General features: G+C 38.8%; 14 protein-coding genes, 1 long non-coding RNA gene and 2 other non-coding genes across 27 annotated transcripts; 8 read left to right on the forward strand and 9 right to left on the reverse strand.

Moving 5' to 3' along the window:
- The first annotated feature begins 2,346 nt into the window (after nt 1-2,346).
- Nucleotides 2,347-5,516, forward strand: cart2 (cocaine- and amphetamine-regulated transcript 2). The gene is made up of 3 exons (XM_055030904.1): nt 2,347-2,579; nt 3,234-3,317; nt 5,272-5,516. The coding sequence occupies exons 1-3, from the start codon at nt 2,463-2,465 to the stop codon at nt 5,377-5,379; spliced, it is 309 nt and encodes a 102-aa protein (XP_054886879.1). The 5' UTR covers nt 2,347-2,462; the 3' UTR covers nt 5,380-5,516.
- A 621-nt stretch (nt 5,517-6,137) lies between these two features.
- zgc:114188 (40S ribosomal protein S17-like) lies at nt 6,138-10,913 on the reverse strand. The gene is made up of 5 exons (XM_055030893.1): nt 10,843-10,913; nt 9,733-9,884; nt 9,538-9,643; nt 7,908-7,973; nt 6,138-6,490 (listed from the first exon to the last, which is right to left on the reverse strand). The coding sequence occupies exons 1-5, from the start codon at nt 10,843-10,845 to the stop codon at nt 6,413-6,415; spliced, it is 405 nt and encodes a 134-aa protein (XP_054886868.1). The 5' UTR covers nt 10,846-10,913; the 3' UTR covers nt 6,138-6,412.
- Nucleotides 6,565-6,693, reverse strand: LOC129368106 (small nucleolar RNA SNORA71). The gene has a single exon (XR_008606781.1). It is a non-coding gene; the product is annotated as a small nucleolar RNA SNORA71 (small nucleolar RNA).
- LOC129368101 (small nucleolar RNA SNORA71) lies at nt 8,619-8,745 on the reverse strand. The gene has a single exon (XR_008606780.1). It is a non-coding gene; the product is annotated as a small nucleolar RNA SNORA71 (small nucleolar RNA).
- On the reverse strand, nt 9,795-22,353 carry sh3gl3b (SH3-domain GRB2-like 3b). Its single transcript, XM_055030871.1, has 12 exons — nt 22,281-22,353; nt 20,532-20,755; nt 19,258-19,326; nt 18,312-18,384; nt 17,365-17,508; nt 16,658-16,791; nt 16,367-16,525; nt 15,664-15,767; nt 14,912-15,036; nt 14,629-14,697; nt 14,186-14,450; nt 9,795-9,884 (listed from the first exon to the last, which is right to left on the reverse strand). Exons 2-11 carry the CDS (start codon nt 20,574-20,576, stop codon nt 14,239-14,241), a joined length of 1,134 nt encoding a protein of 377 aa, XP_054886846.1. The 5' UTR covers nt 20,577-20,755; nt 22,281-22,353; the 3' UTR covers nt 9,795-9,884; nt 14,186-14,238.
- Nucleotides 21,742-25,444, forward strand: commd9 (COMM domain containing 9). Its single transcript, XM_055030882.1, has 6 exons — nt 21,742-21,850; nt 22,824-22,940; nt 23,253-23,392; nt 24,185-24,219; nt 24,879-24,982; nt 25,073-25,444. Exons 1-6 carry the CDS (start codon nt 21,797-21,799, stop codon nt 25,208-25,210), a joined length of 588 nt encoding a protein of 195 aa, XP_054886857.1. The 5' UTR covers nt 21,742-21,796; the 3' UTR covers nt 25,211-25,444.
- A 1,938-nt stretch (nt 25,445-27,382) lies between these two features.
- Nucleotides 27,383-32,754, forward strand: sycp3 (synaptonemal complex protein 3). The gene is made up of 8 exons (XM_055034292.1): nt 27,383-27,902; nt 28,031-28,112; nt 28,373-28,407; nt 28,724-28,841; nt 30,028-30,127; nt 30,396-30,494; nt 31,403-31,507; nt 32,447-32,754. The coding sequence occupies exons 1-8, from the start codon at nt 27,779-27,781 to the stop codon at nt 32,498-32,500; spliced, it is 717 nt and encodes a 238-aa protein (XP_054890267.1). The 5' UTR covers nt 27,383-27,778; the 3' UTR covers nt 32,501-32,754.
- A 1,113-nt stretch (nt 32,755-33,867) lies between these two features.
- Nucleotides 33,868-41,022, forward strand: si:ch211-59o9.10 (uncharacterized protein LOC561841 homolog). Of its 3 annotated transcripts, none has more exons than XM_055019878.1 (11): nt 33,868-33,952; nt 34,217-34,441; nt 35,108-35,165; nt 35,780-36,158; nt 36,668-36,834; nt 36,922-37,017; nt 38,514-38,589; nt 39,016-39,107; nt 39,895-40,013; nt 40,088-40,187; nt 40,777-41,022. In XM_055019878.1, exons 2-11 carry the CDS (start codon nt 34,308-34,310, stop codon nt 40,846-40,848), a joined length of 1,293 nt encoding a protein of 430 aa, XP_054875853.1. In that variant the 5' UTR covers nt 33,868-33,952; nt 34,217-34,307; the 3' UTR covers nt 40,849-41,022. The 3 variants fall into 3 exon arrangements, with proteins under 3 accessions (XP_054875853.1, XP_054875921.1, XP_054876006.1); XM_055019946.1 differs by having other exon boundaries at nt 38,532-38,589; XM_055020031.1 differs by having other exon boundaries at nt 36,740-36,834.
- lyrm5b (LYR motif containing 5b) lies at nt 40,554-42,638 on the reverse strand. Of its 4 annotated transcripts, none has more exons than XM_055020154.1 (3): nt 42,375-42,638; nt 42,022-42,110; nt 40,554-41,251 (listed from the first exon to the last, which is right to left on the reverse strand). In XM_055020154.1, the coding sequence occupies exons 2-3, from the start codon at nt 42,100-42,102 to the stop codon at nt 41,045-41,047; spliced, it is 288 nt and encodes a 95-aa protein (XP_054876129.1). In that variant the 5' UTR covers nt 42,103-42,110; nt 42,375-42,638; the 3' UTR covers nt 40,554-41,044. The 4 variants fall into 4 exon arrangements, with proteins under 4 accessions (XP_054876129.1, XP_054876231.1, XP_054876282.1 ...); XM_055020256.1 differs by having other exon boundaries at nt 42,055-42,110; nt 42,375-42,623; XM_055020307.1 differs by having other exon boundaries at nt 42,055-42,110; nt 42,268-42,383.
- A 288-nt stretch (nt 42,639-42,926) lies between these two features.
- Nucleotides 42,927-54,656, reverse strand: nedd1 (NEDD1 gamma-tubulin ring complex targeting factor). 3 transcript variants are annotated; one of them, XM_055020653.1, is made up of 17 exons: nt 54,566-54,656; nt 50,464-50,660; nt 49,530-49,673; nt 49,054-49,148; nt 48,632-48,748; nt 48,406-48,546; nt 47,472-47,701; nt 47,171-47,372; nt 46,539-46,659; nt 45,916-46,044; nt 45,502-45,558; nt 45,346-45,420; nt 44,881-45,047; nt 44,198-44,372; nt 43,977-44,127; nt 43,476-43,542; nt 42,927-43,365 (listed from the first exon to the last, which is right to left on the reverse strand). In XM_055020653.1, the coding sequence occupies exons 3-17, from the start codon at nt 49,663-49,665 to the stop codon at nt 43,261-43,263; spliced, it is 1,968 nt and encodes a 655-aa protein (XP_054876628.1). In that variant the 5' UTR covers nt 49,666-49,673; nt 50,464-50,660; nt 54,566-54,656; the 3' UTR covers nt 42,927-43,260. The 3 variants fall into 3 exon arrangements, with proteins under 3 accessions (XP_054876628.1, XP_054876519.1, XP_054876583.1); XM_055020544.1 differs by having other exon boundaries at nt 45,916-46,047; XM_055020608.1 differs by lacking the exon at nt 50,464-50,660 and having other exon boundaries at nt 45,916-46,047; nt 54,566-54,655.
- pclaf (PCNA clamp associated factor) lies at nt 51,090-54,073 on the forward strand. Its single transcript, XM_055020688.1, has 4 exons — nt 51,090-51,223; nt 52,339-52,425; nt 52,504-52,681; nt 53,846-54,073. Exons 1-4 carry the CDS (start codon nt 51,091-51,093, stop codon nt 53,883-53,885), a joined length of 438 nt encoding a protein of 145 aa, XP_054876663.1. The 5' UTR covers nt 51,090; the 3' UTR covers nt 53,886-54,073.
- Nucleotides 54,657-54,688: 32 nt separating the features above from the next.
- Nucleotides 54,689-68,323, forward strand: LOC129351508 (L-fucose kinase). The gene is made up of 23 exons (XM_055020422.1): nt 54,689-54,795; nt 55,603-55,754; nt 56,608-56,658; nt 56,731-56,856; nt 56,930-57,002; nt 57,552-57,649; nt 57,731-57,811; nt 57,888-58,007; nt 58,435-58,606; nt 58,682-58,788; nt 59,020-59,121; nt 59,630-59,803; nt 60,637-60,710; nt 60,812-61,167; nt 61,742-61,976; nt 62,046-62,212; nt 62,314-62,541; nt 63,498-63,641; nt 64,523-64,642; nt 64,712-64,899; nt 65,699-65,798; nt 66,620-66,843; nt 67,930-68,323. Exons 1-23 carry the CDS (start codon nt 54,714-54,716, stop codon nt 68,020-68,022), a joined length of 3,267 nt encoding a protein of 1,088 aa, XP_054876397.1. The 5' UTR covers nt 54,689-54,713; the 3' UTR covers nt 68,023-68,323.
- Nucleotides 68,324-68,784: 461 nt separating this feature from the next.
- actr6 (actin related protein 6) lies at nt 68,785-73,515 on the reverse strand. Its single transcript, XM_055033606.1, has 11 exons — nt 73,370-73,515; nt 72,577-72,694; nt 72,428-72,496; nt 72,218-72,341; nt 71,749-71,884; nt 71,604-71,660; nt 71,175-71,273; nt 71,012-71,090; nt 70,057-70,228; nt 69,375-69,513; nt 68,785-69,135 (listed from the first exon to the last, which is right to left on the reverse strand). The coding sequence occupies exons 1-11, from the start codon at nt 73,435-73,437 to the stop codon at nt 69,006-69,008; spliced, it is 1,191 nt and encodes a 396-aa protein (XP_054889581.1). The 5' UTR covers nt 73,438-73,515; the 3' UTR covers nt 68,785-69,005.
- A 669-nt stretch (nt 73,516-74,184) lies between these two features.
- On the reverse strand, nt 74,185-88,716 carry rbl2 (retinoblastoma-like 2 (p130)). Its single transcript, XM_055039961.1, has 22 exons — nt 88,437-88,716; nt 87,275-87,405; nt 86,991-87,191; nt 86,822-86,886; nt 86,470-86,598; nt 83,872-84,032; nt 83,407-83,471; nt 82,436-82,607; nt 82,201-82,364; nt 81,179-81,291; nt 81,003-81,106; nt 80,542-80,679; nt 80,022-80,180; nt 79,832-79,940; nt 78,911-79,168; nt 78,598-78,782; nt 77,692-77,868; nt 77,354-77,425; nt 77,144-77,243; nt 76,347-76,570; nt 75,671-75,841; nt 74,185-75,073 (listed from the first exon to the last, which is right to left on the reverse strand). The coding sequence occupies exons 1-22, from the start codon at nt 88,572-88,574 to the stop codon at nt 74,906-74,908; spliced, it is 3,204 nt and encodes a 1,067-aa protein (XP_054895936.1). The 5' UTR covers nt 88,575-88,716; the 3' UTR covers nt 74,185-74,905.
- A 5,304-nt stretch (nt 88,717-94,020) lies between these two features.
- On the forward strand, nt 94,021-94,920 carry LOC129366218 (uncharacterized). Its single transcript, XR_008606592.1, has 3 exons — nt 94,021-94,082; nt 94,390-94,519; nt 94,633-94,920. It is a non-coding gene; the product is annotated as an uncharacterized LOC129366218 (long non-coding RNA).
- Nucleotides 94,921-97,796: 2,876 nt separating this feature from the next.
- Nucleotides 97,797-102,317, reverse strand: LOC129367625 (iroquois-class homeodomain protein IRX-5-like). The gene is made up of 3 exons (XM_055042202.1): nt 101,942-102,317; nt 100,692-101,097; nt 97,797-98,651 (listed from the first exon to the last, which is right to left on the reverse strand). Exons 1-3 carry the CDS (start codon nt 102,140-102,142, stop codon nt 98,113-98,115), a joined length of 1,146 nt encoding a protein of 381 aa, XP_054898177.1. The 5' UTR covers nt 102,143-102,317; the 3' UTR covers nt 97,797-98,112.
- A 53-nt stretch (nt 102,318-102,370) lies between these two features.
- Nucleotides 102,371-125,640, forward strand: LOC129367633 (uncharacterized). 4 transcript variants are annotated; one of them, XM_055042215.1, is made up of 7 exons: nt 102,371-102,469; nt 106,556-106,817; nt 108,925-109,043; nt 114,057-114,224; nt 122,519-122,563; nt 124,952-125,074; nt 125,567-125,640. In XM_055042215.1, exons 1-7 carry the CDS (start codon nt 102,407-102,409, stop codon nt 125,591-125,593), a joined length of 807 nt encoding a protein of 268 aa, XP_054898190.1. In that variant the 5' UTR covers nt 102,371-102,406; the 3' UTR covers nt 125,594-125,640. The 4 variants fall into 4 exon arrangements, with proteins under 4 accessions (XP_054898190.1, XP_054898205.1, XP_054898214.1 ...); XM_055042222.1 differs by lacking the exon at nt 102,371-102,469 and adding an exon at nt 103,671-103,812 and having other exon boundaries at nt 108,904-109,043; XM_055042230.1 differs by lacking the exon at nt 125,567-125,640 and having other exon boundaries at nt 108,904-109,043; nt 123,275-125,055.
- Nucleotides 125,641-137,222: the final 11,582 nt, after the last annotated feature.

Consider the following 137,222-nt stretch of genomic DNA (forward strand, 5'->3'; position numbering starts at 1 on the left):
ATTAGCTGCTCATGCAGATAGGACAGAATGAGGCGATTAGGATGAAAATGAAGAAGTTGATCATGAAGACGGTAAGCTCTGACGGTCCGATGGATTTAGATAATGTTTCAATGTTTCAAACTTTAAATTTCACTCAAAGAAAACTGCAACTTTGATTTCCAACATTTTACATGTGAAAAGAACATCATGGGCTCAAAAACAGTCAAGGTGCCAATTTGTCAGAATTGTGAAGTTAAATAAAATAAGCTTGAACCTATTCTGACTGAGCCAAAATAAATTTCAGTCAAACAGATCAGCTCTGCAAGATGGAGCTGAAATGCACCAGTTTAAGTTCCCCTTTTGGATTTAGCTCTGACCAAGAATTTGTCCCAGAACTGATTTAAATTCCAGTTAAATTCACCATTAAGCTGAAGATCACACTGTGTCCAAACTGGACCTGCAAGTGAAAAGGATTTAACTGAAATATCAAGTTTTGGAGAATGCAATGAAACATCCAGATCAAGTTGTACTCAGATTAAAGGAAAAACGATTGAAAAATCTGGATTGTCCAAATGAAGACCTCAAAATCCAACTAGTGAAGTTCAACTGAAGTTTAGTTCCCCAGCAGATAAAAATTCACCAAGACAGTTACAGTAGGCATTTGAGAATTTGCTCAATGTTTTGACACGTGGGAGGCGTCGCTTATAATTTCCACTTCATTTATATCCAGTTGTGCTGCAGACTAATTTTATTTTGTTGCCAAATTTGCATCATTTCGTATTATGGCTAATGCAAAGTTGATACTTTACTTTGAAGGCACGTTTGTATTAAAGTGTCATTCCTGAAATGACACGTCATGAGAACAGCCAGACATTCATAAATACTCCTCACAGTCATGACAGGAATGTTGTCAATCTTATGCACAACCCATCAGAGTGGTATTGAATGAGTATTCATTATAGGGTACTATCTGACTTATAAACAATATTAACTTTTTATTTTTTCCTTATACTTTCTTTTTGTTGGTCTCAAAGCTATGATTCATCTATGCTTTGTCCTGGATTTTCCTGCCAACATGGCGGTTCAGTAGAGTAGATCACTGAACCTCTCTGTTTATGTAGTTTATTTAGGGCTATTTATTGTAATTTACTTAATCTATGGGGGCAGAAGCTGCTGGACAAATGTTGATTTTCTCTCTTATTTGAATAAATTTAGTAAACCTAAATGTGTCTGTCGTGAAGTCAAACTGAACTTGAGATAAACAAAGAAAGGTTGCAAATGCTAGAAGTATTCTAGAAGTATTCTGTATCTTTGTCTTTGACTATATTTTGAATGTTTTTGTCCTGTAAAGCTAATCGTCGTCACGCTGTGACAGTGATGAATGAGGTGCGATCAACAGAATGTCACATCCTCCAGTTTCCGGTTTGTTTACGATGTGAGAGGCGAGGATTTTCAGATGCAGCTCCTCTGACTGTCAGGAGGGTTTAAGTTGTGTTCGGATGAAAGGCGCCGACAGTAATATCTTTATCCCAGCAAACTGATGGGAAATATAAATAGAAGTGCTGCAGCCATAAAGTGACTGTCACGTCTCTTACACTGTTTCAAAGTTTGTTATATAAGAAGGGAGATGAATATGTTTGTTTTATCGCAGAAATGTCTGAGAAGCAATGTGTCTGAATTTCTCAAAGCTGACTGGTTCATCCATAAACAAGCTGCTTCTTCAGAGGATCAGTCTGATGCTAATCAGGGAGGAAAACATGTTGCTGCACCAAAGGTATCAGCTTTTTTCCCATTTGTGTGCAGCAGCTATGAACAATTAGTTTTGCAAATTTATTGAGGGATGCAAATTGAGTTAATTAATTTGAAACAAATTCAAAGCATTCACAATTATTAGAAGCATTTCAGGACAAACATTAACTTCTGTACAGCTCCCATAAGCAGCATATGAACTTTGATTAGGTTGTTGCAACCTGGGTTATTTTTTTTTATCTTAGTTTGTGATTCTTGTTACCGTTAACTGTATTTCCCCACAGTGGGACAGTAAATTATATTGCTTATTCCTGTCCATCTTGGTATTGTTGTGTCACACAACCACCTGACTCTGCAAGCTGGTCACATCATTTATAAGTGAAATAATCCTCAGGATTATATCTGGATTTCTGCCTACACCCGGGTTATTTCCCTGAAGCTCGTCTTCATTCTGTTTCTTCTCCTGTATTTTCTACTGAGAGGTTTTCTAATAAAAACAAAAAACAACTAGAGCTTAGATTTAGTCAAACTGTTTGAATTAATGAAACAAAAACAACACACAAAAACAGCCTCTACGTCACGTCAATGACGTCATCGAGGGGTCCAAAGATGACCCGCGGTGCGGAGCGCGCGGCATTCAGTGCGTGAGTCGCAGGTAGAGGAAGGTGAAGTCAACTCGCGATCTGACCTGTAACTTTCCCGCGCTTTGCTTGTTTGTTTGTTGTTTTGTCGGCATGTGGGCGCGTGCTGTGTTGTGCGCGGCGCTACTGTCGGTTCTGTGTCCGGCCGGCTCGACGGAAGCCGAGAGGGACGAGAGAGAGGTGCAGGACTACCGCAACTCCAACAGACTGGTGAGCTCCTCACAAAAAACTACATGCATCAAAAATAAACCTGTGAGACGCATATAGAAGCTTAATCTCTTTAAAATTAAATAGACTAATGTTATACGTTATAAAACTATATAAATTGCATTTTTAAATAGAATTTTTTTTATTATATTATTATATTTTATGTCCCAAAAATATTTTTCTTTGACTCATATTTATTGATAGGACATAAAATAAAAATTTCTCAAAAGATTATATGCAATAACATAAAAGAACTATAGAATTAAAAACGTTTTAATAATGTACTTTTATTAATGTTTTGCTCCCTGCACAGATTATCTGCCTGGGCCACTTCTCTATAAATTATCATTACTTCTTCCAATCCTAAGAATTTTGTATGTATTAATTAATGTTTTATTTTTTTAAAGATTTTTCTATTTGTTTAAATTTCTTAAATTCTTCATTTAAAGAGCAAAATATATTTTAAAATCATTAAATAAATAAAGTATTTAAAGAAAAAGTATAATAATAAACATTTAAATTGTATTTATTTGGAAATGTGTTTAAAAGTTCTTTCAAATACTTTATAAATTGGAAAATTATAATAAACCCTTCTGAACCAAGCATTTATTGCCTAAATGCTTCTGCAGTTTCACTTTTCTTGTCTTTTCCTGTCAGCTGGGAGCGCTGCATGAAGTTCTGGAGAAGCTGCAAACAAAGAGGATCAATCCCTGGGAGAAGAAATACGGACAGGTTCCTTCTGTGAGTCTCTGCAGATCCTTTTTCTCAACTTGAAATATATTCAGAAATTTTCAGAGTACAACTAAAACTGAAACATTGCTGACAAAAGAATCTAGAACATTGCATGAAATTTATTATAAAAAGCATATATTTTACAATTTAAACCAATAATATTAGGTTTAATTAGTCACTTTAATAAAGGCAAAATTATTTGAATAATTATTTAATACCTCAGGTTATGTCCAGGTTTCCTTGTTTACTTCTAATGCGTAAAATTTAGATTTGATGTGTTAAAGCTGCAAATCATCAGCATAAATATGATTAATTTTTGTCTTTTAATGACTTTGAATGTGAATCGTTCTTTTTCCAAAGTGGAATGACTGCATAACATAGCAATAATTTTTAAAGATAAAAGTTGAGTGCACAATTTATGGATTTGGTCAAAACAAGTCAGTGTTAAAATTATCCAAACTTTAGCTAGCTAATAAAACAGCTTCATTCTGAGTGGATAGTTGGCCTCTGCTCTTGGTGTGATGCTTAGAGTTCACCTAAACAAGTTAATTAACCGTAATTTATCAGTTTTCAGCAGGAAGCTAACACTTGGGAGAAATGTTTGCTCTACTTTATCCAATCTTAAGCCAGCTTGGGATCATTGCCTTGTTGCAACATCCACCTCTGTCCAAGGTTGAACTGACTGAAGAGTGGAGGGTGAAGAAATGCACCAGTACCATTGGTAGTGAAACAGACCCACAGGATGATGCAGCCACCAAGTGGCTTCAGGTTCTTATGTTTGAGGATAATCAGCTCAAATCTTTGTCTCGTCAGACCCTAAAACTTTATTTATTCATTAATTTGTAATTTAAGTGTTTGTGCTCCATGCAAAAATGGACACTGGTGTTCCAGTTGTTTTCAGACGTGATGATCCTGTCCAAATTCCCAAGTATTTTTATAAAACAACCTAAAATTGATTTAAAATTGGCTACAAAAATATTCTCAATTCATCTAATCAACATTTCTCCATCTGGGGTATTCATTAAGTTCCTTGGACCATCTGATTGCTAACATTGCGAAACAAAATGGCCGACCCCGTTTTGAACAGGGTTTCTTCAGATTCCACTACGTCATTAAGCCTTTTTAAGACCGTTACAAATTAAATATAACACTTGTATAACTACTGAAATATTCAACAGAAATGTTTTATAGTAGTAGTGCCGAGTTTTTAGCACAGAATGCACCTAGCAACATGTGAACTGGCAACGGTTGTGGTCTAACGGGGAAGACGAACGTTGTTTAGCCGACTAGCAAAACATTTACATAAGAGATATAATAAAGTACAAAATCGCATTGATGTCACAGAGGAAGACACATTTTAGAACACGATTAAACAATATAATTAACACGTTACAACGTGATTGCGTTCGAAAATGTATTTTCCTCCGTTACAGCAAAAGCCAGCTAGCCAGCAGCTAGTTAGCGGTAGCCTAAATGTCTGCGGGTGACTGAAAATTTTGCCTGACAGTAAAGTCGCACAAGAAATAAAAAATACATATTATGTGAGATTAAATTGTCCTATGACGAAAATTTTAAATTTGTGATTATTTAAGGCCATATTATATATTTTTAATAAATGTAAGATATTTTAAGGTCTTAATTTTAGATACATGAATTTGAGATGCTGCAAAAAGTGTGTTTTCCTTATCGAACCACTAAGGTTTTTCTCTGACCAACATCGGCTTATACGAAAGTTAATATCGATATATTGTGCATCCTTAATGTGGAGTAGATTAAGAAATCCCCCAAAATTCAAACTTGAGCTCCTAATTCTTGTCTTCTAGATTGATTTCAGTTTGATGCTTTATTTCATTGTGAAAAATGAATGTCTTACATTCCTTCTGATGATTAGTGCTCAGATCTGTATGATATATCAGATACATCATTAACCATCTTTATCATTAATTTCTTCCTCTGTATTCAGTGTGACCTTGGGGAACACTGCGCCGTCAGGAAAGGATCTCGGATCGGGAAGATGTGCGACTGTCCCAGAGGAGCTTTCTGCAATTTCTTCCTGCTGAAGTGCTTATGAGCCAAAACGCCATCAAGAGTGTATTGTAAAGCTGTAAATTTTCCATTAGAAAGACAAACATCCAGGCTGCATATAAGGAGCCTTCAGTGTGGAATCAATGTGTGTTCTGCATTAAAGATGTTTTTGCTTTAAACTGAGACTGCTTCATTTTATAAGCCACGTGAACTGTTTAAAAACAGAAATTTAACTGATTAGGGCTGGGCGTTATGGTTTTCAAAATACACTCATTCCAGAGGCGTTTCCCCCCCTCACTTAAAACAGAAGATATTTTCAAGTTAGGGTATTTCTATCAAGTAGTGTCTGAAACTTATACCAAAGTGTAACTTCACAAGATTCTCAATATTCCTAATTTACATTTTTTTGGGTAGTTTTTGTGAAATTACACTTCATTCTAATATTACTTTATCCTCATGTTATTTCAACTACATTTTTTAAATATTTTAACTTTTTTCTTTTTCAAAAAAAAAAAAAACTACATACAAAGTAACAGTTCCTTCGGCAGAGAGAGCTTGTAAAAGATTAGAATCAGCAATTTCTGGTTATTGCTTCAGTCCATTTCACGTCTCCCTTACAAAAGCACGTTTGTATTTTCATATAGGGGGTCCTCAAGCAAACTCGAGCAATCACAATTTCATATTCTGTTGTAGAGTTAATCTGAATTCAAAGTCCAAACAAACAAGAAGTTGTTATAAATGCTTGTGAAACAAGATGGCGGCTCTGGTCGTGTTGACATCGCTGAACTACGGAAACCCGAGGAGTTCATTGGTGAAAAAACAAGATTTAATCTCCAAAAGCCAAAAGTACAATCAATAAAATCAAGTTATCGCCCAGCTTTACTGGGTTTGTTTGTTTAAATGTTTTCATAAAACATACTGAATATGTCACTTCAAAGATCTTAGAAGTGGCAGGATTCAAACTCCATCTAAATTTATTCCAGTGAAACATAACACATCAGAAATCAGCAGTCCCGCACAACAGAGGCTTTTTTTTTTTGTCCCAAACGGATTTTATTAGGAATAAAGTTTACAGACGTCTAGACTCCTCGGGGCTGCTTGAAGTTCATGCCGACAGGTGGCTGGGTGACCTGCAGGTTGGACAGACTGCCGAAGTCCTGCAAGAAGACAGAGAGAAGACATGAACAGGTGTGAGACGCGGACAGGTGAGCGGTCTTCCCGGGACATGATTTGTCCGAGAGCGTCAGGGTCTGACAGGAACGAGTGATCCTTCAAACACGGGAAAGCTCTCGGTTTGATCTGCCTGTAGTAATAAATGACAGCAGCGACCAAGACGCTGCCACCACCTTTCGATACAGGCGGACAAAACAAACACACAAATTCACTAGACGTAATCTGCTGCTAATCTCAGTTTTGATCATTATTGGACGAGACAAACATTTTCTCAAGAGATGCAACAATTCGATAATATCTGTAACTAGTTCGATACTGAAAAAAAAAAAATTCTACATTGGATATTGATGATGAGTTTGATCCACAAGGTGCATCTATTCAGTCTAATTCTATGCTTTGTGCTCTGAGCGACATAATGCTTTATTTTATATTATATTTTTAATTTCTAATTACAATCCCAACCATTTGAAAGAAAGTTTGTTGCTGTTGTATTTTATTATGTATATAATGTAATAAAATGTCTTCCAACTGGAGTGAAAAATGTTCATTAAAATGTAAAGTTTACGGATCTTATGTTTTTTTTTTTAAAACCTGTTGAAAACAAATTAAATACAAAAATGTTTCAGAATCTTTTCTTCTGTTATTATATAATTACAATTCTATTCCTTAAAAATGGTTCCGAAACGACAATATTATCGTATTATCGAATAACTTCTGGGACAATTTATCACCCAGCAACATTTGTCACCATGGAATGCCGAGCTGTTTTTTTGAAAAAAATGTAAAAATAAATCCGACATTCTCTGTCTCATTACTTGGCAAACAAATAATTATAAACAATATAGATTTGGTCAGAATTAACTTCAGAAAAAGACAAAAAGTCTCTTTCTTGGCAGCGTATGTAAATATATTTGGTTTCAACTGTGAATTAATCCTAATCTGATTACAATATGACACCAGATGAATCAGTCGAACCAGCGGATCATTTTAGTTTCTCTTCCTTAATATCACAACTTCAGCCTTTCTGAATCCGTCTAACTGGGAGCTATCCGGATCCAGTAGGTTTTTCCCAGTCAAAAACAAACCAAAACATAAAAAAAAAAGTTCTCTGTATAAACGCGCCAACAGCCATTAAATAGCCAGTAATAACAAAACATCCAGGTCGTTATCTCCAAGCGGACTCCACAGAATGTTCTCAGAAGTTCTGATCCAAACCCTCAACTTTCCCTCTGTGATGTCGCTAATGAGCGCAGAAACGACCCGACGATCCCTCAACGCCGCCAAACACCAACTTCTTACAGCGGCACCTTTAGTCTTCAGGGAGTTTTTCAAAACTTTCCTTTTAACTCATCTGGTCCAGAACCAAAAGAGATCCAGGAAAAGACGAGCGTGGAAACTTACCAGCAGCTTCAGCATCTCCTTGGTGTCGGGGTCAACCTCGATGAGCTCCTGGTCCAGAGCAGACACCTGCACAGGTAAACAGAAAGCAGATGGTCACAACGGAGATCTGCAGAATCCGAAGCCTTAAAACCGGCAAAAAACAGTGAAACGCTTCACACAGGGCTGAAACAATTAATCGAGATTAATTATTTAAATAATAGTAAACTAATTTAAGAATTAATAAAACATTAACTGGATTTTATAATTCAACAATTGATAAAGAATTAAACATTCAGAGCAGAAATTTACCCATTTAAAAAGAAAAATAATTCTGTAAATATGTTCTATCCAGAGCTTTCAAGCTGAAGTTTAAGCTCTGCACCTTTTGCTTTCCAATTATTGGTTAATTTAATTAATCAATAAATAACAGATCATCTCTACAGTATCAATATTAATTCAAGCAGAAAGGCCTGAGATGTTAGAAGTATTTTTAACTGCAGACGCATCCTTTGTTACAAATAAAGCGTTTACTGAAGTCATGCTGTGGAAATGTTCATTTTTGTCGTTTAAAATAGAAATTTATTTCCATCTTTTAATGCTTTTCTAGGGCATTTAAATCGTTACGTGGTTAAGACAATATGCAGAATATGAATTTTTTTAATCCGATTTCATTATTTAAAAAGTAAAAATGCTGCATTTCTCAGCAGTTTTTAATATTTATAGTTAAAATATTGTCTGGAAGCGCCAGGGTTCAAGAGGAACAAGAAGTCCTTCAAACACGGGAAATGCTCCCAGGTTGATGTACCTGTAGTATCAATGACCTGGCAACAAACACACCATGATCACTTTCGATACAGGAGCCCCCAGTCAGCAGGAGCAGAAACACTAGACAGAAACCAGCAGGATAATCTAAGAAATGGATTTACAGGCCGATATTAAACCGAACTTCAGGGAACCGCTCCATTGTTTGTGTTGATACAAAGTTTAATTTCACAAGGAGTGAAAAGTTTTAATGACAAGATGTAAATACAGTCTTTTTTGTTTTTTTAGATAAAACGTGTTTGGGCCAAACTCCGAACTAAAAACTACAAATGATCTACAAGTCCAGACTTCTACAATCCACAGTCCCTTACATTTAATAATAAAATAAAACACTGAAGTTTTCTCCACTGCCATGAGGAAATAGGAAAGGAGACAAGAAAGGAAAGAAAGGACTCAAATTCCCCCCTAATTATCCAGAACTGGAATACATAGAAATCAAATTCCACAATTTTTCAAACCAATTTGAAAAACAAAGCACAATTCACAATGTTTTCTTCAATATGAAATAAAACTATGGTCTTGTTCGTCTCCATTTTTTAATTAAAATAATTTGAGAAAACTCTTAACTTGGACAACAGGACAGAGATTTCAGTCTGGAAACTCTGATGTCTTTCCATACATTTAGACCTTTTCTGTCATATTTAACTAATGGGAGACACTGAAAGCAAACAGTCTGTTTTCCATCATTTCAAAGATTGAAATAAAAAAAGTTGTAAATTCAGTAGGTCAAATCCAAGTCCAGACATTTCAAATGTAGACTTAAAGCAGTGAAAAATAAAATCCAGAACAGCTCCCAAACAAAACGCCTGAAAACGATGCATTCACTGACCTCTGGAACGTAGTTGTCCCTCCTCTCTCTCTCCTCCTCCTGCAGCTTGATGGAGATTCCTCTGACGGGACCGCGCTGGATCCTCTTCATCAGATGTGTCACATACCTGCAGGAGCAAACACACTCTGGTTTTTAGCTCCTTCTGCCCTCCGCCGCGCTGCAATCTGACCGTCGCGCTACGATCCGCTGACTCACCCGGCAATCTTGTTGCGGAGCTTCTTGCTCGGGATGATGGCAATCTCCTCACACACCCTCTTGTTGGTGTGGAAGTCGTTTCCCAGCCGGGTGTAGTATTTCTCGATGATGACCCTGGCGGCCTTCTTCACCGTTTTGGTCCTGACTCGTCCCTGCAGGTGCAAAGATTTCAGATTCGGTGATCGGGAAGACATGTTGGAAAAGACTCCTGCGTTATTCCTTCACATTTTTAATTAAATGCATCTTGAGGACCAGCAACCCATGTAGTATTCTCAGAATCAGTTGACCTCAGAACATTTCTACCTGCAGACTACAGATAATAATACTGCCCCCTACAGGTTAAACTGTTGGCACAAAGCATGATGGGAGCATCTCTTCCTGATACTTATATCAATACGAAATAATGCTTCCGAGTTTGTAATCCAGTTTGTTTCTAGATTTTAAAAAAATGGCAGCATGTTATTCAGCCTTTTAAGCTTGATAAACCCTGTAATTTTTAAAAACTCAGCCGAAATAGCTGCATATAAACCTTTATCATCTTGCTGTAATCTGCAAAGTTGCATCAGGAAAACCATAAAAGAAGCTCAGTTTGAAATAAAACAGCATCAAATCTTCAAATACGTTTCTGACACCTTCAATACCAGTTCAGTAGCTTTTATCTAACTTGACCTGACAAGATGTAGGACGTTTAAACACGGCACGTTTTATAAATTTTCACGTGAAACCGGGAGGCTTCCTCCGCAGCAACGCTCCAAGTCTGATCCCCCCTCCGGCTCCTCTGTCCGGGGTACCGAGCCCGCCGTCTCCGCGGCAGACCGAAACACTCCCGCAACTTTGATTTAACCACATTACGAGCCGGTGTTAAACGCAAAAGTAAGAACCTGATACCTGCGGCCTCGTCTACGTCTGAACCCGATGCTCATTCAGACTAACGACGGCTAGATTTAACTGACAATAATCTACTTAAATTATATAATCTAATGTTAATAATGCGGTGAATCGCAAGCTTCAGCAGTCCGGGGTTAATCAATATGACTATCAGGATGAATAAAGAGATAAAACGGGAGGATTGATGTGGATAAAACAGAAAGAGGTGAAATTGCCACCCACCATGTTGGATCGGCCTGGTAGAAGAGACCGAGAAGACTTCCGGTGGAAGTTTAAAACCGACGGAGTTTTAACTGCAGTGACACCCAATGGCTAAAGGCTGAAACTACAAAAACAAAAGCGCTTAAAATATTAAATCACACTTCAGTGATTTAATTTCAATCAGTGGTATTTTTAGTATAAAGAAGAAAATTCCATATTGTAGTTAATAAAATATTATTTTCAAACAAATTATGATGGGAAAATACTGCTTTGTTTTAGCTATTCTTACAGGACTCGACCTAAAATAATCTTTTTTTTTTATCAATTAGTCTGTCAGTTTGATCCCTTTTCACCAGGAAATATGCAAAACCCTTAAAGCTGCAAAGACAGAATGTAAATTTGATAATCTGATGGGCTTTCACTTACTTGTTTGGTATTTATAAAATAATTAGGCAGGTTTGTTCATATCAGGGAATGCTGTAGTTTTACAATGATTCCAGTGCACATCTACCTTCATGTTTCTGTGCAAGTGGCAAACTGTGTGATTTTTTAATCCAGAAAGTACCTTGCTTTTCTGCTTAAATGGTAATAATGATTGTAGTTTGGCTACAACCATTGTCCTATTTTCCTTATCAATTTCTAAGTTTACAAGATGATACCTGTTCCCGTCCTGAATTGTATTTCATGACTTTTGTCACTTGTTTTCTGTAAGTAGAATACATTGATTTGTCTTTATTTTTGCTACATTTTGTCAGGACTTGTCAAAAAGAATACATTTATATATTTGGTAAAAAATTTGGAGAATTCAAAGTAACACATAACAATCAGTCCTTGTAGGAGCTATTTATTCTTTATTTGTCCATTTGAATTTTGGTAGTTTATTCTTAAACTTCTATTTTTTGGCATTATTTATAGAGTTTCTTTGCAGGTTAATAATTGATTTTATTTTTTGTTTCGTTTTCTTATATTTTCCTATTTTTTATTATTTGTAAGCCAGACAGGAAGTAAGGTGGGTCAGTCCACGTTGTATAAATGTAGGGGCCTGGTAAAGGACCAGCAGGCATTTGGGTTTGGGGCCTATGGTTTTTACCAGTGCGAGAGGTCAGGAGAACAAAGAAAAGTTTGATAGTTGTAATTGCTTGCATAAAAAGAAAAACAAAAGCAACCAAGACAATCAACAAGTTTGGACCTTAAACTTCTTCACCTGCGTCAAGAATCTTGACCCCAGTGCCTCATAGTGGCTGATGGAACCTTTTTGTTGGATGTTTGGTTTAACAAACAATCGCCACTACAGTCCTCAATTAAAATTTGTAGCAGATTTAAGAGGAACCTTTTCAAAGTACAAAAAAACATGAATATGAATGCGCCACAATAATTTGATAGTCATGTGATCTCATTTATTCAGTGTAAAATAAATCTACAAAACAGATCCACAACAATACTGCTTATTATATTATCTAACATACATTCAGTAGCTTTCTATTAAAGGGAAAGTCCAACATTTCAGCAACTATACTGAGGATTATTGCATGATTTACAGTTTCTGGCTCTAAGTGATCATTTGTAGCTTATTCAGTGCTTAAATTAAAATAAAATGATTGAACAGATCTGAGATTTAGTTTCCTTTACAATCAACCAAACCACAAATTTCCCTGATTTTAGCCTCTGCAGAACTCAACTGTTTTTAAACCTCATGCATTGTTCTTGTAATATGTGCTTTTACCTTTATAACACCTTATTGGAAGTCACACAAATTTAACAAAAAAAAAAATCACAGTAATTCATCTTGTGATAGAAATGGAGTCTAAGTATAAAACTGAGAAAAAATACAAGAAAAACAGAGCTCATTAAACATTATTTGTTTGATTTTGTTTTGATAACACAAGCAAATAAGACAAAATGGATCAATAAGAGTTATGTTTGCAGCACTCTTTGGGATTTTTCAGTGATTCGACTTCCTCAGAGCGCAAGTTGATTTATTTACCTAACAAACCATTCTTTAGATGCTGTTGTTCAACTGCTTCCTCCATTTAGGCTTTACTGTTGGCCTAATTCTACCAGGATCTCCCTGAGCTCTCCTTGGAAGAGCCCCACTCTTGCTGCTTTGAGTTTGCAGAAGGAAAAATTAAGCCATCAGATCTACTGGTTTACCAGTAACCATCGGTATAAGTACTAAAAGAAGGAGTGTTGGCAGTTTGTCTGTATTTTCACACAGGACCAAGACAGAAAGACATCAGCATAATTTTAGAAAAACAGCTGCTGCTGCACCTTGAAAGGGTTACGAGATCATTTACAGATTATCTAAAGTCAATCATTCTGCATGGAGAAAGATTGATCAAAATAAAAAGCTGCCCGTCTTTAAAGAAGTGGAAAACCCACCAAATTCACTATGAGGACCAGGATCTGGCCACCTTGCAGTTCCCAAGGCAACCATTAACTCCTCCGTATACAAAGGTGTGAAGTCACCTGTCCAACAGCTGAAGTTTGGTCATCAACATGGAAATGACTTCAAACACAGCAGCAAATCTAAGACAGCATCAATGTGTTGGTCTGGCCTAGTCGAAGCCCAGACCTCAACTTGATTGAAATGCTGTGATGGGCCTTCAAAGAAGTGCAGAAAAGTAAAAAGAAACATTAAAAAATCCTGCTGAAAGCTTTTCCTGCTGAATGTGGCTCTACCAGCTACATGTGGTGAACTAAGTGTTTCACTTTTTTGATCGTTTTTTTTTTTATTTATTTTGAGCCACTTTTCGACCCACTGAAGGCCAAACTATACTTACCAAGTATTTTTTGTCTAGTTTCTAATTTGAAAATCTTAGTGCACTTATAAGTAACTTTTTAGCAAGATATAAGAGCTTCTTTTAAATCAGTAATTCCTTAATATAGATGAAAAAGAACATGTTCCACTGGCATTTTTTTTCAGTCTTGTTATAAATTGAACAATCTGCCAGTGGAACTAGAACTCTTTCATCAACATTTACTGAAAATAAGCTCCTATATCTTGATAAAAAAATTACTTGTGGATTAGTTTTGTCTTATTTCAAGTGTACAAGGATATTTGCACTAGAAACTAGATCAAACAATACTTGGTAAGAAGGAAAGTGTTTGCAGTGTAAAAGATAAAACCTTGGAACTTGTAGAAGTTGTCTCTGAAGACCAAAAGCTGAGCATGAAGTCAGGTTCAGTGGCAACTCAACAGACTCTACGTGAAGTTTTTTTTCTTTGTGTTTTCATAAACTACGATTTATGAAAAAAAGAACAAAAACGCAGTGAGAAGGATTCTCCTGAAGGCACCCGTCGACCCTGTTTCTCTTTATAACTGATTCACTTATGGGAAAGTGCAAACAGAAGCGTCAGAACTTGCATATTATCAGAAGTCGGATCCAACATCCAGCTCCAGAGTCCGATGAGACGTTGTCACGGTAACGGCAGAGGCACCAGCACCTCCACGTAGCTGACAGGTAGAAGCCCGGATCGCTCCCCGAGCGTCCCCTCGAGCCAGTCGCCGTCAACCTGGCCGGTGAGGATGATGAGCTCTCCCTCACTGAAGTCCAACTCGTCGTCGCGTTTTGACGTGAAGGAGAAAATCGCCCGGCAACACGGCTGATTCATGAGCAGCTTACAGTCAGCTGAGAGGAAATCAGAGGGACAATAGAGAGGAAAGGCAGTTAAACCTCCAATTAAACTTCAGATGTTTGGATCGCTGATGCTGCGCTCAGGTCGAAAACTCTGAAACGAGTGGAAGACGCTCGAATCTCACTGGGAAAACAGTGAGATTCCTAAAACAGCCAGAAGATGTTTTCTCACCGAAGTTGGAGACGAAGCTGTCTGGGGTGGATGTTATCACCGAGCTCTCTTCTCCTGAGTCCAGATTAGCTGAAAACAAAAATAAGTTTCACAAGACATTCGCATAATATGGCCTTAAAGGACGAATTATGCATTTTCCAGGCACATAAAATGATCTATGAATGAATGAACAACTAAGTGCTATGTGCTGAATAATTGATGTTTTGTTTTTGTTCAGGTGAAGAAAGTTGACCTCTAAACACCTTTGAAAAGGTTCAACATGGAGGAAGTATCTGGAACAGACCTGAGGACCGAGGAGCCGCAGCTGACAGCTGGGGGTCAAACCCGACAGTACTGCTGGGGCCGGCTCCGACGGGAAGCTTTTCGGATCTGAACTGTCGCGCTGGTTTGTTGCTGGCAGCAGTCAACCTGACGTAAGGCAGAGGTCAAAGGTTATGTGGAGACAGACTTAACACTTTAATTCTGAAGGCTCTGATAATCAAACATGGAAGAGGATATCAATAAACATTTGGTTTTGTCTCACTAAGATAGAAACGCTTCGATCCAATATCAATATCTGTATCAGAAACGAAAATGAAAAATATTCTAGAGTGGCACTGGTGACGATGCATCAATCCTTAAGGGCAGATCCTGCTTCCTGACTTATCTTACACTATATTTAAAATTTGTAATTAGACTTTCTGAGTCATTTGAAAGAAAGTTTGTAGCAGTTTATTTTTGCATGTTTGACCAAAGTCGCCAACTTGTTGTTTTTTTCAGTTTATTTTATCATTTATTTTACTTTGGCTGGTCTAGTCCCAATTCCACTGACTGAACAAATTAAAGTTAATTTGTTTTTACATGTTTGACTAAGCTTGTGAAGTTATTTTTGTTTTTAAGTGTGTTGTAATTCAGTACATTTATGTCAGTGTATTTTTAAAAAAAAAGAAATGTTTGAAGTCACTGTTTTTCTGAATCACATTGGTGTCAGCTGATATCAAACCTCAGATATCGGTAATGCAAGTGAAAAATGTGGATCCGTGCAGCCAAACTCACCTGGCCTGCAGGTTGCGTTGCAGGTCCAGCAGGATGCGTTGGGCGTTGCGGTGAAAGTCGAGCAGAGCGGCGATCAGAGCAGCCAGCGGACCGATCAGATCCACCTGCAGGAGAAACACCAGAGCGGTTCGGTAGCACAGCTTCCTGACTCCATGCATGAATCAAGTCCAACTCATCATTTCTAAGGATTTTCTCCTTTAAGTCATCTGTGCTAATCAGACAAACAGCTTTTTTTTTTCCTAGTTTGATGCGAACATTTGGGACGTTCTCAATGTTTTCAATTATTGGAGCACAGGTGAAGAAATGCAACTAATGATTATTTTATTTATATTATTGTAACTAATCCTTCTGCATGATCTTTTTTATCTAAATTGAATTGGCTAAGATTTTCAGAGCTTAAAATGTGGTTAAAATTGGTGAAAATTAATTTTTATGAAGGACTGAAGTGTTTCAAATTCATCCTCAATAAACTTTTTTTGATTTTATTTTGAAAATTAGAGAAGAGTGAATATGGCAGGACATTTTGGGGGATAAAGTGCAGAGAAGTGTATTTTTTGTCTTTCTGGAAACCAGGTCATGAAGATTTTTATTCTGGTAATCAGTCCCAAACTTTCTCTGGACTTGTCTTACGGTTTCCTACAATACAGGTTGAACAAAATTAAACAGAAATTGTGAAAGAATAAACATCTAGTCTCCAACTCACATCACTGTCCAGCCGGACGAACATGCTCCTCTCTGCCAACTCTTTGTACGTCATAAACTTGTCCCACGCCAGCCGAACACTTTCCGTTGACACTTTTCCTCTTCGTCTCTTGTGATAGTCAAAATCGAGCCGTTGGCCGTTCACCTTCTTTAGCTGGTACTGAGGACCCAATCGAACGTAAACAAACAAGCTTCAGACCTCCTGCTGGTCTAGATTCTAGCACCAATAACAAATGAGCTCATATAATTCAGCTTGAATACAGATTCAAGGTGGGATTTAATGGCGGCTCACCTTGATCTGCTTCATGTCTGACTGCTGCAGCCCCTGCAGAGGGTCGATGAACGTCCGCTTGATGCCGACGTCCAGAACGTCTTTGGCCTCGCCGACCTTCTGCAAAGCTCCGCCCACGTCCATCAGAGCGCCGCCTGATCAGGAGGCGACGAAGAGAAAAACACCAAGAGAGTCAGAACTAACAGAGTTCAAACACAACAGACCTGCAGTGGCCTCAATAATTTTATTAGGAAGTATTTCTACTCTTGAGTAAAATTTCTCAATTTTTTAGCCACTGAATAAACAAAAAACATGTCTTAACCCAAAATTTATCAGGCACAGACACATACTGCAGTTTGTGTTAAAGTTTCATTTTCAGTTTTGTATTGAAAGATGCTGATTTGGAAACAATCAGCATCAGGCCAGAGAAAATGTCATTTTGGTCCTTAAAATACCAAAATTTTCACTGAACTTTATGTTTTGGTCTGTCTGATTACGCATGTTTCAAATATGAAGTGATTGATAATTTGATCAATTACTCAGTATTTGAGTAGACTTTTTAACAAATACTTTTTTACTCTTACTTGAGTAATTTCTTGGATGGCTACCTTTTACTTGACCACTACTTCACATAGTGCTACAAAAACTGTAGCACTATGTTCTATTGAAGTAGTGCTACAATTTTTTAGGTACCTAATTTGTTTAAATTTATTTTAATTTGTGTGTACCAAAGTCAGAAGCAGGTCCGAGCTCCTGGCCGTAGAACAACATGCACTTCCCCAGCATTCCCTCCGTCTGCGGGTACGCCAGCGTCTGCGCCTGTCCTCGGATCCTGGACACTGTGCTGAGCATGCTCAGTTTAGCTCTGTAGGCTGCAAAAACACATTTCAATTTACATTTTTATTCATTTTAATTTGTCTCATCAATTTCATTTCTGAACACAAAACTTGAAAGAAAAAGAAGTTTTGCCACTGAGGACGAGGGCTCAGTGGCAAAACTGTGCATTTTATCACACTTCTTTAAATAAGCGACATCCTGAAGAAGCTTATTTCAAATGGGAATATTTTCCCAAGAATTACATTTTTGTTGTTACATTTTTCCATTAAATTCCTCCATATTCCTTCAAATTTGAAGTATAATTAATAATATTTGGATCTATGAAGAATCATCATCTATCCTTCAATAATAAACTTTTTCTCTCACATTTTTGGTGCTAATTTGGAGATTTTCTGCTTTTCATGCATACAGACTTCATTATTCAGCTTGGCTTTCATAATAAAATGATGAAATCTATTCTTCATGTCTACACCCCACAAGCTTCCAAATATTTGTTTTTTTAAGCTAATTTCTGTCAGAATCTGTAATAAACTTTGTCTTTAATTATTAATTAATTAGGGATGCAAAACATTCATGCATCAACATTGATATTTACTGATGATGTGTGTAGGAGAAGCGATGGGTGTTTGCTTTGAAAGGATAGAAAAATATATAAAATATCAATTGAATATCAGTAAGTTTCACTAATTAGTCAGTAATTTCAATATAAAAAACTGATATCAGCTAAGATTTTTCATATTGGTGCTTCTCTATTATTCATTATAAGTATGTGTTACAGGTTCTGCTTTGGTTCAGATGTCGGTTGGACTGTGAGTTTGGGTGTTACATCATCTGGTACCTGGATTTGGATGGAGTAGCTCTGAGGTTCTGGACATCAGCTCACACAGAAGAGCGTTCATCACTGCGACAGTCTGACGAAAAACACACAGAGGGAAGACGTTCAATCAGTTTTTATCATCAATCTCTGCAAAAAACACAAAATTACACTGATTATTTTTGGTCTAGTTTCCATTGCAAACATCTTGGTAAACTTGAAATAAGAAAAAAAAACTAACTTTTTAGGAAGATATGAGCTTGTTTTAGATCAATAAGTCCTTAATATTGATTTTGATAAAGGTACTAGTTCCACTGGCAGATTTATTCAATTAAATATGGAAAATATGTCTGCCAGTGGACCCAGTACGTTTTAATCAATATTTAAAAATTACTGCTGTAAAAAAAGCTCCTATATCTTACTGAAAAGTTCATTTAAAGCTAGTTTTGTATTATTTCATGTATACTAAGATATTTACACTGAAGCTTCACAAAGAATAAGATTGGTAAGATGTGTGTTTTTACATTAAATGCTTTCAGGGCTAATGTTTTGTGTAACTGTCATGCAAAAAAAAAACTATTTCCAAGCACCGTTCAGGTAAAATCACTCAATCAGGTTTATTCATGAATTGTGCACAACTCAGGGAGTTCATGAGACAATCAATAATCAAGCCAGTCTGGATCACATGAGTTTTATGCAAGGATAAGGGATGGAAGCTATGGAAAACAAACATCCAACCTTGTACATGTAACCCAAATAGTTATTTTGGTGATAATTCACAAGCATTTCATGTGACATAACTAGCAGATGTGACCTTATTGTAATCTTTCCACCACAGTATCATGACCATGTAAATGTACTTTACTGCTGTTCTTTTGTTTGCTTTTGTGCTAAACTTCTTTTCTTTGTATATATTTTTGTTTATGATTTTATGACACTTCGCTCAATAACGACAAACTCAAACTTTCACCTTCTCCATCTTCAGGAAGTCTTCGTCCAGTTTGGTTCCCTCGGCTCCCATCAGGCGCTCGTTCAAAAGCTGCCGACAGAAATCAGGTTAAAACACATCAGAGCTAGAAAACTAGACAGTTTTCAGAAATCAATCAAAAACTACATTCCTGAAAATTTCAGGCTCTGAAAGACAGAAGGTCTTCTCAAATTTAGATTGATAACTGTGAGTTTGATAGGTTGACACAAACTGTATGAACTACCGCATTGTAAAGCGCTTAATCACTCAGCTTTGAACTGATCCAGATAAACTGGAAATGACAGTCTGATGAAGCCAACAGAATCACATTCCTTCAACTGGGGCTACACCAACTACAGTTTTCTGGTTGAGTGCCAATTAATGATCTTTAAAAAGGCTGCCTGGTCAAATCCAATTTTGGTCAATTGTTAACTGCAAACGTACAGACATGACCTGGTGGGACAGTCTATCAGCCAAAATTCTCTCACTGCAGAACAGAAGAGGACAAAACCCTAAACCTAGACCTTTGCTGAGGAAGAAAAGATCGACGTCACATGCAAGTATCACCATTGGCTGGCCAATAAATCGCTGCACCTCAACCCTCAACACCTCAGCTGCATTAAGAAAATTTGCCCACAAAGGTTATGGACAGGACAAGAACAAGCACAACTTACTTATTTGCAGCATTGGAGAATAAATTTAAAAAAGGAGAGGAAGAAGTATGAACAGAGCGCCCATATTACACAGTAATATTATACTTCTTATAATAACTTAAATGTTTATCTGAGTTTTATTCACAGTTCATTCAGTTTTTAATGTCTTATCTGTTTAAGGAGGAAATCTGAAACTTACAAGAACCTCTGTGACTTTGAAGATCAAATTTGTTTACTTATAGTCAGATTGGAATATTTTAGAGACAAAGTTCAGAGGAAAAGTTTGTATGGCCTTGTCAAATCAAAATCAGCTTTGAAATAATCTTTCCCTCCACCTTTTAGAGCGAATTAAGGCATAATCTCTTTCTGATCATTAATGGTTAACCTATAATTACAATCCTAGCAAAGTGCAAAGTGCACCTGCAACACTCTGATGTTCCGGGAATTTAAATCTTAATAAACACAAACAAGGCGGATCTTCATCCTGCATCTTTCCCGGGGAGAAGCTTCCAGGTGGATCGGTACCAGGCCCTGTGTCGCATTGGAGCCTCGAAACACGACGGCCCACATCCTGAATCTCCACGAGTTTTAACCCGGTTCTGTTCGGCTCGGTTCGGCGCTCACCTGGCTGGCTTTGTGGAACTGCTTCTTCATTCCGGAGACCGACATCTTGACGGCTCCAAGCGGCGGACCTGCTGCTGCGAGCGCCGGGGTCCGGACAGCTTTCAGCCCGTCTGCGATGCTGTATCCCCCGCAGGGAGTTTCTGCAGGGACCTGCCCACACCTCCGCAACCACAACGAAGCCGGGACCGGAAATTTGGACCGGAAACAACTCCGTTTAACACTTCCTACCACGAAGAAGACCACAGAAAAAGTTCTGCAGGTTGTAACAGTCTGTTTAATTTCATTTTCTCTGCGGTGGTCTGAGGTTCGCCAAGATGTCTCAGATTTATTGTTTTTTCTGTGTCATATCTGGTTCTTTGCTTTCCATTTAAAGTTAGCCAATCTTTCTAATAATTTATCTGGTTGAGCTTCTTCTAAACTTCAATTATTTCATAAATCAGTGTAAAACAACTGCATAATATATGTATTTTATTAAGCACAGTAGGTGTGATTAGTTTGATATTCAATTTGCTGTCCTTGTGCATGAAAAATGAGATAACATATAATAAAATTATAGAAAATAACATATGACATAGTAGGATTAAAAATAATATAGGCTAATAATAATAATCATAATAATAATAATACATAGTCTTTTACAACTTTTTCTTCATATTTTTTTTGTCTTTCAGTCCAAATAAAGCAAACCACTGTAGTGAGTTAGATATTACACAGTAATATTATACTTCTTATAATAACATAGAATTACTTTAATATCCTTAATTATGTTCTTATTTTTATTATGATTTTCATTTTATGTTGTTTTTAATTTGTTTATCAGAGGTCTGTCAATAAAGTTTGAATTGCTTTTTATTGACATATTGGTTGTTATGCTTAATATTATGTTTTTGATAGAAGTTTTAATTTAGTTTTATCTTTATGTTTTATTTGTATTTTTTTTATTGTCTGTTGTTTTGACCAAAATTACTACTGGGAGGTTATATATTTTTTTGGGTAAGTTAATGTATAATGTTTGTTGAAGTTATTGGTATAATCACAAAACCAACTGTAAAATGTGGGATGTAACACACGGACAGTTGCATCCACACCAGTTGTTGTTAATAGTTTTATTGATTTGTTTTTTTTAATATTTTATTTAATAAATTTTATTTTTCTGCTAAACCAGATGTTTTCCTGACTCTTTTCCTGACTACATCTTGGTTAAAACTTCATTTCCCATCAGTCATAGCGCCAGCGTTGCGTCACATGACTCTTCTCTTGTCAACATGGCTGCTGCTCTAAGCAGTGAAGATTTCACCAACTTGCAGCTCCTTCTAAAGGTACTGAACGTTGTTTCTGATTGTTTTTAATTGAGACTTGATGGAAAACGTGTTTTCTGAGAGTTCTAGAAAACCTGGTTAAAATAGGAATATCGGTTGTCTGCTCTAAGCACTTGATCTGCGGTTGTTTGTATTGAAAACAAGACTTGTTTTGAAGAGGAGGGTTATTTCACAAAGCCATGATAGCGGATTAACCCTGGATTTTCCAGTTGAATTAACGACTCAGTTTCATAAACACAGCAGCTCATGAGTTACCATGGAGATTTAACCTCTTCAGCTAGCCGTCTAAAGAGGCTAACTGAAACCTGGAGCTTCTTTTGTTCAGTCAGATCTACCATATTTAAAATATATTCTTATTTTATAAACATACATTGTGTCCCTATCAAGAGGGCTGTTTTAACAAGATGCATTTTAAGCTCTTTTATGTTACCTTGCTTTTAGATTTCCGTTAAGCTCCATTTGCGCTAACAGTTAAACAGGAAGTTGTCCCTTCAACATAAAAGCATGGCAACTCAAACAGGAAGTAAAATATAAATAAAATTATTTAAGGTTCTTAGTTATTAATACATGTTCATTTGTACGTTGTATACTACGTACTGAAAATTGTTCTTATGTTGAACCTTGACCTATTGTCATGTTTGTTCTTTATAAATATTGATAAGATGTCCAACACAGAGTAGCAAGAATAAATTTGCTGACACATTTTAATATTTACTTATTCTGTTCACTTTTTAATTTAATTTTTTTTCTTTTGAGCAAATGACGGTATGAATATGATGTTTTAAGTTTTGTAGCTGCACCCTCTGACACTGGTTTGGTTTTTCAGAAACAGGTAAAGCCACAACGAACTGATCACCTTATGTCAGGGCTGGTTTTATCTCACCTCCTGGATTTATTAATTGTGGTTTTAGTGAAAGAGTACTTTGAAGGCCATGTTTATTTTCTGATAATTTTTTTTGTGTGTGTGTTTTAGGCTCCATCTAAAGATGCAGTGAGAGATGTTTGTGTTCAGAGCCACAGAGCCCCGAACCGGAGGCTGACAGAAAACACTGCAGCCACTTTCAGCATCCCTGCAGCAGAGGCAGCTCAGGTAACATGCATGCATACACACACATGCACGCGTGCACGCACGCACACGCGCGCGCACGCACACACACACACACACACACACACACACACACACACACAGTCTGCAGTCTGTGCCCTCCAAGGGTTGTCTAATCAGTTTCAGTCTGTTTATGAATGCCTGGCGTTCAAAAACATGGTTGTATACGCTGTGGCGTGTGCGTGTCAGCAGATTAAAAAGTTGGATAAAAAAGATCGAGAAAATGGTAGAATCTACAACAATAGAAAAATTAAAACATAATTAAATCTGAATCTGCGCCATCCATCTGTCGTTTAGCTGGTCCAGTCCCTCCACACTCTGTCTCACCACGTCCTCTTCTACAACCTGACGTCTCCGGATCAGATCCTCGCAGTATTCCCAGAGTCTTTCCACTCCAATCTGAAGAACCTGATCACAAAGATCCTGCTGGAGAACAGGTCAGACTTACTGAAACTTTAAGAAGTATACAAACTGATCTGATTATTTTCCAGGTCTGATAAGGATGAGAAAAAAAGTAACTTGTTGTGTTTTTATAGTTTCTTTCCATTTCCATATTCTATTTTTCTAAAACACAAAACTCTGACAATGATTTTAAGTAAATATAGTAGTTTTCACGTTGATTTGTATTAATTTGATCAGATTGCATTTACTAAATCACTGAATATCCATATTTTGGATTTTTTGTTACTTAATTAATGTACACTGATTTACAAGGCCTTTGTAAATTATTTTAAATTCAGGTTCAACTTGAAGTTTTAGAAATCTAATTTTTAAATTAGAACAAAATGTCATTTTTAATTAATTCAGTATTATTAATTAAAACTGATTTGAGTTAGTTCAGATACAACAAAAGCAGTAAAACTGACACTCTGTAAGTACATAAGCATTTTCTTTGTTGTGTTGTTTCTTGTTTTTTGTTAAAGCCACAGAAAATGTAACTAAATTTTCAGAATGTTATAAAAATGTCTGTAAAGGTTTGGCACAATGAGAATGTGTGGGATAAAATCAAACAAGGTTGTGAAATGCACTAATTTTCATTTGACCCTAAAAAATCTCATCCTACTGCAAAAACAAATCTTTTTGGCATGTTTCCATTGAATAAATTTGGTGAAGTGTCAAATTGCACAATTTCAAGATTAATGGAAATGCAGGCAGTGTCTCAGACATCTCGTTTATCTTCGACTGATCAGAAGTTAAATTGTTGGTTGACATTGAGTTTGTTTTTTCAGTCCGGCGTGGAGGACAGAAGCTCTCAGCCATCAGGGTGAGTAAACACAATGCTTCTCCTTTACTGTGAGGACAAACACTTCAGAAAATGTTCTGGCGCTTATTTATTTAACCTTTAACCTTAATTAGAAGCTGTAGTGTGCCTGAGTTTAAGGTTCGGTAAATGACTGCTTGTGTTCAGAAGTGGGTAGAGTACCCAAAAATACAGTTGCACAATTCAGACGTGTTTTTACTAAAGTAAAAGTAAAAAGTAACTGTCCAAGGAATTACTCAAGAGTAAAAAAGTATTTGGTAAAATGTCCATTTATGTATTGAATAACTGATCAAAACAATCATTTAATATTTAAAAAATATATAATCTGTTGGACCAAAACATAAAGTTATGTGAAAATATTGAGCTCAAAATGAGAACAATTCATATAAATCAATCAGAATTTTTAATATAAATGTTGTTTTAAAAATGCAGATGTGTATCTGTGTCTGGTGGGTTTTTGGTTAAAACATGTTTGTTTTTCATTCAGTGGGTAGAAAATCCAGAAACTTTACTCAAGTAAAAGTAGACCCTTCATAATAAAATCACTCAAATAAAAGTAAAACAAACAACGTAGCAAAAATACTCATAAAAGTACATTTTTTTCCAAGTAGTTCCTCAAGTAAATGTAACTGGTTACTACCAAACGCTGCTTGTGTTTTCAGTCTCCCTCCCTCAGCTGAAGGAGCTGGACTGGAGAGTGGACCTGGTGACCGGTTCTGACTCGGTCAGTCGGATGGCGGTGCCGACCTGCCTGGTCCAGCTGAAGGTGAGAACCTGAACGACCCTCTGCAGGGGTCGTGACCTTCCTGATGACACAATACATGAAAATGATTCTCGATATGCAAAACCTTTTCAGATGGAGGATCCGTGTCCGTCAGCAGGCGGGGAGCCGGTTTCCACAGTTACAGTGGAGCTGAGCAGGGAGTCACTGGACACCATACTGGACGGACTGGGACGGATCAGGGACCAGCTGGCTGTTGTGGCAGGGAAGTGAGAACATGGACTCCAGATTTGGTCTATAAATGGTTTACCCTTTAAAACGTTTTTCATCAAAAACCTGGTGGGGTCTCATTAATCCGGCGATTGGAAAGTTGAACTTTTTAACATGTTGCCCGTATGATAATTTTTATACATTTAATATGAATTATTCTACTCAACCCTCATTCATGTGTAAAAGTATTGTTTCCATTTCTACGAATGTGAAAATAAACTGGTCAGACTGATTCTATTTTGTGGTGCATCTTTTCTATTTATCTTGATGCAGTTTACATCTCACTGAAGTTTCATCACATTTACATATATAGTAACGTAGCTTTAAACCTCCTTGAACTGGTCGCTACATACATATTTTTGGTCATTTTACCAAATGATTCTTGGATTAGGATCTTTTAGACAGAACAGGCTACAGTTGTTTGAGCATTGTTTCTGCTTAAGGTGGAATGAAGAGTTGCAGATATGTATTACAAATCTATTACCACATATGCTTCAACATTTCAGAGCTCATTTTCATTGTTACAAGACTTGAACAAAACATTGCAATTTAGGTAACTATAAAACAGTTGAATTTCTTTTTTTTTTCAGGTCTTGGATGAAGAATCCAAAATGTATGAAAGAATATTAGAGCTACTGGGGAAAAAAAGCTAATACAGATTTCAATCTCAATTCTGAGCCAAACGTACTGACTTTTACATGAATTAGACTTTAATAGAGATGCAAAGAGGTTTCTAAATTACGTCTTTAAGTTGTTTTTGTCTGATTTTGGTCTCCTGAAGCTGCAATCTGATGCCAGACGTTTATTTCGGACATCCACAGGATCACCAAAAGTAGTCATTTACGTCTTTTCAATGTCAAATCCAAACTTTAAAGTTAGAATGAATGGGTCATGTACATTTCCTCCTCTTAAGTTGCGTTCTATGATTCCTTCAGGGCTGCTCCTTTTATTTCAGTTTTAGATTCTAATCTATGTTGTTAATGCCTGAGTTCATGTGCAAAGTGACATTTATTTTTTTCTTTTTCTTAAAGCTGCAGGAAGCTGTTGCTCATTTCAAATACTCAAACGCATTAAAACAAACAAAAAACTGACCATGTGATGCTCCTCTGTTTAGTCAAGATGTTGCATGTCCAGTTCAAATCTGGTTGAGGCAAGTTAGCAGTTTGAGTGTCTTGCTGCAGAAATACAATACAATGTTTTTAAATCTTTGTTATTTTAATAGATTAACAGAAGAGATTAAAATTGGAAGTGAAAGTATATCTGAACAACAATAAAAAAACAAGCCTTTTTTAAACTGGATTAACAAAGTAACAGACATCATCAACACTAGTGCTAAAAAAGTCACGTAAATGATGGCATACAGCTGACCTCTGTACTACATAGTAAATATACAATAAAAAACACTATTTCATTTCTCTTTTTGGATTCATAGATAAAACTGCAGCTTAAAACATAAATCTGAAATTAAAAAGTGAAAGGAGGTTCAGTGTGTTGCTGTCCTACAGCCTTACAAAGTCCCCTGTAACTTTAGCTACCGAAACTCTTCACAATTTAACCAAAATTGCTTATAACACCTGCACTGCATTCTTCAAGGTTTTAATCAAAATATCTTAGAATCTGGATAATTTACTGTAGTTTCAAAAAAGTCTTGCTTATCTCTTTAAAGAAAATCAGAATCACACATCTTCTTTCCACTTCCTTAAGAAGTAAAATAAATAAAATAATGTCAAATGTATGTATGTTTAACCTCATAAGAACTTTTTGCAAAAGAAAATAAAAATAGATACCAACTCTACCGTGCTTTGAGACAACATTTCTATTGCAAGTTAGATGTTTTAGTAAGGATTTTCAAAATTGGATCTTGTATTAGAAATCGTTTCCATTTCAACTTTTTAATATGATAAAGATTGGTCTTCGATGAAACGACTGTATTAACAATTTTATCCTTCTGGCTATTTTCATTTATATGTGCCATTTTGAAAAAATGTTCAAGATTTAAAAGTAAAATAACTTTAACGAAGCACTTGATTGCTGCCACATAAAAGCTCAATCTTCATACAAATATTTTAAAAACTGAGGTTTGAAATTCACTCTTGCCATGGTAATATTTTCTGTTTATTTTCCCCCCATTGTTTGTTTTGTATTTTAAAAGACTGCTATTATTCAAGTGATTTTCGTTTTTGTGGAAAATGCCTAATCTTTAATATATATGAAAACAAACAGGAGAAGGTAGTAGCTCCCCCCGCTGGATGAAATACGTACCGCACCTGTTATTTCCATCCGGGTTCCCGTACAGTGCGTGGTGCGCGCTCCCGCTGAAAGCCCTGTTGTGGCGGGAAAATCGATAGAGTTGAAGCTAAATACGTTGCTGACCAAGTTTGTTAGTTTAAATCGTTTTGTTTTATCATAAACATCAATCTGAAGAGATTATAAAGACCCGTCTAATTAAATTTTATAATTCAGCTCCTTAGTAAACTCTTAACTCGACGTTAGGCTATTTTTTGTTGACGCTTAGCATTAGCATTTTTTCTTTTAACATTTCGTTTTCTTAACAGTAATAGGTTTTCAAAAATGGCAGCTAGAAAACAAATGAAGAAAAAGCTACTAGAAGAGAAAACAGAGAAAAATGTTTATGATTTCCCCACAGGAGATGATAAAAAGGAGCTCAGCGGCTCAGAGGACGACATCAGGGAAGGTAAGGGAGCTGATTTCTGAAGATGGCGTCTGTTTTCACAGCTCTGAAAATTTACCAGTGCGTAAGATCAAAATTGGGAAAAATTAAACGTTTTCACACGTTTTTTTAAACCCCTTTTTTGTTCCAAGATGAAACGCCAATTGTGGACAAGCTGTCAAAGAAAAGGCCTGCACCGGATTTTGATGAGGAGGGAACAGCTTGTGCCGTGGGGTATATATCTCTATATCTCTTACAATATTCCTTAAACTTTAGTTATTTAAAAATGATTGGAATCACATTTTATTTCCTTATAACCAGTGTGAATAAATAATAATCGATAAATGATTACAAGATAGCAAGTATTTCATATTGTTAGTGTCTGAAAAAGAAGTTCAATGCAGTTTCCAGCATTTATGCTGAATAATTGTACCGTACATGCTGAGTGTTTTCACTGGTTTATTTGACTCCCCCCCTCCTTTTTACTTGTTTAGAAATGAAGTCCAGTCTATGTTGGAGAAATTTGGAGGTAAGCAGTTGGGTTTTTGGTTATGTCTTGTTTACATTGATGAGATACCCTAATCTGGAGGGTTGTCCAGATATCCATCCGAGTATTTTGCTTAAAAAATCTCAGGTTCATTTTCTTAAATGGGTCACAGAGAACAAACAACTGAGACCGTGTTGTAAAATTGATCTTTTTGCCCTTGTGTTACTTTGTCATGTGTCATTCTTTTAGTCTTGATCGAGTTTAACTGCTGCTTTGTTAGTGCATTATGGCTTGGGCTTAGATAGAAACATTTTGTGTCTGAATAAAAATGCTTCTCTGTCTTTTTCTTTACTTGTAGCTGATATCAGTAAAGTGATGCAGGCCAAGAAGAAACGCCTGGAGTGTCTGACAAAAAACTACATGAAGGGAAGCCAGCACAAGCTGGAGCAGCTGTGGACCAACTACCATGGACAGAGGTTCTTCTTTCTGCAACTTTAAGAAGAACTGCTGAAGCGCCAACTGCTTCACACTGAGTAGTTCTCCAGACCTTTAAAAGATGTTTTTCTATTTGTTCTGTTAGATGATCTTACAATGATTTAATAACATTCAGCTCCAGGCTCTGATGTGCCTTTTATCTATTCATACTTTGATATTAAAATTATTATTGGCCCAAATAATTAATATATCAGCAATTGTTGAACAAAATATTCATTGGAAACTAACCAGCAGCAAGAAGTTTTATGAAAAAACAGCGAACACCCAAAGACTGGAGAACTGTTCATGGAATGGAACTGTTCTTTCTATTTCTGAAAAAAATGGAAAGAAAAGATTAACTGAATCAGGAATTTACTTTACAGCTAAACTATAAATATGTAAAAGCAGTGACAACCTGAATTTATATTAAAGTTAGAATAGCTGGTGTGCTTTTTTCCAGATCTGTTTAACAAATATTTTACGAATCAATTATTCTGTCAGATAAAAAATAATCACATTTTGCAGATTTGTCATTAAGTTACTTAAGCTTTTTTCAGATATTAAAAACACATCAAAAGATAAAAATAAATTAGTTTTCTTTTCTTAAATAAGCAAATCAATATTTTATTAACTAAAATACAGTAACGTATTATTTATTTAGTTTATGTTTGATCACTTTAGCAAATGATACATCTGCAACTAAAAAAATACTTTGAACATCAAAATCTGAACATCTCTTTCTGCTTGACCTAACATCAATACAGGTTAGGGCTGATCTACTGATTACGTTTTGGATCAATTGATTAATAATTGAATATCAAAAAGAAAATGTTTTGTACATTTTTGGCTTAATTACTGCTCTGAGTATGTTCTTTCTGCGAATTGCCTTTTCAGTCTCTTCTCCAGTTAATGATTAATTAGTTAATAAATTAGTTGATGATTATTTCAATAATTGATTAATCTGATTAATTGTTTCAGCCCTAGTTAGTATTGATGAGTTGATTTGGATCAGGTGACTAGTAGCTACCACTCTGAATGTTTTTTTTTTTTCAGAGAATGATCTTTTTCAGTCTTTATGCTCCAATTAACAATTAATTGATCACTAAATTAGTTGACGATTATTTCAGTAATTGATTAATCACTTTATATGCTCTATTATATTGTATTTGTATTTTATTTTCTGTAAAGGAAGAAGATGACCCAGCAGTACCATCAGCAGGTTTCTTCTGCGCTGCAGCAGTGGGAGGTTGAAGCTCAGCGAGCCGAAGAGCAGGAGGAGAAGCTCAATGTCAGTTTATCTGCTTCATCTATAATATGCCGCAGCACAGTCTGCAAAAACACCATGTGACCAGAGTTTGCATTCACTTTTTTCGTTGCAAGAAGGATGGTATGACGGTTGTTTTCTGATAGCTTTCTTGATCTGTGAGCATTTTGTGTTTACTGGCTGCACAGAGATTTTAAAAAGTCCCAGATGCCATTCACAGCAAATACCAAACATGGTTTGATTCAACAAAAACACAATGTTGATGGTTATTCTTTGTCCTTTGTGTTCACAGAATTTGTTTCGGCAGCAGCTGAAAGTCCTGCAGCAGGCCCGAGTCATGCAGAACCAGAAGCTGAAAGCCGTCAGAGAGTTGTATGAGCAGTTCATGAAGGTGAGCTAATCTATATTTACTGAGTAATTCCTAACTCAATGATGTCATTTTTCTTGCTACATGTGACTCGATTTTAACATTTGTTTCAATTATTACATTAAAAACCCTTTATCTCTGCTGTCTTTGAGAAAGGTCAGCTCAAAAATGACTGGGACTACAATTTAGTTATGAAGCAATTAATCATATAAACATTTGGATTACTTTGCCCTTTTCTGTACAGTATTAGAAATACATTAAAAGATTCAAACAAATAAGTCAATAATTTTTTTAATAAGCAATTTTGTTGCCTAACGTGCAAAAACTCAACATTTGTTTAGTGAACATTTTATTTTTGTAGCGTCTGCAGCTAAAATATACTTATAACATCGAAATGTGAAAAGCTCAATTCTTTCTGCTTGACTTAACTTCAGTGCAGTGTACAGCTGATTTTTAAAAAAATTATTTTTCAGAATAACCAATCAATAAATGAATAGAAAAAGATGCTTAATTGGAGATTTTTTTGAACTGAATGAATAAATTTGAACTGTGTAGTAAAGTACTAAATTACTTGATGAGTACTTAGATAATCATCATAATTTGTTAATTTGCTTGTTTCAGCCTAAAAAGATGTTATCCCCAAAATTAATTCAATGTATTTCAGGAAGTATCAAGTAAATGTGGGAATGTGGTGGTGGAGTATTTCACATGGTTCCCAGAAGACAAAAACAGTCAGAGATAACAACTTAAATTACTGTAATTCAATATGTAGCAGGCTGTTGACTTATCGACATTGTCATTATGTGACAGAACTGAACCTGTAGTTGCAGAAAGAAAATATTTTGTGACTTATTGAGAAAATATTAGTATTTTAGTCATGACATCATATTTAAGTGAAACAATAACCTGAAGTTGTTTCTGTTTGCCCCCAGAACATGGAGGACATGGAGAAAAACCACGAGATGTTCCTGCAAGGAACGCAGCAGGAACTGAGGAAGGAGATGGCCACCCTGCAGAAGAAGATTCTCATGGACACGGTGAGATTTAGGCTGCATTCATTCCCAGGGTGTTTTAATCAAACTCCAGTTTTTTTGTCTAGAAAGTCCAGTTTGTTTCATGGAGGTGTCAATACGTAGCCAAACTGATGCGATCAAAAAAAGGTCTGTCTGCAAACCTCGATCTCGGTTCAGTTGGTGCGGTTTGAATGCCTATGTGAACGCCAATCAGACCAGAAACCGTTCCAAAAGCAGGAATCAGACTATAACACAGAGCATTCTGGGTAAATATAACCAAAATGAGTGTAGCAGGAGAAATGACTCGTGGAGAAATCCCACAATCACTAAAATCTGACACCAATGGACCATTTTTGTTTACATTTCCTGAAGAAGGAAGTTGCACTCAGAGGCTCAGAGGTTTTTGTGTCATTTCCTTCAGTGGTTCTTGGAGCAGCGCCACCACAGGTGAGGAGGGGAACAGATTTTTCAAAGTAAATGTAACAAATGTTGCAACTTTTGCCCACAATCAGGTGTAATCAACACACTACAGTTTCATATGCGAAAATATACTGGGCAAAATATTGCAACTTCTGATACTTGTGACCAGGGACCAGAACTTCCTGGATACATTTCTAAGTTTCTCAGGATTTTTGATTAATTGCCTTCAGAAATGGCATGTTTGATGTCACTCCAACAGGTTTTTTTTTTAAATTAAGATCCAGGGTTTGGACTGGCCACTTCTTAACTTTCACCTTGTAGGTCTGGAGCCAAGGTGCTGATTACTTACCTGCTTGTTTGGGTTTTCATCAGGTTCAAACTTCAATTTTAAGGTCATGTTCTTTTCCAGCACAAAGCAAAATGAGCATCTGACTGACAATCTGTACCAAAAGCTGTTGTTAGAGCGGCCATTTTTATTGTGTTTCTTTTTGTGTGTGTTGGGGGTTGTAAGGCAAATAAAATGCTTTGTCCGTGTTTCCACAGCAACAGCAGGAGATGGCCACAGTCCGCAAGTCGCTACAGTCAATGCTCTTCTAACATGCCGTTACCGTGGCGACTGTTCCAGCATTTGAGTTCGTTGTTCCTTCATGCAGCAACATTTCTGTTACTGAACCACTTCAATGTTTCTTTTCATAAATTCAGATTTTTAAAAGATGATGCACTTTGTTTCAGCCCCTCTCCCTGTGCTTTGTTTTTACCGCCAGCAGGTGGTGCTGTGTTTATATCTGAAGTCACTTTGTAAAGATGAACTCTGTTGAGTGCCTGTTAAATCTAACAATAAACATTTTATGTTGAAGTGTTTTTAATGCTTTTCTTTTTAATAGCATTTAACTTGTCACCAGAGTAAAAAAATAATCTATATTTCTAGTTATTTGAGATCCTGAAGTGTCTGAAAAGTCCCGACAAGGAGAGGCTCACTCAGGTCGGCCATTTTGTAAGGAACAGCACTCTCAGTCAGACCAACCTCAGCTTAGTGAACCTACCTGTGTGAAATCATATTCAATATTTTATAGCTTTATCTTTGACATTTTATATTCAAAATTACTTATTGATTGATTTTCTTTACAGCGGAGAAAATGCTAAAATTGACAATTCTTGAAATATTTTAAATTTAGGATAAATGTCTCAGATCATACATCTGGATGTGACGGTTTCCCGCCATTCTTCCTGCTAAGTTGCTCCATCTCTGTCAGGTTTCATGAGGATCAGCTATGAACAGGTATGGGCTTTGACTAGACCACTCCAAAACATACAGCTTGTAGTCTTTAAACAATTTCTGTGTAGCTTAAACTGGATGCTTCAGGTCGTTGACCTTTTGGAAGTGAAATATTTACTCCAGTCATGTAACATTCTGTCTTTACAAGTCTCCACAGAATGATGCTGCCACTACCATGCTTCACAGTGGGAATGGTGTATAGTGTCCTTCAAACATATAGCATATTTAATGGCCAAAACACATTTAAGATTCTTTGGTCATTTGCTAAAAAAATTTTGTTGATGAAAATAGGTTGTTTTTAGTCTTATGCTGAAAGTTCAGTATATCATTCCGAATTTAAGCTCCGCAAATACTCAACAAACAAAAGCCCATTCATGTTGTCTGGTGTAAAAAAATAGATAAATTAGATCATTTTGTGTAAGCGCTAAAAATTAATAAAGGACATTAAATACCAAAAAACATAAAAATGCAGTTGTTTTTCGTATCAAAGGGAGTTTTTTGTCTTAAACTTGTGAGAAAAAATAATTGGGTCTTTTGTTTCAGTCTGAATTCGGTGAGAACTAATAAATATATAAATCTAATCGAATTTTGTTTTCTTTCTTATGTCATAATGAAACCGAAAGTCTTTTATTGTGAAGGGGGATTTTTCGGTACTTTCTCCCCAGAGTGTTACCGGAAGTAGCTTACCTTATTTTGAAAGGGACTTGTGAGCTTCGCGGCGGTTCTCTGGCTGAATGTCCGTTAAGAAACCGAAAAGAAGGCAGAAATTGAAGGTAAACTTGTTTTTAATTTCATCATGTTTCCTGCTCAGACCAAGGCAGCGAAGTTTAATTAATCTCTGATGCTTTAATTATTTTGTTGTCTTGTAAACCGCTTATTAATTAGCTTGTTGCAGCTAACTGAGCTAGCTATCACTGAAACTACTCTCAGTTCAAAATGAATTATTTTCTCTGGTTTTAAAACAAATTTCACTGCGATATTTGAGATATCAGTTCGGCAGATATTTCTGGTTTCATATCGGCGGTTCTCTGCTCCAGGCGACCTGCTCTTTATCCTCGTTATCATCCCGGTGATATGAGACTGGACCGCAGGTGATTGGTCAGTTTGGAGACAGGTTTGTGAAACGCGATGGCTGAGAGGTTCCCTGCCAGCCCTGGTTCTTCAGAACCGGACAGTCCCGGAGGTCTGAACAGTGGATGTCTGCTGGACCCCACAGAGGCCCTGCTCAGTGATCTGTCCGTCATTGTCCCAGAAACCCCCAGGTACAGACTCAGTTATTTTAGCTTCACTATCAAACAGCTGCTCATCTCTGGCTCTAGTTTTGGACCTATTTAGACCAGGTTCGGTTCGGTTTGTTGATTCTTGGTCACAAATTTTAGTTGAGTTCAGAGTTTTGTCCATTTTGTCAACACACAGCTGTCATAAAATATACAAGGTTTACTTGTTTGAGTCCAATTTGTTAAAATTTAAAGACAGATGGAATATGGAAATTAGACGTGGGCGATACGGTCTCAGAATTTTACCGCAATATTTTGTGATACTATTATGGAAATAAAATTGATTTAAAAATGCTATTTATTACTTACTTTTTTAGGTAACAGTATGTCCGACACAAATATATGTGCCCCAAACACAAATATTGTTCTTTAAAAAACAATCCCATTTTAAACTGGGTCCTTCAGGAGACCTCTTTAAAAAAATAGTGTGATTTTTACATTAACTTCCTTTAGTGGTATTTTAAAATTTACTGATAGTGTTTCGTTTCTTAAGCTCAATAACTGAAATTCATCATAACAATTTTTTACGATAAATAATAACAATAAATGCTCAAACATGAGTTTTCTTCCATGTTAATCAGTTTTAGACTGCAACCGAAGGCTTTGGAAATGTCAAGCTCCCAGCTATTTGGTTCTGATTCTTTCTTTCAGCCCACAGCTCGGCAAACGGAGGAGACACCGCCGAACCGCGGAGGATCCTTACAGCCCAGTGAGTCCCGTTCTGGCTGCACATGATGTTTTATCACACTGTTTGAGGTGATATTATGATGATGGTCATTAAAGTGACAAAAACAATTCATTACACCTTTTTGGGTAACTGTATGGCTAACGCAGCAAACGTAGCCCCACAAACACAAATACTTCTGTTGAACAACATTCCTTTGTAATATGCGTCTTTAGGACATTAGTCATGCAAATAAGTGTGATTTGTGTCATTAACCTGCTCACACATTTACAAATTTATTGGTATTTATATATAAAAAAAAATAGTTGAGAAAATAGAAAAACTAACATTCCTGACAATATGCACAGCGGTGGGTGGGGGGTTATGCATCATAATTAAAATGATACTTAGAACAACAATACCTGGAAGCTTGCTATGACAACAGCAGACCTTTAATGTGTTGCTCCTTTAATATTTTAAAGTCTATTAAAGGCTACAGGGAAGCAGTGGAAGGACTTTAGAACTGGGTGATGTTCTCTAACTTCCTAGTTTTAGTCAGAACAGCAGCAGCAGCGTTCTGGATCAGCTGATTATTTTTTTAGGCAGACCTGTGAAAAAGAATGATAAATGCTGAGTCAGTGTTCTCTCTCTCTGTTCAGGGACCTCAGGTGGTGACCGGCGGCTCTCCAGGACCAGAGAAGTCCATGGCGGGGGGGAAAGGTTTTTCACGTAAATCTAAGCGCCGGCGACTGGTCGACCCGAGCGTCGGCTTCGTTCCAGCGTCATCTCTCAGGAGTTTTACTCTGGGCGGCTGGCTGGAAGCCCCGTCCTCCTCAACATCTTCTTCCTCCTCGTCTTCGTCGTCTTCCTCCTCCTCCGTCTCCTACCTCACTCCAGAGTCAGTCCTCAGGTCAAAACGTCTTGACGCGTCAGCTTCAGCGTCTCCCCCTGCAGCAGCATCGTCATCCAGCTCGCTGTCCTTCCTCACCGATGAGGAGAGAAAATGGCTGAACGAAGGACAAGGAGACGCCTCTCCAGGTCAGGACGCAGCGGAATAGAAATAAAACCTTATGTATTCATGCAAGATTTTAATCTATTTATTTTTCTCACTTTCTTTTCTAAAAAATATATATATGAGAGAAAATATGTTTTAAAAAATGGCTTTTATTTCAGTAATCCTTTCTATGAGAAGCATTAGGGAGTTTCAGAGTCTTAAAAAAAGACAATTTTCTGAAAGACCAAAATTATTCAGAGCAGAAATTAAGCCAAAACTGTAAAAAAAATATTTGCATTTAATAATTCCTAGGGCTGGACAATAAATCAGTTTATTGTATTTTTGGTTTTTGAAGACTTAATTTTTGCAAATCTGGATTTTCTTTCCACCAATTCACTCATTTATTTTCCATAGTTCAGCGTCAAACAAGATGGCCGCCCTGCGCTGATATCATTCTGAACTATGGAAACTAAAGCGGTGCATTGGTGGAAAAAATCCATGTTTTTCAAAAAACAAAAATCCAATAAATCAATAAGATCGATTTATCTCCCAGTCGAAGGTCACAGTTTGGACATCAAAGTTGCACCGGAAGCTTTGCAGCTTCATCTGTCTGTCTGTGCTGCAGACCTGGAGGAGCAGATTGTCATCAGCGACGACGAGGAGGCGACAGTTCGCTCGTTACAGATGAAGGAAGATGAGGCGCTGGCGCGGAGCCTGCAGGTGGGACTTCCTCCCTGCTGCAGACTCACAGCAGCTCACCTGAACAGGTGGAACCAACTTCCTGTTTTGGTTGTGTTTGTTTTTCAGGCTCAGTTCGACCAAGAGGAGTCAGTCAGCAGACATTATCATCACAGCCATCATCATCATCATCATCATCATCATCATCAGCAGAGTCACCAAAGGGTGAGGCAAATGATTTATCAAAATCCTGATTTATTTATTTAGTGTTGGTTGCAGAGCAGGGGTCTGCAAAGTGTGGACCGGGGGCCATTTGTGGCCGTTGGACTGATTTTGTGCGGCCTCCTGCTGCAGTTCAGAAATTATAAAATTATAGTTGATGCAGATGGAAACTTTTCTTTATTTTAATTTTTTTAATGAAATTTTTTATTGGTCGTATTTAACAATGGAAAATGTTAAATATGACATTAAGTATTGTTATTCTTATCACCAAAACTTGATAAGTAGAATACAGACTATCTGGAGACTTTGTCTACTTTATTGCATCCAGATCAGCTTTTATTTATTTTATTAAACTTTACCAACTGTAGCGAGTATTTAGAAAGGAAGTGACACAAATCCTGATCTTTTAACTGAAAATAAAAAATTGTCCAATTGACCTCAAAAGAATTTGGAAACTAGATGTTTCTTTCAATACAGCAAAAGTGGAAAAAAAAACTTTCTTGAAAAACAATGTAACGTATACAGTATGTGGTAAAATAGAAAAAAATTATTTCATTGTTAGTTTCTCCCAGTGTAATGTAAGCCTGGCGGGCAACCAGGCTTTTTGTATTGATAATTATGAATCTACATGAAAGAACAACAGACAACGTAAGTTAATTTTATTAAAGCTTTTGCAAAAGGAAAAGGCTCAGCAAACTGCTCCTCCAAGTGGTTCACCGAGCGCCATAAACACCTTGGGTTACAGCTTTCTCTTTTATGAAAAGAAAAGGGAGGACAGACAAGAAAAACAGCAGAGACAGTCGCAGGCGGCCTTCAAAGTAGGGAGTATTCTGGTTGATAATAAAGCACCTGAAAGCACAAGTTAAGGTCTGGGAAACACATCGTTATCTCATGAAAACACAGGAAGAAAGGGCCTCAAAGTCAGTTTATACACACAGAAACAGAGAGAATACTTTAAACTGAAAATCACAATATAATGTTGGGTTAATGATCTAAAATAATAATAATAATAAATGTCAAATGTAAGAATAACAACACAACACAGAAAAATCCTCACAGCCCCCTGCCAGGCTAAGTGTTGTTTATGTGAAATATTTCTTTATACACCAGTAATAGTGACATCAAAGACAGATTAAGATGATTAAACCAAACATCTGTAATCTGTAGCAGACAATTATCTATTTAAAAAGATGATGGCATTTTATTATACAAACACAATTTATAGAAAAGCTAGTTTTATTTTGGTCAGTTCTGTATTTTTTCTGCTGTTTGTTTATATTTCCATAATTTCTTGTTAACTTTTAACATTTTTCAACAGAAACTGTTTTAACCTGAAATAAATTTTGTCATGCAGTGATGACCAAAGTGGAGCGGTTTATAAATATCAGTGAATGTAACCAGTTTCATATTTACTGAACTGTTCATTTTGCTCCAGTTGGATCTCTGACAGCCAGCTCCTGCTGTTTGCTTTAACCCGGTTCTGGTTCTGGTGTTGACAGTGTTACTCCTACATGCAGCCCAGCTGGATGTCTCAGGTGTTGGCTGCCGTCTCTCCTCTCGTTGGATTCGAAGACGGTATGAGCAGAAAGTTGTTTGACCGACTTCCGCTGCATTTACACCATTAGCTGCGTTTCCATTACATATGAGGCAAAACTTTGTTGATATTCTGCTGAAGTAAAAAAAAAACAACAATTTTGCTTTTGCTTTGTTTCCATTTAATTAGAAACACAATACAATAAAATGTTAAGTTTACACAATCAGTCAATAATGAACATGCAAGGTTCACATCTTAAATGTGTTATTTCAGTAAATGATCTGTTTTTGAGTCATTGTTAATAATTGAGCACTACATTAATTTACGATTATTTCAATAATCAATTAATTTGATAAATCGTTTCAGGACACCAACACTTTCTTTTTTTATTGCATGTCATAGAGAGGATATAAACCAGCATTTGATTTGTTTACTTTCTGACCAAAGCACCTGGTGTGTTTCCATAGATCTGATTGGTCAGCACAGGTGGCGTGGGCGGGGCCGAAGGAGGAGCAGGTTACCCGACTTCGTAGAAGATCTCCAGGGGAACGACTACGAGGTGAGGAAACGACCCGAACCCAACGTCATCTCCGAACATCGGGCGGCGTTTTTCTTTCTTTCTGTAAAGTTTCTCCCAGAGCCGGGAGCCGTGGAAACTGGAGGTGTGCCGATCGATCAGCCACCAATCAATCAGCCACCGATCGATCAGCCACCGATTACCAAAACAAATCCCATTTATCTCACTTTGCAGCCGCAGCTCATCTCCTTTCCTTCACTCTGCTCAAGCGCGCGGCAACAAATCCTGTCGTGTGGAACTTTAACGCTCTGAGAACGAATGGGGACGTTTGTGTGCGGCGGGAATTTACCTCAGGAGTGAAGCGCGTCACAATGCTTCAACACAACAAATCTAATATGACATTTAAAAAAACAAGCACTTGGCTGAGTTTGGCTACATCTGGAGCCAATCAGATATCAGGTAAAGCAGCGAAACACAAAGAGCATCACGGCCAGAAAGCCCAAAAAAAAAAGACCCGAAAAATAATCAAGTTTTCAAGCTGGCGGTGTAAGACGCGGGTTCTGCTCCCGCTCTGTTGGACCTCCACCAGACAGTGAACTCTCATCGATCGTCTGCTTAAAGCTGCAGCATGAAAATAAAATACAGATTTTAGATTTGTATTAAAATATGTCTATTATGTATAAATTAGGTGAATTTATTGCCTGATATTTTTAAAATTTTCTTAGACAATAAAGTTTTTAAATTTTTACCTAAAGCAGCAAATGAACAGCCTTTCCCGGCATCCCGAGTGGAAATGTCTGGTTTCTGGATTCCTTTCTTTCCCTCTCAGGCTCTCCTGGAGTTGGAAGAGCGGCAGGGCGCCGTTGTGTCAAAGAAAATGAGCCGCAGGGAAATCCAGAGGTTTCCAACCAAAACCTTCTGCTCTGCGACCAACAGCGGGAACACCCAGTGAGTCCAGAACCCGACCCGACCCGATCTCAACCGGACGATTTGACTCGCCTCTCTCTTTGACCCGTCCGCAGGTGCCAGATATGTTTCTGCGATTACGCTGACAAGGAGAAGCTGAGGATGCTGCCCTGTTTCCATGACTACCACGTCCAGTGCATCGACAGGTGGTTAAAGGTACAGGAAAACCAACACCCAAGTTTTTATTGTCAACTTGCTCAATTATCTCCAAACTCTTAAAATCTATGAAGCATAACGGTTATTTTAGTAATCAATTCTTCTGATGATTAATCGCAGATTCTCCAGGGTTTCCATTTAAACGTTTGAGCCTCTTTTCATGCAATATTATAAATGCATTAGAAAACGCGAATAAACAATTTGATTCCGTTCGTGAAAATAAAAACATTTTATTGCCTAAAATGCAATAATATATTACTCTGTTGATCAATTGCAGCTAAAAAAAATACTTCTAACATAAACATATGAACATTTCTGCTCGACTTGGCATCAATTAACTGATTAATAATTGGATTGAAAAGGTGCTTAATTGAAGATTTATTTATTTATTTTACAGAATTTGAACCAGGTGAAGCTAAATCAGTGCTAGCTGGAAAAGTTCTTTGTAAAACATATTTACAGAGAAGATTTTTGGCCTGGGTCTTGAGTTTGACATGTGCTTTAGATAAACCTGCTGATTTCCTCACAGAGTGAGATGTCTGTCTGTAATGAACATCTCTGTATTAACCTGCCTGTGTCCTCCTGACAGGACAACACCACCTGTCCGATCTGCAGGGCCAACCTGGCTGATGGAGACTCTCTAGCGCCCCCTACGCCGTGACCGGAAACTCCTCCCTGTTTTCTAAAGAATAACTGATTGACTTGATTATTTTTAGACTTATATTCCCTTCGTGTTTTTTATTTTTTATTTTTATATTAAACTCTGCAGGGTTTGTTGAAGCTGCTGCTCTTTGATCTGTTCTTAAATAAAAATGTTTCTATTTTTTTTTTTTTACGTGAGTCTTTGCGGAGCGTCTTCACTCCTCGTAGTAGCGCTTCTTCATGGCCCGGTACTTCCTCAGGTAGTAGAGCGCCTCCAGCTCCCGCGCCACGTACTCCCCCCGGGCGACCATGGCCTTGATCTGCTCCGGGTCCTGGACCGACTTGTTCTTGGTGAACGCCGCTCTCAGACGGTCCCTGAAGTAGTCGCTGCCTTTCGGGTACTCCCGGCCGAGGTAGAGGAGCTGAGGAAGATTGGTAAATTAAATTTAAAGGGGACACATCATGCAAAATTCAGATTTTGCATGTTTCTGTACTTTCATTCTGGTCTCAACTGCTTCTAAAAACACCCAGCTGTTTTTGGCAACAAGTTAATTGTTTTTGATGTCTAAAAAATGAGCCATTAATAAAAAAAAACCTAATAAATCTAGCAACCCTAGCTGAGTTCCAGCATGTTTGGTCAGCTGATTTTACCGCTGTATGCACTGTACAATGGCTGCTGGAAAAGAGAAGTGTTTTGTTGTAGATTTACCTTCCAGAAGGAACTTACTAAATTCTTGTTGGTTGCGCAGGAGGATCTATTTCTGCTTTTCAAAGATGTACGGTTGTATAACAGTTTTCAGCCATTTTCACATCTCTGTGCAAAACGCTTAGTTAGCGGCGTAGCCAGCAACAGCAGCTTATTCGGATTTAAATTTACAAGAGCTCAAAATAAGCAGAACTGAGCAGACTTAACACCGAACAGGTCACCTGTACACTACCCTCATCTTTGTGTTCTCAGGTTGTTTTTATTAGAACTAGAATAAGAGGTCATATGATCGGTGATCACGAGGAAACGGTTAAAGTCCAACAGAGTCGTTACATTTGAATCTTTGAATCACTCCGAGCTTCTTTGATGTCCTAACAAATCACAGATGTGACTCTAAACTCCCCATTCATCAGATGAATAGAAATCACAGGAAGCTCAGTGGATGTTCTGCACTTCTCCTCAGTGACGTCACTGATCATCTGTCACCTGATTGATTAATAACGAGGAACTGAAACCCACGTGCTTGTAGAGCCGAACCACCTCAGACCGCAGAGGGTTTGCCATCATCCAAAGAGCTGCAAAACAAAACAGCATGAATGCATCTGAAGTTTCTGTTGAACAGCTGAAATGTCCAGACTAAATCAATGTTTTGCATTTCTGCAGCAAACATTTTCTCTGCACAGCAGTGAGACAGAGTTCGGTTGGATTACATATGAAAGGAAATTTTTGTACCGCAGTGAAAGTCAAACAGCTGCTCGAGAAGGAAGTAGTTGGTTCAGTTGGACTCAGGATAGTTACAAAAAACTCCCCTCTGTCCAGTAAAAGCAGCAGATTCTCACCTGTCCAGGTGACCTGCAGACTCTCCGGGGAACCAAAGGCGAACTTTAACCCGGTTAAACCCGGAAATGGTTCGGTTCGGCCTCGGTTTGGGTGGAAAATAAATGTGGAGTGGACCGCTCAGGCAGACTGATTAAAAGTTCAAACCTTTTTCTGTGAACCTGAACCTTGAAAATGAGCTGAATCTGGAACTCCGAGTAAACAACCAAAGAGTCGGAAGCTCAAGATGGTGACCTGCTGAACCGGACACGAAAAGGCTGAAGGCGATAAACTGGCAGCCGAGAATCAAAGAGTCCCGAAGGTTTGGATGGTAATCCTCCAAACACCAAAACTGGGACAAAAGCGTTAAATGTCCTGATTCTGAATATTAATACATACATATGAGATTCTTATTATTGTGGCATTTAACAAATAACATTGGTAATTCTAACTGGCCTGAAAAAAAGAAAGGCTTGCTTTAATTTAACTTCAGAGGAAAAACAGTGGGATGTCTTGATTGGATGAATATAAACTCCTAATTTTAATTAATTACAAGTGATACGTGACTCTCCAGATTGTTTTTAAATAGAGTCAATTTATTTGAGGTTCATATTAAGAAACTTCCAAAGAAATTGAATTTTTTGTGAAAAACAGCTCCTCTTTTACAACTCTCTATTTTTCACGTAAAATGTTTCTTGATAAAAACACAAACACACACAGACGAACCGCTCACAATTTCCTGCATCGACAGACAAAATATTATATATTTAAACAACACGTTGAGTCAAAATGCTGGTTTCTGTCGGTTATTTGCTGAATTTGATGCAGTCAAACAGAACAACCAGTTGGGGATGAAGGCACTGCAGCCGGTCGGATGCGACTCGGGGCTGAACACTGGATGGCAGCGGTTCAGTAGTTCGCTTTGAGCCGGCGGTTTTCCTCCCGCAGCCTCTCGATCTCCTCCACCAGAGACTCGTTGACAGAATATTTCTCTATTAGACCGTGGATCTCCATCTGGAACACAACATGTCAAACAAACGTCACCAGTTTCAGCTAAATGAAAGGACCAAATTGGACATAAACCCTTGAATTAAGTCCTCGGAATGAAAAACCGAAGTTTTTACCAGCTGGATGTAAAACTGTCGGATCATTTCCACTTGCAGGTTGAGGATGTCCTGGTGACAGGCGGTCCTAACGACAAAAAGAACAACCTTTAAATTCAGCATTTGCCAGTTTTCTGTTCAGGTGAGGAAACTTTTCAGCTAATGTTGGTCAAAGTGGGGAGCGGGGGCCATTTACGGCCCCTGGACTGATTTATTTGAAGCTCCTCCCCAACTACAATTCGAGAATAAATTAGGACAAAACTACAACTTTTAAATGAAAATCTACTTACTAAAAGTAGATTAGTATGCAATCAACACAAAGCAATCAACTTTCCCAAACGTTCCCATTTGAAGCAGACCGTGGTGAACCAGTCTGCTTTAAATGGCTGAATTAAGACTTTGCTAAATACAGCAGGTGTTTTCAGATGGGGACTGAACTAGATTCAGTTTTTATTGCCGAGAACAGAAAACATTTACAAATTATTTTATTTTTGGAGTCCAAGTGATAAAACGTTTGGACACCTGAACTCCTCCAGCGTTTCGTGGATCATGTTCTGGATGAAGTGGATCTGCAGGGACGTGAGCGGAGCGGCGCCGTCCTGTCTGACCACGTCTGCGATGTTCTGGGACAGAGACGAGCACGCCGCCGCCGCCATCGCAGCTGAACCTGAAGCTTAACGCAGGAATCGGGATATTAGAAATGGACCCATGCTGATGCCGTAACCGTGGGAACCGAGCCGTACCTGCGGCGGCGGCAGGCGAGTCGTAACTGAGCTGAGTCTGGATGCCGTTGGCTCTATGAAGGCTCGGTTCTGTGGTGAAAAAAGGCGGCGCCGCCTGACTCTGATTGGGCTGCTGGGCTGCGGTGGGCGGAGTCCGAGGCTCCCCCTCCTGGCTGGAGCTGCTGCTCCTCCCAGGCTGAAACCACAGAGGTCAGAGGTCAAACCTTTGCTTCAGACCAGAGTTTATCAAAGTGTGGGGCCACCAGGGGGCGCCTCAGAAAGTTAGAGAGAAGATGAGAAAAAACATGCAAAAAAATAAAAATGGTGAAATTCATCATTATTTTTGTTTTTCAATAATATTTTTAAAATAATTGTTTCTGATGCTCATTTTCTGATTGGCTGCCAGTTAAATTGTTAGTTTTGCTCCTCAAATTAAAACTTGGGAGAATAAAATAAAATCTTATGTGTTTAATATGAAATATTTCATGTTTTCTTTTAATAAAAAAATTATATTAGAGGATTTTATTATTTGGTAATAAAGTCATAATATGTTAGTTCATAATAAAATTGTCCGTCACAGAATACGCGACCATCTAAATTAATGTAACAATTATTGAATAATGAATGAAAACACTGTAAAAGCTGACGTTTGTTTGAATTTTGTTGAGGAAAAAGCTTTCTAATGGCGACATGAGCCCCGTTACCTTCCTGTCAGACGGTTCAATGGCGGCGGCGGCGCTGCTCAGCTCCTCCTCTTTGATCGTCTGCGGCGACTGGAAGACGGACATCGGGCTGTAGGACTGGACCCCGGCGGCACCCCGCTGGGTCCCCAGGGGCGTCCGGCGCTGAGAGCCGCCAACTGAGTGAGAGTCTGACAGCAGCCAGAGGTCATCGCCATGGCAACAAACACAACGTTAAAATGAGATCAATGATTTCCTTTCTGATTATTAATATTTATTGATATATTAAGGGCAGCTTTGCTTGCAAACACTTTGGAAAAAGGTTTCTGGTTTTTATTTCTGCTTTAGTTCTTTTTTTATTTGTATATTTAAAATGTTCAGTTCATTGCAAAATTAAAGTTTTTTAGTGTTTGAGAAGAAAAACTTAACAGATGTAGATTAATCTGCTGAACAGTCGCATCAGAACAGGATTTCCAGTAAAACTCTGACCTTCTCTGACCGGAGAGAAGATGTCCAGGCTGGCCCGGCCCACCAGCTCCTGACCTTCGCCCTCCAAAACGGTAACTATGGAAACACAGACAAGGCGTTAATCCAGAACCAGACGATTTATGAGGAGGTGGAAGGAAGTGATCTGTCCTGCGGTACCCTGTGGTCTTCCAAAGGCAGCGTCTCCTCCAAACCCGTGAATCCCCAGGTCTGGACCTGCAGCAGAGAAACCAGATTAAACACGTCTCTCTGCAGCTGGGATGGAGCATAAAGATGTAGATTTAAAAGTTCAACAGAGACAGAACATGTGAGTCAGCTTCATAATTATTAGCAGCAGAAAAAAAACGCTATTGTGCTGCGACGGCTTTTAACATATTGATCATGAAAATTGTGAAAAATTTCCCAAATTTGCAAAGCAGAAAAAATTCAGTAAGGTTTGAGTCGCCCTCTGCTGGCCGTTGCATAGAAGGCAATCTTAACAAAGTTCTGTTCTGATTTCATATTTTCTGTTTTATTGAAGTAAATATAAATCTATATAAAAATACTAATTTATGAAACTTAAGAGTTCTGGACCTTCACGGGCCGGAGAGAATATGTCCAGACTGTTCCGACCCACAATCCCGAACTTCTCCCCTTGAGGACGTTGCTCTGCCCCCTGCTGGCATTCACCCTCACGACACATCACCTCCGCGCTGGCGCCCCCTGCTGGACAGAACACTCCAATCACTGCCACAGAAAACAGGATGACACAAAGAGGAAACCCCTCCCAGAGCCAGAACTTTCCAAAGAAGTGTTTTGGGCAGTGTTTAATTTCTCAGGACTGCCCTCTGTCTATTTTTCTGGAAGCTTGTTTTTCAAACACAGAGACTTTCTGTTTATCCACAAGGAGATGTGATTTGGGAAAGGCAGCGTGTTAATCACCCATTTATTTAGGCACCAGCTTATTATACCTTCACTGTTTAAAGTATATACTGTATTATCAAAACCAAAACAAATCTTTGCAGCAGAGTCTTCAGACACGCTCAAAAGAAAACAATCATAATCAAACCGCCATCAATTTGCTTAACAAATGATTTCTGTACTTTTTTTAATTTAAAGAGGGAAAAACAGTTTTAACTTCTCACATCAATTTCCTCTCACATGAACCCCTGAAACGTTTAGGTCAGACAGAAGGGAAGCACCTAAACCGTGGTTACCTGTGCAGGTGACCTGTCTCTGGGGGGCGGAGCCTGCAAAGTGGGCGGGGTCAGGCTGGCTGCCCAGTTTGGAACTGGATCTCTTTGAACTGGAAACCTTGGCAGACCCGAGTTTACTGGACTGAAGCGGGACAGAGAGAAAGAATCGGGTCAGGAGTGTAAATGTTTTTACGTTAAATATCATCTCACATTCGTCAACTAGGTGGTAATTAATGAGTTAATTGATTAACTTGATCTGGTGCCATTTTCTTAAAAACTTGAGTTTTCTCTTACAACCGTCTTTCCATAACATGAAGGGATAAATTTTTCATAATTGGCTGAATTAATAAAAGAGAAAACATTAATAAATTTAGACATTATTTTGAGTCAGTTGTAATAAATACTGACTGCTAAACAGAAGCGTGTTTTTCCTCACATTATGAAAATTAGACAAATTTATAAAACATAACAAAATGGGAACCTCCTGGTTAAGCGAATAGAAAAATAAAAGGATAATAATATGCGAAACACTAGAAACAGAGATATGATAATAAATAAATGAAGTGCTCCATGAAGTGCTTTAACTCAGGAAAGTCTTAAAAGTCAATCTTTAATTGTTTGCATCCCGACTGATAACTCAGGTTTTACTCCACCTTGTGTCTGCTGGCGATACTCTGGAAGCGCAGGCAGGTGACGGAGGTTTTGTGGGCCACTGTGATTCCGGAGGGGCTGCTGGAGTTCCTCAGGTCGTACTGGTAGATCTTCCCCTGAGTGGACCCGACCACCAGGCCGGTGCCGTCCAGCGTGAAGTCCACCGAGGTCAGAGGGCCGTCCACACGGATCGCCCGCAGGATTCTGCAGGGCGATCAATCCAACACGGACATGTTCCAGATTTCATCGAGTCGGCGTGAAACATCAGAACTGGACCGATGTCTGAAAGCGAGCAGAACTCACAGCTTGCTGGCCGTGTCGTAGCAGATGATCTTCTTATCGAGGCCGACGCTGACGACGAGCAGGTCGCTGGTCGGGGAGAAAGCCAAACCCGAGCCGGGCGCCTTGTGGGCGCCGTCGAACACTTGCAGCTCCCTCTGAGTGTTGGCGTCCCACAGCACCATGCTGCCGCCGTCAGAGATGCTTCCCAGCAGCGAGCGCTTCACAGCGGACAACCGCAGGTCGTGGATCGGCTGGAGAGGAAGAATTGAGAGGGCTGAGCATTTATCATATCATTTACTATTTATTGTTATAAATTACGTATCATGATAAGATTTTTTATTCATTGTTTTCACAATATATTCCAAATAATGACGTTTAAAATCCCCAAAACTGTCCAGATATTCTTGGAATTATTTTCTCTGCTGTTTGTTCAAAGAGATCAATAAATTTAAAAATGTGATTAATCGCTATGTGGAGTTTATTACATAAATCACATTTGTTTATGTGACTGGTGTCCTGAAGAAGCCCATTATAAATGTGAATGTTTATCGAGAGCATTATTCATGTTGGCTGTGAATGGTGTGTGAATCTAATTTTACTTGTGATTAGGCTGCAACTAACAATTATTTTAGCAATCAATTATTCCAACGATTAATCGATTAGTCTGATAATAAAATTTGCACATTCTGCAGATTTATCAGTTACCTGATACTTCCGGTTTACAAATATTTGTCTTTGCCTTAAATGCTAAATGTTTATATAATTTATATAGTTTTGGCTTATTTGCTGCTCTGACAGTTTAATTCTTTCAGCAAATAGTATTTTTCTGAGTTTGCAAACTCCAGCAGTTAATGATTAATCAATAACTAAATTGGTTGATTATTATTTCAATGATTGTTTAATCACAATTAATATTTACTTGTGATTGAATTCAAACTCCTAATATCTCTCTCACCTGGTTGCTGCCGTGGCCGAAAGCTCTGCTGGACAGGTTGGTGGTCAGGCTGTGCAGAACCAGGTCGCCGCTGGTGGAGCCGGAGACGATGCAGCTGTCGTTAGAGTTGAAGGACACGCAGGTGACCTCTTCTTTGTGGTCCTGAGAGACAGACACAGGAAGCATCAGCAGCTCAGACTCCCAGCTGGGGGTTCGGGTGAGTTTCTGTGGGGTCAGGTCTTCTTACTTTGAGGGAGCGGTGCAGCCTCTTGGTCTTCAGGTCCCACATGTGGACGCAGTGGTCCAGACCGCCACTGACCAGAAACTGAGATGAGGAACTCAGACACACCCGGGTCTGTTTTTTCTGCACCAGAAACAAGAATGTGGAAAAAATGTGAATAGCAAACGTATATTAATCACACTAAACATTTTAAACCGTTGACAGCGTTTCCCACAGTCTGGCGGGCCACCAGGCTTGACTGGCGCCCCCACCAGGCTAGATCAAAAACACTTTAATAAGGATGAAACAATTTCTCTGAGCTTTAAACATTTTTTTTACCCCAAAACGCATTGGCCTCTAGCTGTCAGCTCTGGCGCCCCCTACCGGCAGGCCCAGTACATTTTTAATACATTTAGTTCAAATATGAAACAACCGGAGAGAGGACTCACCCCATCAGCCAGTTCAACCACTGGAACAGGAACAGACTTGATACTGGAAACCACCAGCTTGTCTCCGCTGCTGCTGGCACTCACCAGGTACTGGTCTGAGGGAACTGGGTCAAGGATGGAGACGTTTTTAACTTGGTCGGCTAAGAATAAAAATAAAACACTGAAGTAAAAAAAAACATTAATATGAGGAGCAACACTGGTTCTGGCTTCCTCCCACATTTCGAAAACACAACCGTTAGTTTCTCTAATTTGTGAGAGTAGCAGCCTGTCCAGAGTGTATAAGATTTATATGCTTTCCAGTCATATAATCCCATTTCACAATCAAGTAACTTTCAGTTCTTAATAAAAATGCTGTCTATCAAATCTGACTTTGTCACTTAGGAGGAGATAGAAACACTTCCCCCCCCCCCCCATGAAACGTTTGATTATCCATTTTCTACCATCCAGATCTCAGCTGCAACCATTCATCAGGATACTGTTGGAGCTCCAGTAGGCCTGAGCAACGGGATGGCTGACGCTGTGGGGGTTAAACTGCTCCAGAGTCGCCATGGACACCGCATCCCAGATCTTCACACAGTCTCCGGTTGACACCAGGCGCGTCGCCTCCTCCATGGCAGCAGCTGCAGGTTAAAACAAACACCTCAACGTGGTTACCAATCAAAACTTTCCACATTAAAAACTAATCCTGCATTTGAGGTGGCAACCTATTACATAAAAGTTCGGATGGGGAAATTTAAACATAGTGGCAATGATTTTAGAAATCATGTCGTTCAGAAGTTGGAACTATAATCTTTACTTGGACATAAAGCAGCAGTCTCTGAAGAGCAAAGATGAACCGAGCATCTCTTTGACAACAGAGGTGCACATTCATCACTGAAATAATTACAAACAGTTCTGGAGAACTTTTCCGTTTTTTCAGGTCTAAAACTCCAAAAAAACGTTTGAAAAGCTGGAAAATAAATCCATCGAAACTTTAAATTAAAACAATTCATAAGTCTTTTTATTTATGCTTTCTTTAAAGTATGTTTTTGTTTTGTAAGGCACTCTAAGTCACTTCTCTTAATCAGGTTTTATTATAGTTTTCAGATTCTTGTGAGGATAGGAAAAACTCAGGTGTTTAATTGTTGTTGTTTATTTCACAATTAAACTAAATTTGCTGACAAAACCATTAAATGCAAACAAATATAGCAAATCTCCCCGCAGCAAACATCAGGTTTTAATCGTTACACTCAACGTTTGTTGGTTAACATTGACTAACCTGACAAAACCAGCTACAACTAGTCAACGTTAACTAGCTAACGTCTGTGAGCTACTAGAGGTTTAAAGTTCCCGAGAAGCCAGAAAAGTGTCGTGAACAACATAAAAGTTTTCCGGAATTTTGAAGGATTTGGTTAAGAAAGTTATACAAACCCTGCAAGTAAAGAGGATCAGCAAAAAGTGGTGAATATGTTTAGATTTCGATCCTCCTGCAGCCGCTAACCGCCACTACGGAACACCAGGAGGTATAAAACACCCAACAGGCGCCTGTCTCAGCTGCGGTAACACGTCAGCGAAGCCGCCATCTTGGAAGGGGAAACGACTCCGAACGCGCAAATCCTCCAGTCCATCTGAAGATGACATTTTAAAAATTAAATATACGTCCTTCTTCCATTTCATCTTTCCGTAATCATTTACATGCTTTTAGGATGGTCGTCATTTCTAAACAGAACTTTTAGTCACATCAGATTTGTAAGTTTTATATGGAATAAATGTTTGTCGTTGTGGTAGTTCACCTGTTTACCAAACTATTTGCATTTCTGAGTGCAAATAGTTTGCAAAAGAAAGCAGCACAAATATGGTGTGCAGATACATTGAAGGACCATATAAGGATGTCTGGAGTCAGAAAAAGACGCTTAAAGAGCTATTTCTACCGCTTAGCCTTAAACTCTAAGAGCTGCTGTAGCACATCTGCACCGCTAGGGCACAGACTCTCGTCATTTTGAATCTGAATTAGTCCCATTAACGGAGAGAAGAAAAAATCTCCCGCCCCATCCGCAGATGGTTTTAAACGGAGGCGGGACGTTTTTCTTTATTCGGTGTAATTTCATCGGAAACTTAGATTTACTGTACAAGGTCGCCGCCAACATGGTGAGGACTAAAGCCGACTGTGTTCCTGCGTCATACAGAAAAGGTAAAAGTAACAAAATTTATTTAAATTTTACTAAGGCTTTTTTTTTTTAAACTTTGTATTATTTAAAAGTCTTGATTTTTGTATTGAATCTGGCGACCTGGAATCAGTCAGACATGCTTCATAAAGCGACACAAAGAGAACGTCCTAAAGTTTTTTAGATAAAGTTTGCATTAGATGTATCTTATTTCCTCTCATATGTGATTAGTGTAACTGTCAATGAGTTAAATAATCGCCTTTTGGTGCATCTTTAAACAGCCTCCCGCCAACAGGGGACTGGTTCCGCACTTTTCGGCTCATACGGCATAAAAGAACATATTAAAACACTTTAAATGTCGCTGTAGCGGTAAAAGAATGTTTATAACAACAGATTCGGATTTATCTGACACCTTGTCAGCTGACAAAAATGTTCGTCTTGTTTCGTTTTCAGCTTTCTGCCAAACTGGCGCCAGTTTTTAGCGCCTCTGAAAGAATGTTCCACCAAACTCCATGCAGAAGTTTCATAATTACATCTGTTCGCGCTAATAACAAGAGATAGATTAATTATGAAATATTATAAACTCCATATTTCTATTTTATTCAATGTTTTGGAAATTCGGCGTATAAATGAATCATATTTTCACTTCTTTAGTATATTTAAGATGTATAATTTGATCAATACGTTTTATAAATGCCAATATCTACACAGCTGTTGCGCATAAATGCTTTGAAGTTAGTTATGATTACATTTTTGTTTCATTCACAAAAGTATGGAAATTGCTTTTTCTGGAACTATGGAATCAAGAAATTAAATGATGGAAAATCAATTATGTTCCCTTATATTTAAGTGAAATGTAACTCTTAGTTCTTTGTTAATTTGTTGATAATCACCAGTTTTTGGATTTCAGTAAAGCAGGTTCTGTAACAAGAATCTAGTAAATATTCTTGAAAGTTATAAAATGCACCAACATGTGATGATGAAATCCTAAAAATATAAAAATTGCTTCAAAATGTTTCCATTTTCTAGATTAAAACTTCTCATTTGCACTTTTTGCATCATAAGAGAAATACATGAGTTGGTTCTTCTAAGTGTGTTTCTCTCTCTCTCTCTCATCAGTCTGTTGCATCTTATTTTCCAGCTGTTGCGGCGTCTGCGCCTCGTAAGTCACTGGGCTCCAGTTCGGCCAACGCGTCATTGTTGTCCGGCGGCCACTCGACAGCTCTGGGTCAGTCCGAGTTCACCCTCAGTCACAGCTGAACGCCGACTGTACATGTCGTAACTGACACTGAAGTTTGTTCCACAGCAAAGAACAAATACGCCGGCGGGAACCCCGTGTGTCCCCGGCCGACCCCCACCTGGCAGAAAGGCATCGGGGATTTCTTCGGCGGGCCGCCCAGAAAGCCAGAGAAGGAGAACCAGAAACCCAGAGACTTTGATGAAGAGGAGGCCGGCGGCAGCGGCATGTCGAAGGCCAGCAGGAAGTATGTTTGATGAAACCGCAGATTGACATCCGGTCAGATTACTGAGAGTTGGCAGATAAAGACAATGCTGAGCTGACTGATTTTATCCGGATCGTTTAAAAACATTAAATGTGATATAAGTGCAGTTAGAGGCGTGTTTGATATCGACTACAGACACTTTGGCATTAAACTGCAGAGCTTTTTGTGAAGTTTGAGAATTCATTTGTTCATGTGACATGTTTACTTCAGGTAAAATGCTTTGTGTGTTTCAGGGTTCATACAGGTGATTGAAATCCTTTAAAATGATTGCATTTCAATTTGGTGTTTGGAAGGTGCTTTTTAAAAATAGTCCATAAAACTACGATGAGTGCATCCATAAAGACTCAAATTAGACATTGTGTACAGTTGTGTAAACATATTTATGCATCCAATAAAAATGTTTCTGTCTGAAGTTAAATTGGCGTAAACTTATCCTGCTTTAGGCCAGGTGGAATGACCAAAACTATATGCGAAACATACAATTTTATTCCATTTTAGGTGCTGCAGAATGTCAGATACCATCACAAGATGTTATTAATAACAGTAATAAATATTATGATGAATTGATTTTTAGTTCATTTTGTATTTTTATCTCAACTGTGTGGTGGAAAACTTAAACTGCTTAAATTTTAAGAAAATGTTAATGAGGTTTGATTTGGTGAGGATTGTGTTTTTGTTTGGATGCCAGTTGTTTATTTTTATTTTTTAATTTAGATGTAACCTCTGCTGTGATCAGTATAGGCAGATGTTAAGAAATTTTATGACACATCTACCATTCAGATATGTAAAATTGGACCTATGTTTATTTTGTTTTTTTTTTTTCCCATTTTACAGTGATGTAGCACAGGATTTTGGATTTTTAAAGCAAAGATGCAATCTGTGAATTAGACTGGAAAGCCTTAACTTCTGGATGTTTTTTGTCCCTCATTTCCTTTCTGAGCAAAAACATAAATGAGCAAATCTTCTTTTTCCACACGGTTTTCTAACAGGATGGGGTGGGAGGGGGGGTATTTTTTTTATATATGCAGCCTTGATCTCCATTTTTCCAGCAGATTTGAAAACTCTCTTCCTCACAGAGTGAAACTCTCCTGAAGGGGGTTTTTGGTCTGGTTCTCAGTTTAATCTCATGCGTTTTGTTTCGTTCAGATCCAGACCTCTGCCTGCCGAGGATGAGGAAGATGACTGAGCACGCCTGACGACTCTCCCCAGGAGAGAATTTTAATGTATATCTGTATATAAATACTACTGAATTCTGTTGTACAGCTTATTAAACATGTTTTTTTACTGTTTGTTTGTACATTATCCAGAGTCAGGATTATGATTTGTGGCTTTATTTCTGTTCAGCTGTTTTCTATTAAAGATTAACTGAATGATCAGGAGTCTCAAGTTTTTACTAATGTGGGATTTTCTCAGACATGCTGGATAATCTGTGGACCTAATCCCAATTGACACATATTTGTCTGTCCAGTTCTTGGATTTCATTCCAGAAGAATAACCTGAAATTTTAGGTTTATAATGCTATTAAAGATACTTAATATCCACTAGTTTTGTGTGCAGAGTTTAATTAAATAACTAGATTGGCCTGACAATCAAAACTTAAAGGAAATTATATTTCATTAATTTGATTAAATTGTCCCCATTAAGCAGAACTGAAGGCGCTTTTTTTGATACACCGCCCCAACGGACAGACGGGTAGTGGAAAAGAAACGCCTACGGAAGCCCGCGCAGTCATGCTATTCCGATAAACAAAAATGGGCAAGGGTTAAACAGACGCCATGGATTAGATTTTTGCCCTTTTTAAGACTCGCTACATTTCAACAACATCTAAAAATGATAAATTTTAATGTTGATAGGTGTTGGTTTTACTTTATTCCGCCTGAAGATCCTCTAACCCGCCGCGCTTCTGCTGGTTTGGTTAACTCGTCGTTGATGCCTCTTCGTGCGCAGTTTGCTTAAGTATTAGTAGTTAAACCAGTCAAACAGCTTCTGTTGCGTCCACTTCAACCGGGGGAAGATGTCGCAGAACGGCGACTTTCCGTGGACGGTGGTCGTCCTCACCTGCCAACACAAAGACAGCGTGTACGCTTTCCAGAGAGGTGAGAAACATCTGTTCAATTTACGATCTTAGAAGAATCTTCATACTATGCAGTTGCATCAGTCGGCCTGAGGGTGTCGCTGATGTACGGAATAAATTACAATGAAGAATCAGCTTGGGTTTCACTTCGCTTTCAATGAAGACATTTTAAATCAGACTATATATATAAAATATATATTTTTTTGTTAATCGTAACGATATAATAATTTTACAAAGACGATATTAAATTAGTGATCCCTGGGTCAGAAGGGTGAAACTAGAGCGTCACTCTAGATTGAGGTATTTTTTTAGTTAGTTATGAGATTATTGATTTAAAATAGTAAGCCAAATACAATAAACCTTTTTTTTTTTTACAACTTTATAATTTATTTCAGCGAGTTTTTATTTATACAGTTAAAAATAATCCCAATTTTTGGATTAATTAATATTTGCTCAATGGGAGATTTTTTTTATATTTACAGAATTTAAACCAGGTGAAGCTAAAACTATGCCACTGGAGTTCTGGGTAGAACATATTGAAGACTTTCTTGATCTTAAATGCAAAATATATATTTTTTTGTACAGTTTTGACTTAATTATTGCTCTGAATATGTTTTCTTACTGGAAATTGCCAATTTTGAGTTTGTATTCCAGTTAACGATTAATCGGTTATTTAAAAAAGTTGACGATTATTTAAATAATCACGTTAAACTGATTAACCTTTTCAGGCGTTTCAGATTAACGATAAAGCAGATCCACTAACAAGTTCACAGTACCCAGAGCAGTTGCAGTATTCAGTTCCCGATATTTTGCGCTCTTGTGTGTGAAGAACTGGAGTTGCGGCAGAAACGCGGCACCTTGGCTGGGGATGCGTTGCTTTTGACCGTGAGGGACCGTCAGGAGCCGCTGGGCAGCGGAGGGGCGACGCTGAACGCCCTGCTGGTCGCTGCTGAACACCTGAGCAGCAGAGCTGGACACACGGTGAGTCACAGCTAGTTTAGCAAAAATAAGCCTTTTCTTGTGAGCTAACGGTTGCCAGTGACGTATGTAAAGCGCCAGTTCGGCGCTAGCTTACCGGAAATGGCCGACTTTGTGAATAAGTAGCCTCCCCCCACTGTAAAAAGAGAACTGCTAATCTAGGACAAGATAGTAGTTAATGTTAATTCAACATTTGGAAGTTTGGCTACCACAGACTGAACGGTTTTTCTCACTTCTCCGCTGCTATTGCTAAAACTACAGAGACGTAGGAAATCGACGTCATCGTCACGATTTCTCCTGCTCACTGATTGGCCAAGTAGAAATTATACCGATGGAAGAAAGTCGAGACGGGGTAACGAAAAAAGGAGGGATTAATTTCCGCCCCCCAAAAAACAATACAAAAAACTCAGGAATTTTGAGATTAACCTCAGAAGTTTTCTTCTAACTCTGAAATTTCCACGTTTCTTTTGAGAAAATGTATGTATGAGTGTACTCTGTATTTGGCCATGTATAAAATCATAAGTAAAAACATTACACTTAAAATGGAATAAGCACAAAAGTTCTAATAAATTTCAAGTATTATCAGTGTCCATAAAGTTATTCCATTTTAGCACATAAAAGTAAATAAAATACATTTTGAATTTAATTTTAATTGTATGTAAACTCAGCTAAAGTACAAAAAAAAGTTGTTTCAAAATAGCGCTTTTACTATAATATCTGAAGTATATTTAGTATATTAGATTTTAGAAAACTTAAGTGTGGATATTTTTCACATGTGCAGGCGAGACGGGAGGTAAAATGTTAAACTGTTTCATGTTATTGGAGCTAATCTGCCTCTTTTATTCTTTGTTTCCAGGTGGTGACCGCCGACGTCCTGGATGATGCTCACATCCTCATCCTGCACACTGTGAGTCCAGAACTAAGTTTGGTTCTGTTCTGGTGTTTCCTTGCTGTAGATTTAAGTTTTTTTCTCTCCCAGGGCCGGGATTTTCCCTGGAGCTCCTGCAGCCGAGCCTTCTGTTGGCTTCCCGATGAGAAACCTGGGCAGAAAGTCCAGGCGCCGGTTTGTGTTCTGGATCTCCTGCTGGACCGGCTCAGCACCCAGGTCTGCTCAGTGAAACTGAAGAATCAGAATCAGGCCGAGTTTGGTACCGTCATTCATTCTGTTTTGCTTTCAGATCTGTCCGGGTTCTCCTCCTGGAGTCTGGGTCTGCAGCACCGACATGATCCTCTCTGTCCCGAAAGACTTTGGTGATTTTGTCTTCACTGATGCTGCAGAATCTGGTTCTGATCCAGATAAGGCCTGTCACAATAAGGAATTTTTCTAAACAATAAATTGTCCAAGAAATTATTGCAACATATTGTTTTGAGACCATTTTCAAGTAATATAACAGTAATGGAATAACAATAATAATAATAATAATAATAACACCTTCTCAAGCTTTAAATTCCAACCAACATTTATCACTGGAACTGGAAGACATTTTAAATATCCAAAATAGATGAACAAAACAACAGAAACAACAAATAATATATCAAGTCTCAGTAAACAAAACTGTCCTTCAAATAAAGAGCTAATTGAGACTGAAGCACCAGAATGAACATTTTTATCATCCAGTTTTTGGTAAAAAAAACCCAAAATAATTAATCATGCAAATTAAAATGATTGCGTTTGTGTCAATTTATCATGTGATTAATTGATTTATTGGTAATTGTAACAGACCTTTGCTGGATCAGAAAAAAGTCACAGTTTATTAATTTTTCAGTTGCATCAGTCTTAATTGTCAGTTTTGTGACCAGTTTTATCCTGGGACGGGTTCTCTGGAGTTCGCGTGGTGGCGGTACCGGGCGACGTCTCGTACGCAGCTGATCATGGAGTCTACCTGAGCGACTCGCAGGTGCCCACCATGTGGAAACCTTCTGTGTGATTTCTCTGGCTGCTGGGGTCAGCTGATGATGTCAGGGGTCGTTGTCTCCAGGGTCGGGTCCGCGACATCCTCTACAGAGGAACCAGGGAGGAGATCCAACGAGCCCTGATGCCTGATGGGAAAGTCCCGCTGGTGCGTCATCGAATGTTTGATAGACGCACCACCGTAGGCGGCAGCAGCTTAAACAAATCCTGTGAAATCCCTGCAGGTGTCAGGCCCAGTCTTCTTCTGCAGGTCTGTCTCAGAGAAACTGCTGCAGGCTCACGTCAGTCCTCCCCTGGACGGCTGCACCTACCTGGGCCTGGACTCTGGAGCTCCGCCCCTGCAGGTAGCTTCACGTCATTAACTGAAAAACCTATCATGATTTAAGTGTTTCATATCAGTCGATATTGATACTTACTGATTGGTTTGTTTTGTTTTAAATATCTGAAACACTGGCACCGTGACCTTTCCTGTTTTATGCACAGTTTTCACTCCATGCCTTTAATTTTTAAGCAGTTATGAGGCACAGTGGCAAAACCTTAAACTGCTGCTGCGTAGTTTACACATCAAATTGTTGCTAGGTAACCAAAGAGTGAGTGAGTAGTTGATGCCACCACCTTGCTTGGCAACAATGTGACAGTTGCAACAAATGTGCTGCAACTTTAAGTTAGTGACTAATAATGTATTGATTAGTGATGTTCAGCTGATTAAATTAAAGTTTGAATGTTAACAGGTTTAGTTGTTTGAACACAGCTTTCCGTCTCTGTCCACAGATCTCCCTCTTCTTGGACGTGTTGAAGTGTCTCTGCTCAGATTTGACCCAGGATCAGTTTGTGAATGAGGGGAGAGCAGGCTGCAGTCCCACAGACGGTCCCCAGGGGGCGACTGTGAGGGCGGGCAGGGCGGAGCTGTGGAGGATCCTGAGAGGAGCCCCACTCTCACTGGGTCAGCATCTGACGTTGCTTAAATCTGCAGGTAGTTGGTCTGAGTTTAAACAAATCCTGTTTGTCGTTGTCACAGTGTACGTCCCCGGCGGTCGCTATGACTACCTGACTCTGTCCGGGAAGCAGCACGTCGACCGTCTGACCTCTGATTGGACAGGTGGAAACACTCTGTCCCACATTCAGGTGGCTTCTTCTTCTTCAACGTCAGAAACGTCGGTTTTGCTTTCAATCAAAACCGAATTGAAAGCAGGTCGAGATCATACAAAAAGGGCCAACAGCTGATCCCTGTGGGACACCACCACACTTTAAACGCCCCAGAAGAAGACATGATTTGTTGAATTTTAGAAAAATCCCTAGTAATTCATATTGACTATGATGGCGGCTCGTAGTTTTAACCTGCTTTAATCCCTCCAGAATGAGAGCCTGCTCAGTAAAGGAGCTCGGATCATCAACACGGTTCTGGACGGAGACGTTGCCGTGGCGACCCGGGCGGTGGTGCAACACTGCCACCTGCAGGTCAGAAAGAGTCTTAACTCAGTCTTTTCAAGGAAACGCTGGGTGGAAATGCAATTTGAGGTGCAAAAACTGGACAAAATTTTTTTATAGTTATCCCAAAAAAGTGAGAAATATGGATTCAAAATCAGTCATTTTTTTATGGATCTATAAATAACAAGCACAGTTCTTTGATCTTACAATTTCTGACAACTTTAATCAAACTTTACTCTCGTCTGAAGATATCTGTAAATATTTTACATCTTTGAATGATATGCTGATATTGCAGTGTTCAAATTTTCAAGATAAAAACAACAATGAGAGACAAGATTCTAGATATTAAAGGTCACCTTGAACAGGTTTGGATAGGTCAAGCAAATTGGCATTTACCTCCTAAGTGATGCTGAAATTATTTTTATATGAAAAAGCAGTAAATTGAAAAGTAAGTCAGTGAATCTGAATGTGAAACTAATTAATGTGAGTACAGCAGGTTTGCATGGTGGTTCATATTCTGTCCTCTGGTGTCCCTCAGGGTCCTCTGGACGTCCCGTCCGGTTGTTTGCTCTCAGGCGTAGACGTCTCGGCGTCAGCTTGCCTCAGGCGGCTTGCGCTCAGCAGTGACATCATCATCCAGGGACACTGGATTCAGCTGGGGGAGCTGAAGCTAAACGTCTACACGGTGACCGGCTCTCACGACGACCTGCAGGTAAAAACGCAGCAGGTCTGTTTCATCAGACGCCCTCAGTTGAATCTCCTGGCTGTCATGGAGACATTGTGATGCTCAGGGAAGCAGACCGTGGCTCAGATTTTTATAAACTTAACACGAAGCAAAGTAAACTCTTTCTTTCAGAAGCCCAGGAGGTTTCAAGTCTATATTCATGTCTATATTCATAACAAATGTTTTTAAAGGGCCGGTTGGGCCAGAACATATTAAATACATTAACAAACTGCTGAATAAATATCAGTCTCTGAATTTGATAAGCACTTCATTAAATTAAATAATATTGAACATTATTTCACACTAAGTCCCTCCACATTTCATTACTTTTTTTGTTTTTTTAGCTAATAGACTCACTGATTTTGTGGAGCTTATTTGGAAATATTTACATGATATTTGGACTTATTTATGATGGTAAATGTAGGTTTTTGTTACTTTCCATTTTGACCGTGGACTATTACTTGCCATCAATAGAAGATAAAGGCAGCAGATTAGTAAAAATAAGAAATACTGCCACCAGCAGGTGAGAGTTAGCATCACTTTAGCCCAACATTTTTTGCCATTTTTGCAAAAATTGCCATTTTTGCAAAAATAAAATTGCTATAAAGTCATAATTGTGTATCTGTGTGGAAAAAGTGCAGGAATCTGTTGAAGTAATTTGGCAATATTCAGATAAAAACTGCTTTGATTTAATTGATAAAATAATATTTAAACACCCAACTGTTATAATGAAGGTTCTAAACAGACAGATAAACAGATCATGTGTTTCACATGACCACAGTCTTCCTCCTCATCCATCTTCATCTCCTCCTTCCCCTCAGGTTCCCTTTAATGACAGCGGCGCCTCCTTCCTCAACCAGACCTGGACTGTTTTCTTCAGCTCCTCAGGAATACAGTAAGATCCAAACCTTTCCACTCTGATCATCTTTTATGTCATTTTCTTGATAAACAACAGATTATCCTTGTGTGTTGTTTTATTCGTTTTCTCCTCCTCAGGCCGGAGGAGCTGTGGGTGAAAGGAGAACAGTGCTCCCTCCTGGAGGCTCGACTTTTCCCGGTCCTCCACCCCAGAGGGGGCACTGTGGGCCTTGAGGGAGGAGTGGGCTGGCTGCTGGGGGGTCCAGGCTGCCTGCAGACATGGAGGGAGGCGTGGAGAGTCTCTCTGAGGGAGGTGCTGTCACTCACCCACCAGGAGGCGGAGCTCCGGTGGAGGGAGGAGTTGCTATTCCTGGCAGGGAGGAGGAGAACCGCCAACGCCCTGCGGAGTCGCACCGACGTCTGTCTGCTGCCTTGCTTCAGGGCGGCAGTGCAGGGAGGCCAGCAGGGGGCGCTACTGGAGACTCTGGACAGCAGTGAGTTACAAACTGGTTTTCATGATCATAATTGACGACTACATGAAACCCCACTGGTCATCAGATGTTTAAATGGGCTTTACTGAAGAACTGTAGCTTCTGAAAGTACAAACATAAAGGATAAAAAAATTTCTGACTTAAGTAAATATAAAAATTAATACAAGTGAGTAAATAGACCTAAGCACCAGCATTGATTCCCTCTATCAAAATGCTGTTTAAATTTGAATAATGCAGAATAGTACCTGCATTCATAAAAATATCAACTTAGTATTTTTAACCGTTAAATACTAAGCTAGTTTTGATATTAAATCACAACAATATTAACAGTAAAAACAGACATTAAAACTATAAAAATATATTAAGCAATGCTGTCATAAGTGATAATTAACATCCAGTCCACTTATTTGTCATATGACTAATATCTCTTCTCACATCATCCGCTCTAAACAGAAAACAGATCAGCTGATAGCACCTTCATTAATTCACACTAGCTGAAATGTTATTGCGCTAACACTCATCAAACCATTTTTACGCCAGAAGATGGTCAAGAAGTGAATAAAATGTTGTTTTTTAGTTGCTGCTGGAAGTGTGGAGTCGGGGGCGGAGCCAGGAGCTCAGGTGGGCGTGGCTGCCCGCTGTCTCTCATGCATCGCTGACGTTCTGGTGTGCATGGCGGGCAGTGAGGGGGGCCTGAGGAGCGGTCCAGCTGCTAACAAGGCCTGGCGCTCCGCCTACTTCCTGTTGGAGGAGGGGAACTTGAGGGAAGGAGTTTATGCTCTTGCTGCACAGCGACAGCTCTGGCTGAGCAGGTTAGCATCTCGCTGTCTTTTTCCACTGCTTGTTGAATGCGTTTTGACCTGCTTTACTGCCCCCTGCAGGCCAGACCTGCTTGTACGGGCGGCTCGACACTATGAGGGCGCCGGCCAGGTGCTGCTCCGGCAGGCTGTGATGTCATCCCAGAGGTTCATCTCCATTGGACAGGGGGAGGCCCCGCCTATCGGGGAGTGGCAGGAAGTAGAGTGTCCAGCCAGACTGGACCTGGCAGGTGAGGAACAGGTGTAACTTTTCTCTTGAAAAGTTACACTATTATGTTTCCTTAAACAGGTTAAGGTTTTCAGCTTTTGAGCTACAGTGTTTGTGTTTCAGGGGGCTGGAGCGACACGCCACCAATCGCCTTCGAGCACGGAGGATCGGTGACGAACGTCGCTGTGAAGATCGACGGGAAACGTCCAATCGGAGCCAGAGCCCGTCGCATTGTGAAACCCCACATCCTATTGGTCAGCTGCAGCGGTGGGCGGGGCAGCGGCGCGTCCACAGAGACAGTCTGTGAGAGCCTGGATGACCTGAGGGACTACAGCCAGCCTCACGCTCCGGGTACAACACCATCAGGGTTCCTGAAGAATGACACTTAAGATCAGAAATGTACAAAACAAAATGACGTACATTATATAGTAGCAGTGCTGAACATTGTTGCATTGAATGAAAGTAGCATTGTGCTAACTGGTAATAAATAAAATAAAAATGATAGCTAGTTTTCTACAGTTTAACAAAACTTTGACATATTTTTATTCAAGTAAAAGTAAAAAGGAATTACTCATGTAAGAGGAAAAAGTATTTTGTAAAACCTCTACTCAAATACTGAGCAACTGATCAAAACATCAATCAATTATATTTAAAAATTACATCATGAGATGGACCAAAATAATGAAGTTATGTGTTGAAATTTTGGCATTTTAAGTATAAATAACGTAACTACAACAGAATAACAAGATCAGAAAAAAGCAAAAAAAAAAAATGCTCCAAATCAGTTTCTTTCAACAATAAAAATTATGAAACTTTAACAAAACCTGCAGGTGTCTCTGTATGTTGAATTTCTGGTTAAAGCATGTTTGTTTGTCATTCAGTGGGTTTAAAATCCAGACATTTTACTCAAGAGCAGCGATACTGCATAATAAAAATACTCAAGTAAAAGCAAAAACTTTAGTGTGGTAAAAAAATATTCTTAAAGCTACATTTTTTTTTCTTAAAAACAATTACTCAAGTAAATGTAACTAGTTACTACCGAACTCTGCAAGCTAGTAAGAATATGTTAGCAGCGAGTTAGCGTTAGCCTCAACCACTTTGTGAGTGCCAGTCAGCATTTGCCTGACAGAAAATCCCACAAGAAAAACAAACCTCTGGTACATAAAATATAGGAGAGAAACTGGTGTTGCTACTATAAAATGTAAAACCTTTGATTAACATATTTAAGGCCAACTTACATTTTTTCTAACAAATTTAAGACATCTTAATGCCACTAAATACTCACTGCTGATGTCTTTGTGCTGCAGGAGCTCTGCTGAAGGCAGTCTGTGTGTGCAGTGGTCTGGTGTCTCTGTCCTCCCAGCATCCTCTGGGGCAACAGCTGATGCAGAGCTGGGGTGGAGGGTTGGAGCTGCACAGCTGGTCGGAGCTGCCGACCGGATCCGGTCTGGGTGAGCAATGCTAAAACACGACGGGCGGAGCAGCTGCTGAATAAAGCCTCGAACAGGTTAGGATAGGTCTGTGGTCGATTCGAAACATTTTCATTATAGTTTCTCATAAAATTGCTCTTAGATACTGAGATTTTAGTCTGGTCAGTTCTGCCTATTTTGAGCTACTTTCAATGTTTACATGTGAAAATGGTGGCAAACAGGTGCGCAGTTACACAAGCGTACATCTTTGAAAAGCATAAGTGGAGCCTAAAGTACAACAAGAATGCAGCAAGTAATTTCAGGATCGTAAGTCATCATCAAAACACTCACCTTTTCCAGCAGCCATTGTACAATGCATACAGTGGTAAAACCAGCTGACCAAATATGCTGAGCTCAGGTTGGGTGCTAGGTAACAAGCTGAGCTGAGGTTGCTAGGTAACAGCCTCCAATGTGACTTCATAGCAGGAAGTTTTTGAATTTGTGTTCAATTCAAATTGAAATTGATGCTTTATTGATCCCAAAGAGAAATTAAATGTTTCTGTAATTCATATTAATTCAAAGGTTAGTTATTGTAGATGATGATGGCTGTGGGAAGGAAAGATCTACAGTAGCAGTCTGTATTACAGTGAATTTGAAGAAGCCTCTGACTGAAGACACTCTGTTTTTAGAAAAAAACATGAAAAAACAGGAATGAAACTGCTCATTGTCCAGATGCCAACATACTTTAATTATTGCCAAAAAATGGCTGTTCATTTAGTTGTTTTTAGTTTTCATGTGCTTGCTCTGTTTTTAGAAGCAGTTGAGACCCGAATGGAAGCACAAAAATGCAAATTTATCATAATAGGTCCCTTTTAATGCTGTGGTAAACCTGCAGGTGATGAAATAGTGTCAATTTCCTACAGGTACCAGCAGCATCCTGGCGGGGGCGCTGTTGGCAGCGGTCTACAGGTGTACAGGCCGGACGTACGACACAGACTCCCTGATCCACGCGGTCCTGTACCTGGAGCAGATTCTCACCACAGGTCCCCGTCTCCCTCCGCTCTGATCTCCTTCCGCTTCATCTCCCTAATCACTTCCTGCTGCTCCACCAGGTGGCGGCTGGCAGGACCAGGTGGGCGGTCTGGTGGGCGGAGTCAAGGTGGGTCGTTCCAGAGCGTCTCTGCCCCTGCAGGTGGAGGTGGAGCGTCTGAGTCCTCCGCAGGAGTTCCTGATGTCTCTGGAGCAGCACCTCCTGCTGGTTTACACCGGAAAGACGCGTCTGGCTCGAAACCTGCTGCAGGTCAGAGGAGAAGATCCCACTGAGAGAAGATGCTTCACTCCTCTCACTTTTAACTTTGAGAAAACAACTTTAGCCTGGACGAGAGCCGCTCTGTCCGGGAAAATGTTTAACTTGTCCTAAATAGTTTTGTGACTCAACTGAAAAATGTTATTGAGTTATTGCTGCAATATGTAACATAAAAATATGTTTTTTACATATTTGTTAAAGCTGTGGCTGCCATTACAGTGTAATATAAGACAGATAAAGAACTGAAAAGATTGCTCTCTTTCCCGAGATGCTATTTCTGTCAGTAGAAATTCACCGCTCCCAGCTAAAAGGAACAAGTCAGAGCTCAGAGGAGTGTCTTAGCGCTGTCAGTTATCCTCATGTACTCGCTGCTAAACGTGCTAATGGTGGAGAAGCCACTGACCATGCCATACTAACTAGCCTTTACATTCACAACAGGCTATGCTGATGGGGAGAGCAAGTGGGAAGTACTGCAAATGAGCATGATTGACAGCACTAAGACACACCTCCTGGCTCTGATTGATTGTTTCTAGTTCACATTGGAAGAAGTCAGAGATTATCTGTCACAAAATGGTGACAGTTTCAACAAAAATATGAAAAATATATTTCTTATAAAACATACATACAGCAGCTTTAGTGGCAGGGCATTATTACTAATTAATTACTTCCTAATCAAAAATCATATAGTGACAAAATAAGCAATTTTTTGATTCAAAATTGGACCCCAATTTTGGCCCCCGTTTGGGTCCAGTCTTCTTGAAAATGGCGCTCGCTGTGTGTTTGTTTTGTACAGGATGTGGTCCGCAGCTGGTACAGCCGTCTTCCGGCGATGGTTGAGAACGCCCAGCAGCTGGTGTCCAACTCTGAGGAATGCGCTAAATCCTGTTCAGAAGGTGAAAATATGAAATATGTGAACCAAGTACACATTCATGTCAATCAATCAATCAATCAATCAATCAATAAGTCAATCAATCAAGTTTATTTGTACGGCATATTTTAGCAACAAGTCATTTCAAAGTGATTTATTTTATAAAAATATAAAGTCACAGTCAACATTTGAACCATTACATTTTTTCGTTGGTAAATATCTGATTATTGATTAATGTTTCATTGATTAATGTTTCATTGATTATGATTCAACAGGACGGTTTTAAATCTGTATTTACAGGAATTCGGTGTTTCGGCTATTTTGTAGTTTTCAGGAAGTTTGTTCCAGATTTGTGGTGCATAGAAGCTGAATGCTGCTTCTCCATGTTTGGTTCTGGTTCTCCATGCAAACAGAACCGGAGCCAGGAGAGCTGAGAGGTTCTGGAAGGTTGCTGTGACAACAGCAGATTGTTAATGTATTGTGGTGCTGAGCAATTCAGTGGTTTATAAACTAACATCAGTATTTTAAAGTCTGTTCTCTAACTTCCTGGTTTTTGTCAGAACTCCAGCAGCAGCGTTCTGGACCTGATTGTTTTTTCAGGCAGACCTGTGAAGACGCTGTTGCAGTAATCAATACGACTAGAGATAAACACATGGATGAGTTTCTCTAGGTCTCGCTGAGACTTTAGTCCTGGAGATGTTCTCCAGGTGATAGAAGGCCGACTTTGTGACCGTCTTAATGTGGCTCTGAGGGTTCAGTCCGGATTGTTCCTCTTTAGGTCCAAAGATAATAAACTAAACCAAGTCATTAAATGAATCAATCTGTTTGGTAATACTTCCCTCCCAGGTTCTCTGCCCCGGCTGGGTCGGTGTTTGGACCGCTCGTGGCAGCAGAAGAAGCTAATGGCTCCAGGATGCGAGCCGGCCTCCGTCAGAACCATGATGGAGGCTCTGAGGCCGCTGGTTCTGGGTCAGAGCCTGGCAGGAGCCGGAGGCGGCGGCTTCCTGTACCTGCTGACCAGGGAGCCCCGACAGCAGGAGGCGGTTCTGAAGACCCTCAGGAACACGCCGGTGAGACTTCTGCAGACATACACAAAATACAGGTCCTGCAAGCAAAGGTCGCACACTTCAGACCTCCTTTAGCTTTGATTGTTTAAATATGCTTCTGCAATTTAACAAAAACAATCACCAACAAAACATCAGAGGTCAAATGTTTTAGCATCGCCCATGAATGAAGGAAGAGGCTTTACTGATGGAAATAAACCTTCAGTTTCACCGCAGGAGGTGAATCTACACACAAAACTGTGTAAGCTACAGCCTTAACATTTACAACCCAAAAATATTGGCTAGTTTTTGCATACAATAAAACAAATGCACAATTTTTACTGCTCAATATTAAAAAAACTCATTTACAAAATAAACCTTGTGCCTTCATCAAGAGGTGCTGCTAATAAGAGACATTTTAACTTTACAGAAGGGGATCATTCGGCGTAAAGCTCAAAGAAGTAGCTTTTACATACAGAACCAAGTTCAATCTGGAGTTGGACAGCCATCTTGAATCCACTGGATTTAGATTTAATCTGTAAATCTAAGCAGCAGCTGAACATATTTAAATCTTTCACACAAGTCAGGTTTACAACAGTGATATTTTAGCCCAGATTTAAGAGTCATCCAGGTCTTTAGCGCCACTTCAGGACCTCTAACTGAGCAAACCCAGTCAGACCAATTTAAAGCCATTTTTGTAATAAGTTGCAAGCAGCAGCTGAAGAACCAGACCATCAGTAGCAGAGTCCAAACAGCCCGGTTTCAGTGAGCCTCAGGGCTTCAGTAGCCCTTCTGCCCTGGATGCTGAGGCTTTTTCCCAGGATGGGGAAACGCTGGTGGCTGGAGGACAATTGGTTCTGTTGGGTATTTTAAGACTTTTAATCCTGTTAAACAGATGTAAGAGTCAAACTTTTAATCCATGACTTTGAGAACCTCCTGGTTGGAAACTGGAGCTTGAGTTGAAATATAAATTGCCTCCAAACAGGACTGACCTCCAACTGGTTGGTGCAGATCAAGATTCTGATTTTAATTCATCCTCTGTATCTCTTTCTTCTTCCGCCTCTGCTGCGTTATTTATTGATTTTCCCCTGAGTTAAACTTTCTGTGTTTCAGGGTTTGGGAGATTTCAGCGTTCACTCAGTGGAGCTGGATATGGAGGGAATCGTGATCCGGCCGCCGTCCGTTACACAACCAGCAGAAAAATGAAGATTTTTCACTCAATCTGGCGTCACTTTAAATAATCACTCTAATTTTTGATTGAGACTCTTCGCAGTCTGACATGGATGGTAGATTTGTTGGACTTGAAACAATCATATTGATTGTTCTCACCTGTTGAAACTAACTGTATTTTATTATATAATTTTATTTTGCATATTTTAGAGGTGTGTTTGCTCCAAATCATTGAATAAATCACAGTTTTCACTTTTTGTATATCTACTTTGGTACCTTTAAAAGTAATGCATAAAGTTTGGGTTGTTTTCTCATATTATTCTTTGTTTTCTCAGGATTTCTGCTCCTAATAAAGAAAAATTAAACAATGTGTCGGTTTCTTATTTGTAAGCTACACCAAATCCTAAACGTAACTTTGCTGGGACAGAGATTCAAACCATGACCAGGCCTCCGTCATCGTCATTTGAGAAGAAATTACATCTTTGTCTTTAGTGAATAATTAAAAGATTCCCCAAAGGATGATAATTTAAATTCCAGGTTTAATTGTAAACCTGGACTTTCCAAGGTTCCATTATTCAGAGATGTCACTTTTTATCTTCCACATAAATCATAAAAAAGCAACCAAAGTTTTAAAAAAGACTATCAGAGAAGAATCTGGATGACAGTAAGGAAAATGCAGGACAAGAAGTACAAGGGACATGTTTACCAAAAAAAAAAAAAAAAACGACATGTGGAACATTTACTGAAGTCTTTATCAGATAGAAAGTCTCCAAAAACCTAAATAAAACAAACTTCCTGTTGATTTGTGAAGCCACTTTATAACCCAAATCATTGATTAATACACTCAGCAGATAGCGGTACAAAAGGGAAACAGTTTGTGTTTTTTAATTGGTCTGTAAATAAAAAAGCTTTTGGGAATGTGTGCATCCGCACTTCTGATGCAGTGAAATGTGTTTGAATTCTGAAGAGGGTTTCCATCGCTGGTCAGAGACGATCTCCGTCTGAAAATCAGTTTTTACTCAAATATCAAACTTCTCCTCGCAGACGATGTGTCCGTTCTCTTCGTAGTCCTCCCGCATCACCACCATCTCGTCGTAGTCCGGACTGTGAGCCAGCAGCTTCCCTCCCTCCCAGGAGTAACAGACGGGACTGCAGAACAGGAACACAGTCACAGACGTTAAGACCAGAACTAAAGACGCTCAGAAGCTGGTTCCTCAGCTACACGGTTCACACTCTTGAGTTTCTCCACTTTTTTCCACTTTAACCCCAATCCAACACTAATTTCTGTTTTGAATTTTCACCTGGACCTTATTTGTTAGTGTTTTAATGGCAGCTCAGCAGTATAAGTATCGTCTGTTCGAACCTTCTGGAAAACTGAGGCTTCTTACTTTTCAGGCAGTAATACGTTCACTGGTAGATGGGCGGGGACAAGGGACCGAAGCTCCGCCTCCAAACGCTCTCTAAAACCAGGAAACAGTGAGTTCCCTCCGGTCAGGACGATGTTCTGGTAGAAGTGGGGGTGCATCTCTAACAAACAAAATCAATCAATCAATCAATCAATCAATCAATCAAGTTTATTTGTACAGCACATTTCAGCAACATAGCAGTTCAACATGCTTTACGTCATAAACATCATCTAGTCAACATTTTTAAAGTCATTTTATGAACAAAGTCAAAATAATTTGTTGCGAATTTACTAAAATTTTATTGATATACTTTGTACCAAATTTTTTAATATATTGCTAATAATCAATAAAAATCCATTTGACATTTAAATTTGTTAATGACATTCTAAAAACTAATAAAAGAAAGGACCAAATTGATAAGATTCTGCACTTGGGGGCCATACAAAATTACTCCAAGGACCGCAAATGGCCCCCAGGCCACACTTTGGACACCCCTGCTCTAGATCTAGCAAATCTTTTGATCCTGGAAATGTTCTTCAGGTGATAAAAGGTTGACTTTGTAACTGTCTTTATGTGACCCTGAAAGTTCACAGACACGTTCATGTTAAAGTTTGACTGGATTTGAATTTATCTTCAGATCTGACGTCCGATTTGAACCACAAACCTTCTGGAAGCGACTGGACCGAGTCAGCGATGGCCTCCGGGATTCCCATCTCCTGGATGCCGATGTCCGACGGATGGAAGAGCATCTCCGGGACCGCGAACCGCTCGTTGGCCAACCGCAGTGTCTGCTCGCCTGTCTTGTACTTTCCGCTGAAGACCATTTCTTCCCGCGGCTGATAGGCGGAGAAAACTTAGAATCAGACCTGAACTGGTCTCACAGAAACATCAGAACTCGAGCGAAAAGAACCAAAACCAACTGGTCTAAAGGAAAGGGAAACGTTTTGTTTTTGCTATCAAAATAAATTTGAACTTTTAAATATTTCTACATTTTAAAGTAGAGGAATGCAATCCTAAATTTTTTCATCAGCTCAAAAAAGATGAAATTGTGGATGTTTGCTGGCCTGAATAAAGACAGAAATGTATGGAGCTAAATTGGGACCATAAAGTTTGCTTCAATTTTTTTTCTTCTTTAAACTGAAAAATAAGTTTGAAATTGAAAAAAAAAGTTCAAAACTACTTTTCAGATACAAACTTTTCTTCAGTTTTTAATATTTTCTACAAAGACGAGGCTTCAGAACTGACAAAATTATTTCCAGCTGTTGCATTCAGGAACCGTGGGAACTGGAAACGTCTTTAAAACATCATCGATATTCTGTTTATGTGATTGGTTTTGACAATTAAATCAAATAAAAACTGAATCTAAAACTTACTTTTTAAATCTTTTTATTTCCAATTTCAAATCTTATTTTTTCAGTTTTTAAATTTTAAACTGAAATTTTCAGTTTCAAATTTCTAAATTCAGATGAGAAATAATTTGTCTGACAACTGAAGCTTGGTTCACCAACAAAGCAAAAAGTCTGCAACAAAATCACTAAAAAAGTAATAAATCAAGTGAAAAAGTGAATTCTTATAAAATACTTTAAAAATATTGGAATATTTCTGGCGATCGGTCTCACCTTACAGAAACCTTTTTTGATGGCGCTGAAATCTGGAAGAACGTAATCCCTCATTACGGTGTTTTCTTCCCCTTTCATCCTGAAAAACAACAGAAAGTGAGATGGGTCAAGACATTACGGGTTTGGTTCCGGTAAAATATGGAGCAACATCGGTGAGCCTCACTGTGCGATCTCCATGTCCTTGTGGAACTGCTGAGAGACGTAGCAAACGTCTTCCTTCACCTGGTTGATCACATACGTTTCGTCCATCACGTGTAACTGACTGCAAAATTAAAAGAACACACATGACGATGGAGCAAATGGGGCCGAAAAGTTTATTCATGGCCTAAATTTAGCTCCATACTATTGAGATAATGAGGAGATAAATTTGAGTAATAAAGTTTGTTTAAAATTTTTTATTTTTTAAACTGGAACAAAATCATGTGAAACTGAAAAAATAGTTTGGAACTTTAAAAAATTCCAAACTTTTTTTCCCCCCATTTTTAAATTTTTCATCTTGACATAAACTAATTTTTGACCCCAATTTAGCTCCATACATAACACTTAATCAACACAAAGCGTTGCTGCTGTGAGAATCCCTCTCTCTCCATACCGATATGAGATTATCTCCTTCAAGTGATTTGTGAGCAGTTTCCCTCCCACATTGATCCTGAAAGATGAAACAAAGAAACAAGCTCCTGTTAGCGCCCCCTGGTGCTGCTCTCTGTCATTTCCTCTAAAGGTCGCTGCTCTCTGACCTGCGGATGCCCTCCTTCAGCTTCTTGCTGCGACAGTAGGGGACGATGTGGGTGAAGGAGAATCCCGAGTCGACCACCAGGCAGCAGAGCTCCGATGGCTTCGTGGTGAAGTAGTGATGAGCGCCGAGCGACCCGGCTGGAGGACGGCAAGGAGATTTTAGCCAAAATGTCACAGGTACAAACCATAAGACAAGTAAATTAGAAAGAATATGTACTTTTGATGACAACCATCTATCAGTTTTCTATTGCTTCTGAATAACAATCTGACAGGCTTTTTAACAAATACGTTTTCACTCTGAATTAAGAAATTTCTTGGACGGCTACTTTTTACTTTTACTTGAGTAAAAATATGCTAAAGTGCAATTTTTGGGTACTCTACCCTCCACTGTTGATGATTAATCAATGACTAAATTAGATGAGGATCATTTCAATAATCGATTAAAGCGATCGGTCTCCAGCTGAGACTCACCGTTGATCCGCAGAGCCGACTGGAACTGGTATTCCTCAAACAGGATCTCGTTCATGGACTCCTGAATGGAGGAGAAGTTGAAGTACGGCTCGGTGATGATGATGCTCGTGTCTGGAAACTCCACCTGCTCAGAGAGAAAACTCTCAGCTCCAGCGTGTAAAAAATAGAAATCATTCAGAGTTTTCTGAAAGCAAAGCAGAATAAACAAACCTTAAACATCTCCTTCCCAAACAGGTGATCCCACACTTTCCTCTGGACATCCCAGTTAACCAAGTAACCCTGCAGACCCAGAGAACATATTACCTTCATTTTGTTATTTTTTTATCAGTAGCGTCAGATATTTTCAGATTTATGCTCACCTTCTGAAAGGGCAGGATGTAAAAGAGACCTGAGGGATCTTTGATCTCATCCAGCTGGTTGGCTGTGAAAGTTTTTAATCTGGACGTCTTCGAGCGAAACTGACAATTTGGGATTACGCTGAGAGGAAAGAAGTCAGGATTATAATTGCTACATGAAACAAACCTTTTCATTACTTAGAAATCTGATGTAGGAAAGATCACATGTGGAGTTCATCAGGGCTCCGTTCTTGAGTTACTTTTATTCAATATGTAAAGTTAAGGTAATGAGGTAAAATCAGCTATGTTGATGAATGACATCTTTCTGAATTGTCTGAATTCTTAATTCGGTTTTAACTCAATTCCATTTACTTCTGTAGCACCAATTGACAACACATGTCTTACTTTACAGAAAAATCATTTGAATTTAATTGATCCCAGTTAACAAATAGGACAACATGCTCTTGTTAGTTGAGTTTAGGTCTGGGCTTTGACTAGGCCCTTTGAACGCATGAACCGTTCCATTGTAGCTCTGAATGGATGTTCAGGATTGTTCTCTAAAAAACTGAATAAACTGACTTTAATTTGTTTTCATTTTCATTCATTCACCCAAGGCTACAATTATGATTCCCAGAAGTAGTTCAACTTAACATTTGATTAATGATTATTGTACATGATAAGGAATTTCGATCAGTTTAAAAACATGGTAAAGCGCTGGACAGGCACGTTTATTCAATAACTGGGTATAATAATAATTTCCTGCATTCACTCGTTTCTTTCACGTGAAACTCGGCCGGATGTTTTTGTTTGTGCTCACCTCACTTTGTCCGGACTGTAACCGATCTTCGCCCAATAAGCTCCGTTATCCAGAACCAGCGTGGCCATCCCTTTGGTTCAATAAATCATCACTTTATTTTCATTTATCTCCTAATCTACTAAACGCGACGCATTTTGGGATTTACGCTAAAAAACAAGTCCGGGTGGAAACATGACTTTCCGTTGGTTCCGCTTCTCTATTTTTCTGCAGCTTGATGTTTTTCTTCCCCACCGGAGGCGCAAATGGTTGAAGCACTCGATTCACTGCCTAGAATACATTAATAAATGTTACTTTGGCTTTATATGTTTATTTTTTTTAACTTGGTTGAATATGAATGCACCTGTTTATATCTATATTCAGAGTGAAGCATGACATGCTATCTACATCCTAACTTTTGGGAGGCATGGCAGAAAAAAAAAAAAAACCAAAGTTGACGTTTGCTCAACTCTGCTGGTACTTTAACTGGAAATGTGCTTTAATTGGGAAAGACTCATGTCTTCCTTAGATCTGCTATTAACTTGCATCCTGATTGATCTAACTATAAGAAAATCACCATAACAACAATTAAATTACCCTTCTGTAATACTGCAGAAACTTTAAATCAATTATTATTATTGCAACATCAGCTTGGTCACCAGTAATCAGAGTTGGATTTTTATGTTGTTAGCTTAATTGCTGAAACAAAGAATGAATATGTGGAAAACAAATAAAATGGCTGTTAAGTACAGTAGAGGATCTGTGATGCTGTGGGCCCATGTCATATGAAATCTTTGATACGTTAAGAGATGTTAAAGTTACATAAAAATCTGGTGGAGTCAGGTGGGTTGGAACTTTTTATTAAACAATTTTTTGTTGAACACTTCAAAAAAACTTGCAGGATGTAAAAAAAGGTACTTAATTTACATCACCTCCTTTAAATAGCTTTTCTCCTCTTATGTACAGAATATTTACATAATCTTTCTCACACTAAGCAGAGGTGATGGCAAGCTGGTTACACAGACAAAAACATGTAAGCAGAAACCAAATCTCAAGTTATACGTAATGCAGAAAATTGTTTGTTCTACCTGTAAACTTTAAGTTACCGTACACCGAACAAAATGATATTATGCTATTGTTGCTAATGATCTTGTAACAGATGTCTAATAAAATGAAATGAAAAAGAAATGAAGAAAAGATAAATGGATGGAATATGGATATAAACTGGTGTTCTTCACTCTGACAAATTCATACACGTTCAAATGGTTTCAACACATAATTTAAAAGAAAAACTAAAAAGAAGGATGAAGTAGCTCAGATGGACGATGTTCATTATGAAGTTTTCTTTTACAGAACAACTATATCTGTGGCAGTCAATTATTATAATAATCGATGAAACCTATAAAAAAACTGAAACTGCTGAGAATATTTTCTCAGAAACTGGAACGTTCAGTTCAGAGAAAAAAAGAAAGTAGTAAAATCTTTTCAAACTCCCACATTTAGCAGAACATCTGCTGTCGAACACCCGGAGGTTCTGGATCGGTTAAAACCGGCTGCCCGTCAGTGGGAGGAGCTGCGGTCGTTGGCGATGTCCTGAAGGCGGCGCAGCAGGGTGGTGTGGCTGTCGGGGCAAACCCGTTTCGGGGACGACTCCTCCTCCAAGGGGATGCTGCGCTTCCTGCTGGGCGTCTCCCCGGTCCGGATCATGCTGTTGATTTCCTGGAGGCGCTGCGAAGAACAGACACAAATGAGATGCAGACAGAGGAATATTTAATGCATTTAACCAGCCGGTACGGTTTTAAATCGATGGAAAAAGCCGATGTGTGGGACACTTCTTTTTATAACAGAACAAAACAGATCAGAATTTTTTGGAATGCGACTTTGGATATGTGGTTCTAAATCCGACGTGAATCAGAACGGCCAGGTCGCATTCGGCCAACCTGAACGTCATTCAAACTAGACAAACGTCACTGATCTGCATCCTGATGCGAGCAAGTGGGAAGAAAAATCCACAACCATAACGAGGATCATAAAGAAGATTGAGTTGTTAATGTCTTGGCTCCCAACGGACAACAACTTCAAAATCGTAAAATGCTCAGTGTTTACTTCCGCAAACATCTCCTTCTTTTTTATGGCAGCAGGCAAAACACTGATCACTCTGGCTTCACATACATGTTGCGTGCAGCTGGAAGTATGGAAGCCCGCTCCTGCCACTTTGATGAAATAGTTTTTTAATTAAACTGTCAATGAGACCTGTTGTCCATCAGTTAAAATGACGGAGAACTTGTGAGTGGGGACTCCGTGATGGTATCTGTGGAGTCTTACGTTGGGGGGGCTGGTGCAGATGTAGTAGGAAATGCGGTCCCGGTGGGTCGGCGAGGGGGAGGAGCCTGTCCTGTGAGGCGAGATGTAAATGGAGTGTTTGCTGGACAGCAGCATCCGACGAGGGGAGCCTGTCCTCAGGGTGGGGTACGGACACAGAGGAGGGGTCTCCACCTGCAGTCAGGATGAGCAGAACAGCACAGGTATAATACAAGCCAGGTGGCGTCAAATGGACGCCACCTTTGGTTGACTTTTGACCTTTGCCGCTAGCTTAATTTACTATTTTCTGGTGCTCGCAATGGTCACCTACAATGACAGGCTGGGCGATGTGGCTTAACATCAATACACTGTATGTCTGATCTGCAGATTCTTTTGATTAACCAATGAATAACTGAATAGCTAAAAGGTGCTTAAAAATAAGTTTTTATATTTGTTAAAACTGTCACAAAGTCTTGGCAATTAAATATGAGATAGATGACCAAAAACAACCTATCAGAGCCAAGAGGAGGGTCTTAACTTTGTCAATCACCCCTGTGAACGTGCTGCTAAATGCACTAATAGCAGAGAAACAAGAGATAAAGTCTCACTTTTCCTTCAAAAGTTCTGAAAACTAAAAAATTTAGTTAATTCTTTATGGTTTCATTGATTACCACTGAAAAATCAATGAGGAAACATGTACCCCAGCAGACGGAGAGCTCGGCGAGTATCTCAGAGCGAAGCCTCTCATGTGCTTGATGTAGACGTTGTTGTAGAAGAGGATCAGATCTCCTCGTTTGTCCTCGCCCACAAAGGAGGAGAAGTTTCTATCGGAGGCGCTGGTCGGAGTCGAGGCAGCGCTGTCGGACTGCGGGGCCGACAAGGTGCTGCTGGAGCAGATAGGAACTGGGCTGATGTCGCCACCTGCTGGTGGAATGTCAGAGAGACACTAAGTTAAGAGAAATTCAAATTTAAAGACAGTTTCATAGTTTTTACCCCTTGATCAAAGGTGCGACATTTGTTAGATTTTCAGGTGTAACGGTTCTCTTTCACACTGCACTGTCAAACAATTCAAACCTCTGTTCCCCTCCTCACCTGTGGGGGCGCTGCACCAAGAACCACTGAAGGAAATGACATAAAAACCTCTGAAGAAGACACTGAGCGATACTTTCTTCATCATTTACAATAATTACATTGAGCAATTGTTGTATTTCTCTTTTGTCTGTAATAAAAGCTATTTCTCCTGACAGCGTTTTGTTTACCCAGAATCCCCTGTGCTGCAGTGTAAATCCTGCTTTTGGAGTGGCTTCCAGTCCTCTTGGCGTTCACATGTGCATTCAAACTGCACCAGACTTCACTTCAACCAAGAGACCGAGGATTTTAGGCGGACCAGAGTTCACTTTTTCAGTCCACATCAAATTTTTATTACGAGTTCAATTAAAGCGCACTGATCAAAGCCGATATGAATGATCTTTAAAAACATGCTGGTCTGTTTCCCACCTGGATCCTGGCTGCTATCAGCCGCTGCGCTCTGTTTGCTGGCGTCACCGCTAACGGACGCTTGCCTTTTCCTGCCGGAAATCAGCACGTTCCTGTACACCTGGAAAACCACAGAGAAGTCAGTCTGTGCAGAAGCAGATGGTTGTCCTCTGAGTCTGGACTTGAACCCAAGCGTAATGTGGAATCTGGACTCAAAGCGTGGGATCTTACGTTGCTGCTGGCCTGAGGCTGAGTGCGGTAACACTTCATGATGTTCTGGAAGGACCGGTCTTCTTTGGTCACCTGATAGAAACAAATTGTTACTTTATGTTTGTCCACAAGAACACAAGATAACTGCTAAGTGCTGGATTAAGACTTTTGCAAAAGACTTTTAGTTAAAAATCTCAAACTAGAAATAATATTAGATATTACAGTTTACAAAAGAGAAAACGCTCTTTAACTCCAGGCTGCTAGGTATACTCAGATATTTGGCATATAGATCTATAATGACCTGCTCAAAGAACCACCTTTAAAACTTTCATTTGTGTGTGTGAACTGTAATCGCACACCTTAGCCATGACGTAAACAGCACACATGAGCAGCTGGTCCATGTGACGGTCCTTCATCATGTCGGTGCAGTGAACCACAGAATATTCAAAACATGTCCAGATCCTCCTCCTCAGCTCCGAAGAGATGTCCAGTTTGGCACAGAGGTCCCTGAGACGAACGCTGGCCATGTGATACACCTGAGACAGGACAGGTCACTCAGTCATCACTGCAAAAACACTCAATCTTATCAAGGATTCTTGGTTTCTATTGCAGATATTTTATTTCAGGGCTTCCTAAACTCTTCCATGCGATGGGCCCCCAAAGAGCATTAACCTCTGACCGGTGACCCCCTTTGACATTCCCTATAAATCGCTACAAAATATGAATATATCAACTTTTAGAATGTTTTTTCATTCATTTAGCATAAATACTGCCTTATACCTTCTGATTTTAGATGGTCATAAGTTCTCTTATTTTTATCTGGGAATATATTATGACTTTATTAACAAATGATAAATTTTTTCTGCATTTATTTTTTTCCCTCCAACTTTCTGAGTCTCCACAGCGCCCCCTGGCGGCCCCCACGTTTTATACACATGAAATAAGAAAACCAACATATATCTTTCCTAAGATATATGAGTTTGTTTTAGGTCAATAATTTCTTAATAGTGATGAAAAATAACTAGTTCCACTGGCAGATTATTTCATTTATAACATAGAAAAAATGTCTTGTTAAAAGGGAAATAATCTGCCTCCAGAACCTGTAATTTCTCATCAATGTCAAGGTATTATTGATTTAAAAAAAAAGCTCAGATAGCTTGCTGAAAAGTTACTTACGGTAGTTTTATCTTATTTGAAATGTACTAATTTATTTGCACTAGAAACCAGCAGTAATCAGTGAGCGTGTGCAGAAAGGAGAGCGTTACCTTCCTGAAGAACAGAGACAGAGAGCCTTTCCTTAGCGAGCTGCTAGCTGCTTTAGCAGCCGGTTTGGTGACGGGTGACTGGATGGTGAGGGTGCCGGTCAGAGTCTGAGCTGAGAGTGGCTGCAGTGTGGCTCCACCCATCTGCACAGGGATCAAAGTGATGCTTCCGCTCTCATTGGCTATACCTGCAAAAAGTTCAAAGGTCAACCAATCAAACAAGTTTATTTGCATATTTCAGCAGTTCAAAGTGCTTTACATCATAAAAAACAGATTTCTCCCCTGTCATGGATTTATCCCGCTCCGAGTCTCTCACCCTGCAAAGGAATGGTCATGGTCTGGCCGTTGTTGGTGGTGACGGTGAACACAGTCTGTCCAGCTGGGATGGCGGTGACGATGCTGGACGGACCCGTCTTTGGGATGGGGGTCTGTGGCGGGCTGGTGAGGGCGCTGGAGCCGGTGGAGGGGATGCTGGGCTCCCCTTCTAACGGGTCAACAAACAGACGCCGACGAAACCCACCAGTGGGGGGGGAGCTGTACCTGTCCTGCAGGCTGGTGGGGGACGGAGACACACCTGTCGCAGAGATAAGAAGTAACTAGTTACATTTACTCTGTTATATTTACATGAGTAACTTTTTGGAAAAAATGTACATTTAGGAGGATTATTACAGCGTTAAACTTTTTACTTTTACTGCAGTAATTTTATCATGAAGCATCTGTACTCTTACTTTAGTAAAATTTCTGGATTCTCTATAAACTGAATGAAGAACAAACATGTTTTAACCAAAAATTCAGACACATACCTGCAGTTTTGTTAGGTTGATACATTTTATACTGAAAAAAACTGATTTGGAAATTTTGTCTTTTGCCTGTTTTTGTTATTTTTTTGTTACTTATGAATTATTGTTGTTGTAATTCTTAAATTAAATGACTAATAATTTGATCAGTTACTCTGAACTTGAGTAAATACTTTGCTTGGGTGCAACTGGACTTTCAACATGGCGAATGACCCCAATCTGTCCTTAAAGCTGCAGTTCATACCTTTTTATAAGAATGTTTTTAATTTACTTGAGTAAATTCTTGGTTGGATTCTTTTTACCTTTACTTGAGTATTACTGCTAAATTCTTCCCACATTGGTTGGTTTTTTATTACTTTTTGCCAAAGGTATTACCTGGAGGGTCCAATGAGCCTCAGTTTTCAGAACCTTGAGTAATTTGAACAGACGGAAAGTGTCACCTTTGACGATGCTGTTGGTTCTCAGATCAGGTCCAGACTTGACGGGTGTGAGGGGAATGCTCCCGTTGTTGGTTTCCTCGTTGTGCTCCAGATACTGAGGAGGCATCACCTGAAATGTTGATTGACGGTTAATTTGGAAGAATTGTGTCTGTTCGGTTTTTATACGTTATACGTTTTATACTTTGCCGACCTCCTGACATGAAGGCACTTTGGCTGAACGGAGGCTCTGCCACAGCGGGGAGTCGCTGGTCCAAGCCAGACTCTCCAAAACCTGCTCTTCCACCTGGTTCAGATGCTTCACCACCTCCCGAAACAAACCCTGCTCTGAGCGCACCAGCACCTCAATCACCTGCATGCGCACACAGAGAGGTTGAATTAGAGATATATAAGCTTTATGTCAGCACGTTGGTTTGTTTTTAATCAAGCGTAACCAAACTCACAACTCAACTCCTTTTTAATAAGTTAAATGTTTTTCAATTTAAAGGTCTTACAAAAAGTAAACTAACAAAGGATATGTAGATAAAATGAGTAAAATACTATAATATCTTAAGACAAATAAGTTAAGCATAAGCTAAAGTTAGCTTTTAGCTAAGGCTTGCTAGCTAAAAACTAGTTCAGGTTTATCTAAGTTAATTAGTTATTCAGCTATTAGTTTTTAGCATTTGTCCATATTTTTCTACCAGCTGTTCATCTGTTTTACACGTTGTTACCTTGTAGAAATTATAAGCAGAAAGTTGGAAGATGTTGATGACATTGGGGAAATCTCCTGGAGGCCTGTAGGAGAAAATGACGATCTCCAGGCAGCAGGCCAGCAGAGAGCGGTGAAAGATGTCCTGCTCCAGAATACACTGCGACACACAAAAGACAGGCAGTTAACGCCAGTCATTAAGGCACTTGTCCTCTTTCCTGTTAAAACTGGAATTACACAAGAAGAAACAACTGAATATTCATCATTTATTCATAAATTGGCATGAAACAGTGCAGTACTTTGTTAATTTTGGGTGCATTTCTGCAAACATAAAATTGTGAAAACTAGGGAGACTGATGTAATTTGGCAGTATGGAGATAAAAACTGCTTTGATTTAATTCATAAAACAATATGACGTGTTATCTTAAGGGTGTATTTATGTGTTTCTCTGGATTCTTGAAATTAGAGCAACGCTGCACTCACAGACAGGTCAGCGTCTCCCAGGATCATCTTCTCTCGCTCTATGATGGACTCCAGGATCCTGTAGTAGAGCGCCTCCGCCAGGTGGAAATACTTCACTGCCAACTCTGTCAGGAGAAACATTATTAACACAAACAGGCAGAACGAGTGAGCGAGGGGCTGACCGGGGAGGAATCCACCTTTCTCCATCACTTTGGTTTCAGCGTCGCTATCTTCATAATGCTGCGAGTAAACGTCAAACATCTCCTTCAGGCGCTGGCTGATGACATCACTGGGGTCTCTGGCGCAGCCTCTGCAGGTCAAAAACATCGAGATTCAAACCTTTGGCAGTATCAGGCTCGGGCTAAGATTTTATTTTTTTTAATTTGTGAACATAAAGTGCTAATATTATCAGAATAACACCACAAAGAAAGTCATGAGAAAAACTGTTGTTTTATTGAGATAAGAGCTTCGATAGATCAGCTGCGTTTAAACAATCGTTTCAAAGTCCTGCTACTGATAATAATGTTCATTTGATGCTGAATGATTAAGTATTTTCTTATTTGTCAAATCGACACCAAAGTATAACTTCTTCATTTAAATAAAAAAAAATCTTTTTTATGTAGGTTTCATAAAATTACTACTTCATTCTCCTAATAACTTTATTATGGTAATATAACTACTTTATTCTATGTATTATAGTGACTAATTTCCTGTGTTATAACAACTTTATTCTGGCATTATTACGTCTTGTTTTATTATTTTATTGACATATTATCACAACTTTGTGGTACGAGTCTTTTATCATATTATTACAACTTTATTCTTCTATTTTGTGGCTTTATTCCAGGATAATCTTAAATTTATTCTCACAATATTATGACTTGATTCTGTTATTATGACTTTATTCTCATATTGCCATTTATTACCGTTGTAATAATGGTGGCCATTATTATGCCTTTATTCTCAGATAATTGCACATTTATTCTTGTGATTTTATGACTTTATTCCTGTCATTTAAAAATGATTTTTTCTCAGCCAATCCCTAGTTCTTACTAGTAGGATCCACAGAAAGCTGCGCAGACATGAACATCAACAAACCTCAATAAGTTGAAGGGAAGCTGAAAAGAACATTGAGTTCAAATTCTCCCGACTAAAGTTTGATTTTCTAAAAGTGGTTTAACAGCCTCGCAGCGTCTCCTGCTGTCACACGGTGCGTTACCTCAGAGTCTCGGTCAGCTTGGCGCTCGGCCCGTGTTTGGTCCCTGACAGCAGCGTGTGAAGACGGCCCACGCTCTTCATGGCGTACGAGAGCGGAGACGACAGTCGGACCTCCTGGATGTACTTCCTCCCCGTCAGTGGAGTGGAGACCTTCAGAGCCGAGGCCTGGAGCGAGCGGAGACGTTGGTTCACAAGACAAGAGCAGAGGAGACAGGATGAGCAGGAGGGAGTCTTACCGTCAGGTTAGTGCTCAGCCTGTAAGTGGCGCTGTCCTGGCTCTCCATCCCGTCACAGAGGCAAGGCCCGGGTGTCCCGATGTTCTCATTCGCCCCCTCTCCAGTGAAGATCCTCTCATCCAGACTGCCGGTAGCCAGAACGTGTTCCTCATAGAGCCGGCTGAGCGACAGGCTGAGGAGGGCAGCAGGGGGAACAGCTTTTATCTCCTATTGTCTTTTTCTAACAAATTCTGTAAAATTCACCGCTTTCAATGTTGACTTGTTAATATTACATAGAATAATTGACCGACATCTTTTGGCCCAAAAGCCCGTCTATGGTGGGGGATTACCTACAGCAGCACGTAATGGGAGCAGCAAAAGTTTAGGCATTCTCAGCGTACCTGTGTTTTGTCGTGTTTGCTACACATCAACGTGCTTGAGCTCAATATTTTACATGCACAAATTACGGCGGCGGGTCGGCTGGATGAGGACGAGCGACTGTCGCCTCACCCAGCTCCACAGGAAATGACTGGAGAGTTTCTAAACTAAAACAATAAGGCTTCCTGAATATGAAAACCTGGAAGACTCGGAATCTTCAGACATGCTTGGCTTTAGACAAAAAACATTTCTTTGAAAATTTGCACACAGTGGCGGTTTTTCATATGGGCAGTTGAACAAAAAATAAAAGATTTTAACTGTCAGCTACTGTTTGTATACCAGTGTAGCTGGGAGACTAGATTCCCTGCATACTGCTGCAAAAAGAAAAGAAAAAAAAGAAATGATTGTTTCCATTTTAGTTGGTTGGAGTGCGATTAAAGGAGTTATTTATCTGATTACAGTTTTAATCAATTACTAGAATAAAATTACATGTCAACTGGCATGACTATTTGTCTTCTTGTGTTTTTTTCTGTTTTTACTTTTTATCGTCTGTTTGAAATAAATAAAATCAAGCTGTTTAGTGCACATTTTGACTTCTGTATGAGGAAACTCACAAACTGTCTCCAAAGTTCATAGGATCCAGAAAACCAGTCAGACTATCTTCCTTTCCTCTAAGAATCTGCAGAGAAAAACAAGAAAACTGAGTTTCAGAGTCAGTTAAATATACAAGAAACAAGAACATTTGGTTTGATTTAACTTCAGACAGTGAGAAAAACAGCATTTATCTATCTTTTTATTATCTTTAAATAACTAGTTTGAACTGTTAACATTTCCAAATTGAGGCTTTTAATTAAACGTTAGGTTTCCCTTTAGTACTTTATACAAAAATCAAGCACTTTTTTAAGGATTTCAAGCACCTGACAGATAAAATATATGGATGTCAGTTTAGTTTTTTCAGATCTGTCGGTTTTTCCTCTCAGGACTTTTTCCATGGATGAAGCTGATTCCCAAACGAAGCTCACAGTAGCAAACAAAATCTCATTAAACCTTTCCAAAGGTAAAGCAGAGCTGGGACCGACCCGCTTGTGGAAGAGCTTCCGGATGAACGGTTTCCAGAAATGCTCTTTGACTCCTTTGGCCTCCAGCACCAGGCCGTCATGCAGCTCACACAGCTGCTGGATGAAGCAGAACGGGCCTGCAGACGGCCTGTAATCCCTGTTGCTGAAGTCTTCTGGGAGACCTGAAGGATGAGGAGACACAGACAGCTCAGAGGAGATCTAAACAACCAGCACACCATGACATTTCAGGCGTTCTGGATACATTTACACCTACACTGTAAAAATACAAAAGTATTTTAGGTCTAGTCTCCTGTGCAGACATCTTATTACATTTGAAATAAGGCAAAACTACCTTACAAGAAACTTTCAGCAAGATATAGGAGCTTGTTTTAAGTCAATAATTCATTAATATTGACTAAAAGCAGCAGCGTTTAGACATGTTTCCCATGTTATAAATGAAATAATGAAATTCTTCAGTTTTTATGTTTGATTTCATAAATGTGGAGATTGAGCTGCTTGACCTCTGATGACCTCTGAAAGCTTTTTTTTAATTATTAGCGACACAAACAAAAAGTTTTGCTGCACAAATTTAGCACAAACACTTGGCACCAATTTTTTTAAAATAAATTAATTCTAGTTTAAAGGTCAAAAGGTCACCCTACACTCCCACTTTACCCCAATCAAGCAAAATTGGTGTCAAATGTTTGTGCAGCAACATTTTTTGTTTGTGCTGCTATCATTTTAAACATTTTAATGAAAATTTTTCCAGAGGTCATTAAAGGTCAACCAACCTCTCAACACATTTACCAAATTAAACAAAATTGGTGTCAATCAACTGCATTATGCAGCAAAAAATTCCATTTGTGCTGCTTTTAGTTTTGAAGATATTACTGAAAATTGGTTTGTTTGATTTTGTAAGTCTGGTGAAACTAGATTTAAAATTAGTTGGTAAGGTTTTGTGTTTTTGCAGTGCAACTGAACTTTTATTCATCCAGGAAGAAAATACTCTAAAACCCAAGTGCTGGCTCGACATCTTGGGGTCACAAAGACGACATTTGCTCTAATTTGTTTAGTTGAATCTCAGAAAAATCTTTAAAAAACACAGTTTGAGAGCTGACTAATGTTACAGCTCATCAAACATTTAAAACCGCCCATCGGTCAGTGTGTCAAGTCTGACTGACTTATTTTTCTGTTTTTGCTGCAAAGGGTGGAGCTGTTTCCACGCTTCGACTCAGTCGTACAATAAACTCTGGATTCAGAGACGGAGGGCCTGCAGGAAACACAGGAGTCAACAGGAAGTGAGGGCAAAGCTGATAGACTTTGCCCTCACTTTTGATTTATTTAGGTGTTAAACTGAACCCGAGCCGATAAGCAGACTTCCTTCACCGAAACACAAATTTAAGTTCATGAGCCATTAAAGTCATATTTCACGACTCTGAGAAAAAAACATTCAGACCACTGAGCAGCAAAATGATGAAATACTCAAATATTTACAGTAAGTTAATAAGATGAATCTGCGAAATGTTTGGCGATACTTTCCAGATATTTTCAGAGGCCAGGAGTCGATGGCTGTATTTCCATAGACCTTATAAATGAGCAAACTGGAATTACAAAAATAAATTTACGCCAATTTTGAAAACCTTGTCCTTAGATAAAAAGTTTTTTGCGCAACGATGACCTGGTTTTTCTACCATATTGAAATTATTCTGATAAACACACAATCTTATTTTTTGTCTCGTTTCTAGCACAAATATCTTACTACAGTTGAATTCAGACAAAACTAACTTAAAAGTAACTTATCAGCAAGATGCAGAATCTTGTTTTAAGTAAATTATCCACTAATATTGATGAAAAAGTTCTAGACTAACAACAAGGGGAATAATCTGCCAGTGGAACTGATCATTTTTCATTAATACTAATGCATTTTTACTTAAAACAACACTGTTGCCAAAGTTTCCAATGACAGAATAAAGTTGCTAGATTTGTCAGCAGTCGATTATTTTATTCATTTTTCTAGAAGCTGGGCAAAAAGTCACTAAACATAGTCATAGTGGATAAAATGGTGACAGTGTTTCCACCGTCTTATCTTATCCACTATTGCCACCCCAATGTAACCTCAGTTCAGCCCTGTTTGGCCACGCCCCTAAGTATCTTGGCTCCACCCACTTTAACAGAATTTTTTAAATAAAGCTTGACAGAATAGGATATATTTATTGAATTGGTTGAAATTTATTATGTTCTTCTGCACAATATCAGTAAAATGCATCCTGATTCTCATTCTGATTGTGGTGCTAAGTGGTATCTACCTGACCAAGAATGTTGCTTTATAAGCGATGAAAACTCTTTTTTTTCATTATTTTTTAATGAACACACGTGTATCTCAAGGTTCAGTTCTTGGAAGAGTTGTTTTTAGTTCAAATGATTCATGTAATTGCAGTATTGTTAATAACAGAAGTCTAAACAGCCATGACAACATGTACGTGTATGGGTTGGGGTTTGAAAAGTTGCGTATGTTTGACTTTGCTTTTGGATAAGTTCATTCATTATTTGAAGATGTATAAAATGCTAAGCTAGCAGCCAAAGTTTCTCCTTTGATACTTTTTATCCCATGTACATTACCTTTAAAGTCAGGGTTGAGCAGGTCTTTCCTGGCGTTGCACAGCAGTGCGTTGGTGAGGACGAGGTCGAAGGCACACAGCAGCAGGTGGTACGAGTTCACCAGGTCGTCGCTGATCATGGGGAAGTTCCCTGAACAGGAAACAAGCAACAACACGACCGCATATGAGGGGAAAAAATTATGTCTGCAGGCTAAGTTGGCACGGCTGACCATCACAGAAACACAGCCAAGCCTGAATGGACACGCTCAGACTCGTCTCTGGAGGGAAACAGGAGAAGTGTGGAGACATTTTCCACTCCAGATTTTAGTTTCCACTTTCCAACAGTTACTGCAAAGGCTTAGGACTTTCTTTACCTTTAGCATGGACGAACAGCACCCAGCAGAAGTTGAAGACTTCACTCACAGTGCATGGATGACGTCTGTTCAAAATAAATGTGAGAAAATTAAACGTAATTCTATAAAAAATCTGAAAGTCTTTACTGGAACACAACAGAGAGTGAGGTCAGAGGTCAAAGGCTCCCACCTCTGCTTGCGGCTGCGGTGAACCCGCGGCGGCTCCTCCGACGGAGCCTTGAAGATGGATCTGAAGATGGGGACGTACTTCTTGAAGATGACGGCCGACACGGTGAAGTTGCGCTCCAACTTGTCCGTGCTCTGACGGAAATCCTGCGGCAGGTTGGCCATGTCCTGCCACTTCTTCATCTTACTAAAGAACTCGATCAGACTGGAGGAGAATAATTCATCAGATCCAAGCAGCTGTGTTTTGACTTACTACTCAGGAACAAAACTCACACAAACAAAACCAACCTCATTTCTGAGCAGCGGAGGATCCTGGTCAGAGAGACGTAGTTCCCCTCAGCGGTGCCTTTCCCCACCGTCGGCACTGAAGACCTGCAGGCCACGTACAGAGCGCAGGCCAACCAGTGCAGCTCGCTGCCCTGCATCCAGACAACATTTATTGATTAATTGATTATTACCAATATGAAAAGAAGCTTCTGCAGCTGGAACATTTGAACAGGGATGTGACAGTGTCCACACCAGAAACTCAAAACTGATTTTAGACGATGGCTTTGGGTTTTCTTATAGTTTTTGACATCCAATTCACATAACACAGGTTTTATACAATACAGAGTGAATGATTGAAAAATTCTAAATAAAATTTCTGAAACAGAGGGCATACCAACAGAGGAGATCTCTATAATTACACAAATAATCAAAATATATTATCAAAATAATATAATTTATATATGTGGCGTTTATTATTATTTATAATAAAAATTATTTTCAGAGGATTTGTCACTGTTGTAAATATCATTTTCAAAGAAAATTTAAGGTCATTTTATCATTTAGAATTTATCATAATACATTTTTATCACTTAAAAAAATTAATGATGTTCAAAACACCCCCAAAACTGTCTGTATTGTTGGGTTTGTTAGTTTTACGAGTTTCTGAACTGCTTGTTCAAAGAGAGAAACAACAAATATCACTGCGTTTAAAAACAAGATTAGTGCAGTTTAATGATACAAATTACACTCCTTTAATGACTGGCGTCCTAAAGAGGCATGTTACACATAAGTATGTTTTTAAGTGCATTACTTGTGTGGGGCTATGGTAAGCCATGCAGTAACAGCCATAAGGTAACCTAAAAAGTAACAATAAATAGTTCTTATGGTCACTACCGTTATAACAATGGCACTACAAAATATCTTTCTGTCCTGCCCTACCCTGTGATTTTACTGTAAATGTAAGCATTACTAAGAGAAGATATATCAGTATATATAAAATGTCTAAAAGGGTTAAACATGTAATTCAGAGCTTTTCAGGCTTGGAAAACTCCGATTTTAGTAAACTTGTCACTGGTTTCCTGCCACTCACAACATGGCGGACTTTGTGACAGCCCCTGCAGGCCAGTGCTAGCGGTCTGCGGGCCAAAAAAAATGTTCACCTGTTGTGTCTGAGAATGCTTACCTCCAGAGTAAAGTTCCTGCTCATGCTCTCGTAGCTCCTCCAAGCCTCGGTACTCGCTTCTTCGTCCATGTTAAGGGCTCGGCACAGATCATCGAACCTGGTTCGGGCTTTCTGCATTAAGTCTTCTTCGTCGCTCATTTTTGAAGCTCTACGGACAAACCGAACGTCTTTCGCGCAGAGAGACGGTGCCGAGTGCAGACCGAGGCGCTGTTTGTGGAGCTGTTTGCCTTAATAAAAGCGTTATTACGGAGCTCCGCGGCTTCACGGTGTGGCTATTTAAATGTCCTCTCACACAAACAGAAGCCCAAACGCTGCCGGCGTACCTGACTGCCGCCCATAGAGGGAAACGTCACATTTGTGCGCATGTCCGTTGGAGAATAGCGTGAACGGCGTATCTCACCCCAGCCCACTAAAATTACGTAAAAAAGCCGACTACTACTACTTCCGGTTGTTTTTGTTGTCTCGTTCGTCTGTTTTCCCGGAAATCCGTTAAGAAAGTGTTAATTTTTCGTTCTTAAAACATAAAGTCGTCAATTATTTGACTACTACTGGTTTATTAATGATCAAATGGAAGCGCTGTCTTCAGCTCTGATTACGGCTGAGGTTCAATACTAAAATACCCACTTTAGTTTATAAAACTAAAACACCAGAAACAGAAGGAAACTAAACATCGGTTATTTCCGTTATCCAAAGTTTGACAAAAACTCTAGGATTGATTTTTTTAGTGACAATGTTTAGATTTACACAATTCTGGTTTCAGAGTCGTACTTTCTCTCTTTTACTTGAAAGACAAAATAAGGAGGAAAAACAGCATAATATGGACTATTTTGTAAGCCCAACCAGAGTTGTGTTGTGGGAGTGATCCAGCTCACTAAATTAAGTTTTTAAACTGAAAAACTACTGAAAGTGAATAAAAAATGAATACCATAATGACTGAACTATTAATAATTAAGCTTATAGAGGAAGTCTCGGTTCACAGCTTTATACATATTTATAAGTGTCAACACAACACTTGGATACATTCCTCTTACATTCCATATACAGAACAGATTATGTTACCTCTGATCGTCAGTTAAAATGATCTAAGATGTAAAAATAGAAAACTGTTTTATTAAAGGTGGAGATGAATTTTCACCCTTTTAAGCTCTTGTTGAGCTCGTTCCAAATATGTAACCCAATCCAAACAAAACTTCAACTTTGCAAAACTTATTCTCGTTAATTCCTCATTTTTAATTTTGAGATTTTTATAATCAAATATTGATTATATAAACAAAAAAAATTAGTTTTGCTGATACTGAGAGATAGCTTGTTCCAGTCAAACAAGGTATTTATTTTATGTAATTCTGTATTAACTATTTCCTCATTTTCCAAAGTATTTGTCTGTGGAAAAAAACTGTTTTGTATCAGCAGTAAAAATAACTTTATGAAATATTTTTAAAAGAGTTTATAAAGCCATTAATAAATTATATTTAAAAAAAGTAATGGTTCCAAGATAGGTATACAGAGAAAATGTCTTGTTATTAGATAACTTTCTGTCTTCCTAAGTCAGAAAACAATTCTGAATCTGAGCAGATACCTTATTCTTAAAAAAATTAATGAATTTAAACTGCTTTCTGTGCCAAAACATAAGAGACAAGTGCTTTGTAAACTTAGGATGAATCCCTGAACAGAAAATGTCTGAATGTTAAATATAAACCTGGTTTTGGTTGTTTCGGTGGTATTTTCTTCTCGGTGAGACAGAATCCAGCCTGCAGCTGGAAGGATGCTGCTCTTTAAAGGTGGAGCTTCTACCAGCAAAGGTGTCTACAGCGCTGAGGCTCCCTGGCCTGCAGGGGGCGTCGCTCCACGCACAGATGACAGCTAAAGCTTTCCTGGATGTCTGGGAGCTTCTGCTGAACTCGAAGTTTCTGTGGCACATTTAGCCTCTAACTTTTTCCTCTAGTTTGATAAGTTGGATTACTTTATCCTCATGTGGTGTGTGATGATCGATGCACAAGCACTGGATCCAGTTAATATGAGGCTGATGCAGTTTTCAGGGGAACACAGCTCATATGCAGAACTTCTCAAAGAAGCCACATATTAAAATACACTCTCAGCACCAACAAACTGAATCGGTCAAAACTGAAACTCAGCAGATTCACTTAAAGGTAACCTATTTGTTTCCTTAAACAACTTAGAATAAATCTATACAAAACATGTTCTTTACATTTTTTGCACATTCATTCTTAGAAAATATTTTTTTTCCTATTTTGTGCTCCTTTTAGAAAGAGCTCTTTTAGGACCTCTTGTCACTTTAAATGCAAATAAACTGCTGCTGGCCATACCCCAAAAAATCAACGTGAAACCAATGTGCAATTATACAACCATATGCCTTTGAAAAGCAAAAGTGGAACCTCCTGCACAACCAACAAGAATCCAGCAAGTGATTTCTGGATGGTATAAGTCAACAAAAAATCCCCAAAAAACCAAACACTTGTCTTTTCCAGCAGCCATTGTACAGCAAAGACCCAGCTTTGCTGGGGTTGCCAGGTAACAGGCTGGGCTTCCCTGATTTGTGACTTGCAGATTGTTTTTGAAATAGCTAATTTTCCAGACACCAAGAATCATCCATTTATTTCCAAAAGCTATAGCTGGATGTTTCTATTAAGTACTTGAGCTGTTTTTAGAAGCACTATAAACCCAAATGGAGGTACAAAAACATGCAAACACACAAAATAACATTTGTGTAAACCAGTTTTCCACAGCATAGACTGTGTATATGTAGCTGAATGGATGTGGGATGATGTGCAGATAAAATCACAAAGCATAACAACCCACAGCGCTGCTTCCTGCTGTCTCATGTTCAGCAGTAAGTGTCACCATCTGTCAGCTACCTGCAGGATGATCCACCTTCATTCGCACCTTCAGGCCGACACCAGACAGTCGTAGTGAACTGGTAAACCAGCAGACGACACTTTGAATCCTTGTTAGTTCCCATCAATCACTGCATGGGTCCACAAATCATTAAATGTGTGAAGATCTCAGAGATTCTTCTGCATCGTTCCAGAAGAAAACTCTCTGAAGATGACATGAGATTGGACGTTGCACACAGTGTTGATCCTAAATTGCTTCTTAGTTTTCAAAGAAAATGTGATCATAATTAACTGATCAAATTTATTTTTTGCAGAAAATCTTTCCTCCATTTTCTAGATGCCTCATTTTCATGGAATATTTCTGCCTGTGTTCTGATAATTATTCAAATTAAAACAAGCATTTCGAAAAGTATATGTTCCAAATTGGTTAAAAAAATAACAACAAACAACTCCTTTAATTTTTTTTCAATTTTGTAAGATTAGATATTTTTTCACATTTTTACAAATTGATTTGCTTTCAAAAAAATTCAGATATGTTTGACCACTTGTGAAAGAACCTAAAAATAAAGCTCATAATAAAGAAACAAAACAAAAAAACATAGTTTGAGACAAATTAACCAAACTAATACTTAGGAAGTACTGAAAGAAAGACAAAAAAAATGAGAATATAAATGAATGTTGGTGTGGTGGATATTAAAAAACATTCTTCATGCTGGAAAGCAAATAAAAATTGAGGATGAAATAATTTCAGAGTTTAAAACGCAGCATTGGGACAGAAGTTTTTAATATTGTTTTTTTATTAAATAATGAAATAACAGCAACAAAAATGTCAATTTAGGAACAAAGTTGAACCAGTTTATCATTGGTAGTAAGATCAGTAAATGTGTTGAGTTGTAGAGCTTCATTGTGATTTTTGAGCCGTTGCTGTATTATTTATTCATTCTGTCACACATGAAAGTCAGATAACAGTTTGAAGATTAACAGTGTTTGTGACTGAGCCGCCAGCAGGGGGCGATCAAAGCAAAGCAGAATCCAAACCTGGCCTCATTATTTAAATATAAATACGAGATTTAAAAAGTTCTGGTCATCATCTCCTGTTGTTCTTTTTTAACTCAAGAATAAAAATGTTTTTGCTGTATTTATATAGTTTAAAATGTTTTATTCGAGAAATACGATCTGCTTTTCTTTCTGCTACGCAATAATTTTAACACGAAAAGAGAAAAAGGAGACATTATTAACACTGAGTGGAAAGAGACAAAATGCAACTTTCTCTCCTTTCTTCTTTGTTTTCATGTCAAAGAAAAAACTTCAGGTCTGCTGTGTCCACTCTGGATTTCATCTCCAACTAATATGGTTCTGAAAAACAGGAAATGTTGATCTCCAAATCAATTTATTTTGAAAATAATTCTACTTTTTGCTTTTAAATTACTAAACAATCAAGGCCCTTCTTACCCACCTAAAAAAAACACGAGGTCCAGATCAAAATGATTCCCAGGTCTAAACTTGAAATCTCAAGGTGACAGCGTCTTTGCTGAAGGTCCACAGATTGTGAAAGTGGTTTGCCTCTAAATGTGTCACATGTGGATTCAGGGAGTTTTACAAATCAAACTGTTCATATTTAATCTTTTAGCATTAATTTAGTTTTACAGTAAATAATAATAATAATTCAAGAATCCTCAGCAGGACTGAGGTTTGCAGTCTGAATTATTGACTGGCTGTAGGTAAGACTAACATCAGTAAATAATCCATGAGCAACGCAGGCACCGATCAGAGGAAACCGAAGGTATCGATCCGTTAAAACCAAACCGAGGCGTGAAGGTCGAGAAGATCCTCCCGGGAGCTTTGAACGCAGCTTTAACAGTCGAGCTGCGTTCATGAAAATCTCCTCTGGTATACATGTTAAATGATTTGTTCTGTAACACAAACAAAACAAGCAGAAAATAAATCTGCTCCACATCAGCACAACTTGGAGAAGGTGGAGTAAATACTTGACTGATTGCCGTAATTAGTATAAAACAGTTTAGTTCTTCAAGGTGGATGAGATCCACTCACATTTTAACCTCTGATCAGATTTCGGCTGTTATTTTTGTTTCATTCACTGACAGGATCCAGAATTACCTGGCGAATAGAAAGTGCTGCCCAACAAAGTGTGAAGTTTAAGAGTGAAGCCGCAACCTTCTGTCTTCAGAAAAAATACAAACACTGAATTTTTTATATTTTTTCTTACATCTCTGACAGCAAATAGGCCTGGATCCCCACTTCCTCATCCCACAAACAGCGAGAGCCAGACTGTTGCAGAGTGCTTAGCTTTTAAAGTGCGTCTTTACAATCCACCCAGACATTTTCTCCCTCGGTCCAGATAAAACTTAATTAGAGCCACAGACATTACAATACCTGTAGTAAAAGGAACATTAATAATTCTTGATAATAAATATCTGTTATAAGTTTCTGTACATGTATAGGGCTATAAGATATTAGCTGAAGAACTTATCCCGATATAAGTGTTTCATATCAGTCAATATCAATAATTACTGATTAGTTTTTGTTTTAAATAAATTAAATACTGTCAAACTGGTGGCAGAACCTTTCCGCTTTTATCCACAGCTTTTACTGCATACGTGTTTTTGTTTTTAAGAGGCACAGCAGCAAAACCTTTCAACCGCTGTTACTCAAGGGGCTGTTGCTAGGTAACCAAAGAGCAAGTGAGTTAGTTGATTCCACCAACGTAGCTTTTCCTAAGACTACATCTCCCAGAATGCTGTGCTGTTCTCAATCGTCAGACGGGTTACTGTTGGTCAGAGTTGGGTAGTAAATAGTTGCATTTAAACAGCTATATTTACTTGAGTAGGAGTATTTTTACTCTGCTGTACTTATTACTTTTGAGTCATTATATTATGAAGTATTGCTATTCTTACTTTAGTAAAATATCAACATTTCCACAAAACTTGATATTTTGGTCTGTCTGATTATGTAATTTGTAAATATTAAGTTATTGATAATTGATTTTACCATACTTTTTTACTCTTGAGTCATTTCTTGGATTGCTAATTTTTACCTTTTGTTGAGTAAAAACATGTTGACGTTGTGCTAATCTTCCTTAGCACCACGTACTGTGTTGGGTGGAAGATTGTACGGTGGAAGCTAGGGGTCAAAAGCGCATGCGCGTTCAATGACGTGCTAAAACCACAGCGCCATATAGTGGCCTGGCATGACAACTGCAGCTGATTCCAGGTGTCTTGTGCTTCTGATCATAAAACTTCTCCCCCAATTAGCATCCGTAAATACTGTCTGCTAATTGGGGGACTCGTGAAAGCGTCTCAAACTTTCTCTAACTCTCTCTTCAGTGGCTCCATGCTGCCTCCCAACCTCTTCTTGCTTCCAGCTGCGTGTTTACAGCGACCTAAATGCCGTCAAACGACAGCGAGCATCTTGGCGAGCCAGCAAGGGGCCCAGCCGTGGGCCGTCTAACCCCCAGGACCGACAGACGTCTGGTGGTGATGCCACTCAACCCTCCCGCCATGCGGCTCCTCCGGCAGCTGGACAGGCGCGCCAACCAGCGGGCGGCTTCTCGCAACATGCTGGCCCTAAAAATACACCAGTGTCCCCAGTGATTCCTGCAGCAAACCAGTCTGCTCTGCTTCCCATCCCCACTGTTTGACCCTCTGTTCACTGCAGTCTGGTCGCAGATCAGAGCCTCTGAATGTAAATAAATATGGAAATTGAAGTCAGAAGTCATGCACTAATGTGAACTTTTGAAGTTTTGTGTGCAAAGTTTTTTTCACATTGCACCGAAGAAATGTGCAAATATGCCACTGCTATATTTTTATTTTTCATTTAATTGTGTGGATGTGTAAATATACACATATATACATGAATGTGTCACTTTTATAGAACTGATTGATAGCAGTTATTTATAAATTAATAATTATTAAAAGATTAATATTTTGATTTGCATTCTCTCACATATGAAGCCTATTTAAGTTTTGAAGTTTATTGAAGACATGAATGTTTATAATCAAGTATACAAAATCATGAAATCATAATGCTAGGAGAAATCAACAAATTGACTTCACAATTTGTTTGAAACCATTAAAACTGAAAAAAACCCCCAAAAAAAACATGAGATTAAAATTTGATTTGATTTATTTAACACCTGAACAACTAACTGACTGAAAACAACTCAATCTCAGATGTGTTCAGAATTAGGATTCTGTTCAGAATCCAGAAGTTTTTGAAATCAGGAACTTGTTGAGAATCAGGAATCTGTTCAACACATCAAGTTTGTTGTGAATCCTGAATCTGTTCAGAATCTAGGAACTTGTCAGAACCAGGAATCTGTTTGGGATTAAGACAAAAGGACAAAAACACAAAATATTAACGAGTATTTTTGTTTAGTTTTTAGTTTAAATACCTCAGTACACTTGAAATAACACAAAACTAACTTACAAGTAAGTAATTTTGAGCAAGATATGAGCTTGTTTTCATTCAATGATTTTGTGACATTGATGTAAAAGTTTTGGTGCCATAACATGAGAAAAGTATCTTGTTAAAAACAAAATAATCTGGAACCAGAACTTTTTCATTGATATTAAGGAATTAAAACAAGCTCCTATATCTTGCTGAAATGGTCCTTGTAAGTTAGTTTTGTCTTCTTTCAAGTGTAATGAGATATTCTCACTAGAAACTAGACCAAATGCAAAATGTTGTGTTTTTGGAGTGTTTCTGGACTCTATTCAGAATCGACAGTCTGAGGATCAGGAATCTGCTCAGAATCTGATTAGAGTGATTGATCTGTTCATTCAATCTTTTCAGAATCAAGAATCAGGATTAAAACTGGAACAAAAAACACAGAAAAATCTGTGTCAAGGGAAGGAAAATGTGAGAAATGAAGGTTTTATAAAATAAAAAAACATATATTTAGTTTTGTATCCAGTGGTAGTATTTATTTAAATGTTTTCACACAATATATTCATCATTTCACTTTTTCTTTGGTGGCGGTTATTGCATTACGTTTTTACTAATTTGGATGCACATATTTAGTGAACACTTCATGTTTATTTAGATCAGTAACTGTTTTGTTTTGTTGAGTTTGAAGGACTGGCTGGGGGAAGATGATTGGTTGTAAGAAAAACCAGGAAGTGGAACAAACCATCTGGCTGCTGGAAGCAGAAAACTTGATGTTTAAGATTGTTAAAACATTTTGCTCTTAGGTTATTTTGTTTTTATAGGTGTGTTAAAGTCAAAATGTTTTAGTTTGCATTAGTTATTTATGTTTATGCATTATTTGTCTTTTCTCCCTCCCTCCTCATCTGTGTATAAATTCCCTGTGAGGTCAGTTTTGGTTTGTCATGTTGAGTTAGGTATGCCTGAGTTTTGCTATATTTTTTTTAGATTTGTTGTTGAAAGCCTTTTGTTAAGATTTTTTTGGGAAAAATAAAAAATATATATATATATTTTTCATATATATACCTTTGTCCTTGTGCTTTACTGGTCGGACCGTAACACAGATGCAACTGATAGGAGCAAATTATTATCAGTGTGACAGGATTTTGAAACACATTCGATCTCAGTAACTTTATAGAAACAATTTTCTCATTAAAGTGACTTTTTTTTCCTAATTTTCATGCTGTTTGATTTTTGTGTCTTTAATCTGCTAATATGACAATATTGTAGTCATTAAACAATTTTTAGACAAGTCACAGAAAGGATGACTGAAATAAAACCAACGTTTTGAGAGTATTTTCTTTCATTTGTATTGTTTTAATTTTATCAATACTACTTTATTATTGATGAAAAAGTTCTAGTTCCATAGGAAGATTATTTTACTTATAACTTGAGAAAAAATCTTGTTACAAGTGGAATAATCTGCTAATGGAAATAGAACTTTTTCCATCAATATGAAGAAATTATTTACTCAAAATAAGGTCCTATATCTTGCCGAAAAGTTATTTGTAAATCAATTTTCTTATTTCAAGTGTATGATTTTCCAAGAATTTAGACACAAAGCACTTGGTAATATTTTCTGTTTTTTTAATTATATTGTCCAGCCTTTCTTTATATTTATTCATATATATCTGTCTTGTGTATTTTTTATTATTTCAGAAAACACAAACTCCAATAATGGCACATTAGTAACCCACACCACCGATGCTTCATATTGGCACTTTTGAAACTGATCTTTGCTTTAAAGAAGCAGATTAATAAACTGGACTGATAAAAAAAATAATATCTGATCTTCTCTGCACTGCAAAATCGCAAAATCTTACCAAATATTTTTGGTCTAAATTTCTTGTGCAAATACCTCGCTAAACATGAAATAAGTAATGTACAAGTAACTGTTCAGCAAAATAAAAGAATTAATTTTAAGTATTTAATTCTTTAATATCAGTGAAAAAGTGCTAGTTCCACTGGCAGATTATTTTACGTATAACATGGGGGAAAAAATCTTGTTAAAAGTAGAACAACCAGCAACAGGAACTAGAACTTTTTCATCAATATTAAGAAATTATTTACTTAAAATAAGCTCCTACATTTTGCTGAAAAGCTAAGTGTAAATTAGTTTTGTCTTAATTTAAGTGCACTAAGACATTTGCACTAGAAACCAGATTGAAAATATTTGCTATGGTTTTTCTGTTTTTGCAGTGCAGCTGCAGGAACTTTCTGCCAACAAACGCAGGCGCTCACTTTCATCTTAATAAAACTATTTTTTAATCAATGACATGTCATGTTGGGTGCAGAAACGCACTACAAAGGTTACATCTGATCAACATAGAAAAGCTGTGAAACTGTCTCGGGGTCAAAGTTCAGCAGGATTCTCTGAGCAGCTACACGTTCGTCATGCCTCTCTTTAGCTCCTGCAGCTCTGTCTGGCTCTGGCTGCGCAGGCGGCAGTCCCTGGCTGCGGCCTCGGCCCGCTGCAGCATCTTCTGCTGTAATCCGTTAATGTGTGAGCCGGGGCCGGCCTGCAGGGGCCCCAGCGGCCTGAAGCTGGAGTATCCAGGGATGAACGGGGAGGCGTAGTACAGGTGCCTCGGCAGGGCGGGGCCGTGGCTCAGAGAGCTCCGCCCCCTGCTCTGCGGCGAGTCGCTACTTCCTGTGTTTTTGTCCACAGACGTGGCGATTTCTGCCAGGGACCACAGTTTGGGTTTCGGGGCCGGGTTCGGCCCCTGGGTGGCGCCGCAAGAATCCAAGGAGCTCGGTGATGACGTACGCTCGGATCCAGAGGCTCTGAGGGCCTCCAGGGGCCCGCTGTGAGGAGGGGCCGCAACATGGGGCAACCTCTGGTCCAAAGGGGCCCGGTCGATGCCGGGGTCCTTCTGGAACGCCAACCGGCTGGAATCTGAGGAGGACGAGTGATGGACGCCTGTGGAGAGAAGAGAAGCGGATCAGAACAAGGAAAAACAACAAACAAAATTGATCAGAAACAGAAAAATATAACAAATATAGCTGAATGGATATATTACAGGAAACTTTAGATAGTAAGCATCTTAACAATAAATTAATTTAATAGACATAAATTGTAAAGAGCAGAAATTGTGACATCAGATGTGACATATTTTGATGAGGCAATTATGGGTTTAATTTAATCATTTAATTTCTGTGAGATTTCACTTTTTCTAAGTAAAGATTTTATTTAATTTAAAGTTAATTCCAATGACGTCAGCTTACGCCTTCTTTTAGTGTCATATTTTGGCCGCCATCCTGTAGAGGGCGCCGCTGGTTGTTAAGCGAAGATGGCGGCAGTTTCTCAAATGCTCAAATTAAATTGTTTGGCTAAAACTTCGGACAGAACTTGAATGCAGTTTACATGTATCTACAAAATACTTCAATGACGAATCAATATAATAAACAGAAATAATAGAAAAGAACAATTTTGTCTGGGATTTTTCTGAACTAAAGTGCAAAAAATTATTTTTTTTTTTTGAGAGCAAATAAAAACTAAATCTTTTTGAGAAACTGCAGAACAAACGTGAGGATAAATTAAATAGAAATTCAACATAACATTTTGAAGCTGAAGTTTCAATCTTGCCCGCTGATTATCAATTCGATACTGATATGGTATCAATATTCTGGATTGATCTGCTCACATCTAAGGAATAGAATAAAATGGGCCGGATCTATAAATGGGGATATTTTTTCGAATTTTAATACAGACAAAAACCTAAATAAGTCAGGAAACTGAATCCCGGCTGTCTATTGGTCAGGACCAATTATCTGTAAACTTTTTAAAATTCTGGATATAAATTTTTACTTTTGGAAATAAAGAAATGAATCAGAAATTCCTGCAGCAGGAAATTAAAAACCAACAAATACCAAGATGAACTCAGAAAGTTGTTAAAGTCAGAAGTCCTGATGATCAGATTTTTGGTTTTTGTCTCATTTAAATGTCAGGAAAATGAGATTCTCATCCAGGATTCAGTCTGATCGTAAATTAAACCTCAGAACAGATTCACCTCATCTATTTATCTGAACCTGCAGGATTTTCTGTGAACAGAGCAGATCGGAAAAACATCCCCATGTTTCTTTCAGCAGATTGAATAAAAAAAAAAAAATCCTCCTCAAATATTAAAAATGATGAAACTGTCAGATTTTAAAGACAAAATTGATTTAAACTCAGACAAATCTGATTTTTTAAATTTTTTATTTATCTACACATTTTCCCAAAAACGGAAAATCAGATTTTTATACTGTGGGATATTTTCATTAAATAAAAGCTTCAGATGAAATGAACGTCCTGCTTCCTCCTCTCTGGGAATCTGTTTGTGCAGCTACTCCCTCCAGCTCCATCTCCCTGCTTTCGCTCCCCCAGGTGTGAAAATCCTCCACAGTCTGATTCATCTTCATGTGTGCTTCGTTCTGAGGCTCATTCATTTAGTTATCGATTAATCAATCATTCCGGCAATTAATTGCTTAAAAATAACTGCCACATTCTGTAGATTTTTTAATCTAAGCCTTTTTATGCAATTTTAGAAATACATTAAAAGATGCAAGTAAATAATTCCCTTTTTAAATAACATTTTATTGCTCAGTCTAATAACATTGCTCCAGTGGACGCCAGATCTTTCGCATTAAAACATAAAACAAAAACAAAATGTATTTTTTGTACAGTTTTGGTTTAATTTCTGCTCTGAGTTTGTTCTGTCACAAAATGGCCTTTTAATGGTAATCGATAATTAGTTGACGATTATTTCACTAATCAATGATTGATTAATGATTGATTAATCACGATTAATCAATTATTTTATATAACTCTGTGAGTTACCTAAAATAACTCTCTGAAGAGTGTTGAATGCATAAGAGTTGCAGCATTTGTTTCCCTTTGGGATCAATGAAATATATCTGAATTTGAATTTAAAACAGAAGTTAACTGATGATTGAGTAATCGATTAATCGGTGCACTCACCGCTGTCGCTCCGCAGCTCCGTCTCCTCCTCCGTCAGCTTCAGTGGCTCGTCGTCTTCCTCAGTGCGCTCCAGGTCGATGGCGTCCTCCTCCTCCTCGTCCTCGCTCCGGTTCCGCGGCGTCCACGTCATCTTGTTCTCCTTCTTCAGCCGCCGCCGAGCGTTGGCGAACCAGGTGGAGACCTGCGTCAGCGTCATCTTGGTGATGATGGCCAGCATGATCTTCTCCCCCTTGGTGGGGTACGGGTTCTTCCGATGCTCGTTCAGCCAGGCCTTGAGCGTGGCCGTGGCGTCCCGCGTGGCGTTCTTCCTGTAGGTCGGGTCTCCGTACGGGTAGGCCCCCAGGGGCCCGAAGGCATGGTAGTCCAAGGATCCGGAGACGGCCGAGGACGGATCATAGCCCGGGTTCTGCGACATTAAAAACTGGCTTTAGTCTGGGGAGATGCTGAAGCAGATTCCTAATCTGAATGGGATTATGTCAGTGAGGGAAACAGAAGTAATTTAATCTGATCTGTGCCCAAAGCAGCAAAGATGCAGAAACAACCTATAAGTGACCAGCACTTCAGTTCTTCTTCATTCACAACATCATTGCCAATTTCAACAAACAGAAAAAAGAAGACATATGGTTGCTGAGTCAAACAAAAACACTTAAAGGTAAAAATACAATCTGTGAGCAGCGATTAAAGATTACAGAGTGGAATTACGGCTGAACATTCAAATTTATTCACTTTTAAACGTAGAAATTTATATAACGTCACCTTCCTAAAGGCAGGTTTTGCCAAATGTTATTTTCTTTTTGCCTAAAACATATTTTAGGCAGAGAAAGGCGGTGATTTTTTTTGTCCAAAAATAACTTGAACCATTATTTTATAAAAGCAATGATAATGTTTGACTTTAATCTATCTATCTATCTATCTATCTATCTATCTATCTATCTATCTATCTATCTATCTATCTATCTATCTATCTATCTATCTATCTATCTATCTATCTATCTATCTATCTATCTATCTATCTATCTATCTATCTATCTATCTATCTATCTATCTATCTATCTATCTATCTATCTATCTATCTATCCAAGTTAGAGTAAATATTATTTACATTTCTTACTTTAAACATTCAAACATTCTCTAAAGTCAGTTTTTACGCCACATTTCTCATTTTTTGCTCCCGTGAGACTTTTCTTTCACTTTCTGTCCCGCAGCTGAACGCAGACAGCGGGAGCCCGCAGCTCGGACCAGACACTCACCATGAAGGAGCTGATGGTGGCGGCGGCCCGCGGCTCTCCTCCGTACGGCGAGTGGGAGCTGAACCCGGGGGAGGAGGTCGCGGATGAGGAGTACGGAGCGAAGGCTGAGCCCTCGGTCCTCTGACCCAGGATGATCCCGGAGCTGAAGGGCAGAGCCAGGGACACGGAGGGCTGGAAGAGGAACCCCTGAGGATAGGCCATGACGGAGCCGGACACCTTTACGCACAGACGAGCTCACATCGGAGAGTTTCCCCGCACAGAAGGAGGAGAGCGCGGACAGGAGCATCCAGGAGCATCGCAGGTGCGTTCAGGTGCCGGCTGAGTTTCAGCAACCGCTTCTCCACTCCTGCTGCCGCGGAACCCACGGACACACTGAAGACACGCAAAGGGAGGAGAGGCTGGGCTCCTCCTCCTCCTCAGACACGCACCTCCTTCACTTTCTGACGCTCCCGCCTCAACAAAGCCATGCAGGTGAACACTAGGAGAACACCTGAGTCCCGGACAAAGCTTTGTGGTTCCCAACCTGAGGTTCGTGGTCTCTGGGCTTAGCGCCTAACATCAAAGGAGGTCAATTTCCTTCACCTCCTAAACTTTCCTAAAAAATCTGTTTCATAATTAAAAACTTATGAGCTAAACAATTCAATTTAAAAATATATTTTACTTATAAGTGCTGGAAAGGTGAATTTATTATGTTATCAAACAGAATATGGACAAAGTGGCAAAACAAAGAGATGCAGATAAAGGAAAAGATCTTCTGCAAAGTTTCTGTGTTGCAAATGGTGCATTCAGTGAACATGGAAAAAAGAATGTTCATTGTCCTAATTAAACAAACTGTTGCAGTCACTGCTGTTGCCTTCATTGTCAATGCTGCATTCACTGTCCTAAATGAACAAAATGCTCCACTCACTTTTCATACTTAATTCGCTGAACTCACTGTAGTTGCTGGTTAGAAAGATGCTGCATTCACTGTCTTTATTGGACAAAACGCTGATCTTAGTGTCATCATTGAGCATAGTTATGTTTTTTTCACTCTCTGCCAAACAAAATGCAACGTTTACTGTCATCAGGGAAAAAAATACTACGGCCATTACCAGAAAAAAAAAAAACAAAACAGGATTTGATGTAATTTTAGAACATTTTCAGATGTTAATATGGAAGAAAATTCTGTACTTAAAATAAATTTGAACAAAATAATGTGTTTTTAACAAACGAATGCATTCAACCAAACATGTTCACTGTTGCTGACAAATTACATTTCACTATTAGATTTCTTTGTTTGTGTCGTCTTTTTGACCGTTCTGTCTTGTTAGAAGTTATGCAATAAGGTAAATATTTTTAAAAAAAGTAGAATTCATAAACAAAATAGCACATTTGTGGCCTATTAGATGGTACAATACAGTAAAAACAAACCCATGCTGAACTTTGCAAAGTTGTAATCAGCTTTTTGTAAAGATGTTTTGAATTCATTCTTTGCAAAACAATAAAATCAGGAATAGTGATCAGAGTGACGGCTATATTTCTGTCTGTTGCATTTTAATCTAGAATATTTGATTACTAATGTCACCAGCTGAAATGTTCAGTCTGATTCCCTGCAGGGTGTGTTCAAATAAACATGACTCTTTGTGCTCATTGAAGTCGCAGAGTAAAAGATCTGAGTGTTAATCTGATTTGTAGACTCTATAATTAGCAGAGCAGAAGCTTTTTCTCTCAGCAGGGAGAGAGTGAAAAGTCTGTTGCTGCTCATCAGTGGTGTGTTCGCTGTCAGAAAGAGAAGTGGGTTTCCTTTGTTTGGATGAGCAGCATCAGGCTGGACCCTTCACATCGACAGGCAAGAGTTCAGTCGGAGGGCCACGCTCTATATTTATCACCTGGTGAGTCTGATTATACCTCAGCAGATCCCTAACTGTCTGCTCTACGTTCAGTCCATGTGGGTTGATTTATACTCTTTGGAGTAACTATGGAGAGATGGGTCATTTATGAGAGTTTAATGAGAGTTTTTTAAAAGATGGAAGCCACCTTTTCCTGTCTTTGCTACAGTAGAAACCAACAATGAAACTTTTGTCTTTGTTTCTGCATAAAGAAGAACCTAAAAAGTTTCAGTTCATTGTTAGGAGTGAAGAAAAGTTCAACCTGATGCTGGTATGGATAAAGTTCAGGGATGTATAGAAAACACTTTAATAGTAACACAAGATTCAACTGGAAGTAAGAGTTGGAGGTTTGGGGTGTTCAGGGTGTTCAGGGTCTTGGACATTTTGGAGCCTTTCAAGCACTTTAGTGAATTATACCAATCAAGACATTGTAGCAGTTATTCAGAAAAGGGATCATGAAAGTAGTTTAAATGAAAGTTTTTTGTTTTTATTGTGTTTAGTGTTGAAGAAGGACGCCAAAACTAAAGCTCTCAGAGGACAGGCAGAGCAGCCTTTCCAGGAACTTCCTATAGGGAATATCAATTTTCCTATTGATTTGCAGACTTTGACATTCTACAACATAGTCCAGCAAAGAGTGCAAAGGTTTTGGTTTGATATAGATTTATGTTTAGTTATTTTAATCAATGAAACTGCAGAGCAATTTGGAAAATAATTCAAAAAAGTTTAATAATGTAAATAATAGAAAGGTAGTGGACTGAGTACACATCCCTGAGGCACTCCATGTTTGACTGACTGGCTTTTGAACTACTGGGAAGGTGAATGAGTGACAAGAAAACCAGGTGTGATTAATTAGTGGAATGCAGTGCAACTGAGGAAGAACGTCAGCAGGGAAAGTAGCACTAAAAAACAAACATGAGGGAACAAAACACGTCAAAAACAGCTAAAAAATCATCACAAATGAATGAACAAATTACAAAACACCAATGGAACAAAAACCAGAAACTCTAAATTACCAATTGCAGTTGTTTTCAACCAACAACAAAACTCTTGTCTTTTCCAGCGTCCATTGTACAGCGCATACAGCAGAAAGAACAGCTGACCACATTTTGTCAGTTCATTATATAGTATTTGGACTGATTTAGAATATGAAAAAACCCTGAAATAGCAGTGGGCATCTGCTATTTTGAAGCCAAATTAAATCAATGCTTTTTACCACAAAAATATTAGCTCTAAACCAAATATCAGAAGATGCAGTTCAAGTCGACCAGAAGTCGGTATCATGACTGAGGTCATAATCTGTTCTCCAGGGGAACACCCGGCTCAGTTTTCCTGCTGAATCAGCTGAAAGTTTCCCTGTTTAAAGCATGAAAACATCTACGCAGTTCTCGCCTCGGTGCCAAGCGAAGGTTGATTCGACCCAATGAAGCCAGAGAAATGTGCGAAGCTCCTCACCAGCCTGGCTGCATTGATTGGTGAAATGATGCGAGCTGCTCCTCTGAATGGTATTTTCACGCTTCTTTAAGCGCCTTTCATTAGAAACCTCAGCAGCAGGATAGGTGAACAATCTTCTTCTTCTACTTCTGCCTCTCCTGCAGTAGGAAGCAGTGGCTCAGAAAAAGGTCTAATTACTCTTTCATCATTGCAGAGTGGAGACCCCAGCAGGCCTGAAATGACTCTGTGGTGCAGCTTTATCATATCAAAAAGTTATGTCCACAATTTGCATGAACAAAGTTGAATATTCAGGGAAATATGCAGATATTCTCAGAGGTACTTTGTGAGGGTTTTCACATGAAAGGAGCTTGGTTTGTTTTCCTGCAGCAGCTCATAAATGAGCTCAGCCCGCAGGGCAAATGTCCAGAGGTTACATAAAGACAGTGTGTTTAATTAATTGGAAAACACTCTTCTTTAATAGTTATTATTCAAGTCTGAAATGTGCTCCTTGTTATCTGAGCTCAGACATAATTACCACCCCTGGGACTCCTCTGCTAAGTGTTAGCAGCGAGATTCTTCACAGAGCACATCATCATTTCAGTGATGTAAAGGTTTCCTGTTAGTTTACACGCTGCAGGTCTCTGAATTTTATCTGTCACTGAGCAAACAGGGAACCTTCTGAGAAACAGGAGCCACAAGATCTATTAATGTGTGCTTCTGATTACATCAACCATTATGTCTCAATTTTAGGTTTTTCTCTCTCAAGTGTTCGGCTTAGTTAACAAAAGGTGGCCAGAGGCCCATCGACTTCACAATACCTTCTTGCTCCATCTTGCTCAGGTGATCTGCTCTCCATGTGTCCAGATGTTTTTAACCACTTTGTTAGAATAAGTTTAGTTTCTCTGCACAATCTTCACTTTAACTTTTTATTACACAAATCTTTGTGTGGCACATCTAAAACCTGCAGGACCTGGAGGACTATCAGGAGTTTGACACCCCTGATATAAGTGCAGTAAAACTATTCCTCGATTAAAGTTTCTTCAGCACTCTACCCACCTCTGTGTGAAACTAAGATAAATATCTATGATATTGACTTTAATACTTACTGCGGAATTAGCAAAATTAGCATGTAGCTTTTATCTACAAGCCAAGACGGGCATGCGGTCTATGGCATGCATGCAGTGAGTGTTTCTCAGTTTTTACACTTCTAGGAGTATAAGTTCCACCTTCCTGATCTGAGTTGGGTGAATAATGCAACTTTGTGAAGTTTTATTAGCCATTTTGCTCATTTCTGTCTGTGTGTGTCTCCCCTCAGAGTTCATCTAAAATGGAAGAGGTCTCTAATCCTCCGTCACCTTCAGCTGCAGAGGCTCAGTATGACCAGGAACTGATGCCAGACCAGAATCCAAAGAGTCTTGGAGATGATCATGATATTTCTGACAAAGTGCTTGAAGAGCTGGAACCAGAGGTCCAGACAGAAGACAAGTTTCCAACACAGACTTATGAAGAAAACTCATCAGGACATTCAGAGTTCAGTCCAGCTGCAGAGGAGCAGATCCAGGACTGCATGGACCAAGGTGAGCAGAACCTTTTTTTAAAGGGTTTGGTTTGTTTGACACAGTCCACTGTGAAAATGTAAAAAATAAGACAATTTTGTTACCCAATCAAACCAAGTCGACCAGACTATAAAGTGTGAAAACAGTCATTAGAAAGCATTGCAAAATATTCAATCTTCTGTAAATGTCTATTGTTTTACAAGTCTTAAATTTCAATCTTAATGGTTTAAAAAAAAGTCTTTGAAAGTCGTAGATTTGAATTGGTTTGGCTCTGTTCAGTTAAATAAAACTGCTGTGAGAGACGGATGAATTCAGACAGAATGCTACCAGTTGTTGCAGCACAGTTTTGATTTTCTCTACTTTGGTGGTGGAGACTCTGATGTGTGTTTTTTATACACCTGAGGTTAAATTACATTAACCTCAGGTTAGCCTTTCGAAGACCAGCTGAGTTTAGGTCTTATAAACCCCAAACCGACACATTAAAACTTTCCCCGAGCCGCAGACGAACCTGGCTTCTCAAATTAAATGACAGGTTGAAGTTTTTAGATGGATTCTGTGAAAAGAAAGCATTAATTCACAGTTTAGACTGTTTCTGCAGAGAGTTGAGCACTGAGAGCCTGGGAGGAGTGAGTCTGCAGTCGGTCAAAGTGCACCAGGAGAACCACGGCAGGAAGCTGGTTGAAGTGTGATAGCACCTTTATTCTTGGAGGCATGTGCTCTTCTGCACTGTGAGCACTGCGGCTTTAACATGAAGACCTGAGAGCCGAGACAAACGGCGAAGAGGCCTCAGAAACAAACAGAAACAGCTCAGAAAGTCGCAGCTTCACCGCAGTCACTGCTGCTCTGTTTGATGTGACAACACCTTGCTTCAGGATCGAGCATTACAAAGCTGCTGATTCAGGAACGAGAAATGAGAATCTGTGGGTCTGCCGTCAACCTGAAAGAGACAAACAAAGGCTCTGAGTCTGCAACAAACACTTTTAAAAGACGCGGCCCGACCTTTGTCTTCATTCATAGGATTCTTTCAATCCAACAACATGAAGAAGTGACATAAAGTATCGTGAGGATCTTCAACGGTTTCTGCTTTCTAGTAATTTTTCAGAATAAAAACATTTTGGGCATCAGCTTGGTTCCAAGTGTGAAAACTATTTAAATGACAACAAATTTGTCTGCATTGTTTTCTAAATAAATTGCAAAAAAAATTATAATTTGAGAGCAAATCAAAAAATTTATCACGGTAGAGTTGAGAACTGAAATTACAAAAATAAAATAAAATTTCAAGGGTGGGAATCTGAAACTTAAGTATCAATCTGTTACTGATACTGGTATTGATTTTACCAATATTTTGGATCAATTTTCACACCTCTATCAGAGACAGCAAGAACAAATATTTCTCACTGGTCTCTATGATGTCTGTAGTTTCAGTTTTCACTGGTTGAGGTCTCTGCTGGTGAACGTTTCCTTAAAAAAGAGCATTATGCTTTCTTGAATAGGTTAGGATAAGACTGTGGGCTAAACATGAAACATGATCATTATATTTTTTGCACATTTTTAGAAAGTCAGATTTCAGTCTGCTAAGTTCTGCAGAGTTATATAACCGTACATCTTTGAAGTACATCTTTAAGTGTCTTTTCAAGTAGAGAATCTTGAGCAACCAAGAAGAAAGCAGTAGGTGATTTCCGCTAGCAGCCATTGTACAGCAGTCAAACCATCTGCCGAAACTGGACCGCTGCTTTGGTGGCTAGGTTACTGCAACCAAAGCAGTAAGCTTCCTGAAGTTCCTGAAACAAAAATTTTCCAGACACCTAAAAACATTAACTTATCACCAATAAATGGATGGGGTTTTTTTAATGTTTGGACTGTTTTTAGAAGCAGTAGAAACTCAAATGAAAGGGAAAAAAATAGCAATATGTGAATTTTGCCCAAGGTCTCCTTTAAACTTTGTTTCTGGACAGTTGATTTGAGATTACTGCTTCTCATTTTTATTCTAAATTATTTCAATGTGAAGCAGCTTAAAGTGGTTTTTGCTTAAAACAGCGCCCCCTAGAGGTTCTTTACACTTTGCCTGAGCTTATGAAAACTAAATCGCACAATATTTCTCCATAAGTGTCTTTTCACCGCCAATCAGCCTCCGATGTGTATCAGAACCGATCAGGACCCGACCTGACGTCTGATCCGACCAATCAGGATGAAGCCGGGGAGTCAGGTGGCAGTGTGGCGGTGCTGGTGGTCACTGAGGCAGATCAGGTGAGTCCAGAGACAGAAACAGTCTTTATTCATGAGCTGAGCGCCTCTGTTTGTTCTCAGCTCCACGTTGAGCTTTTCTTCTGCCTTTAAACGGCGTCTCTGATCAAAGCCCGGCCCTCCTGACAGCCTTTCACTTTCTTCTTCAAAAACACTTTTCTGCTCACTTTTTATTACCTCTCTGCAGAGTCTGTGGGTATAGGATGTAATTATACTTGTGTGCTTGTCACACAGTAGATTTAAGAGATGTTGAATGTTTTCAGAACTCTTTAGCATATTTTTTTATTTCATTCTGAGTCGTGCATCCTTTCATCACCAACCCGAAGCTCGGTTCATCCTGACACTTTTATTCCTGTTTTCATCATCGTCTGAGGTAACTGCTCATCATCTGCAAACACTCACATTCAAAGCTTCATTGTAGATGACAGCAACCATGAAGTCTAGATCAGCACTTCATTCACTGAGAGACACTTCCTCCTGAACATATGGGAACATAAAACAATAATAATAACAATAAACATAAAATCACTTTTTTTTTTTTCTCGGTTCTCGGTCTTTTGCTGTTTAACGATTTTGGTTTAAGAGATGAAACATTTGGTTTTAATATATAAATTAGCTGACTTTTTTATTATTGTTTTAGGACAGATGCAATTTCTGTTTTCAGATATTTTTTTTAACATTTATGTCACTGCTATTTCTGCTTAAACTAGTTTTCAAGTTTAACCCATGATATTCTGGATTAAACCATATTCTCTCCTGATTAAACCAGTGATATTCTGGATTAAACCACTGCTTCAATTCACGTTTAGAAAAATTTGTACTTTATATTCACCACATGGGCCCAAATTATGTGAATTATTAATATTCTGGGATTTTTATAAATATAAATTATAGGGCAGAAGCCCAGGGCTACAATTTTTTGGGGAGGCCCAAAGGTTTTTATTATGTCATTTTTAATTAATGTGTTTTTTTTTTTTTATTGTACTTTATGTAAAACTTATAGGCTCAAACTGTTGTATTAGTATTTGGGAATTTTTTTATAAATAGAAATAATATTCAAGTGTTTGAAAATGGTACAAATTTATCAGTTTGTACCTGCTGAAGTATTTGATTACCTGTTAATATACTAATTCGCATTAGTAACATTTTTTTTTAGTTGGGGCACCGAAATTGTCTCCATACACATAATATTGTAAATATTGATATGAGTCATATGTTTTATATCGGTGCATCCACAGTTAATTATATGAATTACTGCCATTTACACCCTTAAAATAACATTTCCACTTAACTTTATATTTTGGTCCGTCTGATGATGTAATTTCTAAATATTAAGTGATTATCATTTCATCAGTTACTTAGTACTTTCAGTAGACTTCTTACCAAATATGTTTTTACTCTTCAATATTTCTTAGACGAAGTAGTGACACTGACTTGAGTTCAATGTTTATGAACACCTCTGGCCTTATTTCAAGTCAACTAAGATATTTGAACCTAAGTACTTGGTATTTCCAGTGTGGAGTCCTGGATGGTTTCCTGCAGAGGGAGTGAAAATTTGTTTTGGTGTCTCGGCGGAGGCCTAGAAGCAGGTTTATCCCTTTGTGGACCTGATGGATCAGACCCGCAGCATTTCCTCCACTGCCGAATCGCTGCGCTGAGTGGAAGGAAGTGGCTGGCACCGCCTCTGATGGAGGAGGGAAGGAAGACGTGTGAAAGAGTTTCTAATATACTTCCACGCTTCCTCGCTGAAGTGAAGCACCTCCAAATAAGTTTCCTCTGCAGCTCGGTGGCACACGGCGCAGCAGCACTTCAACCAAATTGACTTTGCTGATGTGAATTATGAAGATACTGATATCATGCATAAAGTTATTTCGCCCTCAGTAGAATTCAAATAAGTCCTCCCTGAGATGGTGATATGAGAACTAATATGAATGCAAATAGGATTAGGCTCCTGCATTAGTGTCTGATAAACAATTTACAGGCTTGAATGTTCACTGGGGGTTCGCTTTCTCTACTGTTTGGGGAAAGAGGCAAGGAGGGGGAGCCCTCATCACCTTATCAGGGTTAACCCTCCATCATCTGCTGCTGTTAGCCTTCACCATTCTGCCGCTGCTGCAGCTGCAGGCGCAGGAAAATAATGAAGACAAATCTAAATGCAGCCAATTATTGGAGAGGTCTTCACAGGCTGCATGAAGCTGGAGTCTTCCCATTTAAATCGGTTTTAATCTGTCCTGAAGGGGGGAAACGCTGACAGAGGACGAGTTGAAAAATGAAATAAAAACATCACTGCGAGGAAACACGTTATAACAAAGGACTGCAGATAGGGTTTGAACAACATGTGAATCTGCAGCAGGTCTCTTTCTGATCAAGCTGCGACAGGAAGCGAAAAGAATGACATCAAGGATGGCTCACCAGCTGCAGACAAACTGAAGGGGCTGTGGTCGCATTAAACCCCTTTTTTATCGTCATCTCCGCTTCCTGTTTGTCTGCAGAGTCTTCAAGAAGGCACCATGCTTTCTTCCTAATTCTGAGGTTTTATGTCTAAAGACAAGCAAAAGGATCAGTCAAGCAGCAACAGGAAATTGCAACCATGACTACAAAACAAAATCTCACAAAGTATTTTTGGTCTAGTTTCTTGTGAAAATATCTTAGTACATGTGAAATAAGACAAAACTAACTTAGAAGTAACTTTCCAGCCAGATATAGGAGCTTGCTATTTGTGAATAATTCCACTGTATTGATAAAAAAGTACTAGCTGTTTGGGAAATAATCCATAAATTCAACAGTGAAATAATTAGAAGTGCATTGTAGATAGAAAAAGGCAGTAAAATTTCTGCCAAAAAATAAGAGTTATGAGATTCAACATAATTGCTGAGATTCAGCATCTCAGAAATTAATCTCAGAAATTTTCTAGAAAAAACATTTGACATTTTCTGAGTTTCCAAACTCCGAAAATCTTTTACTTTGAGACTCAGAAATTTCAACGTTTTTTTCTAGAAAATTTCTGAGATTAACCAGAAATGTGTCTTAACAAATTTTTGACTTTTGAAAATTTAGCAATTTCCTTGTTTTTAATACAGATTTTAAAACTGATATGATGTACATAAGGCAGATAAATGTGCATTATGAACCTTTTTTTGTTAAATCAAATTGGATAACTAAAATAATTGTTAGTTGAAGCAACTATATGACACACTGGTATTTCTGGGTCAAATCTAATCAAGTTAAGGTTTATGAAGCACAGAGATAAACTTGTCTTCCTCATGAATGTTCGACATTAATAGTAGCTCAACTATTTATGCCGGTAAGTAGTTTCCTCACGTACCAGAACTTCGTCTCGGAAGCTGCACTGAGTCTGGATTAAAATATCTTATTTGAAATGCAAAGTAGTGTCATTACTGCTTACAGTCACCGCCATGTAAACCTGGAAGTAATTAGCTGGAATCAGAATGATAGGTGCGGTGTTTCTGTCGTCGGGCCTTCCCGGTGAGGCTCTGTGGACCTGAGTAGGAGTTTGTGTGATAATTAGCCCCCCTGGGACTGTCGTCCTCAACAGTTAAGGGACAATCACAGCTTTGTGAGATGTTAAACTGCAGCTGCTGGCGTTTGCTGCCGAATGAGGCCTAATTGGACCGAACAGGCCCCGGCCTCGTGTGATGGTGAGCGCCGCGTTCTGTCTCAGGCACGCGACATTTTGTGGAGCACCAGACGCGCTAATATGCTAACATGCTAATGCTCGAGCTACTTGAGAGACGGACTGTGAAGGCTCTGTGCGCTGAGGTTCATAGCTGGCTTAATCATAATCAGATTTACAAATATAGGCCCTCTGCATGTTATTCTTCATATAAGAAAATTTCGGGCATGCGGACAACTCTGGAGGGCATAAAGACTATTCTTTTACATGCCGTAAAATAATTCCGCTCACTCAGTCAAATTTCTGAGATTAGATGTTATTATTTTCGTGCTGTGCTCCACGGCAAAGGGAAAACCGTAAAGTTCAAGTCAAAACCACGTCTTTCTTGCTCTGTATCAGCGCAGCTACGCGCAGACTCGTTGCCATAGCTACTGACAACAACGCCACAAAAAATCAAAACAAAACACTTAAATATTCCCCACACAAAGATATAATTTAGTCTGTTGCAGTGGTGTGGTTTTAGGCTTAATGTTTATTTTGTGATTATCAATAAGTGATTGCTGGGATAAGAGGAGAAAACCATAAGTCGCTCGTTGTTGCTGTCTCTTACTCTGCAGTTGCGGAGTCACAATGTCTGGGATCATGAGCGCCCCCTGCCATGAGGCAAGAGAACTGCCTGACGCAATAGTTTGCGGAGTTGGATAGTAATTTGTTACATTTACTTGAGTAACTTTGAGAAAATTACTTTTGGTAGTGTTTCTACTACGCCATACATTTTAATTTTACTTGAGTAATATTATTACGAAGTATTGTTACTCTTGAGTAAAATTTCCAGATACTTTTCCCACTGATTTACTGAACCAAAATTTCACCAGACCTGCAGATTTTCTTAGTTTCTTGAGTTTTATATAAAAATAAATAGATGTGGATTTTTTTTGGCAATTATTCTATTTATATGAACTATGGTCTTTAAAATGCAAACATTTCCACATAATTTTATATTTTGGTCCATTTGATGTAATTTTTAATTATTAAATGATTGATGTTTTCTTCACTCTTTATTGAGTACTTTCTTGGATGGGTACTCTTTACTTATACCTGAGGAAGTGTATGTTGACATAGTGCTACTCTTACTTGAGTAGATTTTTTGGGGTACTCTACCCATCTCTGATTGATAACATGTTTGTCTGACTGAGTGTGAGGTTGAGTTAGGTCGGTCCGGCTTTGGGTTTAAAACTTAAGAATGCATCAGAAAACTCCACTGGTTCCTTGAAAAGATGCCTTTAGTGGAAACAAACCCTCATTCTACCCATTGATATTAATCAGAACCAGTTAATTATTTTACAGTGTAGCTCTGACTTGAATCTGTCTCATATCTCCAGGCTCGTCAGTCAGCAGCAGTGCGGCCTCCGGACCTGGTGATCCCTGCAGCCATTAGCGTGAGCAATCTGACCGCCGGTGGCGATGGAGGAGACCCAAACTTCTGTGACCTCCCGTCTCCAAGGAGCGACTCCTGCTCCGTGACCAGCGAGCTGAACATCTCCAGGAGGGTGAGTGGAGTAAAACGGCATCAAACACACGTTCAGATGAGAGTGTGTGTCTCACCTTGCCCCGATATGTCCAGCTGTAACTTCCAAATCGAGTTGGAAAACCCTGTAAATCGATTAGATCCCCTGGCTAGTGGGTTTAAACTATGGTGAACAACGTTTTCAAGAGAGCTGAAGATTATGGTGTTTATCCAGGTCACTGAACGCAGCTTTTTACTTTTGACGGCGTTCAAAGCAGCATTCGATGATAAACGGCATGATTTTCAGTGTTGAGAAAGTTTTCTTATGAAGGCATAAAAAGCGCCACTTTGACAGAATTTTCACCATATTTTGTGGAGTCCTAAGCCATAAACCAGTGTTTTTTGTATGGTTTTTTATGTCGATGCATGGTAAAAACGGTGATTTACGGCACACTTGATTCTGCTTGTACTCAGATTTGAATTTGACTTCTTCTTGAGTTTATTGGCGATTGGCAAACAGCTGTTTTATGAACATTACCACCACCTACTGGTGAGAAATGTGGGTCATAATAACAATATTATGTACATATGTTTAAAAATTCTGCGAAAATTATGCATATAAAAATAGAATTATTGACATACACTTTGCATTAGATTTAGTACAATACTATCATGTTTTAAATTTGTACTCCATTAGTGCTATCATGCTTTTTTTTTTTTTTTTTTTTTTGCTGATCAAAATATGAATACATTCCACCATGGCTGTTTATATGGGTAGATATAATTAAAAAAATAGTTATACATAAAATTATTAATAGGTTTTCCAATAAATTATGTACCTACCACTTATTATTAAATCAGTATGGAAATATTTAAATCAACATTGAATCAAACCACCATTTGCAATTCCTAACTCCACTTTCTGAACCAGTGAGAAGGAACCAAAGTCACACCGTTAGTTTTCAGACGATATGTGATGCTGGAAAATATGCCATTAATGTACAACTCAGCTTTCCATAGAACTGTCCATTAGGTTTAGACCTTATTTGTGTCTGATCAGACGCCTCAGATGTTAACGGGTCAAACTTACGGATCGAGGCCAAATAAAAAATAGAAGCTGAATCATCTCCATTATAGTCCTGTAATTTTCCCCTCAGTTTCATTTATTGGTTTGTGAACGACCCTCTCTGTTGGTGTCAGCAAACACGTGTTGAGTTCAGGCTGTGTTTGAATCTCCAGCTGATTTACATGTGAATCTCATCCTGCCGGGTACCAGAGACTTAAACGGGCCCCGCCGTGTCGAGACGAACCTCTGAACTGAACAACGGCTGCCGTCTCTCTCAACAAAACGCTCATGTAACATTTTCATCATCGCCTCCGCGGAGGGGTCACCGGGGCAACGACGAGCCCGCCAATGACGCTGTATCGTAATCATAATTCCTTTGACCCCGTTGGACCCCTGGAGCCTCCGACATCGAGGGCCACGCTGCAGAACAGAAGGCGGCGGCGGTTCCAAAATGGCTTTTTCATCAGAAACAATCAAGCGGTGGCGGCGGCGAATGAGAGGGCAGATTACATAAGGCCGGGCTCCCCATCGACAGATAAGACGCTGCAGCGCTGCGGGTATCAGTCTCATTAAAACTGCCTCACTCACACTCGCCGCCTCTCAATACGTCCATTAGCAAAACACGATTGTTGGGAAATCTCAATTAATATGATAATGAGGGGAGAGATTTCATCACTGGAAGGGAGCTGCTGGTTTTACTGGTTCGGTTGGACCGAAGTTTGAGCTTTTCCAGATCAAGATCTTCAAGAGTTTATAGAGCCACATGGACAAGGATTATTCTGGGAAACAATAGTTATTATTTACGATATGCAGTTGTGTTGTTCATGAATGTTCTTGTGCAGAAAAATAAGCAGCATTGAAGCTTCAGGATGTAACTTTTAAACAGAAACAACCAATCAGAGCCCAGAGGCGGTTCTTTGCAGTCAATCACAATTTTGCTAATCCTCCTCCTCCTCTCCGATCCTTTCTTTGTGCTAAGCTACAGTTTTTCCCAGTCTGCAGATCATGTTATAAATGCGTAGCTAGTTAGCAGTGATAATCTGCCGTCATCGCTCTGATGACGGCAGATTAACAATTTTCTTGTAATGGTAACTTGTTTTTCTGCCATTAGCACATTTAATAGCAAGTACATGAGGTTAATTGACACCGCTAAGACCCGTCTTGGTTGTTTTTGGTCGGGAGCGATGCAATTGGGCTGGACTCGACTGGGGTTGCTGGGTAACGGCGCAGTGTGACTCAGTTCCACCTGAACAGCAGTAGCAGCTCAGGTGGAGGAAATCGATGTTTTCACAGATTATTTGTCTCATATTGTCATGACATGGTGACAGTTTTAACAAATATGTTAAAAAAAACATTTTATATAGAAGTTGCATATCCTTAAATTAATTTTCATGTGTATTTGAGACTAATGATTATTTTAGCTTTTGATTAATCAATCATTCTGGCGATTAATCGTATGAAATAACTGCTACATTCTGCAGATTTTTAGTGAGATGTGGCTGTCAGGTGAGTTACTTCTTATAAAGCTGACAGCTGAATCCTGTGGATATGGCGTCTCAAAGTTTAAAGCACATGAGCATTTCTTTGCTGCGCTAACAGCTTGATCATGATCTGTGGTCTCCAACACTTTTGGCGCCTTCACTTCCCAGCATGCCTCGGTCTCAGGTTAAAACTCCACACATGCCGCTGTTTTTTCCCTCGCTCGAAGACGCTGACATGTGAGGAGTTGTCTTCTCTGATCACTGAGGAAACAGACGTGAACGGAGACAGCTGTGTTCCTGCTGCTCTCTATGAGGTAAAGAAGCAGAGTTAAAGATCCTGCAGAGGTCATGAAGGAGATCAGCAGCGCAAACTGTCAGCAGGGACTCAGATTCAATGAAAGAGAGGCAGAGACAGAGGAAGACAAGCCTGCAAGAGAAATAAAGGCACAAACCTTGAAAATTAGTCACTTCTCATTTCTTTATACTCCAAACGAAACAGTTTGACAGACATGAGATGATGTCTTAACACCATAAAGCAGAAGTGTCCAAACTTTTTGTCACGAGTCAAAATGATCGAGTCAAAAGGAATATTTCAGACAAGCATAAGAAGATGATTCCGATTGAGTAAGAGGACTTAAAGAAGTCTGTTTTTTGTTATGAAAAGGAAATTTAAATCATTGTAGATCCAAAATTATTTTTTTTTCATGCCATTAACAGAGAGACATCTAGTTTGCAAAATAAAGGAAAAAAATGCAGGTTGCTCCCAGCAATAGAGACATGATGTGGGTCACTCTCTAGTGAAAAATGCTTGCTGTATTGACTGAGGTTCAAAGGTGACCTGTGATGCTACCCTAACAGGTTAGAACATGTCTCTGGAATACACAAAACATGTTCATTACATATTATTTTTGCACAAAGTGATTCTTAGATGATGAGATTTTTATCTAGTCAGTTTTACGTATTTTGAGATCAATTCAGAATGAGCTGTTTTAGGGCGTCTTATCACTTTAAATCCAAACAAACTGCTGCTGGCCAAATCCCCTCACCTCAATGTTTACTGCACGATGTGAAAATGGCTGCAAACGGAGGGCCAATTATATAACCAATTATCTTTGAAAAGCAGAAGTAGAGCCTTCTGCACAACCAACAAGAATGGAACAAGTGATTTCTGGATGGTAAGTCAACAATAAAACACTTGTCTTTTCTAGTAGCCATGGTACAGCGCTAGAGGGGTAAAATCAGCTGACCAAACGGGCTGGACTCGACTGGGGCTGCTGGGTAACGGCGCAGTGGGATTCAACAATCTGGACGTTTTTGAAACAGCTCATTTCCAGACACCAAGAAACATAAACTTATTGTCTAAAAGCAGCTCTGTGTTTTGTTTTTAAGAACTGCGATTGTTTTTAGAAGCAGTAGAAACCTGCTTCTAAAATATATATTATACAAAAAGAGAATTTTGCATCATAGATCCCCTTTAAAAAACAGAATTTGCTACATATTGTAGTTTCTCCACTCATATAATTATTTTAAATCAGTTTTCCATTCATTATTCATTACAATAATCAGAGACCAGAAATCTGCATCTAATTGTTTTGTGTATCATAAGAAGAGCCTGGAGATCGTCAGATGATCCAATCACAACTAATAAACCTTCAGATGTCTGCGCCAATATCTCTGTGTTTCAGAAGTTTGGTTTAACCTCCTCAAACTTCATTTCCACTAAACGATGGGTAAAGCTCCAACATCCTCGCTCCTTACGACCTTCAGGAAAGTGGGATTATGGAGTCTCTTCACGCCATAAAGCTTAGTCCTGTGTCAGTGGAGCGGATTTCATCGGAGGCTTTAAGACGTTTTGATCCTGGACTGTGGAGGAACGTCTCAGTTCCAGACCCGCCGAGTTGTGAAAAAACGTGAATTAATGACGAAGGTCCGGCAACGAGCTTCTCCTCATCATCAAGATGAGACGGGTCTGCCTCTGGTGGCGGTGCAGGATCGAATGCCATCTAGGAATTTGATGATTTTAAACCGTTCTAGCAGGAAGGATCAATGAGTTCAGTGCTAATTATTAGCTATTTGTTTTCATTATGAGTGGAAGTTTTCATAGAAATCATCAAAACCAACAAACTGCAGCAAACAAGCTAAAATATTTAACTCAAATAAAAGGTTTAATAAATATAAGTCTAAATATTTAATAATTATAACACATTTTATTTGTAATGTCCTTTTAATCCTGAGAACTTAAAGGACTAAAAATAAAACAAGCAATTAAATTTGATTGAAAATAAGAGGTTAAAATAAACATCTAAGAAGGTGAAACATATTTGCTAAAATTGTTTTGTTTTATAAGGCCTGCCTTAAAACAGTCTTAGCACACCTAAAAAACATATATGTTACATATATATTATTTCAACAATTAAAAGAAAAAATAATTGAGAACGAATACTCCAAACGTACAACTCAGAAGGAGTGACAGAAATAAAAGCCTCTTTTTGAAAATATTTCCTGACATTTGTAATTTCTGTTTCAGAAAAGAAAGCGAGAAAAAAAACTGAATTAAAATAAAAATCTGAAATTTTATTTTTAAGCCATTCACTGCAACAACCTGCCATCTTTTGTCTAGTTTTGAGTAAAAATATTTTACTACACTTGAAATAAGACAAATCTAACTTACTGTACATCAAACCTTCCACCAATGTATAGGAGCTTGTTTTAAGTCAATATAGTGTAAGTGAAAATGTCTGCAGGTTTCTACCAATATTTAAGATTTATTGACACAAAACATGCTACTACCTCTTACTAAAAAGTTACTTGTAAATTAAATTTCCCTAATTTCTAGTCTGAGATATTTGCACTAGAAACTAGACCAAAATGCTTAGTACCATCTTTTGTTTTTGCAGTGTAGTCAGGTGTCTTTATTCAGTGAGAACAAGTTTAAAAAACAACAACTTTAAAGGTCAAGTCAGCCTAAAATAGAAACATTGTCAGATCAAACTCTCCCTTCTAAATGTTGCGCCTCCTCCTCCATCGTTTTGCACCTCGACCCCTCAGGTTTTACCTCCCTTTGCTCTTTGCCTCCTTTACCCGCTCTGCAGGGCTCCAGCGCCCGGCAGCACCTTGTAAACGCCACCAATTAGGACAGGCAATTGGCATACAAGAGAGCCACTCCTGGATGGCAATGAAGAGGAGGCAGCAGGGGGGTCTGACAGGAGATCTGAGGAGGGGGGAGGAGAAACCAGCCGGCTGTGTTTTCACTGGATGAATAGACGGCGGAGTGGAAGTGGCTGGGAAAAGCTTTTGTTATGCAAAACAGAGGAAAAGCTAGAGATGATTCCTGTCCCCTCCGAACTGACGGAGATGTTCTGCAGGAGCTGATGTCTCGTGAGGGGACTCTCACCAACCGCAGCAGCCTACCGCACACGGTTTACTCTACTGAATGTAAAGAAGCAGATTTAGGGGGCGTTCACACCAGCACGGTTTAGTCCGCTTTAATCAAACTCTACTTGGTTTTTCTAGAATGTCTGGTTTGTTCGGGGAGGTTTGAATCCGTAATCAAACTCTCATGAGGACCAAACAAAGTGAATGCTTGACCATCAGGTGAGAAGGCTCGCTTTAACTGGACCGAGCCTTGCAAAATTTGTTACATTTTCAGCTGCTGTAGTTCACTTTCATCCCAGTCCTTTGATAAACCTGTTCCCCTCCTTGCCTCAGGGGGCGCTGCACCGAGAACCATTGGAGGAAATGACACAAATTCTTCAGAAGAAGAAGCTCAGCGCAACTTCCTTCCTTTCAAAATGTAACAAAAATGAAACGGTGTCATATTTTAGCGGTTGTAGAAAACCACAAATCATTTCTTCAGTCAGCGTTGACTTGCACATTTGTTTTGTTATATTTACCCAGAATGCCATGCGCTATCGTTTGCTTCCTGCTTTAGAAGCAACCTCAGATCCGCTTGGCGTTCACATGCATTCAAACTGATCTAGAGTTCACTTCAATCGAACCAAGGCCGAGTATTGCAGAGTTCACTTCTTTGATTGGCAATACAGTTTAATTATTCACACCTATTCAAGCAAACCGGACTCTCTACATAAACAAGCTGGAGTTCGGTTTAGTCTAGGGCTGGGTGATAAATTGATCTTATCTATTAATTGAATTATTAGTTTTTGAAGATTTAATTCCTACGTCTGTGAACTTTTTCCCCAAATAAAACCACAGAAATCATCTCTTTCTTCAGATATAAACTTTCACTGAAATCTTCTCAGCAAGCATTAAATCAGCGACTGTGGACGTCCAAATTCTTGTTTTCTTACCTTTATTTCACCTCTGAAACGAGCCACAATCATTTAGTGAGACACTGAGACTGTGTTGGATTATTAATGAGGTAGAAGAAGAGCAGCTTCCTCCTCCTCCTCTTCGTCTCCTGGGAATCCCTCCTCAGCAACACACCAACACAGTTAACGTCCATCACATCACCGGGACGCTGCAGGAAAAAGGCGATTGTTTCCTCCCCCCCAACAATCCTCTTAGGGATTCTGTTCCAGATATTCACGTTTCATATCATCAACACCAAAAATAAGAGGCTTCAGCTCGTATCTTAAAACCAACCCAAGCAATGAGAAGAACAGCAAATATGAGTCTGGATTTCTGCATCAAGTTATTCTGGATCAAATCAACAATTGAAGGTAACAAAAGAGCAATTAAACCAATAAAACGGAACAAAACAATCTAAATCTAGACCACGACCAGCACTCGTTACAACCAGTACCAAACATCCATAAAACTTCATCACCAACTTTTAAAATTTGACTGAAACAGAAATAAAAAAATGGGACCAAAATTACTCACATTTCCCAAAACAGTAGAAAGACACATTTGGGTTCAAACAGTTTGAGTTATGTCCAAACATTTACTCCCAATGTCACAAACTGGTAGTAAACTCCATAAAACAAACACAACAACAAACCATGTCAAAGCAAACCATAAACTGCTGCAAAACCAGTTCCCACTCGAAATATTAAACCTGCACAAAATAAAATTTTAAAAGTGTAATGAAAGATTTTTTCAGAATGGATACAAATATGTACAGCAGAACTAAACATCAATAACTTTCATTTCCAAAGCAATCTGAGTTAAAACCTAAAACAAAAATTAAACCAGTGAAATAAAAACAAAATACCATATTCAGCCCAAAATCAGTTAAAGAATGCATTAAATTTGTGGTATCCTAAAGAAAACCATTGTCCAAGAATATATACTTACATTTGTTTTTCCTTTTGAACCAAAATATTTTATTGAATGACGAGAAATTTTAGGATTTTAGGGAAAAACTTCTAAATTTGAAAAGCAGAGGAACTTATTCAGTTTATGCTTGTTTTTATTTTGTCTTCAATGTTTCGCTTCTGCTTTGGAGAAAATCAGAAAAAGATTTTTAGGCAAAATGCATAACATTGGAAAACATTTTGAACCTTTAAATTTCATTCTGGTATTCTGCATTGTTGTCAGCTCAACAATGCACCAGCAGGGGGCGCCCAAGCACACTTGGAATCACAAAGTTCTGGTTTATAGCCGTACGATTAGGAGGTCAGCATCATTTGAAGGAAAAATAAATCTTACTTGACATTTTTATCCTCATTTAAAAACTTAACGTAGAATCGGCTCTGGTTAAATGTACTTATTGACAGTAAAATGTCGAAAACCAGTTGAAAAACAAACTGCCAATGTGTAAAATGTCAACGTGTTTTTAGAAAAGCCATGAATCAGATTAAGCGTTTTATTGGGGTTGATGTTTTGCAGAGTGAAGAGGACGATACGAGGAGCGTCACCGCTTCGTCTGTCATGGTCAGTTTAAGAGAAACTGTGTGTGTTTGTGTGTTTTTCACTCATTTAAATGATCTACTTACAGTGTTTTCTGGTACGTTCAACAATCTCCTGAAGACAAAAACCGCACATAAAAACAATCTGTGCTACTAAGATAATACTGTATCTCCATGTACTAAGATGCAAATATCTAAGAATACTTGAAAGTCTGTTTTTGAGTGAAAACATGTTTATAATTATGAAATTAAAAGCCAAAAGAAGAGAAAGCTAACTAAAGAAAAATTCTTAACATTTTCCATTTAAAAAGATGTAAACTTGCCACATAAAAGCTCATCCTAAAACAATTACAAAAAATGTTGGGGGCCCAATTAGTGCCACTCTAACTGTGGTTTGGGGCCAAACGCAATTAATTCAAGGACCACAAGTGGCCCCTGCACCTCACTTTGGAGAGCCCTTGGTCAGGTTTAGGACTAAGACATAAAGTGAGTTTAGGTTTGTGGTGAGACATGTTAATATTAAGTGTTAGGTACAGAGTAAAGTAAAGGTTATTGAAATGAATGAATGGATGGAAGTCGATGCAGAGTCCTTGTAAAGATAGAAAGATGTGATCTCTGTGTGTGTGTGTGTGTGTGTGTGTGTGTGTGTGTGTGTGTGTGTGTGTGTGTGTGTGTGTGTGTGTGTGTGTGTGTGTGTGTGTGTGTGTGTGTGTGTGTGTGTGTGTGAACCCTGCAGTGTAAATGTTTGCTGAGCATCATTTAGCCACCAGCTTCCAAACAAACTGCCCCCAAACCGTTCCCATGATGATTCCCCGTAATCACCGGCGTCTGGGACGCAGAGCCGGCTGCTCATTGGCTGGACGGCCTCCCACTGCTGTCAGACTGGAACCACAGGGTAACTGGGGATGAGCGGAGGTCGGCTCTGGAACCTGCTGCGGTTTAGTCAGAGAGCCGACTGCAAAAACAAAGTATTACCAACTATTTTCACAAAGCTTTTACTTCAATGTTCCTTAGTTTTGTCTTATTTCAACTATACTACTTTACTTTCAGCAAGAATAGGAGTGTTTTAAGTGAATAATTCATTAATTCTGATAAATAATCTACCAGTGGTGCAAGGTTTTTACTTAATACAAGCCTCTATGTCTTACTGAAAAGGCACTTGTAAGTTAGTTTTGTTTAAACTGTACTAAGATATTTGTACAGAAATACTTGAAACCAAAGAGAGATTCTTACCTTCACAAATATATTTTGATGTCATTTAGCTGTGTAAAATCAGTCTCAGTGTTTTTGTAAATGTGCGGCAGCAGCAAGCGTTTGGCCCGGAGCCGCGCTGCGCTGTCGGGTTGAAGGACGGCCTCCCTCTGAGCTGCTCAGCCGCTCTAATTAACACGGAGGTATCAGGTAAACAGTGCCGCCGGCCCCACAGGCCGCTAATGACATCCTGACCCTTCCACGGCCCGAGGCCCCTGCCGGGACGAAAGGGCAACCAGGACGAGTTTGTCTTTTCTACACTGTCCTTCGCAGAGAAAGAAATCTGCTGCTGCAAAAACACAAACGTGTCTTAATTCACAACTTGCTTCCTTTGAATGTTGTGAATGAGGATGTAATCTGTGTGTTTGTGTGTGTGTGTGTGCTGACTATGCTTGCAAGTTTCCTCATCATTGAGGAAATTACATCACACTAATGGAGCATGCTAATGCTAATGTTGAACAACATGTCCATTACATTTTTGCGTAACCTTATTCTTAGATAATGAGATTTTAGTCTGTTCTGTTCCGACTATTTTGAACTGTTTTAGGGCGTCTTGTCACTTCAAATCAAAATCCCCTGCTGCTGGCCACGCCCCCCTACTCAATGTTTACACTGGCGTGTGAAAATGGCTGCAAACAGATGTGCATTGAAAAGCAGAAGTAGAGAAGTGGGTTCTGGTTCTGGATGGTAAGACAAAACCAGCATTGGAACTCTGCTGGGGTTGCTAGGTGACGGGCAGAACTCTGCTGGGGTTGCTAGGTGACGGGCAGAACTCTGCTGGGGTTGCTAGGTGACGGGCAGAACTCTGCTGGGGTTGCTAGGTGACGGGCAGAACTCTGCTGGGGTTGCTAGGTGACGGGTTGAGCTCGGCAGAGGTCACTAGTTCAGGGGCAGTTCCTGCTGATGTGTGACTTTACATTCTGAAGGTTTTTGGAATGACGCACCAAAAGCATAAAGTGGTTGCCTAAAAATGGCTGCGTCGGTTTTTTTAGGCGTTTGGTCTGTTTTTAGAAGCAGTAGAAGCCCCAAATGGAAATATAAAAACTTGTAAAATGTGAATTTTCCATCATACGTTGCCTTTTTAAATTTGCTCTCTGAACTGGAGCCTCAACATCTCTGGGCTTCATCCTCCCGTTGAGCTGAAGAAGTTCTTGTGTGCCAGTCTCTGTTCCACAGGGTTCAGCTGGATCCACTGGAGAAGGACTGGCTGAGGAGCTCAGCCGTGGGAAACATGGCCGCTCAGCGCCTGCTGCTCGCTCAGGACCCCGGCCTCGTGTTGAAGAAGGTCAGCTTCTGAACATGAACTGGGAGGAGCTACTCAGTAATCGAGTAACATTTTTACAAAACACTTTCTTACTTGAGTAATCTCTTGGATTGCTACGTTTTACTTTTATTTGAATAAAAATGTGCTGAAGTAGTGCTACTCTTACTGAAGTACAACTTTTAGGTTCTCTACGTTCCTCTGGCCAAATCTAGTTCTTATAACGGAAAGTATATTTGTTCGATTGAGCTTAAAAGAATTTAAAATCTTTTTTCAGAATAAAGTCACTTTATTCATTGGATCTACAATGAATAACATCCATTTTGTACAACAAAATCCCAGATCTGACATTATTTGCGTAATTTTAGTATTTTTTCTTTTCACTCAACAAGTTTGGCCCACATGACAAAAAGTTTTACAGCCCTGCTCAGCTTCGAAAATGTATTTAATGTGGAACAAGTCTTTTTCCATCCCCAATTTAACCCATGTTGTTTGTTTCCTCTCTGCCTCCATAAGGACTTCGTCACTGTGAGTAAAACATAAGCTCTAAAATCAATTAGTTTGTAAATAATGGCAGCTGGTGTTTTAAAGCTAAAGTATGTAACTTTTATAATTATTTTATATATTTGCTAAAACTATCACTATGCCATGAGGCAGGTCATCTGAAAAGATAGATCTCATCTACTTCTCCTTGAGCTTTTATTGCCCTCTGAAGAAATGCATCGTTCCCGACCAAAAACAACCAAAACTGCCAGGAGGAGGGCGTAAGGCTGTCAATCATTCTTGTCAATGCGCTGCTAAATATGATGAATGAACATTTAACACTGGAACTGGAAGATATTTTAAATGTCCCAAATAAATAAACAAAACAAGAGAAACACAAATAAAACTTATAATAAAGTCTTTATAAACACAATTGTCCTTAAAAAAAGGGTTAGTTGAAACCAAAGTGGCAGACTTTTTGGTAGAAAAAGATAAAAACAATAAATTCAAATGGAAATTATTAAATGTGTTTTAATTTATCAAACAATTAGTTGCTTATTGCAACAGGCCTGCACACAAGTATGATTGACAGCGCTAAGATCCGCCCCCTGGTTCTGATTGGTGAGAAGGCAGAGGAGCCAGGGTTTTTTCACAGATATTCAGTCTCACTTTCTACTATTGTGATACAGTGACAGCTTCAACAAATATGTAAAAAACATTTTTTATTAAGAGTCACATCCTGCAGCTTTAAGTAGAAATTCAACAACAGACTGCAGTAAACATGTGAAACATCCCTGATAGTGGATCTGCTACGGTGCAACCAGGCAGTGAAACTAGAAAGCTGAGCACTTTGAGAGAATAATTGGCTTAAAGGAAATGAAATGTTCAAAGAGCCGTAAACACGTCAGTAATCTGCTTATTGGAGTGAATGGAGGAGAATGCGGCGCTGCAGAGTGACGATCCTATTAGTGTGGATAAGACGCCGCTGAGACTCAGACAGCAGGTGAGGATGAGGAGGAGATAAAGAGGAATCTCATCAGGAGGTCAGGATGCTATTCTATCACCAGAGAGATTAAATAAAACCAGAACCATGGCAGAATTTTAACTTTTTATTCAAACCGCACTGCTCAGCGTTTAGGTTGTTAACAAAACCGATTCGTATCCAGCTCATCTTTTCTTCTTCCTGGGATCCAGACTGTTCTCTAAAGTCTTATTATGAACAGTTCTCCAGGATTTCTAGAAGGTTTTCAGAGTTTTACTTTGTTCTCAGGTTGCGTAGTAACTAGTTACATTTACTTGACTAAAAACATGTTGAAGTATAATTTTTGGATACTCTGAACAGATTCCTGAATCTGAACAGATTCCTGAATCTGAACAGATTCCTGAATCTGAACAGATTCCTGAATCTGAACAGATTCCTGAATCTGAACAGATTCCTGAATCTGAACAGATTCCTGAATCTGAACAGATGAGACTAAATTTCCTGTTTCTGACTTTCTTTGTGGACCTCCTGGGATGGGAACCTGGATCCTCATGAAGGGGGTGAGTTGATTTTTATTGGCTGCTTTAAGAAAATCCACCTGCTGAAAATGACTGAACTTAGATTTCTTTTGTGCTGCGGGTAAAATATTGACTGCTGAAGCATCTCCACATAACCTCACCTTAAGGGAGTTTTCACACCTGATAGACTTGGTTTAATCGGTGGAGAAAGATTGCAGCACTTGTTACATTTTCATAACGCTCTGTGTCAAACAATCCAAACTGATAGAAAAACATGTTCCCCTCCTCGCCTGTGGTGGCGCTGCATCAAGAGCCACTGAAGGAAAGAACACAAAAAACTTTCGGTTTTACATAATACTGCTCCTTTAAATCCTTCAGACTTTATTCTTGGGTCACATTGCCGAGCCCTAATTAAGACGAAACACGGAGGAGCATTTTGATGCTCTGGAGCAGAAATTGCAGCATCGGTGGCGTAATCCATTAGGCTCCTTTTCACGCCTGGCTGGATCAAGATGGAGGGAATGAAATTTTCTCCTTTTTGATGGTCTCCTTCCCGCTGTGCCTCATCCTGCCCGTCACTCTGGATCCAGCAGATGCTGCTGCTGGCAGGCAGTTGGCAGCTTGTGCCGGGTCACCGCCGGCAGTCCTCCCTCCTCAGAGAGTCTGATGGTGGGCCGGACCTCCTGCTGAGCCTGACGGGTGTCTGTCGTCTTTCACAAACATGTGAACGTTTGACACAGAGCGTCTTTACCTTTTATGCAAAAGCTGCAACTGACTGATGGATCTGATGTGAATTACTGTTAAAATATTCAGGCAATACACTGCAAAAACACAGAATCTTACCAAGAATCTTAATTTTTTTAGTCTAGTTTCTAGCAGTAATACTGAGTACACTTATTAGTTTTCAGCAAGATATAGAAGTTTATTTTAGTCAAAAATTCCTTTAATATTGATAGGGAACTGTTTTATTTTTAACCAGAAATGTTAATCTGACAGTTGAACGCTGAACGTTTTCATCAATATTAAGAAATTCTTGACTAAAACAAGCTCCTATATTCTCTGAAAACTTTTTTATTATTATTTAAATATTAAAAAATAAACAAAGTATTTGTTCTACTGGCAGATTGTTTCACTTGTAACAGGAAAATGTGTTGTTAAAAGGGAAGTAATCTTCCAATAGAAGTTGTACTATTTTTATTAATATTAAAAAAATAGTGATAAAAGAAACTCATAATTCTTGCTGAAAAGTTACTTGTAAGATAAATTAGCATTTTTTTCCAAATATCACCACTAGAAACCAAACTAAAAATAATTTGTGTTTTTGAAGTGTAACTTTTCAGCAAGATTTGGGAGCATATTTTGAACAATAGTTCCTTAATATTGATATTCCTTAATGTTATAAGCAGATGTTTCACTTACGACGACGTCTGTAAAATATGACTTAGGCCACTGTTTTAGGAAGGCAATGGAAGATATTATAAAGAAAATGGTGGATTGATATTGTATAAGTGAAAAAATCTTCCAAATAAAATTTTACTTTTTCATCAGTATTAAGGAATTATTTATTTAAAACAAACTCCTATTTCTTGCTGGAAGTTCCTTTTTTATTACTTTAAATGAAACAAAACCAATAATACTTGATAAGATTTTGTGTTTTTGCTGTGTTTTAAAACCGTAAAACCAAAATTGTTTGGTAGGAAAACATGCGGAATCAGGAGGTTTATCAACCTAACGTGTCACCATTGGTAATAATTACAGCAAACAGAAATGCCCACTTTAAGGGAAGATGACCTGTGAGGTTGTAATTTCGGTGCGTTGAGGGTTTTGTGTTTGGGTCTCAGGTGGAGACACAGACTAGCCCAGCGTGTGGTGCCGGGTTCGGTTAGCACCTGCTAATGAAATCTCCACCCGCCTGGCCTGTCCAGCCTCAGCAGTCGCTCTGCGTCGGACCGCCATCACTGGACAAAACAAACCTCAATTAACCTTCCTGCAGACAACCGCAGGCTGCAGCCATTGTAGCCGAGTAGCAGCGCGGAGGAAACAAATGGCTAAAAACAATCAGCAAAACTCAGAGTTTGGATTGTTTGATTCGCTGCAGCAACATAAAAGGAAGGAGATTAAAAAACTATCAGAGATTGTAATTAAATTAGGAGTAAAAGGTTTTGGGGTTTTCCCAGAGTTGGCAAACATGTTCCACCTCAGAGACCTAACCATCCGGCATCTGGCTCAGTGATTTAAAAGCTCACTGTGATGAGATCAGTCCGTGTGTAATACATGCCATATTTAGTTAGCTAGCTGAAAGCTAGCTAGCTAAATATGTAGCTTAAACTACTGCTAAATATGTAATTACACTACATATTTAGCAACTTTAAAGATAACTAAATACTAGCTTTAAATAAAGCTATATTTAGCTTACTATTTAGTAAGATAAATATCTAGCATAGCAGGAAAATGTAGCATAGCTACATATTTAGCTTACTGTTTAGCCGAATATGTAATTACGCTACATATTTAGCAACTTTAAAGCTAACTAAATATCTAACTAGCTCTGATGTAAATGCTTAGTTTGGAGACACATATTTAGCTCCACTAAATATTTAATTAGCTTTATTTAGTTAGAACTAACAAAATATTTATATAGCTCAGAACTAAATATTTACTGCAGTTTGGAGTTAAATATTTAGCTCTGTTCACTAAATATTTAGTTTGGAGATAAATATGTATGTGGTTAATTCAAACTGAACATTCAATTTATAAGCCAAATATTTATCATGGAGTCGAATGTTTAGTTTCTAAACTAAACATTTAGGTTGCTAACTAAATATTCAACTTCAAACTAAATATTTAGCTTGCTAACCAAACATTTAGGTTCCCAAAGAAACTTTTCAACAGAAAAGTTTGGTTTGATTAAACTTCTGTCAAGAATAAATGTAGTTAAACTGCTTGTTTCTTTTCTACTTTCCTTTGGATTCATCCAGTTTGTAAGTTTAAAATTCTGAGTTTTTTTTCTCCTGTTAATTTGTGTTTTGTTGTGGATTTGGTTTGTAGAAATTGTTGGGATTTGGATTTAATAGAACATCATTAAAAACCATCAACAAGTTTAATCCTGAATTTTTCTGATATCTTAACAAAAAAAAATCTGTCCTAATTTCTGCTTTGAAGTTTGTTTTCATAAAATGTATCTGGATTTTTAAGGAAATGAAAAGAAAACTTTGTGCTCTTTGTAGATGTTTACAGAAACACGCAGCATTTTTCAGGTTTATTAACTACTCAGTGCTGATGAAGGGAAAATTAGTTGAGAGATTGATCAGCAATCAGAAACTTCTCTGTTTTATAAATGTTTCAAACGTTTTTGTTATTCTTTCTTCTACCCACATGACATTAAATTAATTTAATTTCTCCGTTTATTGCAGCCGTCTTACAGTTTCAGTTATTCCTCTGGAAGTTTTCCTTAGCTTGAAATGCACAGTACATGTTTCAGTGCTTCTGCTGACACAAGAAAAGCATTCGTGTCGACTATTTTTATCATTTTCCTTCCGCTCGTCTCACAGATTCTAAAAATCGTTTCCTTCTTTCTAAATGTGTGTCAGATGTAGGTGATTTCTTTGTGTCCTTCACAGTCGTGCTTACACAGATTGATTAGGGGACATTAACAAACACGATTAGCAACACATTTCCATTCAGCACAATGGTGATGGGATAACCGTCCTTGAATGTGGCTCTTTAGTCGAGAATTAAATCCCACTGGGCTGAATTAAAGCTCACATTACCGCAAAGCAGTTTGTCTGTCTGCAGCTCGCAGCCAAAGCTGTTTAAACTAATTAACCATGAATTCACTTCAAAGCGGGACTTTATTGAACGAGCCGCGTTTCTCTGTCTGTCTGACACAAAGGCTGAAGCTGGAAAACGTCTTAACAGAGAAGATCGGTTCAAAGCCGAATGCAGCGGGGAGAAAAAGGCAACATTCCTGCAGCGCAGAGACGAATATTCCCATGAAGATCTGAGGAATACGAAAACTAATCTACATCTTTCAGGCAGTTTATTTATTGGTTTATTGATTTGAAAATTATTTAGCGGAATTAAAATCATTTTATTTGATTGACTTAATTGCTTTAACTATCATAAGAAGCTACACATCTCCGGTTTGTCGTTCTCAAAGCTGCATCTGTAGTTATTTTATTTTGAAGGGTATATATTATAATTTCTTACTCTTTCTTCATTCAATTCTGTTTAACCTCGTAGCTCACTTTAATTTTATTTACCATCTTAACAAAATTATTTTATGACGTTAAGAAAAAGAGAGAAATCAGCTGAACACATAAACTAATAGCAATACAGCTTGAATTTGGTTAAATAAAGTAAAGATTTTACCAGTGAAGAGTGTCAGGAGAGTTGTAGCTCAGAGACCTAACCATCCAGCATCTGGCTCAGTGATTTAAAAGCTCACTGTGATGAGATCAGTCCGTGTGTAATTTACCGCCGTGTTTATGATGACAAAACCAAAACATAGTGCAGCATTTAGATAGGTGTTTTGATTTCTGCTCCAGTTCTGACCTCCATTTTTACCCTGATGTGCCTTTCAAAAGCCAACATTCACTGCTTGGTAAAAATAATTGTTTATGCTCATGAATCTTATAGGCAGTCCCTCCAGGTTTCATAATAATAATAAAAAAATCTAAATCACAAATTTTGTTGTGCTGCTTTAGAGATATTTGTAATCTTCTAAAATTACATTATGGAGGTCAGAACCCAACTTCTGCTGCTGGGCGCCCCCTGCTGCCCTGGAGGCCTTTAGCAGCTTCTCAATTAGAGTTTCTGCTCAGTTTAAATTAAAAACAGCGTCACGAATAACACTTCCATTTTAGTGTCTGAATGTCTATCAAACATATTTATTGTGTTACAGGTGTGTGTTTTAGCTGTTGTTCAGGTGTGTGGTTGTGTTACAGGTGTGTGTTTTAGCTGACGTTCAGGTGTGTGTGTGTGTTACAGGTGTGTGTTTTAGCTGTCGTTCAGGTGTGTGGCTGTGTTACAGGTGTGTGTTTTAGCTGTCGTTCAGGTGTGTGTGGTTGTGTTTCAGACGGCTCTCCACTGGGCAGCAAAGCAAGGCCGTCAGGAGGCTGTGGACATGATTATTCATTCTGGAGCCGATGTGAACGTCCGATCGGTGAGGTTGTGTGACAGGTTGGATGGATGGATGGATGGATGGATGGACGGACGGACGGACGGACGGACGGACAGGGGTCGATGGATGAGTAATTTAAATCCCGAAGGATTTAATTCAGGATCTGCTGGATCTCACTCCTCTTCCTCTGCTGATGAAGATGTCCCTGTAGGAGATAATGTTTTCTCCCGGCAGATTAAACCGTAGCAGACAAGTCACTTATTGGCTCCATAACTACATAATTAACTTTCTGTCTCTGATCGTTAAGCCCGTAATGGCTCTGATTGAAATAGCCTCTGTTGGAGTCACATATAAATCAAAAATCAATAATCCATATCACAGCAAGAAGACGAGAAAAACGTTTGGGATTCACTGGTGGGTTTCAACAGGATGGATTTTTCTTGTCTGAATCCGTCCAAAGAGTCGCCTGAATGTGGGAAAAAAAGACAACAAATCCGGAAAAACTAACGGATTTAGTTTAAAATAGTAAAGAAAAGCTCAGAGATTTCCTTTCATTCATTACTGGGATGGGATGGGATGGGATGGGATGGGATGGGATGGATGGATGGATGGATGGATGGATGGATGGATGGATGGATGGATGGATGGATGGATGGATGGAAATTAAACTTTGATATTTTATTTCAATGATTTTTTCCTTTCTCTTCGCTGATCTGACAGCATGTGAGTTTCTGATCTTTTTCACTTCTTAAATCTCAGATCCGTGTTGATAACGAAACATTTTAAATGATCAGAGCCGAAACATTTCCTGATGTTTTCTGATTCTCCGTTTCTCTCCACTCCTTGCTGAAGGGGGTGAGTCATCTTCCAGTATCTCCTTACATTTATAAAACATACATTTGTGTTTTATCTGTCTGTAGGTAGAGACTGTTCATTTGGAATTTGGATTTCACACAACAATCAGTAGCTGCGTTTCCATTGAATGTATAACAGCGAAAACTGGAATAACACAAATAAATTTGTTTAATGAAAATACTTCAATTTCAATTTGGTTTTGTCGGTGTTACCAGAATGACTGTGTTTGACAAAACTGCAATGGAAACACTCTTTGCATCGCATGAGTCATGTGATCAGCAATTGAATGTTGCTACTGGTGGAAACTATGAAGAGGACAACAGGAAGTGGTCAGATGATGATGGCCTTCCGTGTTTTTTAATGATTTTATCGCCTGAACAATCTTATTCAGGGGTGTTTTTTATTTAATGGAAGCATCGCATTTGCAAAATTATGGGGGATTTAAAAAAATTTTGGGGCTCATTGGTAATGGAGATGCAGCTACTGACATTTTGTGCAGCCAAAGTATGAAACTGATTTTTACTCAACATTTCACCAACTTTTTGTTACATAAAAGCCTGGAATAAAGTCTTGTGATTTGCTAGTATTTGTGCTTTAGTTCTCTTTATTGTTTCTTTTCTGATTCTTTCTTGGGTTCATTATTACTATTTAGGTTAGCCATATTTAGTTTTCCATCTGAGTCCATTATTGTTTAAAAGTTGTTGCCATATTCCTTTGTGTTTTGTTTCTTAGTTTGTCTGTTTTTTCTGCAGTTGAATTTAGTTTCCTTAGATCGGTGTTGGCCGTCTTCTCTTGATCGACAAAGTTCATAAAAATAAATATCTCTGCCACGTTGTTTGAAATACATAATATTGTTCTCATGGGATTTTTGTCCAACGCAGACTGAATCGCTTTGTTCACTTCCTTTGCTGCTGTTACTGAAACTATAATTTTAAAACAGCACAGAAAATCGACGCCATCGTTTCAACAATTCAAATTCAACTGGAGAAATCCAGCTCAATAGGAGAAATCCCAGACAGAGCAGTGAAGGGAGATGAGAATCAACTAGAGGGCAAAGGCCAAGCTCAGCTCTACTGATGATCTGCAAACAAACAAATTTCTGATTGTTTTTGCAAAAAATCTGAGATTTAATGTTGAATGGAGCACAGATCAGACCAGTTTGTGCTCCAGGTGGATGTTTCCTTTCCGGCTCGCCGCCTGGCCTTGATGTGGCTCCCAGAACCCCCTGCCGCTGTGGCCTTTAGAGCTGATATTAGACTCAAAGAGTGTCTGAAAACATGAAAGCGGCTCAGCGTTTGAGGAAAATGTCAGATATTTACGTCTTCATGCCGCCTGTCTTCCTTTGACATCCAGACCCTTGAAAGTGGCAGCTAACAGTCGGCCTTCTGTAGCAGCTGTTCGTCCGGAAAAGCAAAATCCTTGTTTTAAAAGGCGAAAATGACTCAGTTTCCTCTGATCCGGAGTTGGCTGGTTGTCTCGCTGCTGCTGGGACAGCAGGAAGAGTGTGACGGTGAGGAGGAGTCTTTGTGTTTCCACATCAAACGTCCTCCAGGGCCAAGGCTGTGATGAGAGTTTACTGTGTAATCTGCAGACTCGTCTTCCTAATGAACGCAGACTTCCACCTCTGCTTTGAGTCTTCTGTCAACGGAGTCGGGTTTAAACGGCTTTCTGGCAGCGAGGAGAGCGTCGGCTCATCTCTGACGCTGACAGCAGCTCCGGGTGACGAGCAGCAGGTCGTCAAAAACTACAAACGACTCACGTTTAACACGATACCGGCTCTGAGACGACAAGTTTCTGACAGCAGCGAAGGAAACAAACAGACACAAAGAACAGGAAGTGATCAAATCTGAATCCTGCAGAGTAAAATAACTTCCAATTTACACTTTATTTAAATAGATTGGTTTATTTATACTTCATTTAAATCTTATTGCTCAGCCTTTGAGCACTAATAAACCAATCATTTTGTTGCTTTCCATTTATTTAGTTTCTTTATTTTGCATGTCTTTGCAGTTAGGGCTGGAAAAAACTATTATTTTAGTTATTGATAAATCTAAATATCAAATATACTGACAATTATTCAGTTTAAAAAAAATTGGCACATCCTGTAGATTTTTTGTTTAAGAAACACATTAAAAGATACAAACAAATAAATCCTTTTTGAAGTAAGTCAAATAAATACTTGTAACATGTAAAGCTCAGCTGTTTCACATCAACACAGTGTAGAGCTGATCTGTTGATTTATTTTTTGGGATAACAAAATCTGCTTAGTTGGATAATTCTTCAAAGAATTTGAATGAGGTGAAACTAAAATTAAGCCACGTCAGCAGATTTATTTATATAAATCTCCAGTGCAAAATGTATACATATATTTTTGCATAGTTTTGGATTAATTACTGCTCTCAAAATTATGTGTTTTCAACAAATGGCGTTTTTTGAGTCTGTACTCTCCAGTTAACGATTATTCAAATACTAAATTAGTATTAGTGATTATTTAAATCATCGATGAATCCAATTTATTGCTTCAGTCCTTCATGATATAATTTTCAGTGTTTGTTGACATGTTTCTCTCCCTAATTCATTAGAAGAATATTAAGACATATCTTCCGATTCTGCAGGAAAAGGTTAACCAGCGTGTTTGTCCCTGAATAGAAATGACTTACTGTAAAACTTACATGAGAATCATCTTCCTTCAGGCAGTTTTCTGCTCATTTCTGCACCGTTTAAGGCCATGAACTGAGCTTGAAAGTCCTTGCTTGGTTTACAAAATGTTTGCCAGAGTCTGCAGGTATTTTTGTTCAGGAAGCATGTAGTTTGCATATTGATATGTACATTTGAAAGTTCTATTTCTATTACTGCTGCAAATATAGAGCTTTGTGCAAAAACTCCCCACCCAAAAAAACTAGTTTGACAGAAAATCAATCAGACTTTTTCATCCTGCAGTAAGGAAGAGTTTAAATTAATTTTTTTGTTTTTGTGATTCTTGGTGAAAATAGAAGAAGTTTCAAGTTCCCAGCTTGTCTTGTGTCATTATTTTCAGGGTTACACCGCTCTTCATCTCGCCTCCATTCACAGACATCAGGATGTGGTTCAAGCCCTCATCAGCACATACAGTGAGTCGCACCCAAAAGAAACACGTTAAACTTGTTATTTACACAAGTTTGACTCTGGTTTAATTTGAAAAAAGGCCCTTTGGATGGGCAAACTGATATTTTCTGCACATGTAAACTCCATGTCTGCTGCTTCTGTGCAGACGAGACATTCAGATAAATTTTAAGAAACAATTGCAGCGTCAGGAGAATATATTTTTTCTCTGCTGTCAGTCTGTTTTCCAGGCAGGTTTTCTTTATATGCACATTTCGAATTGATATTCAGACAGCGAGCGTCAGTCAGCGAGGGATTCTTCATCTTTACGCCTCACAGACTCACCGGCCAGAAGAAGGCATTGATGCAAATCGCTGCTGCCAGCAAAGAGCTCAGATTGACAGTTGAACCTCCTCCACCTCCATTCCTCCGTGCTCCGGTCTCCAGCTGCCTCCATGACGGACCTGGACCATATACGACACAACCCGTGGATCCACTTGGATTTATGTGGATGGATTGGTCCAAAATTATCTTTGAAAAGCATTAGTAGAGCATCCTGCACAATCAACAAGAATGCAGCAAGTGGTTTCTGGATGGTAAGTCAACAAAACACTTGTCTTTTCCAGCAGCCATAATAGTGTGGAAAAACCAGCTGACCAAACATTCTGGAACTCTGCTGCGGTTGCTTGGCTTTGCTATAGTGCCTACTGATTTGTGTCGTTACTTTCTGAACGTTTTTGAAGCAGCTTATTTTCCAGACACCAAGTAAAATGATAAAAATGCTGCATTTTATTTATAAAGTGACACCGTTACTTTATAAATAAAATAAAGATTGAAAACAACAACAGTAACAGCTAAACATTCACTTTTTGCCAGAAAGTGGCAGATGTTTTTTTAAGCATTTGGTTTGTTTGCTCTAGAAGCAAATCAAATATGCAAAATTCACAAAGTCTGTAGGATGCCTGATCACAGGGATGTTTTTGGACACAGATTACTGATCCTGCGTTCGGATGGAAAACCAGCTTCTTCATCTTGACTGTAAATCTCTGGCTGTTGCATTATTTCGCCGTGTTTCCACCTCAGCTGTAGGCGGATCTGTTGTTTAACTTTGACAGTGTTGTGAAGTAAAAC

Source organism: Poeciliopsis prolifica, unplaced genomic scaffold, assembly GCF_027474105.1.
Source record: "Poeciliopsis prolifica strain line A6 unplaced genomic scaffold, Auburn_PproV2 SCAFFOLD001, whole genome shotgun sequence".
NCBI lineage: Eukaryota > Metazoa > Chordata > Actinopteri > Cyprinodontiformes > Poeciliidae > Poeciliopsis > Poeciliopsis prolifica.

What these genes read in the sequence shown, in the direction of transcription:
- LOC129367633 (XM_055042215.1), top strand. Translation starts at nt 102,407, where the DNA reads ATGCAGGTGAACACTAGGAGAACACCTGAGTCCCGGACAAAGCTTTGT. An exon ending in TTTGTGGTTCCCAACCTGAG is followed by an intron (nt 102,470 to 106,555) that starts GTTCGTGGTCTC and finishes GTCTCCCCTCAG; the next exon opens with AGTTCATCTAAAATGGAAGA. An exon ending in CCAGGACTGCATGGACCAAG is followed by an intron (nt 106,818 to 108,924) that starts GTGAGCAGAACC and finishes ACCGCCAATCAG; the next exon opens with CCTCCGATGTGTATCAGAAC.
- pclaf (XM_055020688.1), top strand. Translation starts at nt 51,091, where the DNA reads ATGGTTTTAAACGGAGGCGGGACGTTTTTCTTTATTCGGTGTAATTTC. An exon ending in TCCTGCGTCATACAGAAAAG is followed by an intron (nt 51,224 to 52,338) that starts GTAAAAGTAACA and finishes CTTATTTTCCAG; the next exon opens with CTGTTGCGGCGTCTGCGCCT. An exon ending in CGGCCACTCGACAGCTCTGG is followed by an intron (nt 52,426 to 52,503) that starts GTCAGTCCGAGT and finishes TTTGTTCCACAG; the next exon opens with CAAAGAACAAATACGCCGGC.
- cart2 (XM_055030904.1), top strand. Translation starts at nt 2,463, where the DNA reads ATGTGGGCGCGTGCTGTGTTGTGCGCGGCGCTACTGTCGGTTCTGTGT. An exon ending in ACCGCAACTCCAACAGACTG is followed by an intron (nt 2,580 to 3,233) that starts GTGAGCTCCTCA and finishes TTTTCCTGTCAG; the next exon opens with CTGGGAGCGCTGCATGAAGT. An exon ending in AATACGGACAGGTTCCTTCT is followed by an intron (nt 3,318 to 5,271) that starts GTGAGTCTCTGC and finishes CTCTGTATTCAG; the next exon opens with TGTGACCTTGGGGAACACTG.
- zgc:114188 (XM_055030893.1), bottom strand. An exon ending in CTCCGCAACAAGATTGCCGG is followed by an intron (nt 9,644 to 9,732) that starts GTGAGTCAGCGG and finishes TTGCTCCTGCAG; the next exon opens with GTATGTGACACATCTGATGA. An exon ending in AGGAGATGCTGAAGCTGCTG is followed by an intron (nt 6,491 to 7,907) that starts GTAAGTTTCCAC and finishes GTCTTCTTGCAG; the next exon opens with GACTTCGGCAGTCTGTCCAA.
- nedd1 (XM_055020544.1), bottom strand. Translation starts at nt 49,665, where the DNA reads ATGGAGGAGGCGACGCGCCTGGTGTCAACCGGAGACTGTGTGAAGATC. An exon ending in TACGACACGGCCAGCAAGCT is followed by an intron (nt 47,373 to 47,471) that starts GTGAGTTCTGCT and finishes ATCGCCCTGCAG; the next exon opens with AATCCTGCGGGCGATCCGTG. An exon ending in GACAGTTTTACATCCAGCTG is followed by an intron (nt 43,366 to 43,475) that starts GTAAAAACTTCG and finishes GTTGTGTTCCAG; the next exon opens with ATGGAGATCCACGGTCTAAT.
- actr6 (XM_055033606.1), bottom strand. Translation starts at nt 73,437, where the DNA reads ATGGCCACGCTGGTTCTGGATAACGGAGCTTATTGGGCGAAGATCGGT. An exon ending in TTGGGAAGGAGATGTTTAAG is followed by an intron (nt 72,342 to 72,427) that starts GTTTGTTTATTC and finishes CTCTCTGAGCAG; the next exon opens with GTGGAGTTTCCAGACACGAG. An exon ending in GGTCCAGTCGCTTCCAGAAG is followed by an intron (nt 69,514 to 70,056) that starts GTTTGTGGTTCA and finishes TTTGTTTGTTAG; the next exon opens with AGATGCACCCCCACTTCTAC.
- sycp3 (XM_055034292.1), top strand. Translation starts at nt 27,779, where the DNA reads ATGGCAGCTAGAAAACAAATGAAGAAAAAGCTACTAGAAGAGAAAACA. An exon ending in TATGTTGGAGAAATTTGGAG is followed by an intron (nt 28,408 to 28,723) that starts GTAAGCAGTTGG and finishes CTTTACTTGTAG; the next exon opens with CTGATATCAGTAAAGTGATG. An exon ending in AGCAGGAGGAGAAGCTCAAT is followed by an intron (nt 30,128 to 30,395) that starts GTCAGTTTATCT and finishes TTGTGTTCACAG; the next exon opens with AATTTGTTTCGGCAGCAGCT.
- LOC129351508 (XM_055020422.1), top strand. Translation starts at nt 54,714, where the DNA reads ATGTCGCAGAACGGCGACTTTCCGTGGACGGTGGTCGTCCTCACCTGC. An exon ending in AGGAGCCCCACTCTCACTGG is followed by an intron (nt 58,607 to 58,681) that starts GTCAGCATCTGA and finishes TCGTTGTCACAG; the next exon opens with TGTACGTCCCCGGCGGTCGC. An exon ending in CGACAGCTCTGGCTGAGCAG is followed by an intron (nt 61,977 to 62,045) that starts GTTAGCATCTCG and finishes TGCCCCCTGCAG; the next exon opens with GCCAGACCTGCTTGTACGGG.
- lyrm5b (XM_055020154.1), bottom strand. Translation starts at nt 42,102, where the DNA reads ATGATGGCAAACCCTCTGCGGTCTGAGGTGGTTCGGCTCTACAAGCAC. An exon ending in CCTCGTTATTAATCAATCAG is followed by an intron (nt 41,252 to 42,021) that starts GTGACAGATGAT and finishes AATCTTCCTCAG; the next exon opens with CTCCTCTACCTCGGCCGGGA.
- rbl2 (XM_055039961.1), bottom strand. Translation starts at nt 88,574, where the DNA reads ATGAGCGACGAAGAAGACTTAATGCAGAAAGCCCGAACCAGGTTCGAT. An exon ending in ATGAACTTTGGAGACAGTTT is followed by an intron (nt 82,608 to 83,406) that starts GTGAGTTTCCTC and finishes TGCCCTCCTCAG; the next exon opens with CCTGTCGCTCAGCCGGCTCT. An exon ending in CATGACCATTCCTTTGCAGG is followed by an intron (nt 78,783 to 78,910) that starts GTGAGAGACTCG and finishes AACTTTTTGCAG; the next exon opens with GTATAGCCAATGAGAGCGGA.
- LOC129367625 (XM_055042202.1), bottom strand. Translation starts at nt 102,142, where the DNA reads ATGGCCTATCCTCAGGGGTTCCTCTTCCAGCCCTCCGTGTCCCTGGCT. An exon ending in CCACCATCAGCTCCTTCATG is followed by an intron (nt 101,098 to 101,941) that starts GTGAGTGTCTGG and finishes TTAATGTCGCAG; the next exon opens with AACCCGGGCTATGATCCGTC. An exon ending in GGAGCTGCGGAGCGACAGCG is followed by an intron (nt 98,652 to 100,691) that starts GTGAGTGCACCG and finishes TTCTCTCCACAG; the next exon opens with GCGTCCATCACTCGTCCTCC.
- si:ch211-59o9.10 (XM_055019878.1), top strand. Translation starts at nt 34,308, where the DNA reads ATGGCTGAGAGGTTCCCTGCCAGCCCTGGTTCTTCAGAACCGGACAGT. An exon ending in ATCAGCAGAGTCACCAAAGG is followed by an intron (nt 37,018 to 38,513) that starts GTGAGGCAAATG and finishes TGGTGTTGACAG; the next exon opens with TGTTACTCCTACATGCAGCC. An exon ending in TCTCGTTGGATTCGAAGACG is followed by an intron (nt 38,590 to 39,015) that starts GTATGAGCAGAA and finishes GTGTTTCCATAG; the next exon opens with ATCTGATTGGTCAGCACAGG.
- sh3gl3b (XM_055030871.1), bottom strand. Translation starts at nt 20,576, where the DNA reads ATGTCGGTCTCCGGAATGAAGAAGCAGTTCCACAAAGCCAGCCAG. An exon ending in AGTTCCACAAAGCCAGCCAG is followed by an intron (nt 19,327 to 20,531) that starts GTGAGCGCCGAA and finishes TTCTGTCGGCAG; the next exon opens with CTTTTGAACGAGCGCCTGAT. An exon ending in GCTACTCCATCCAAATCCAG is followed by an intron (nt 17,509 to 18,311) that starts GTACCAGATGAT and finishes GTGTTTTTGCAG; the next exon opens with CCTACAGAGCTAAACTGAGC.
- commd9 (XM_055030882.1), top strand. Translation starts at nt 21,797, where the DNA reads ATGGCTGCTGCTCTAAGCAGTGAAGATTTCACCAACTTGCAGCTCCTT. An exon ending in ACTTGCAGCTCCTTCTAAAG is followed by an intron (nt 21,851 to 22,823) that starts GTACTGAACGTT and finishes TGTGTGTTTTAG; the next exon opens with GCTCCATCTAAAGATGCAGT. An exon ending in AAGATCCTGCTGGAGAACAG is followed by an intron (nt 23,393 to 24,184) that starts GTCAGACTTACT and finishes TTGTTTTTTCAG; the next exon opens with TCCGGCGTGGAGGACAGAAG.